Below are 134,651 nucleotides of genomic sequence, written 5' to 3'. Positions count from 1 at the left end.
GACCAACATCACCTCAATATATCGACATCGGCTTATGTGCTTGAACAAGGTTGCCACAAAAATACTTTCTTGCTGACGCCGTGATTGTAGGCAGACTCGAGTCTCTTCCATTTCCCATCCCTGAGGCTAGTTACGCATTTTCGTAGACCAGCTTCACTTTTGCAATCGAAACACTTAGAAAATATTAATACGGTGTTAATTTTCTATATAAGATAACACTCAGTGATTCAGCTATTTTTGTATCATGCGTTTAGGTGATCACTGCGGAAAACGCTCAATTATACAGTTGCAGAATACTAGAGAAAGGTATCGCAAACGCTGTCCGCATCATACCCTTACCAGAAGCATGTGGCTTTTGGCTGGGACTTGCAGTCAAGAAGTTAAGTTTGGATAAGTCTCGCACCAAAATGTTTTACAGGAGGAAGCGAATTTCGCGGAATAAATTGTAAACATATCTTAACGTGGCTTTGGCGATTGTCGTCAGGAAGGCTGAAAGTGGGATGATATTCATGTTTCTTTCGTTCGTACAGAAACGTGAAGCGATTTCAAAAGTGTGTTCACAAGGTTGCCCAAAAAGAATGCTTCGAACCGGACGGCATTGAACTGGTTGGCACGCAGAAGTACCTTCGGGAGTATTACTACCAGTACAACTGGATCTGCAGAGTTGTTGAAGTGACACCATCCGGTCAGTCTCAGCATCTGCATAAACATATTGACTGACGTGTACCCAGTGATTCATGCTTCTTAGGCTATTTCCTTTCGCTTGTTTCAAACCGTTGGTTCAGAGAGCTCGAGTCAAGGAAAGTAATTCAGGGCATCTCTTTTTCCTACCTTGTTCGAATTAACAAGACAAACGCACTCGCATTGCTATTGTGCATTTACTGTAGTTAGGAATAGTGAGTCCTGTTCTGTGTTTTGGTGGGCTCCGCATTTATGTTTACGCCGACAGCGTGCGATACAAATCTTTAAACGTGATTAGTCAGTGACTAAGATATTGTAGTTTGCCCGCAATGCTATCGCTATGATTAGAGTGTGAATAAATTTTGCATTTCTCATTTGTGAAATCTAACCAGGGGATAGCAACTGGTTTTGGAGAGTCACTGTTCAAAGATAGCAGTTTTGTATTGCTCCTCCTGCACGACTGAAGTTGTCGCCACAATAGAATTGTTACAGAATCCAGGCATTGCAGCAAAGTAACTATCAAGCCCGAGTGGCGCAGCGAGCGACTTCCACGAGTGGTCGTGCACAGTCCTTGCAATCCTCGGATGTGATCGACATGTGAGCTAGTAAGAGTTTGAGACTGTGATTAACCTCTAGAAATGATCCTATAAAGAATTACTGTTCCCCCAAAGTATACGGGAATAAGAAAATCAAGTGCTTCCTTTCACAGGGCAACGCATGTTGCTGGGCTCGTTGGTTCACGATTAGTACAGACAAGGACGTAGAAGGAGACGACCAGCGCCATTCTTTTTCCTACACATTGTGCGTATAGCGCGTTAGGGATGATGTTTTATTGTACTTTCATTCAAGAAAACGCGAGCATATTTCATTTGTTCAGTTCATTCATTTCCTTTCAAGTGAAAGCGAAAGACGGGAAGGCATGCAAGGCCTGTGCTGGTCGATGGGATGATGATCGATTCACACCAGCTAAGAGTTAACGCGTGCGGTTGTCACATATCTTGCCGATCGGTCTTTATGCAACCTGATTTCAACGGAGAGCAAAGCGCTGGATTAGTAGGGGTCAACGTATTCCTGTTTCTGGTTATAGCTTCTAGTATGCCAACAGAATGCAAGTATGTTGCGCATGTTAGCAACTGTGTGCAACATAACTGTTTACCTTACATCCGCAAGTGTTAGTCGGCATCACTGATTTTGATTTCCTCGTATTTGCAGCTCCCCAATGTAACAGCGTCCACTTGGTTGACCGCCTGCCTGAGTGTTCGGGTTTCATTATGGGCCGTCTCTTCAATACATCCATGTCCTACATCGAAGAGAAGGACTTGGAAACATATACGAGGTAAAAACTCGTGATAATGCAACAATTTTTCATATGGATTCGTTCATCTTTCATAAATCCTGGCACTTCAAATAGTTCAATAAGGAATACATGCTGGCAAACATCACCAGGTAGATAAGAACTCATTTGTAGGTATTCAGCACAAGAATAGGTTAAACATGAAGTTTTCTGCATTCTTAACGTTTATGCTAGATTTTTTACCGAATATACCAAGGGAGATTGAAAGAGCACTAGATTTACTGTGCGATTTTCTATTGTTAATTCCTGTTAGAGGAAGAATAAATCCTGAAGGGGAGTAGATTTGTAATGAGGGAATAATTACTCATTACCATCCACCCAGGCGCAGCCGTATAGCTACGAAGGAATGCTATACAGCTTTCCCAGAAACTTCGTAGTTGATGAATTCGTCCCGGGCCGAGGCTCGAACCTGGGAACACCGACTGTCCGAGGAGTCTCTTTATCACTTAGCGAACCAGTGACCGTGTTGCATAGGATTCCACATCCAATTTTTCATTTTAGATCCATTTCGTCCTCTGGCATTGCTCACTGTTTTGGGTGAGGCAGCCGCAGCTTTCAGAAGTCCGATAGAAGCAGCCGGTTGGCTCATTAGCGAATTAGCGACACCACTTCGGCTTTGGCTGCATGAGGCAGCTAGCGGTCAGCCTGCACATGCGTAAAATGGCGATTGCTATCGTCGACGGCGTGACCCGCTGCCTTGCGGCTTCTCTGGAGCATAGCCGCTCGCTGCTTTCGTTTGATGCTGCCGTCATGCTAACTTGCGGTCAAATGGGAAATTAAAGCTTATATTTCCCAGGGCAGCCAACAAGCCAGATGGTAAGGAGAGAGCAAATGGATCAACTCGAAGCGGGAACGGTGTTGGCACAAATCTTCAAGTCTACTTCACTTTCACCCCCCCCCCCCCTCCCCCCTTCCACAACTTTGGTATCAGCACTGCTCCCTCTTCGAGTTGCTTCTAAATATGCTCTCGCCTTGCCATCTGATCTACTGGCCGTCCTGGCCAGCTCAATTGGTAAAGTGAACGCCCTGGACAGGCGGTGGTATCCCTGATTATGAAGAATTTTTATCAACTATATAGTTTGACATACTTTTGCAGCCATATTGCTACGCCTGCGTGGACGCTTAATTATTTCCTTATTAGGAAGCATGAATTCAGGATGCTCAAGGAAAAACCTGTCAGCCAACATAACTTTGTACCGGATAATTATTGCGGACACTGATATGTTTGAAGAGAGATTGAAGCAAAAGGTGTTAAATTTAAACAAGCTGCGTGGCTCTAGTTTTCTCCATTTTGCCTTTTCCATAGTCGATTGAATTAGCACGAGTTTTGTAGGATTTAAGCTTTTATTAGTCACTCACAGTTCAAATGCACAGATCACAACTATAGAGAACATCGGGATTTTCTGGACGCATTAATAAACGAGCAGTAACGGTTCACTTCATGATGCGGTAATTCGAGTAACGTGGCGTGGCCGGCGAAATATTGTTGCCGCCTCTCATTTGATTTAGGACTAGTCCCTGCTCCTGAGAAAAAAAAAATGCGTGACAAGCTCTTTCACAGCAGCTCTAGGAGGTGTGTGAAAGGCTTCATTTGAGCATCTATAAACGACATGAGCTGCATGGTCCTAATAAAGTCAACATACTTTGTATTAATCTAAAAATGCTATTTCTGCGGGTTCAGTACCCATGCCGCAAGCGCATCGGCTAAGGGGCGTTGCATTTTGAAAGGTGTCACCATTCATCGGTGCAAACGGTCAACCGGGTTTCCTTCGCTCTGACCCAATTGGCTGCCCCAGTAGCTTAAGGTTGGCAACTGGTATGGCTTGTGGAGTTTAACGTCCCAAACAGACTCAGGCTATGAAAGACGCTGTAGAGGAGGGCTCCGGAAATTTCGACCACCTGGGGTTCTTTAACGTGCACTGACATCGCACAGCACACGGGCGCCTTGCTTTCCGCCTCCATCGAAAAGCGGCCGTCGCGTAAGGTTAACTGTGCGATTGAATCGTTGCAGGTATCAGCGCGACTATGAAGTTTGCATCTCGATGGTAATACGGGACGTGTGTGGTGGCGGATCTTCTGTACCAGAGGATAACTTTGACGTAGTAAAGTTCACCAGGGACTACATGCAGCTTGGAGCCTCTTTACACGAGTCTGTCTCTCCTAAAGCTGGTACGTATGCCGGCACCTTGTCGCGCAACATAACGCGTGGGTCACGGGAGAGCTTGAACTTGATGTGCGTATCGAGCGCACGGATCGCATGCACTGCACTGAAAATAAAATGTATGATGATACCATCGCTTATGATCGGTCTTGCACACTGTGAATGACACAAACTGACCCAGATGACTTTGTAGAATTAACAATCATTGATAACACCTCGTAGCTGTGTAAATGTTTTGGCTTTTTGCACGTGTTATAAATATAAATTGACTGAAGGCGGTTTTAGCTTATCTCGTTAGCTGATGTTTGCGTTTCATAATTTTTCATCGAGAGGAAAAGATCGCGTACGACAGCGTTATTATGATCGCCAACATAGCCCTTCTCGCTTCTTCGAAAATTCTGCTACACAGGCGTCAATTTTAGGAAATTTGAACGTGTGTTAGCGTTACGGCGCAGCTATTTTTCTTACTCTCATTCTTAACAGATCCAAGATGCTTTCATCATTACGTGACCAAGAAACTTAGTGAGTGCGATGGGCTCATAGTTGTGCTCACATCAGCGCAGCTTTCAAAATCATCTCACGTCGCTCAGCTTGAAGAAGCGTGCAGGTGCGTATGCTACTTTTCATACCTGTGGTTGCTATTCTTGGCCATTTTTTAATGATGCCTGAGACATAGATGCAGCAATTAAAAAGGGATTAAGAAGGATGATAAAGCCATTACATAATAATTTCGTATTCATTTCTATATACCATTGCCATTGGTGGCTTTCGACTATGACGACAGGGTCGGCAGGCAGCCATGAAGCAGTTGCGCATGTATTGATGTAATGCCAGACTGTGCTAAGCGACAACGAAGGGGGCGGGGATACGTACTGATGGAGGAAAATATTTAAAAATACAGCATCAGGTATGTTTCACCTTGATGTCCCTGGCTGAGTTTTAGTCGATAATGTTTACCAATTTATTCTCTGTTAATCTGCATAGAAACAAGGAAAGCGTGTATATATATATATATATATATTAGTAGAGTAGAGAGGTTTAGCAAATAAAATTTCATTGTTGATTTTGGTTCTTCGGCAATTAAATTTTGCTCCACTTCTTATTTTACAGAGCGCTTCAGGACTACGTATTCTGCGCAAACAGGAAGTTGAACAAAGTTTGTGGTAGCCTGCGTAACAACCAAGTGACAAACGAAGCTCGGAAAGCGATTGCAGAAAAATTTGAAAATCACTCATGGGTGTGTCAGAAGAAAGAGTCAGTGGGTAAGTGATATTTTTATCCCGCCTAAGGCATATTTGCATGTGCACGGGGACCTAAAGAGCACCAGTACCGCCAACAGAAATACAGCAAAGCGAACCAATGGTATTAACCACGTGTTATCGGTACCTCCACGATTTGAAGCGGCCCTTAAATTCGGGCAATTTGCCGCTCACTGGCAACGGTAGGCACCGAGGAGTCCTGATTGCACAACTAGACGAAACTACTCTAGAGAGTCTGAGTTTCGGGAGTGGGGAGGGGGGGGGGGGGGTGTTGTATAAAAACTGAAGCAACAAAATCTCAGAGCAAGCTAGTAGAAGAAATTCCGTGGTGAAAGCGTAAAACGAACATACGGGTGCCATGCACAGGAGTGTAGCATCTTGGTGTTTTTTTCCTGTCCTTTAGGTTTGTTTTCTGTGATGAAACCGCAGACGCAGCTGGTCTTATTTGTCATACGTGCACGCTACAGTCGGAACAAACAATAACTTCGTGCTTTTTGCAGTTCAGTCGTTTGTGGCCCGCATCGTCGCATGTGGCGGTTCTCGGAGTCGTCCGTTCTTGTCCACTTCATTCTTATATCATTCCTACTAGGGTAAAGGGCGACTGGCATTGGCATCATCCGTCCCATCTTTACTGCTGCTGCTACCAACAGATCTAACCAGGGTGGCTTGCAGAGGCTAGACAGTGATCCCGGGTTCGATCTTCTGGTCACTATGATTGTTTCTTGAACTAAAAAGCTTTAAAGCTTTCCCTTATAGCCATATATATGACTGCGTATAGGTGGATGCTAGTCGACAATTACTTCCGTCATTAGAGTGGTCGAAGCTGCGCGTTATCCGACTGGTAGTCGTAAGCGACCACTCAACATAAAGCCCCGCTCTAACTAACCTGCACAAACGTGCCTGCGTTGCCTAGAAGTAACGCAAGTGAATCGGCATCCAAGGAGAAGGGTTGACTCCCACCCCACCATCCCATCTCAAATGAGCAATCTGAGTTGGCAGCTCCTGACAACGTTGTCCCCTTATGTGGTCTTCTGACGTCACGCAACTCGCCAACCAATCAGTGTCCGGTCATACCACCTGCCAACTGCCACCTGCCATAGACAAGCCTGCGATTTTATTGCGAAAGCAATACTACTCGCACTTTCAAGCCTTCGCGTGACCCGGCCGCAGTTACGTCTCACCCACGTGACGCTGTTACGTCTTACCCACGTGACGCACGGGCTGGCAGGAGCTGCCAACTTGGGTCTCTCGTTTCACATGGGACGGTTATGCCAGAATCAGTCTGCCAGGACCCTGGCATTCACGTTACCCCTATAGGCCACTAAGGCACGTCCATACGACTTGGCTAAAGCGGGGCTTTATATGTGGGCTGAGGAAGAAGAAAAAGAGAAGAAGAAGAACGCTTGGTCACCCGCAGCTAATGTTTTCGCTCAATATTTGGTTCAGCTGCGTTGAACCCTTGTAATTTTTTCTATCACTACGCCGACGACACCAGGTTTTCTTCAGAACGGGAACATTGATGCTATCGCGTTAAAGGCTTGGTAATTTTCCAGGACGGCGACTTGGAATAAATTTACTAAGGGAGTTTCTTAAGGGGTACAATAAACAGTATGAATTAGCAACAAAAAGTTAAATCAGAGAGGAAGTCACTAGAAACATGCATTTCTAACATCTGCTAATGTTAAGGGGCGACGCGGCAAACAAAAATGACCAATTCAATAAAAAATGCCGATTTCTGAATGGATTATTTTCTTGTAAACATCGTGTCCATCTCTCCTGTGACGAAGCATTAAAGTGAAATATGCAGCGCAAGTTTAGAAAGTGGCGTTTTGAAATATGTGGACGTGGAAAATTTTGAGTGGATCGCGCTTCAGGCAGTCCTGGTGCATCACGAAATCCGCAGGTTTCTCATGACGAGTAAGGTCACGAAAATGAAAGATCAGACGATTAGGGCTTCCGCTTGTTGTAATACCCAATTCTTCTGACTGCGGGCACAATCAAACGAGGCGCTGAACGAGACAAATGAGGGAATAAACTTGACCACAGCTCTTAGTTTTTCTGCGATTGCTGTCACCAATCCCTTCGGCATTTTGTAACTAATGATAGCAGAATATGTTTTGCGTATGACCTCTGAGATGTCGAGGAGTGCAATAAAACTGTGATTTTCATGCGTCATGGATATTTAGGACTTAAATAATAGCTGTAATGGACACATTTTGTTTTCGAGGATGCTAACTGTCCGATACATGTTTGTTTCGAAACCCTGGTCACATATGAACACACGAATGCTGCGGGCATTGTGAGTTTCGCCAATTAATGAGACTGGTCGATAAAAGGTTGACTATCGGCTCGATATTCAAATTTAAAGCTGGAATTTGGAATTAACCTGTGGTAGGTTATAGCACGTGCTCATATAGCTGTGTCGCCTAGGCGGTGGTTTGTATAGCCTCTCTCAGCATGGCTATGAAAAAGCAGGGATCACACTTAAGACAAGGGTGCGAAAACTACATGGAGCTGTACAATGAAACGTTCCACGTAAAGTTATGAATGACAGTAACGAAAGCCTGCCCGAGCGAAGTGATGCGGCCGCATAGATTTCGCGGAGTACGAATTACGAAACCTTAAAGCTTTGTATCCTCACGCTAAGGTTACGGCTATATTTATCCACTCCGAAATTCTCCAGTTATGTACAATTTCAAGAAATGTTAATGGTTTTATTTCAGAAAAAAGCTGCACCAAGCAGAGCTTGATCTCGAAGCTTAAGCAGTGCGTTGGATTCCTGTTTGTTCACGTTATGAAGTACGCTTCTGACTTCGACGTATACAACCAAGAAACGTGCAGGCAAGTCAAGATGACATTACATTCTTTATTTAAATGGGGAAAAATGCTAACCTTTCCTTTCTGGCTCCTAATGTAGATATGTTCAGGAATATCAGCGGTGCGTTTCGGACACCCTCAATACATCGTGCTCCCGGCAAGCCGTATTGCTCAAGCTTGATGATGTCAAATACTACACCACACATCTGTACTCAAAATACGACCATCTCTGTCGTTCGGGTGAGTGAATTTTGCTTTATAAGGCGGCTTTCAAACGCAGCGATCAATGCGATCGCGCTGTAATATCTGCTGATGGGTTTTTCTTAAAGTACCCCTTTGTGAAGAAGCCGCACTGGTAAAGAACCTGTCCCAGTGCACTGGATACATTACCGTGAATGTGCTTCCACACCTGAAGAAAACGTCAGATCGGAGCAGGCTCAACTTGGCTTGCAGGTAAGACGGCGTTTGATTATTAAAGCATCTTCCTTGCGTTCTTCGTATTTGGAAACGTGAAATGTGATTTAATTTGCAGTGGCCTGAAGGGCTTTCAGAGGTGCGTCAAAATGACTGTTCCAATACAGTGTCAGGGCTCGAAAGTGATGTACTCGTCGAGTGTCTTGTACTACACAAGGGACCTGTATCAGAAGTACAGTTGGACGTGCGACACTACCTCTAAAAGTGAGGGATATATACTCAATTTAACGCTGGCTGCTAGAGGGCAATTTGAGATTAGGCACAGTCTGTAATGTTTGTGTTGTTCATGCAGGCCGGCTCTGCAGCAGTGAAGCGCTACACAAGCGGCTGCCGATGTGCTCGGGATTTATTACGCACAAAGCAGCAATAAATGCGGTCAATAAGTCCGATCGCCGCTCTCTGAAGTTGGCATGCAGGTGAGGCACAGCAAATACCTTTTTTCTTTTCGTCAGTGCTGGCCGCATGTAGCCGTCTTCTTTTATTTATAGTGCCGTGATGGACTATCAGCGATGTGTTCAAGGAATAGTTTCAGAGATTTGTCAGAGTCATCAGTACATGCCTGAAACGGCTGAAGTGAAGCACTATATGCGGGACTTGTACTTCAAATACTATTGGACTTGCCAACCGGACATCTCACACGGTGATTACATCGTTGTCTCAACTGCGATGATTTGTTGTCGTGACGTGAAGGGTGTCCTGAAGGGAGTGTCAATTTTTTGCAGTGAGGAAGTGCGACGAAGCAAAGCTTGAAGACGCGCTACACAGCTGTCAAGGATTCCTGATTACGCAGGTCCTTGTGAACGCTAACGGCAGCCTCCTGAAAATGACCGAGGCTTGCAGGCAAGTGTACTAATTTGAAAATCGTTGCATTTTCCGTCAAAGCGAAACCTAGGCTGTAAAATGTTAAGGAAAATGTCCACTGGGCGCATTTTGGCTTGCATTTCGTGCGGAAAACGTAATGGAAGCTATGGACTTGTACAAGCGTCCTTGCACTTTTCTAGCACGTTTGAACAGCCCGATGAGGAGTACATCGGCGTCATTTACGAGTGCACCAAGGTTCGAAACTCTTCATTGTGTGTGCATAGTTGCATGAATTCTGATTTACTTACGTTTCGGAAAGCTATGTCGAGCCAAGGGCAGAGTAACGATTGTCACAAATACACAACAACGGAGCCCGACTATGTGTATGCTGTATAGGCATCTGTGCCAACTAGGATATATAAACCCTAGCGCGAAGCTCGTAGGGCATTTTGAAATAGTAGTCCAGGCGCAATCCTCGATATGACATTAAAAAAAAAATGTAAAGGTCACGTCTCATTTCAATAATGCAGATTCATTTTTGCATACTACCGAACTTTTGGTTTCACAGAAGGCAAGATTGAAAGAATGCAGATAAGCAATAATCACCAAAATTAAGCTTCATTTTGGCTGGCAGGCCGCATGATGCAACCAGCCATGGAACGTGTATACTTTTTGATATTTCAGCAGATGTTCTAGCACTTGTTCTCCTTTGGCACTCGCGGAATGAAAACCGTTCTAAAATTCCATATTTTTATGCGCCTGCAAATGTCGCATGGTCAGGTGCCGAGGCGGGCCATTGGTGAGGCATCGCTTGCACAGTGGCGTGCCGCGCTAAATTGCGAAGGGATCAGTTCAAAGCGCGCATACCTCTCCAGACAAGTCTTTTTAGTTGTTTCATGTGCACAATCCTCTGAAAAAGCCCGAGCTTTGTATTGGGGTGACGACGCAGTGGTGGTATTTGGGCGGAAATACTTGTAACACCATTGGAAATGGATTTTTTTCATGTTGATATGCAGTGGTCTGGGTGATTACAACTTCTGCCGGTGGTATCTGACCCAAGAGGTGTGCCACTCGGCGAAATCAATCGACGAAATGTCAAGTGGAAATTACCTCACCGCTGATCATCGCTTCGTGTGTGAGGCTTTCGCAAAGCAAGGTTTGTGCCTCGTGAATGCAGTAATGTGCACAACACGCGTTAATAAGATGCCGTTTATGCAGAACTTAAACATCATTTCTTTAATTCACAGAACCGTCCTGCAACAAAGAAGGTATCATTCAGGTTATTTCGGAATGTTCTGGGTACATGAGAGATTATATACTGCCAAACATAATAGAATACGCCGAAGAGACGACAAGACCAGCGGCTTGCAAGTAAGCGATTACCTTTTGAACTACATAAGGCTATTTTTTTTTTTGTGCCTAGAAAGCTGATCTCAAACTCGAAATGTACTTCATTTGTAGGGGCTTTGTGAACTACAAGGAATGCGTGAACGCTGCGACGGAAAAAATCTGCCCTAAATCGAGGCTTAGCCCGACCGACGCTGCACAAATTGAAAGCTACAAGGATCAGCTATACCAGAAAGTTAACTGGACTTGTCTTCCCGGTAAGCCGAGGTCATAAAACTCTCGATGAAAATAGATACATACCCATTGTGTACGAGGCAACAGCGAGCTTGAAATTTTCTCGCCACCAGGAAGCTCACATTCGTCCAGCGCCCTGTGCAACGTTGACGAGATCCAGATGAACCTCACTACGTGCTTGGGATTCATAGACAACATACTGAACTCGAAGAGGTTGAAAAAGACAAATGAGGAATGCCAGTAAGTACGATGACGAATGACATAGTATTTTACCTATGCCCTTTGTATAAACATTTGTGACTCCTCCTGCAACAAATACTATCGCTCATTCGAACATATATACTGCGCGGAAACAGCATTTAGTTGCTCAGTTTGTTACAGATTTTGCGCTGAAGTTGTTGTTTGCGTGCCGCAAAAGAACAACAATAAGTGATGTACTACTGTAGTCATGGTGAAATTGCGCAACAAACACGACACAAAAGTAAGAGGGACACGTAGCACGGGACGAGCTACGTGTCCCTCTTACTTATGTGTCGTGTTTGTTGCGCAATTTCACCATGACTACAGTAGACATTCACCAACTAGCCCGCCAACAGCTCCTGTTAAAGTGGTGTACTGCAAGAAATTGCTTTCAGAGCTCTGTAAAACAGGGTTGCTCCGATATTGAAAGATCGCTTTTGCGGTCGTCGCGTTTGATGCTTAAAAAAAAAAAAAATACCCTCCCTTAATTTCGCACTCCCTGCGCTAGCCTGGATGCCTACACAGCTTTCCGTAACTGGGGTAGGTCTTTTTGTGTACATTTGCTGCTGAGCAGTGTGGCAATGAAGAATGGAGGCGACGTCAGTTCCCTATGCGTTTAGTGATAGTAAGCTGCGAAGTAACAGGCCGCTTATATACATTAAGAGGTCTAACATACAATCCCATCTCTACATCTCTCCTCCGGAGGGTCAGTACGTGCGACGAAATAACACCGGTATTGCAACGTTATCAGGCGACCATGGAAAGTATAGGGTGGAAGCAAATAAGTTAAAGGTTGTTGCCCTCCTTCCCTTGCGACCAGCCTGCATGAGGTGCCATGCAGTTTGAAGAACGTCACGCTATGGTAGATAATAAAAGAATGGAGCTTTATGCACCTGACAAACTTTGGCTTTTTGCATCCGAGTAATGAAGCGCAGCAAAAGCAAAGGAAGACGCTATTGGCTGTTCTATCAACCACGCCGCTAAGTTAGTGCAATGTGCTGCATGTGTCGCGCACTGATATTGTGTATGCCGGGCAGCCTGCCAGATGCATGCAGACGACCCGACACGCGAGCTAGCAAGTCTCTTGAAAATTTGCCTGACTGGAGCCATCTGTGGCGTCATTGTAAACAATGTATTTTCTGATTTTAGACAAGATGTCTGCAGTTGAAGAAAAGAGAAGAAATTTTAGCGAAGTTTCACATGATAGGGTGCAATGAGTGACATTTGCACGAGCCCGTAGCCCACTAGGCTAACCGATGAAGGCTTTAGGTTCCTACGAGATAGCCTTGATAAGTAACTCACGGGATGAACTGCAAAAAACGATTGATGACCTAGACGGGAATAGCAGAAAGGTAGGCTTGAAAATCAATATTCAGAAGACTAAGGTAATGTTCAACAGCCTCAGGAAGGAACAGCAGTTCACAACAGACAACGAAGTCCTGGAAGTGGTAGCCGAATATGACCACTTAGGACAGGTAGTAGCCGCGGATCCAGACCATTGAAGGGAACTAACTTGGGAAGAATAATAGGAGTAATGCGGAAAGTTGAGCTAGTTGGTACATAGTTGGTACAAGAATAGGAGAGGAGCGCATTTGGCAAGCACTCGCAGATTATGACTAGCAGCTTAACGGTATCGCTCAAGAGGAAAGTATACAACACTTGCATCTTAACTGTACTCACCTATGGGGCTGAAACCTGAAGGCTAATTAAAGAAAAGGTTTCTACTTTATCTGAGGACAACACAAAGGGCTGTGGAACGAAAAACTAGATGCAACGTTAGGAGATAGCAAGCGCGCAGAGCGGGTCAGAGAAATAACTCGAGTTAATGACATTCTAGTGGAAATCGAGAAGAAATGGGCATGGGCAGGGTATGTAGTGCGTAGAGAGAACCGGTGGTCGCTTAGGGTAAGAAATTTGATTCTAAGGGAATGAAACTGTAGCAGGGGGCAGCAGAAAGTTAGGTGGGCGGATGAGGTAAGAAGTTTGCAGGGGTCAGGTGAATGCAGCTAGCACCGGGTTAATTGGAGGATAATGGGAGAGGCCTCCCGGCAATGGGTATAGTTCGGCTTATGATGATGATGACGGTGACGACGATGATGATGAGATAGCATCAACCTTTAAAAAGAGAGAGAGAAGCTTTTTGGGCGTACTGGCGCTTCCAGATATGTTTTGATTATACTTTCGATTATGTGTTGTCCTTCGTACCTTATACGCATTGGTTGTAGAGTTAGGGTAGCCCCCGTTCCAAGAAAACGTTAGTTTTTAGTCTATAATGGTACGGTGTCCTTTCACTGGTACCCTTGTTTTTATTCGCTCGTTCTACTGTGATAATTGTTGTATTAGGTACAGATTTCACTTTCTTATCATTGTATATTGTCGGCAATCGCTAGCTGGAAGCTGGACCATGCAGAAAGCTACCCAATTTTTATTTATTTATTTATTTATTTATTTATTTATTTATTTATTTATTTATTTATTTATTTATTTATTTATTTATTTATTTATTTATTTATTTATTTATTTATTTATTTATTTATTTATTTATTTATTTATTTATTTATTTATTTATTTATTTATTTATTTATTTATTTATTTATTTATTTATTTCAGTACGTACAAATCGCCTCACTGGGCATTAGAGTACGGGGGTACGCAAAGGGAGAGGCAAAAGTACTGGAAATAGATGTACAGTACATTCATAAAAAAAAAAAAAAGACCTAGCAACAATTCAGCTAAGAACAGTAAAACACACTCGGGAAATGCTGTGCAAGTCATAAAAGAGTTAAAATACATATATAGCGGAAAAGTAGCATGCAAAAGCTCTCTGTTGATAAGAAGAGCAGTCAATAGCTTATGGTGCATGGCACAGTGATGCATCAGTTAGTCCCCGTAAATATGTTTTAAGAGCGGCTGGAAACCTGTTGTCATCTAATGAAACTATTGCATTTGGGAGGCTGTTCCATTCACTTATTATACGTGGGAAAAAAGCTGATTTAAATACAGATCTCCGACAGGCAATTTCGCGTATTTTACGGATATGGTCTCGTCTATGGGAAATGTATGTGGGAGGTGCAAGGTAAGCATCACGGTCAATGCCAATTTTTTGTTCATGATGTCGTTTAAGAAGACTAATCTGAAGAAGGTGCGACGGAGCTGAAGGGGAATCCCATCCTAAATGCTTCTTTAACGCACTGGCACTGCTGTGACGATCATAAATGTTTAAAATGAAACGTGCTGCATGATTCTGTATCGCTTCAAGTTTCTTGATAAGGATTTTAGTAGCTGGATCCAACACTACCGTTGCATGTTCTAAAATTGAGCGCACGTTTGAGATATATAGAACTTCTTTCACGTCACTTGGTACGTTACGAAAATTTCTTTTAATGAAGTTGAGTACGCGACCAGCCTTCATTGCTGTGTAATCAACATGCTTGTTCCAGGTTAAATTATGAGAGAAATAAACGCCTAGGTACTTAACATATTGATATGTGGCTATTTGATGACTATTTAAAAAATAACTACTCAAGATATTTACATTTTTTCGGCTAAAACGAATATGGCAGCATTTTTTAGGATTTAGAGTCATATTCCATTTACAGCACCATGCTATAATCCGGTTGAGGTCTGTTTGTAGATCGTTTGTATCTTTCCTATTTTCTATATTTCTATACAATACGCAATCATCTGCATATAGTCTAATTTTAGAACTTATACCCAGACCGATATTATTTATAAAAATTAAAAAAAAAAGCGGTCCTAGCACAGACCCCTGCGGTACGCCAGACGTAACCGAAACATATCGTGACTCAGCGCCGTTGATGACTTTTTGACTGCGGTCGTGAAGGTAGTCTTTTATCCAGTGTAGTATGTTGTAAGGCAAACCTAGGCAAGAAAGCTTAAATAGCAGCAAAGAGTGGGACACCGTGTCAAAAGCCTTCTGAAAGTCCAGAAGTACGCAGTCAACCTGTTTACCACAATCAAAAGAGAAAAAAATGTCATGTGAAAATTCCACAAGTTGGGTCGCACATGACAATCCAGCTCTGAAGCCATGTTGAAATTTGACAAAAAAATTGGTGATCCTGCAAGTGACGAAATATAGAAGAGTAAAGAATGTGTTCTAAAGACTTGCAACACACACTGGTTAGTGATATTGGCCTGTAGTTTTCAACTTGGCATCGAGGACGATTTTTGTGCACTGCCACAATGTTCTCTATCTTCCATTCATCAGGTAGAGCACTTGAAGATAATGACACACAGTTAAATTGTGTTACGCCGGGTGATGGCTGCCGATCACAATGACGTCGAAGTGATCGATAGGACGTTGGTGATTGTATAGTGTCGAACGAAGAGCGCCAAGCTCCTTCGTCCGCTCGTCCGGCGACACTTTGCTAGTTGAAGTCTAGAATATAAAGGTCGTTTATTTAAAACAGCCAAAGACAGACGTACAGGGCAGATGAAGAAAGGCAGTTGAAACGATGGCAGTCCAGAGGCGGCCGAGATCCGGCGCGCTCCCCCTTATTTCGCGCCAAAACGTCCCCTTAAATCAGTTTTCCCAGATTTTTGGGGAACCTCCTACGCATCAATCACAATCCTACTTCTGGTAGCCAATCCGAGAATTTTTAGGCCAACTCAAATGGGCTAATGGCGTGTCGGGGCAAACGAAGTTGTTTTTTATTTTCCAGACCCGCGCGTTTCCTGGAAACTGTCGAATGCCTAAACACATGGCTACAGCGCCGCGGACCGACACGGAAAAGCAATCAACGGACAAAAGCACCGCGCAGCAGGAGCCACACGTGCGGTCCAAGGAGCAGTAGCCGTAGTAGCGGTCCCCATCCCGTCTCCATTTCTGGGGCATCCGCGCGCCGCATCTTCGAGGGCCATAAAACACAATTCTCAGAAACACCGCGGGGTGTCCCGCCGGACGCACAAGGGCTCGCTTGTCTTCGTCCGAGTCGCACACCTCGACACAAAAGACTCAGCGCTCCGGCGACGGCCATTAATAGAGGGGGACCAAGTCAGCGAGCAAGGGGAGGAGAAGAACCGGGACGGCCGGAGGCTCGCAACCTAACACACACTAAACAGGACAACACGAAATTTGGCTATAACGGGGGCACACATTCCCGACACATGGAATGTTGTCGGGACCAGTGGCTGAGTTAGCTTTTAATTCTTACTGGAGTTTCAGGACACCTTCGTGAGAAATAATTACGTCTGGCATGTTATCTAAGCAATAGGGAATCGACCCGGCTATGATAAGATCGGTAGGTGCAGAAAACATGGATCTAAAGTATTTATTCAAGTGATTAGCTTTTTCTGCATCGTCAGAAATTAGACCTTCACGAGTCGATATCGGTGGAATGGAGGTTTCTTAGTTGCCAGTCGATTTTACATATTTCCACATTTCTTTTGGATTACGTTTCAGCTTGATACTTAGAGAGGCACTGAAGGCATCCTTGGCGTGTTTTATCTTTGATTTGATCGTTTTTCCTAACTCGTCTAATTGGCTATAAGTTTCGTCATCCTTTGTGCTAATAACGCGCCGGGCGGAGGAGCAGTATCACTCCCGAGAGGCGGCGCTGCGCCCGCCGGCGTTTCCCGGTGACGTTGCTATAAAGAGCGAGGAGGCTTGTTCTCTTCTCCTCATCCCGCGGTTGATATCGCACATCTTTGCTCTCAGCCGCGGGATGAGGGGAAGAGAACAAGCCTCCTCACTCTTTATAGCTGCGTCAACAGGCAGCGCCGGCGGGCGCAGCGCCGCCTCTCGGGAGCGATACTGCTCCTCCGCCCGGCGCGTTGGGCTGCAAACTTCTGCAACAGACGGTACCTTCGGAAAAGGCGGCCTCTTTGATTCAGCAGGCGCTTTATTTCAGGAGTGAACGATGGTTTGTTATGGCTTTGTCTACACGTTAAGAACTTCGATGGAACATGTTTGTCTATTAGGGAAAGTAGTGTGTTCCTAAACAGCGCCCATAGGTCATTAATATCAGAAGTATTAGCGTAGTCTAGAAAACCTTCGTAGAAAACCTCAAGGCAGTGCGTTATTAAACCATAATTACCTTTTTCGAAAAAGAACACTTTACGTGGTAAGGCTTTAATCGGTGACCAGCGCCTGCAGGAAATTTGTGCCAATACAGCATCATGATCACTAATACCGGGCACGGGTAAGACGGATTCCACCAGCCTATCAGAGTTTGAGAATATCCGGTCAAGTGTGGAAACGCTATCACCGCATCGTCTTGTGGGAAAGTTCACAAATTGATAAAGGCCGTTGGCAGTAATCATATCACTAAATTCATTTGAGAGGCCACAGCGAGAAGACAAAACAGGGGATCTGCGCTCCCAACCCACGGAAGGCATATTAAAATCCCCATCAAGTATATAATCTGTCGTCTGACTTTGGTGGGCACGAGAGAGGGCAATAAAACTATCTGGACTGCTACAACTAGGGCTAGGATAGAATGCATCAAATGCAACATGTGTGGCATCATGCAGACTCACTCGGCACCACACAGTTTCACAGTTAATATTTGAGCTATCTATTGAAAGAATTGGGAGGCAGTTATCAACTAAAAGAAAAACGCCACCCCCATGCTTGTCTCGATCCCGCCTGTAAACTGTAAAAGCCGAGGGGAAAACTTGACTTTTTTTTACAGTTTCATCAAGCCAGGATTCGGTGCCGATTTCAATATGAGGCTTGGAAGAAAGGATGAGGCTAGCAAGTGCATCACTTTTGTTTGCAATGCTGCGACAGTTAATCATTAGAACGTTCAGGATAGTGTGCCGAGGGGCGGATCGATAAGCGGCACGAAATGCGGTTTCATCTTTTCTGACTATCTTGCCACCATATCTTTTAACTTCAGTAACGATGTCTTTGTGAGACATAACATCGGCCATCTATTATGAGCTTGTCAAATCATATTTTGAATGACAAATTTCTTTTGTCTGGCGAATTCCGCAAGTTTTCTGCGTGCATAACGTACCGCGGCCGAAAAGTCTTCCCGGACCGCATATTCATCCGCATTCAGCTTAGATCGCGCTGCAAGAACAGGAGTTCATGCCTTTAATTTAATTGATAGTCTTTCAATTTGTATTAGGAGAAAATAAACCGCTGATGATATCTGTATTCCACGTTAATTATTCTGTGTGTATCTCGTTTACAGAAAGTTGACTCTCTTCCATGATTGTGTCAAATATCACACGGATTTGCCTTGTTCCGGTTTGGAAAAAGTTCTTGAGTCAAAAAGAGTTCAGTACTACACACAGACAATCAGCAAGTACGTGAGTGAGATATGTGACGTGCCAACCGAACCCGGTAAGTTTGTTCGTTACATTAAGAAATAGTCGCTGAGTGTGCAATGCACGCAGCTTTTCAGTACCACTCACGTTTTCATTCGCTGCTGCATAACTATGTCAAACCAAACGTTCAGTGCAGACCGTTCGCTCGACTGAACGACGAAAAGCGTTCGTTGAAAATCTGAAAGTGTGGTCTGATACGATGCACCTTCCCTCTATACCAGATCCCTGCATTAAGAAGGAGTTGGTTCCAAAACTTGTGGAGTGCTACAGCTTCATAAAATACAAGGTTGTCCCAAAAGCGAAAATAATCAGTGAAACTTCGGAACTAGAGGAATCCTGCTCGTAAGTCTGCTGTTTTGGCATATTTCTAGCTCAGAAAGTCTGCCCACTTCGTAATTAACGCAAAAATATGCATTTCTAGGGCTGTGAACAGTTACCAGGATTGTGTACAAACTGTCCTAAAATCCACCTGCAACACAAGTGATGATGTTCTGAGTGACGACGACGTGTGGAAATACGCCGTGAGGCATTACGGCGCATACAATTGGACCTGTCGCAACAGCAGTTACAATGGCAAGTGGCGTTTTGCAGCGCGGCTCTTTTCAAACTATTTTAGCGGCACGTCATTTAGTACCACATCTGTTCACTAAAGCACCAGCTTGCATGCAGCCTTACTCAAGAAAATATTTAAAAGCCGAAAATCAAAAGCCTTACAGTTCTTAGTGACAGCATTCACTCGCAATTCTTCATCGTGTGTGTGTTTTTGCAGATATGTGCCGCAAAGAATTCCTTCTTGGAAACCTCACTGAGTGCGTTGGTTTCATCACAATATCGGTCATTCCAATGAGCAGAGACAAAACAAACCCTCTGCAGCTACGTAAAGCTTGCAAGTAAGTATAGGCGCCGAAGCGGCTGACGTAATTTTAGAGCCCCGTGGCCCAGATACTGTACGACATAATTTATATCTAATCAGCGACCAACGTATGTGCTGTTGCGCTCGTTTCCAGCTCTCTCCTGGGATTTCACCGTTGCGTGCTGTCACGTGTGCTTACTGCTTGCCAGTACAACAGTGCCGTTCTCGAATCACCAGAGATTCGTCGTTACACGCATGAACTGTACGAGCAATACAAATGGGTTTGCGACGTACCCGACACTAGCGACATTGAGGGTAAGGTGCTGCAGTTTCCAAGTGACCTACGTTAGCGCCTTCGTTTCATTGCATGTGTTTCCTATTATGAGGGCGCTACAATTAAGACTGAACTGATCATTTTTCAGAAGAAATTGCTTGCAATGACATGAACATTGTCCAGCATCTCAAGAACTGCTACCCTTTCATCGCTTACAATGTGATTCCGAATGTGCAGCACACAGACATTGAGTCTGGAATCCGGAGCGCTTGCACGTGAGTAGAAGTCTACATAATGTCGAGTACAGAGCCTGCTGAAATGGTGCTAATGCACAGAAAATTACAGCAGTGTCCAGTGTAGTGAATGCAGCAACGCCGTCTTCTTTGAAATTTGGAATTATGTTTGTTATATACGTGTATAGCATGTATCAGTAACATCAGGCAGACGCAATGATAACCCCCATTTACGAGAAAACAAATATGCGGTACTAAACGCTCAGTTTTCACAGCAGCGTGGGTGAACTTCGGGTCTGAAGCGTTATCATGTTTTTGAGTGGAAACGATTGTTATGACCACGCGCTCACTGCACATTCAGAGCAGGACACCTTGGGGGAAGCAGGCTTCGTCATGGCCATTCACTTCAAATAAACATTTGCAGCGGCGTACGAGATTACCAGTTGTGCATCAGCACCGTGCTGCAGACTTGCAAATACAACGAGACGTCGCTCGAGGATGTCACGGTAAAGTATTATACAACCGAGGTCTTCAGCAAGTACAACTGGACGTGTGAAACTGGTTAGTCAGCGGCACTTTTCGCCTAACGGCCGCGTAAATATAGCGCTTACATTACGGCACCTGATTTCAGGCACTTTTTGCCGGGAAACCGAGCTTATCAAGAATCTGTCTCACTGCAACGGCTTCCTCACGTATAAGGTTCTCCCAAACGTCGTCGATGACCACCATTACGGAAAACTACACATAGCTTGCAGGTACGTGGCCTTGAATCGTACTTTCTGCGCGAATTTGCGTACTCTGTATGAAACCGAACGTCGTATAACTTTTTTTCTGAACAGAGGCATCAAAGATTACCAGAAGTGTCTTGACTACACCATTGACATGAAGTGCAGACATAGCAAAATTTTATCGAAGAGCAACATCTGGGCACAAATATCGAAGGGTTACCAGCAGTTCAAGTGGGCTTGTGACGCGGCCTTACCAGGTAATATTAGGAATTTAAACGCCTGTCGTGACCTCCCGGTCCGGCGTAACCTACTGAGTGCACCTGAACGCATTTTGATGCGTTGTGCATCCACACAGACACGGAATGCGACGAGCAGAAGTTAGAAGAGAGCCTGAGCGAATGTGCGGGGATTATTGAGTACGACGTGAAGCCTTACAGTGATAACCCCAAGGACAAAGAACGAATCAAGACGGCTTGCATGTAGGTCCTTAATTGAATCGCTTAATTCGCTCTCGTTAACGACCACCCAAAATTGATTGCAGGAATTTGAGAGAGGCACAGAACTGTGCTAAGCTGGCCATGTTTCAAGTGTGCGACAACCTAGCGATGCCGGACACTGCCAACATAAAAAAGCTTCTGTACCGAATTATTCAGAAATACAACTGGACATGCGCCCTGGCCCTTGATTACAAAGGTATTTGAAGCATGTCGTGGTCATAAGCGAAAATCGGCGCTGTTATGTTTGGAGAAAGTTTTAATAGCATTTGAATTCAATATAGCCTATACCGGTTGATAAGACTTCGCAAATAAATAACATGATGAATGCGATAAGAAAATCAGAGATAATAAATATATGGAATGAAGACTGACTTTAACGTCTATTGACTGACAACTAAATAGTCTTCAAACATATAAATACCACCAAAGAGGGACTCATAGTTTCGCGTATTAGTTCTGTCAGCGCAATAGCTGCTCTCCGTAGACACCTATTTCATCGATATGTTTGTTGGCACGCGTATACGCTAACCAAACCATGCGCCTTTAAAGAAACTCACTTTCGAGCATGGCTTTTTCTACTCAAATTAAGTGAAAAGTACTCCCACATTTGAACCCAGCTCGGCAGGGAAGGAAGGGGATTATATTACCCTTTTTGAAAGCGTCCATGGAACAGCAAAGCCTGGAGATTGCACCATTTTTACGTTATTCACTTTTCTCATTTTGTGTTACCAAGCTCAAACATTCTGCGACAAGACAAGTCTTTTGGAGAACATAACAGAATGCCTGGGCTTCATTACTGTGAGTCTGCCTAGCCACTTTCATTCTTCCGGAAGCCGTCGTTCTGAGTCTATGTGCAGGTAAGCGTACGGTTATTTGCCTGAAATTGAGGTAGTCCCTCTACTCATATCTTTTTTTTTTTTTTCGTCTAAAAAAGCCATTACCAGGACTATAGGCGCTGCATGGCGGACAAGATAACGAACTCTTGCCAGACGTACGACGATTTTTTGGAACATTCGGATGTTGTCAACGCCACATTCGGTGGCGCTGTAGCAGTCGTCAAGGCTGCTTGCTCATCGAAAGTTTCCTCCGGTAGGTTGAGTGCTTTGAACTCGATTTCATGAGGAGATTTGTCACCTAATCGCTAGTGTCACCCACCAGAACGTAGGGTCACGAAGATTGATAAATAAGCTTTGCCTCGTGCATAGACTCCAAACTCTTTATCAAATATTAAATACTGAAAGGTTTTCAAAACGAACCTTGGTTGGTTGGTTGGTTTGTGGGGTTTAACGTCCCAAAGCAACTCAGGCTATGAGAGACGCCGTAGTGGAGGACTCCGGAAATTTCGACCACCTGGGGTTCTTTAACGTGCACTGACATCGCACAGCACACGGGCGCCTTGCTTTTCGCCTCCATCGAAAAACTGCCGCCGAGGCCGGGATTCGATCCCGCGTCCTTGGGAACAGTAGTCGAGCGCCGTAACCACTGCGCCACCCCGGCGGGTCAAAACGAACCATCTCGCTAGCGTGTGAGCCTTTGGTGTCAACAGTCACCCGTTATTCTGTGTCGATGATTCCGCGGTTTTATTCTACAATGTCCCACCAACTGGCCTACAGCCGGGATAACAACGACGTACAGAATCTGGCGCATCAGTTGCGGAAGGGCATCATCGCCGTTGGAGACTGCAGTCGAACTCGGATCAAGTGAACTGAAAAATGATCACGAAATAATGTGATATATTGATTATTTCTTAATTATGTATGACAATATATCAGCTTATCTAACCGTGCGGCCCAACGGCGTGCGGGCAGTGCGCCCAGACGTTCCTAGGCCTAACCTGCTTTCTGCTTTGCACTGAAGCCGCAGCGGACAGCTGCTTTGACCCTAGCCACAGCCTATAATTAGATGCCTAATTTATATACCAGTACATTATAAATGGCTTCGACAGCGAAGCGAGCAGTGCACCAGGCGAGCACCACCGGTAGGCTCTAGCTTGGCCTCACAGCATGACAACACTGCGACGGAAAATATGTCAAAGCGATCAAATGCCACCGTCAACCGCAGCCTAAATTCTCCTATTCACGCAGTTTCAGATAGCTAGCGCCACCGTGAGGTGCTCAAGTCCACGTAGCTAACCCGTCTGCGCGCGCGAAAAGCGATCGAAAAGCGAAAATGGACTTGTCGCACAGTTTGGAATATCAATACAGTAGTAAAATTTCAGTTCAATATATTGTTTGACTTTCTTATAAGATTTTACACAGGCTTTTCAAGGGTATATCACAACCTGGAAGCGATATATTCAATAATTCGAAATATTCGGGCTCGATTGTGCGTCGACAAGTGGCTAGGAAACGAGACATTTCAAATTCAATTTCAATGCAACTTTTTACAGCTCAGCATGGCAAACTTACTGTCCTTGTGTATTTCAGTGGTGGTCATTTAGTTTTCCGAAGCAGTCTTCCACATGAAATACCTACGCTTCTGACTATAGTTAAAGATAATAAAAGTTTTGAGTGTTATATTGACTATGCGTCCATGGGGATAGCTGTAGCGATTCCAATTCCTTCCGATGCCATAGTTTTCGGTTGTGATTGTAGACTTAATGAGCTTGATTAGGCCATTTAAAGTAATTGCACAAATTCGTTGACGTTCTGACACTTATTATAAACACACTTCTTAATGAAACAATGAAGCTATAGTTTGCTTCAAAGAGCACAAGCCTAAGAGTGCTATAAAACGGAGAGTTGAGCGAGTTGGTGCAAAATTTCTTAAACTCACAGCGAAACAGACAAAGAACAAGCGAGTAGACGGGAACAGCGCCGACTATCAGCTGCTTGATTTATTGAAGCAACACGTATATGTACAAAATGTTCAGACAACCAAGAGCGCACGTAGTTATTTGTTCTTTTTATCTGCGAACATGCGCACTTTTGGTTGTCAGAACATTTTGTACATATGCCTGTTGCTTCAATAAATCAAGCAGTTGATAGTCAGTGCTGTTCTCGTCTACTCAACTGGCCTTCGTCTGCTGTGCTGTGTGCTTGAGAAACTCTTAGGAGCAGTGGAACTTTTAAGAATCACAGCAAACGCTGCCACCTCCACGGCACCGGCGGGGTTCATTTCCTGAGATTTGAGTAGTAACACCTCACCAACAACAAAAACCGTTCAGTTGCATATAAGGGCCCTGCAATATTCTGTGCATGATTCTATCGTTGACGGGGCTCCCTCTGTAAACGACCGCAACCGGGCACTACCTTTTTCGCACTGAAACAAAATGTAATTGTCGACAGCGCACCACCGCAAGCGTACTCTGGATGGTTGTGATGTATCGGATGGTGTCAGACTCGTACTGTGTAGGAAGTTCCCTTTTGTGTATCTTGTACTTTTGGGAATTTCGCCATGATGTTATGGGAATGTAACTAACCAACCCGTATTAACAGTGAATGTTGCTTAAGAAGTACCGCCCACACTGTCTGTTCCATTATGAATGGGCAGCGTGCCCTCACACCGCAGGATATTTGACCATCTGAATATTTGTTCACGCACTCTGTTCTGCTGCAAGATTACGTAAATAACATATTTTTTATTGCAGTATCGTATTAGTAACCTTCGTTAGCTCACCTTAAGACTTGAAACTAAACATCGGCAGCCACCTAGGAAAAGCATGAGCTGTTACGAAAGTACCGGCAACAGCAGGTGTTGTGCGGGTGATTTAATGTCACTGTCGTACTGAAAGTTCATGATCTACAGGAAGCCTTTGCTCAACGGCCAGCTTACGGAAGCAGTACACGACATGCATGGCCTACCTGAGAAAATACGCCATTCCTAGGATACATGACGTGTCAAGTCCAGCGAACTTGAAGATAGGTTGCAAGTACGGGTTTTCTTCTTCCGCTTCTGTGGACACATTTCGGAGACAAAAAGAAGCAAAGCACGTTTATAATACTGGTGTCATGCTTTTTTAGAAACCTCGAAAATTACAAGAAGTGCTTGGCTCTGAAGACTGATATATCGTGCACCAAGCTGAGAAACTGGGAGAAGAACCCTGTGAAACGCCAGTTCGAGAGGCCATTCGAAGCGTTTGAGACATTCTGCAGCGCAGGTAACAATAGCGCCAATAAAGGGTGAAACGGCAGGCAGAGGGAACACTGCCCCCATTACTGTTCGAGTTGATTAAACGGTTCCTGTTGTATTTCAGACGCTCACTGTGAACCCAGTAACATCGTTAAGGAGTTCGAGCAGTGCAGCGGGATATTGGAATACAATCTAATCCCCTTTTCACTGGACAAAAGAAACTCTGAGAGACTGCAAGTGGCTTGCTCGTAAGTGAGCACGCTGGACCTTTTTTTTCTTTCATCCCTTATCACAGTGTTCAACACATTCGATGCGTTGTACTTACAGAGCACTGCATGCCTACCAACAATGCCTGGCCGTTAAATTGGCGCCTTGTGAAGCACGACCTGGTTTTGTTTCTAATTTGGAAATTAAAAAATATACTGTGAACACAGTTGATCAACACAAATGGGTGTGCGACTACGTACCCCAGGGTAAGTTTCTGTAAATAATTTTCTTTTTGTAAGGACGCTGGAGCTGAAGATGAGGACTGCACCATTCTGTGGCTATTTACGGCCTAGCGAACTGGTAGTCAGTGGTTAAAACCATTGCCCTTTTTGGCCAGTGGCGGAAGAACAAGTGTCCGCTGTTCTCGATGTTTAAGTGATTTGTGCGCAATATATAACACAGAAACGCTTCTGTATGAACGCGACTAACTTGAAAAATATGGATAAACAAAATAAGATGCGTAAAAAGCATTCCCCAGATTAAGCATTATGAACTAGGTATTTTTATTTAACATTGAAAATATATTGCCTTGTCGCCTGCTAAATTCTCGAAACAATATTTGTGGGATTTCCTTGTATAAAAAGTGCAGTGGCTATGAAACAAGCCTACTTTAAAGCAATAGCGGCAATTCAGCACAAGGCATCCCTAGGTAGCTAATATAAGGAGAACATTTAACTTCGCTGACGCGTTTGAGTACAGACAGCAGAGACGATAAGCTAGTCATAATAGTAGAGCGCAAACGGCAGGTCGGGCTGTATGTATCCTTCTCAAATAACATTAGAAATTCCAATTACTTTCATTTTCATCAAGATTGCTTCCCCCCCCCCCCTTTTTTTTTTCAGAAATATGTCATACTTGAAGGCTATGAATAGCGGGGCACTTAATTACTGCTATTGCTTTAGGCTCTTCAGAAACTGCTTCTGTCGAAAGTTAACAATCGCTTTTTGTGTTTTACCCATTGTCTTCTTCCAGCAATCTGCGAAGAAAGTGAGGCGACCGCCATGTTTCAGGACTGTTTGAAGTACCTAGCAAACCACACGCGAAAGACTCTGGCTACAAATGGTCGAAGTAAAGCGCGCTACTTTGAAAGTATGTGCAGGTGGGTGGTAGTTCATTTGTTTGGTTATTTATTTTCTTAACGGTATTGGGCTAAGGGGCTAACGGTATTGCTTCATTTCTTTTAGTGACGTGAAGGCTTATCAGTTCTGCATACATTCCGCCATGGAGACTACGTGCAAGCAAAAGCGGCTGATATCGGAGTCCAGCAAAGTGAGGATGTTCACAAGGAACTACTTCAACCTTTATAACTGGAGCTGCGATCTTTTCCTGGGAAACTATGCCAAGCTTGACAACGTGTATCCCAGCAAAGGTGCGTTTTACAGACGGACACACTCAGGTGTAAGGCTGAGAAGAGTCACCTGTTTACGGTATACTCCCATTACTGCGCAGTGACACACCCCGAATCTGTAAAATGGCATAACGCGCATAATTCATACTTTTCTGAAAGTACATGAAACTTCTTTAATTTGCCTATGTTGCTTGTTAGAACTCCTAAGGGATTGGTGGGTCCCTTCTCATTCCATCCTTCCACCGTTATTTTTTGGAAATATCTTGCTCATTTTTTTTCTCTCAGTAACCTTTGGGTGTAATCGGCGTTAGCACCGGCGTTAACACCGGCGCTAGCTAGCAGGCTTTGTTATGAGCAATCTGTTCTTTATTCCACCAGAGCAAGTTTGCACGAAAGCAAGTCTTCTGTCGGCACTGAACAGTTGCACCGGATTCTTGCAAGTTCGTGTGTACCCAAAGCTGGACAAGTTTCTCAGCGACGCCGAATTGTCGGACGCCTGCAGGTACGTATATTGCTTCATACTGGAGCGGCGGTGGAAGGGGGGGGGGGGGGGGGGGGGCAAAACGTGCCTCATTTTCTCAAGGTTCTGCTGCTGAAACAGGGATATTTTATTCATTGCAGTGGCCTCACGGATTTTCAGTACTGTTCGACGATGCAGATTCACAAACAGTGTGTAGGTCGCAATCTACAAGTGCTTCAAGACCCTGAGATCCTTTTCTTTACGAAAGTCATTCCATCAGACTACGGCTGGGTTTGTACTACGCAGAGTCACAGTGGTACGTGTACCTTGGTCGCTGACCCTTGTTGTAAAAAGCAAAAAAAAAATGCACAAAAGTAGAGAAACAGGGTAAAATGAGGTGGCATAGCTCATCATCATTATCATCAGCAGCAGCAGCAGCAGCGTGACTATACCCACTGCAGGGCGAACGCCTCTCCCATATTCCTCCAATTAATCTGGTCCTGTGCTAGCTGCATCCACTTGACCCCTGCGAACTTCTTAACCTCATCCAGTCACCTAACTTTCTGCCGCCCCCTGCTACGCTTTCCTTCTCTTGAAATCTAGTTTGTTACCCTGAGTGACCATCGGTTATCCTCTCTTTGCACTGCATGTCCTGCTCAGGCCCATTTCTTCTTGATTTCCATTAGAATTGATTCTTCTTGATTTCCAGTAGGCATCGCTCAATATAGCATAAAGCGAAGCTTTTATGTCGAAGCTGCTTTGGGCTAAATGGCCATAAACATAAATACTTCATGAATAATTGCGCTATTTTTCAGAGTCATTTTGTTCTGAGGATCGTTTAATCGAGGATCTCAAGAGCTGCTACAAGATTATCCAGGAAAAAGTGACTCCTTATTTGCATGACCAGAAGAATCAACTGAAAACGGTGCGAAACGAAGCCTTAGGACTGTTAGCCTGCAGGTATGACTATTCTATTCATTCATGTTTATACTATGAGTGGACACGCCTTGCTAAATAACGTGCCGCATGAGAAATTGTTGTTGTTGTTGTTGTTTTTTAGGAGCGTTTTGGACTACCAGTCCTGCGTTGCTAAGAAAACCGAGCACTGCGCTAGATCATCACCTCTGCTGCAAAAATCGGAAGTGAAATACTACCTCTCGGACGTCTTCCACATGTACAACTGGACGTGCTACCAGAGTAAGTGCTCAGTTTTATCGCAACTGCGAAACGTACTTGTTTTGCGGATAACCCATGAGCTTCGCGCAATTGCAGGGTCACTAACGTGTCGTGCGACAGACCTTGCTAAAAGTCTGGAGACATGCCAAGGCTTTCTTGATATTGGCGTGCTGCCATTTACGGGCAACAATACAAAGCTCAACCAGATACACGCAGCTTGCAGGTCGGTATTTCAAATGCCTAGGTGGTAGTGTCTTCGACTTCGTGGCCTTAAATCGCCTTGTGTGTATTTTTGTGTGCTTTGCAGAGGAACTCAGGAATTCCAAAACTGCGTCAGGAACACAATTTGGCGCCGCTGCCCTGAAAACAGCGACGCCTTGAATTCAGCTGAAGTAATGCGGTATACGGAGGATCTCTTCGACAAGTTTAACTACACGTGCGAGGCCTCGATGGAAACGAATAACGGTAAGATGTTACGGAAGAAGTCTAATATTTTATTTCGCTTTGGTATTACGTGAAAGCTTTTGCTTGTGCTGGCAAGTTGATGAGGCATGACTAAGAGAGCCGTTTATAAAGCAAGCACAATGCGAATTGCATAAGACGAGCGCTGACTGTGATTTTCTTAAAATACGGAATAAGATACTGTCGCGTTCCTACAGGGTGCTTCATTTAATATTTCTTGCATTTTTGAAAAAAAAAAATGCATATTTTAAAAAGAGCGTAACTGGCAGCGGTGGTGCGCATCGGCATACAGCTGAGGTGTGTTAGAAGGCTGGTTAACTGATACCTAAAAATTAACTTTTAACTTGTTGTTTGGTTATTCATTATTACAGAAGGTTGTAGCCCCCCGTAACTAGCATCCATGTCGTATTTTAGGTTTTGAAAAACACCTTTCTCGGGGCAGCTGCAATGCAAGAAGTTTCCAGACCATGCCTTACGTGGACCTTCAAAACATGCACAGCCTTCTCTTTCTATTTGCTCTATTTATCGCAGATTCGCGTTATTTTGTGGGTAATAATACTCGCGAAAATTGTGCTGGAAGTACAGTAATATAGGAGGAAGCCTTAGTAACAGAGCGAAATTAAAATGTGAAGTAAGTCGAACAATCACCCAAATTTGATATAATTTGATCTGCTAAATGCTGTATCCTTCGAAGATATGCCGTGGCACTTTTTGCACAATTGCGCATATCTGTTCACAGGTTCCATTTGCGCCAAAGATCCCTTGGAGGACTTCAAGACTTGTACTGGGTTTCTGACGACGAAGGTAGTATACAGCTTGGAAACGATCTACGATATGAAAGCTCTTGTGCAAGCATGCAGGTGAGAGAGCAATTCATTGCCACTTGACTGACGTAGGCGAATGCATTATTTTCTATTTCGCATTATTATTGCTGCACTCTACCAATGGCGGTGTTAGTGCATGTGATGTGCGCGTCTATAACCCACGCGGGGCGATGTGAGGTGTAACGATAAGCGACATGAAGCGTGCCGAGTGGATTAGGGAACAATCGCTACTTAATAATACTATTGTTGAAATCAAGAAAACGTGGCACATGCAGTGCATGTAATGCGAACGCAAGATAACCTACGGCGGCTAGGGGCAACAGACAGGATTCCAGGGGAGGGCAAGCATAACAAGGGTGCAGAAGGTTAGGTGGGCGGATGAAATCGGGAAAGGAGGAATAGACGGGAGCAGCTGCCACTAAACCGAGCTAATTGGATTAATTAGAGGGATATAGGAGAGGCTTCTGCCCTACAGTGGGTGCAGTGAAGATAATGATGATGAAATGGTGGTGGTTATGCGCGCGCACTAACAGGCTCTGCCTTTTGTGCTTCAGGTCTGTTCTAGACTACAAACAGTGCATTGAAAACAATTACGCCAACCACTGCCGTTCTAAAACATTGCCTGGAACTCCGAAGTATCTTGAGTACACCGCTGATTTATATCAAAGATACGCCTGGACGTGCACTGTGGTTCAGCAACCGAAAGGTAAGGAATGATATTCAAAGGAAAGAGATTTCTGTAAGCAGCAGGTACTTTTTCACAGGGGAATGCCAGAAAAACGAAGTGATGAAAAAGCTTCACCAGTGCTTGGGCTTTATCACGGAAAAGGTTGTTCACGTATCACAGTACCAGAAGGAACCAGTAAATTTCAACGATGCTTGCAGGTAAAAACGCAAGAAAAACTTACTGCCGTGCTGAGTTGCAAACTGACATCTGTCGTCGTGTGCTTTGCATTGCGTATGCAGAAGTCTTGAAGAGTTCAAGACATGCGTATACACCAAGGTTTTCGAGTCATGTGCTAGGAACTCCGAACGTGTGAGCATGATGCGTTCAGAGGAAGTGGAGCACTACTTTGACATGTACAAGGAGTACAAGAAAGAGTGCGACTTAGTCAACTCTGGCCTTCCAGGTGACGTGGTTTCGGCGTTTTGGTGTAATTCGCCTAAATACAGAAAAAAAAATGTATGCTCTAATGATGACACAAAATTATTGTTTGCAATGCATCAGCTTTCTTTGATGTTTATTTCACGCAGACAAAACATGTTCTGAAGAAAATCTCTATTTGCGGTACAAAACATGCATCGGATTTTCAACAATGCATGTTGATCCGTACATCACGAACATGAGTTTTCCTACTGACAGCCACCGGAGTTTGGCGTGTAGGTGAGTCTGTATTTGTTGATTTCGTTGTTTAACCGGAAGAATGCTGGTGAGGTATTAACTAAATCAGAAGTAACTTGAAGAGAAACGCTGCGAAAGCTTCGTTCTTTGCAGGATTGTGGCAGCCGCGTTTTCCCAGCATGTTTACCTGCTGTTCTTATCTCGTGCAGTGCATACAAGGACTACAGCTCCTGTCTTTTCAAACAAACTGAAGACCTCTGTGGGGACCAAAACGGTTATGTGCATTACGACAACATACGATACTTTATTGGAGAAGTTCGCAGAAAGCACGACCGCATCTGCAGACCGAGTAAGCCTTTATTCGCGACTTTTAATGAATGACTTTGTGAAAGGTAGAGAAAAAAAGAGTCGCTCAAGAGGCTTGAAGTTTATTAATCAGTAAGCGGAAATATTAATGGTTAAGCAACAACGGCTGCTTTAGCTAGACAGAAAAAGTTGTAGGCTACACGTTATATTGTTGTCTATGTGTTTTCAGTACAAAAGTAATAAGGAATTGCTTTGTGTTGTTGGTATCACTTATCTGCAAAGTTTGTGTGCGAAGGCGTGAAGAGTAGAAGTCGCCCAGTCTTTATAATCAAACTAATGCGGCAGTGCATATATGCAGCCCAGCCGTATGGTGATAGACAAAATTTGCAGGATGCGGATTCGACAAAAAAAAAAAAGTGTCGTGCGGTAATCTGCTATGAGTCAATGAATTAAATAAAAGGAAGCATACGTGCTCTATTCACTGGGAGGATACCATCTGAAAAAATCCGCACATCCTCATCCCGCAGACTTTTTGTCTATGACTGTACATATTCGAAGGAAATTATTCCTTATCTCCTGTTTTTATTTATTAATAAGGTACAGTGTACAGGGCATTTACCTGGCCTTCTTTCTTTCGTCCAGGTGAACACGAATGCAAACTTGGAGAAGTTCTCGATGTTTTAAGTGAATGCAGAGGATTCTTGCTTCTAAATGAACCAGCCAACCCAAGCGACACAAACAATTATCTCAAAGCAGCTTACACATGTAGGTACGTATGCTCAGCATTTGGACACTTCAGAACGGATCGGTTTTCTCTTTCCACGAGGGGTGAAGTAGACTCTACGGCATACTATATAGAACTGGAGCATGCACTTGTTTATAGTGTTCGTAATCATTATGTTGTGTTACTCTTTGGCAAACTATTATTGCCACTATTAACATTATTCGTTCTGCATGCGCTGCGTGTGCACGGGCTCTTAGGTCGCTGTACTGAAACCAAGAAAACAAACTGCCATGTAGAACACTATAAAAACGAAATAGGTAATAGAAAAAAAAACAGGAATAATGAATTTCGACGCAGTCCCCTGGCATGCATGCCAGAACTTTCATGTGTCTCCATGTACTGCGTTGAGCAGGGTGCGAAATATTCCGTTTTCTTATATTGGAGGCATAACTTAATGCAGACGGGTCTTCTTAGCTTTCAGAGCTGGCTCTCTCATGCAGGCTAAGTGAGCAGCCTTCGGGAGTATCGCGTATTGACTGAAGGGGAATAGGGAGGGAGGGAATCTTTCTCTGTCTTCTTGCATGGTACTCGTTTCAAACTTTTAGCCACTCGTATTTTATCTATTTACGAAACTCTTGCTTTCACCATTTCTCAGTTCTCAGAGGCAGTTAAAATGAAAGAAACAAAAAATATTGTTTATAAATTTGTGCTGTAAACTGAAACATGTTACAGACCACCGGGCCATTCTTAAAATTTTCGTAGTTAAGTTAACGTGAAAATTTCAGAAGAAATTTCAAGAGCCCTGCCTAAAGGAGATTCTCCCCACTACTATACACGATCAGAGAGTGGCTAATCATTGGATTGCCATTGCTTACACGGTGTGAAGTTTTTCTCAGGGTTCACGCTGTCGAAGGAAAATTTGTGGTATTTCTAATAACTAGCATATTTTTTTTTTCTTATTCTAGGGGTCTTCAGAACTTCAGAAGCTGTGTGAACGTCACCATCAGTGGAATATGCTCGAAGAACCTGTTAGTGCCGAAAAGCAATGAAATCCAGGAATACAAGGAACTTGCTGTACTGAAGTACAAGTGGGCTTGCGAAGTTTTAGCCAGTTTAAATGGTCTGTCTCTAGCTACACCGTGTTTTGTAGCAACATCTTTCCTTGCAGCAGACCCAAGACTAATAGGTGATTACTCTTCCTCCGACTTTTCACACACAGATAAAGAATGCAAAGACAAAGACATTGAACATCGCCTTCGGCAGTGTGCCGGTTTTATAGGTACCGTAGTCGAGCCAATCACTGAAGATTTTGTGAGCTCCTCGGAACAAATGGAATTAGCTTGCCAGTAAGTGTCCTGTAAATGACTTTCATTGGCGTTCTGATTATTGTTATTAGATAACTGAAAACAACTTTTTTTTCTTGAACAGATTCACCAAATACTACCAACTTTGCGTTCAGTCTTTCCTGAAGAAAAGAGAATGCAATAACAGTCCATTGCATCCAGAGTTATTCAAGCACACGAGAGACTTGTATTACAAATTTGCATGGACGTGTAAGAAACCAGGTGACTATCGCCTCCCTTGTATCTACGTTACTAGCTGCTACTACTACGCGGCCTTTTTAACTTCCGCCTTCTTTAACTTCCAGACCACTGCGAGAAACCGGAACTCATGAAACGCCTAAAATACTGCCGAGGCATCATTACGCACAAGGTCCATCCGTTTATGGAGAAGAAAAATCGAACACTTCTTGCAAAAGCATGCCGGTGAGACCCGTTGTGAGCAGCGTAGCAGTGCTGATAAAAAACGGCGGAATCGAAGCTACCGTGAATACAGGAGCCTAAACGGCACTTCGCTGTGTTTTTCCTTGTTTGTGCGCTTTAAGACATGAAGCTGCGTGAGCTGCTCGCCGACTTAAGTTAGTTCTGTGCTCGTGAAGTTCTCGTAGCTGAGGGGAAGTTTCAGTTCGTAATGGCATGCTTGTTTTACAGAGGGCTGGAAGACTACCAACTGTGTGCTGTCTCCACATCGAGAATGTACTGCAACAACACTGACACGCTCATGTCGCACGGCGTTCGCTACTACACGTCGGACATTTATGAACATTACAAATGGATCTGCAGCTCCAGTGCGCTTGGTATGTATTGCCGCTGAAAAACTTTGCTCCCTCTGCGATTAGTTTAATTTAACTAAATCTGGGTCGGGAAACGGTTTGTTATGCAGCTCCCAGGTGCACAAAGACGTTAGTTGTTTCCAACTTGGAAGAGTGCTTGGGCTTCCTGGAGCACATGGTCCTTCCCGTCGTGCAAGCCCGGCACAAGGACGAATTTGCATTGCACTCTGCTTGCAGGCAAGTGGCAGCACTTCTGTTCATGTATATATTTGACCCCCTAGCGGACTTGGACGATCAGGCTCGTCACGGGCCCACTGTCATCTCTAGCTCGTGACGTGTCCCACTCGTCATGTTCTTTGTGGCACTCTGTGTCTGGTTTTCAGCGAACAGGATTCATCCAGCACAAAGTTTTGTTCAGTCCAGCATGCATATTGCAGTATGGGTGCTATAAAGCCATGTTGGTACAGATCTCGTTAAAAAAAAATCCGTTGAGGGGTCAAGACACCGGTAACTGATAGCAATCTGGCCCTTTGGTTTACGACAGAGGTGTGGAATACTACCAACAATGCATCCAACAGAAGTCAAAAATTTGTGAGAACGAAACCGAGTTCTACAAGACTGAAGACACGAAGTACCTGACTGAAACATTGTACAGCAAGTACAACTGGACGTGTTCCACAAGTAAGTGTCAGCTTACAGATTAGCCACAGCCATCACATATGAAACCATCCGAAAATATTTAAGCTTATGTTACTTCCAAACTACGGCTGTCTCGTGTGCACGTGCTTCGTCCATGGGCAGCCAATCAACACTTAGCAGATTCGAAAATGCCCCTCCTGAATTTTAATAAGACAGCGTCAGAACTCCATTCAGTGGCAAATCCGGCTCCGTAATCTTGGGGATGTCGAGAAAATCTTGATCGGTCGCGACGTCACGTAAACTGAGGTTATAAGGCAGCAGAATGACTCAGACGTCATTATGGAATTTAATAATATCAAGTAATTTAATAGCGCGAAAATAAAATTGGAGTAATTAGAAAAAAATCGAACATATAAAGTTTGGGCCGCAAGTTAGACACGCAATATCTTTGGGCCACCCAGGCTCAGTCGTTCGAGTTGGTTAAAGGATGCCTTGTTTGTCTTGTGACAAATAAATAAATAAAAAATAAAAACAATGCGTGCAAAATAATGCGAAGTAATGTGCAAAGAGGACCCTTGACCTCTGATGTATTCTTTAAAGCTCTTGTGTCATGCCCTGGAGGCGGATCTTAAGTGTCCATCAAATGCTTTAACGTCTCTATAGTCTTATCCACATGACAAGGTATATCACTCGCATTTTCTATCTTCTTTATGATCTTCACGTCAACTAAGTGCTGAACGGTCTCGCTAGGCAACAAACTTGAAATCTGATGAAGCCGCTATTTTTTAGTCCGCTGTTTAAACCATTAGGGTTATAACTTGTAATAAGCACTGGAAGGATATAACAACCTTGAGGCTAGCTTTGGTTTCAACCACTTGTAAAATGATGCTTTATTTTTTCCTATTTTTTCACCAGGAGCGGAGTCATTGTTGTGTGAAGACAGTAAACTGGTCCGAAATTTAAGTGAATGCGCTGGACTGATCAGAATGCAGGTAGAACCGCTTTCAGAAGACTTTTCCAACAAGCACAACATCCGACTAGCGTGCCGGTGAGTACATTTAAAAGGCTCCTAGATACACCATGACTTTAAAGGTCGCCATTTCCCGCCATTTTTTGTAGTAGTCGCTCTAAATAGCCTTGATTATGAAGCAGAGCACCAGGTAGCAGCGCTTGCCCCTTCATCCTGTCTGCGCGTTTTCCTGGTGCGCCGCTTCATAATCAATGGCAAACGAACTAGGTAAATTTTCTGCTCTACTAAACAGCCTGTCAACCACAGGAGGTTGCGTAATGATCAATGCATGCTGTAAACACTATCACGAGTACAGCGCTAGAAATGGCATTTGCTTTTTCTCTACATAATTCTGCGGATAGATTGTTTGCTGTTTCAAGCGTAGCTCTGTGTGGATGTGCGTCAAAAGAGGGCACATACTACAATATCCGTGCAACTATAGTATAATGTTGAATAAAAGTCTAATGATTCACTGTTTATAGTCTCACGCAGAATCAAACAGAGAGGTAAGTTGGTTAGTTGGCTTCCATAGCGAAACCAAGTGTTTCAATAAGCAGCTGTACATCTTGAAAGATGAACACTAAACGATACTGAGTCTCCCCATAAACCTTTGTTCACTTTGTTTCCAAATTATCCAAGAAGCTGGTAAGAGCAGTGAAATGTTATAACTAAGTGCAGCGGGAGCTTCTCGGTTGAACATGTCACACTCGGCGCTATCTGCGGCTGACAGCTGTCACACTCGAGTTCGGACAACCGTTGTCTCAATCAGTGCAACAGCACAATATCAATTTCAGCTCAGTTACACGTCACCGAGTAAATTAACTTTTTGCCGCAGCGCCTTGAACGTGTACCGAAACTGCGTGGATCGGAGGATGAAATCTACTTGCAAAGAAAATTCGACCCTTCTTGAATTAGCTCAAGTCAGGGAGTACTTAACTGACCTTCCCGGGAAGCACAAATGGGTCTGCGACTCAACAATGGACAAATGTAAGTGAATTTCGTGAACCTTTACAAGTCGCAGCACATTCTGTCATTCTAACTTGCCTCTCTCATTTTCCTGCTATAGCCTCTTATTGTGACGAAGGAGACTTGAAATCGAGTCTTTCGGAATGTTATGGCTTCGTGAGGTCTATCGTCATGCCTAACGCCGCACAGCCTAACGTTAACGTGCGGCTTCGGACGGCTTGTTTGTAAGTACTGTGGCAACACACAATGTTTTTTTCTGGGTCCCTTAACGCGCCCTCTCGTCTTGTTTGCAGCGGTATCCGGGAATACCAAACCTGCATTCAGACTCGAATTAGGGCTAAGTGCGAAGATAACGAAGTCATTCCCGAAGACCCGCAAGTAAGGAAGTATATGTTCGACATTCCTACTAAGTACATTTGGACATGCGAAGACAACCAGTACCGCAGTAAGTGATCTGCAAAGAGATTTTTGATGCCCAAAAATATTTAGATTGTATTGTTTGTTTAAACCTAAATAATTTTCTTTAGCGCTAGAATGAGCGTACGGGGTATGATAAGTTGAATGTAACCTCAGAACAAGCTGTCTGTGTATAATGTAGAATGAACTGCATAAGGCTCTGGTGTATCGTAGGGTCTTGCGTTAGAACCCTTGTTTGTTCAGTGAGCGCAGGATTGGGAAAAAAAAAACAACTCCTGTCGTTTTTGGTCGTGTTGGCTTGAGTGTCCTGGCTGTGAAAATATGAAAGATGAAAATATGGTCCACTCCATTGCAATGAACGCCACCTATCGCAATGAATAGTCCGTGAAGCTTTCCTGTCCGAAATTTCGCAATAACATGATAAATAGGCATGTTAATTCCCGCCTAAAAAGCGGAAAATATAAGCGGGCTTAACGGAGGTCGACTTAGTATATATAGTAAGCAACGGTTTGTTTGTTTGTGTGTGTGTGCGCGTGTGTGCGTGTGCGTGTGCGCGTGTGTGTGCGTGTGCGCGTGCGTGCGTGCGTGTGCGTGCGCGCGTGCGTGTGCGTGTGCGCGCGTGTGTGTGTGTGTGTGTGTGTGTGTGTGTGTGTGTGTGTGTGTGTGTGTGTGTGTGTGTGTGTGTGTGTGTGTGTGTGTGTGTGTGTGTGTGTGTGTGTGTGTGTGTGTGTGTGTGTGTGCGTGTGCGTGCGCGTGTGCGTGTGCGTGTGCGTGTGCGTGTGTGTGTGTCATGAAACATGTCAAAGTTTCGTTACAAGAACACGAACAAGGCAGAAACAGAACAAGTGGTTTTCCTTTATTTGCCTTGCTGGTGTTCTTTCCGCGCAAATTTGGCATGTCTGAGAAATTACGCCAACTAAACCGATATGATCCAAGAATTGCGTTATAAATTGAGCCTATATATTCACACTTTTCGCTGCTTATCTACTTGACGCAGGTAAATGCACTGAAGAAGGTTTCATTGACAGTCTGCATGAGTGTGTTGGCTTCATAAGCGAGCTAGTAGCTCCGTTATCTCGACTAATCAACGACAGCGCCAAGCTTGACGCCGCTTGCGGGTAAGTTACACAAGACAGCTTTCTCCGTGTTTTGCATTTTGCAATAAAAATCTACCGCGTATTGACATTTAGATCGCTGGAAGCCTACGCGAGTTGTGTTTTGTTGAAGATAAAGCGATGTGATGGAAGCCCATCCCTTATGAGCCTCAGTTCAATCAAGCACTACACCGACGAGCTATACGAGAAGTACAAGTGGGTCTGTGATAGTCAAATGAAGGAAGGTGAGCCCCGCAATTTTTAATTGCTATTGGTAAAGTCTTAAAGACGTTTTATTGAAAGCCTGCAATATTTGTTCCTGTAGCAACGCAGTGTTACTCGCAAGTGATGCCACTCTTTCGAGAGTGCGTGGGATTCATCAACCAGAGGACCATTCCAAACATTAGGATGACAGACGACGGTCATAGAATGAAAATTGCCTGCAGGTAATTATTTTTAACACAACTTTTGTCTTTTCTGATTTGCGATTCACGGGCGAATATACATACTATTTTTTTTTTTTTTTGCCTAAATTGTTCTTGGCCCGCGCACCGCAGTACGCGGCCTTGCCACGGTGACACTTGCACCCTGGTGAATACAGGCGTGTGTGTGCGTGAAAAACGCAAGGTTTCTGTATGCTCTGCTTTGTCCGCGCACTTTAAATAGCCCCAGGTGGTCAAAATTAGTCAAGGTTCCTCCCCTACGGCGTCCCTCATAGCCTGAGTCGCTATACCCCATAAACCAAATCAAACCTTTTTGTAACCCTTTGTTGCATGCTGTCCACTACAAAGGACAAATTTCTGCGATTTTTGGGAGAAAGTTCAGCGCATTACAGGTACCCATGGGCATACTGGTAACAACTGTGAACGAAAAAAGCTGTGTTTCTACCCCTCTAGATGGCGCCGCGATACCGCCGATTTTTGAAAACTTAGTTCTAATAATGGGTGCATCCTGCTCGAACAGATAAGCGACGTCAATCTCCAATAACTTTCTTGTAACTCGCCTTTACTTTTAATTTGGAGCATATAATTATATAAAAGCGATACAAGAGGCACTCAGAAACAAGTGCTATAATTACTGTGGCTGAGTAAAGCGGAGATAATTTTTCATACCAACTTTAGTAAAATGTCCACTACAGTGGACACCATGCATGGCGGGATAATACGCCCGTACATAATATGGCCCGTATCTCGAGTTTGCGTCGTTATCGAAAGTGTCGCTATCTCACGTGACGTCGAGTCATCCGATTGGTTGAAACGCCAGAACCGGATGTTGCCACCCCGGAACCGGAAGTAGTGTCAACATCCTGTTCCGGCATTTCAACCAATCAGATGACTCGAGGTCGGGGAGATAGCGACGCTTTCGATAAAGACACAAACTCGGAATATGGGGCCATGTAAGCATCTTCCGTGCTCTGTCACTTATAGCATCACACGCATGGTTTCTGATGTTTTTTAATTTTTTTTTATTTTGTGTTGTGCACTACTACTCGGTTCTGCCTGCTGCAAAGGAAAAATCGTTATCCGATGCCGAAGTCGACGAAATGTAACATTCTTTTCTTATACTTGGCGGTTATCAACTCACGGTTCTTGTACCGCCGTATCACAGCAGAGTGCACCATCCAACTTTGATATTTCAAGCTATAGATGATAAAATCTGATAAAAGACGAATCAGTTGCCATAGCTGATGAAGCTGATTTTTCTGTGGGCGTACAAGCAGCTTCTGCCGCAGTAAAACTAAGGGCACCTGAGAAATCAAGCACTGTTTGCAACGATGTGCATGTTATCTGTGTCATTTTCCTGTCAACAGGCATATAAGGCATATACTGCTCAATGATGTGAGATGAGCGACAGGAACAGCAAGACTACGCATCTCTGCGGAAGGTGGAAGGTGTACATGTTCGCTGGCGGCAAAAGTGTCTGTTTCTGTTTTATAAAGCAGAGTAACACCGCATCCAGCCTATTCCATTCACGCCTCCATGTGTGCAGTTTGCTATGTACATAACCTTAACTGCTGAATAAAAAAACACTGTGAACTTCTGCCCTCGGAACTCGGGTGCATGATGTCCACTTTAGCGTACATTCTATACCTTATGGATTAAACACTTTTAAAGGAACCCCGCCGGGGTGGCGCAGTGGTTACGGCGCTCGACTACTGTTCCCAAGGACGCGGGATCGAATCCCGGCCTCGGCGGCAGCTTTTCGATGGAGGCGAAAAGCAAGGCGCCCGTGTGCTGTGCGATGTCAGTGCACGTTAAAGAACCCCAGGTGGTCGAAATTTCCGGAGTCCTCCACTACGGCGTCTCTCATAGCCTGAGTCGCTTTGGGACGTTAAACCCCACAAACCAACCAACCAACCAACTTTTAAAGGAGCAAAAGTTTTTTCTCGGTGTTTTCTGGATGCACAAAGACAGAAAAAAACCGAAAAATCTCCCGCACGTAATCTTTTATCATGCAACAAAGGGGATACAATGACTTATTTCTAAAACCACGACCTGCATTTTCCGGAACTCTTGAAGTTAGAACCGCAGTTTGCGCCGATTTATTTGTATTTTGCCTATTATGCATTTGCGAGCCGGACTTTGCAACAGCAGCCTAGGACAGATGTCTCTAGCTGCGCATCAGCCATCAGTCCTGTGGCGACAGCGACCATTGGTAGAGAGAGATGTGAATGAGTAGAAACACTTCGTTGGATAATACTGCTCTGAAATCCCTTTTCTTTGTGATTTTAGTACTTTGCTGTAAAATTTTACTGTATCTTTAGTCCTCGAACTTCGTTTTCTCAAAGCAAAAAAAAAAAAAGATTTTGTGAGATTCTACACTTTCTTTAATTAGCCCTGAAGTGCTTGTCGCATTGAATTCGCAGTGGGGTCAAAGCATACCAGAAGTGCATAGAATCGTCTATGGAGAGAGCCTGTGCCGACTCTCGAGAGGGCGATAATTCGGAGGATTATAAGTACTACACTCAAGTACTTTTCAACAAGTACAATTGGATCTGCCGTCTCGGTAAGTGGAGGGACGTTCTTTCTCAAGCATAAACAACCGCCAAGCTTTATGGTCAAGGTTGTGGATCGAAGGGCCTATATACCGGGAAGTGCGGTGCAGTTAACTCCGAAAGTTAGGACGATTTGTTATTAGCCTCTAATTGCACGGATCTTTGTCTGCGACACCACACGCTTATATCCTAGTTCCCAAATACTAGCTTGCTGCTATCTTTTTCAGCTTGTGGGCATGCTGCCAGCTTAACAACCTTACGCATAATTATCTGAACGAAGCGTGATACCACTTCCAAGTCAATTATTGCGTTGTTTGGACATGTGCGGGCAGCCAAGAGAAAAGCCTGTCCCCCCATTCCGGCTGCAAGAATTTGCTTCTAAGCGCTAGAGAGAGAAATGAGCGTCGTTTGTTGTGGGGCTGTAGAATTTCAGAAAGCTCTCAGGATGCTGAAGAACTCGGTCGTAGGTCGCGTTTTTGCACTGTCATAGCAAACGCGGCGTTCAACGGGAGACGCGAGACGTTGCAACATAAGAGCAGGCGTCCCCTTGTTCTTATTAGATAGGCGCGCCTCTACCATTCTTCCAGTTATGAGTCACATTCAGAGCTCTTAGAAAAACAACCGTTACGAAACTCCGAACCGGTACCTGGTCATTCCCTCTAGTCATTTTGTGAAATTAACAGATGCAGGCGCTGCCTATAAGCTTTGAAGCAAGCTATCAAAAACGCCCAACAGTCTTCGTAGTGTTACCTATATAGTTTACATCGTAGCACCCATAACAATCGTGTAGTGAACTTGCCTTGCGAGGAAAGATAGAGGAGAGTGGTATGGTCACACCCGGGTGGGAGCTTGCGGCATTTCTCCGAGGATGCAGAACAAGCAGGCAACAGTGTTTTGTTCGCTACCATGAGCGTTTAAGAAAAGATGCACATCACCATAAAAGCCAACGGTCGATTTTGCTATCATGAGATCGTAACAGTTAATGTAGGTGCACCCGCTCAAGGGATCTCTCAGGTGCATCCCTAGAAGGCCCCACAGTGATAGCCACAGAGCTTCCAAAAGCAGCTCTTATGGTTCTATCGAAGAAGTTAAAAAAAAGTTCCAGGGCACTTACATCATTGTTGTCTTCGAGCCCATTGCGACGGCACAGTAGGCCTTCAGCTGCGCACGAAATAACAGCTCCAGCTAGCGGACTCGGCAACATCATTCGAACACGCCTGCGGGGCGAGAAAATTTTCCTTTGATTTGGTATTTCAAGCAAACAAACAAAAAACTATGAAATTTTCGTTCAGTCAAAGATTACGCAAGCTGTGCTTGCATTTAAATCTTTCAAAAGTTCGCATGCCAATATTTTTTATTTAACAACAATTTCAGACACTCCGAAGTGTGATCCCCGAGACGTCTTGCGGAAGTTGAGCACTTGCAAAGGCTTCATCACCCTGAATGTGGAGCCTTTCGTCGGTGATGGCGCCGTCACATCGGTTTTTACGCAGACTGCCTGCGCAGCAATGAACGACTTCCGTGAGTGTGTCCGGGTCAAGCTAGACGACAGATGCACCAACTTGGACTCCATGGAAGGAATTCAGGAGTATCTGCTCGACATACCTTCCAAATATTCAAGAGCGTGCGAAGTTACCCGATTATGTAAGCATGCTGAAGTCAACCACTTTCGGTTATAATAGCGCTGCAGCTCCATTCGGAGAACAAGGGCCATACTGCAACCAACGAACACAGTCAGCCCAGCATGTCGTGCGAGTAGCTAATCAACGCTGCTATTCTCGCGGCGCGCAGGCCTTTAACCGCGTTGATAACACCAGTGGTTAACAAGACGGTGCGGAAGGCATTACTACTGCCCACGGGAGCACAGCTACGGGCAATGTTTACATTTAGCTAGAATATGACTACAGTGGTAGTAATATCGAAAAAATTTCTAATTAAGACCGTATGAGAAAAGTTTATTATGCCAGATTGAAGGAGCGGTTAATATGTGCGCAGTTCATCATAATACCGCAATTCGATAATTCTAATGCTTTAAGCGATTGAGATGAAGATACAATTTTTCCGATACTTCATTTTTATGTGGGCGCTTTTGCTACAGTGTAATAGGCACTGTTTTGAATAGTAGCAGAGTTAGACTGAAATTTCAGGGTTTAGAGCATGCATTTAACATTTCATTTTGCATTATCAGCACATTCGCAGTCTGTGCATACGCATGGCGAGCGTCCAGTGTCTCTGTCACAGTAGATTTCGAGTAGTTCTCATCAAATTCGAGCCGTGGCTCATTCTTTTTTTTTTTTTTTCGTCAATATCGCAGCGCAGCATACAAAGCGCTGAAATGTGTGACTAACCTTCTAGCGCGAAGGCGCAAACAAGATTTTGTAATGCAGGCTGAAAGCTAAAGAAACTGACCACATGAGGCACACTTTCTGCAACTGCGGTCATCTAACTGCGCTGCTTGCTAAATTTCAGCTACTTCTTGTGCCGCCGAAAAACTTCTTCCAAGGCTCGAAATGTGTTACAAGATACTGAAGAGGCTGAAGATGCCCGAAACCGCGCCCTATGAGATGATAGGAAATTCTTCAACTATCTGCGAGTAAGCTATCTTAAACCGTACTCGAAAACCAGCGTTACATCATTTACACTGTCTTCTTTGATTTTCAGCGCGTACAAACAATACAACATTTGTATCATCAACGAAATCCGTCAAGTCTGCGGTAGAGACCGCATTGTTGCTCGTTTCGAAAAGCTGAGGCCCCTACTTCAATACCACTACAACTCTTTCAAGTGGTCCTGCGAGAGCCAAAAATCAGGTATTGCACAATATTTTCGTTATCTCATTCGGGTGCTAAATACTGCGGTGCTGTGTGCTCCTGTCTGCAGAGGGCACATGCAACGAGGAGAACTTGAAGCGGCATCTATCTGGGTGCTTAGGGTTTGTCAACACAAAGGTCAAGCTCTACTCATACAATGAGCTCAACATGCACGACCTCAAGAGTGCCTGCAAGTAAGCCGGCAATGTCAAACAGTTTAATAATTAAAGCTCTATACCCAAGAGGTGTAAGGTTATCCGCTAGGTCGCATAGTGAATTTACAGATCTTGATCAATTTTGCGGATACATGTGGTTCAGCTAACAGTAATGACTCTTTCAGCGCCTTTCAAGATTACGTTTCTTGTGTAAAACTGGCCATCACCTCGAACTGCGGCCACTACTTTGACGCACTCCAGCTCGACGGTCTCAAGCCGTATGTAGTTGAACCCTACAAGCGCTACAAATGGGTGTGTCGGAAACTACCCCCTCATGGTAAGTTGTCCCTAACATTCGGAGAACGCTCTTCCAGTTAAATGTTCTAGACTTGATACTTGCATGCCAGAGAAGCATAGGTTCAGCGCAAACTACCATGAGGCACTTGATTGCCCAAGGAAGCAGCCTAAAGTAGTTCAAGTCGAGCATCGTTCAGAGCGTGGGTACACTTCGTAGCCTACGCCGATGTATGTACAGGGTGATCCACTTCTATCTACAACACGGTCACTGCTTTCAAAGCAGCATTGCGTCGGATGTAGGCGCTTATGCACAGTGGGACGCGGAGGTGAGGCTTCGCATGGCCTGCCGCCTAGCTTTATGGAGTGGCCGGGTCGGATGCAATGATGCCTTGAAAGCAGTGATCGTGTTATAGCTAGAAGTGGATCACCCTGTACATACATACCTGTGGTAAACCTACTGCTGTTGCTACGCGCCGAGTTAACTTTTTCTCAAAGAGCAGTGTCAGGGTGTGTCGCGAGTGCTGGTCAAAAACGTGTTGTTGGGCCTTTTTTTCTCTTAAACAGGCAAAAACTATATGGGTGAAATGCCTGCCGCTTGTAACACAGTTCACATCGTCAACAACATGACTCAGTGCCTTGGATATCTGAAAGTGAGAGTCAGCAGTTTTACGCGCGTCTACAACAGCGTGGCTTTCTCGCGGCAAGTCTGTCGGTAAGAGGCCCGTTTAACTTGTCTTCTATCTCGGCCTAGTGTATTCTCCTGATGTTCATTTATAAGTGGCGCGCTCAGGTCTCTTTTATTTATTATGTTGTGTTACGCGCATCAAACGCGTGCCACTTCCACTACCCAAAGGCTTGAATGTCGGACAGTCTGGACTCATAGTGTACTACAGGTAAAGCTGAATGGAAATAAATAAGTGCCAATTTACAGCAATGTTATTTCACAGCACTTTGGCACATTTACGAAAACAGACGTCGGATTCAACTGTAGAGAAAATATGTCCAATCAGACAGAGGTGGGCATTTGACCTCAAAAAGTGCAACCTCACCTCAACCTCAATAAAAATTTCCTGACATCACTCAACCTCAACCTCACGCTTTGAGGTTGAGGTTTGACCAGGTCACCTCACCTCAACTTTTCTGATGCCACCACCGACCTCACTCAACCTCACCTCAAACTCAAACTGTGAGTTTGAGGTCGGTCGCTCGACCTCAAAAATAAAAAATAAATAAAAGGTTTTTCACTTGAGAGCACTAACTATAAAATGTCATGGCACAAGTCCTGTGCGGTGACACGCCAGAATGACGACATAAATTTTAAACAACATTGAATATGATGAGGCTTACTTGTAAAATAAAACAATTTAAATGAACATTTGCCAGCGGGGCTACTGATTCATAGCAGGCTGACCTAATAACGGCAGTATAATTGGTGAGTTTCAACTCTTCAAATTTTATTTTTATTTGTTTTGATATGGTGACTTTTGACCTAATTCCTGCTGTAATGCTTATGGGTCCTTGGTGCTGCTGGATGCGAACTCCCGAAGGTCTGCAGTGAAAAGTCGCACATATCTGTGACCATCAAATAGTGTTTCCTCATGACAAACAAGTCATAATTTCTTGGTGAAGACATTTTCCTGCGATTTTAAATCGAATCGGATGACAAAATCACAAGCAATCTGATGTTTCTTCAGTGTTACGTCTCTGTTACAAAAAAGAAAAGTAGATCGACCAATTGCGAATATATGGAAGTTGTAGTACCATAACATTCTTTTATCAAACTGACTTCTGACGTGGGACTTATCACAAGAGGCGGACAGAACAAAATGTTGCCATATGCAGAGACGCTTAGTTACGAAAAGGTAAAGCGTGCTTTACTTTTGACATTGCGCTACTTTCGATAATCCTGACGAGTGGGTTGCTGTATAGAACAAACGCCGTGACAAATTATTGGAAAGATTACCCTCCCTTCTAGTTATAATAACTAATGGTGAATTTGCAGCCCCGAAAACATTCCTTTTATCATTGATGTAAGTTAAAGAAATAATACGTTGGATTAGGGATAATTCGCACATTACCTTGCGATGCCAAGAGAAGCTCAAAAGCTGGTTTCCTTGTCCACACAGTTTCTTGTCGCAGTGAATGCATTCCAAGTTTACAGTGCTTTTCGTTTCTTTTGCGTGGCTATTGTAACAGAAATGGCCTTCGATGTCTTCGTCAATTCGACAACTGTGCGCGCACACATCATCGTCGGTATATTTAATTTTTTCGCTATATCTGCCATAACCACACCTGCCATAACCGCAACCATGTCATGCACCCTCGACGCCGAACGCAACAATGCGATAGACCTCGAAGAAGGGCAGACCTCAGCTGGAAAGGGCGGAAACTTCCGTCATAAATTACAGCAAGTCGCCGACACGGCATGGCTGCGTGTCTTCGCTTGAAAAAGACGGCCACGGTAAATGGCGAAGAATACAGCATGTCGTTTAGATGCTGCTTTTTTTTTTTTTTTGCCGATTTCGGGCGGCTCACCGACGCCGTTTGGGGGCGACTTCCAAGCAGACGTTCCAGGAATGATTGGTGTCGATGAGAACCTGGGGCTAAGACACCAGCTTCTAGTCGCGACGAGAGAACCACGCCCACTGGGAGAAGGAAGCTCGAACACTTAACCCATGATACGGGAGTTGTTTCGTTTTTCTTCGACTGCGCAATATTCGTCAAGAGAGGAAGACTAGCGGGTGGTGAGCAGGGTGGCAACGCGTCTACAGGGAGGGAGAGCAGAGTTTGAACACTGACTAGCGTTTCCCTCCTACGAAACGATGAGATGCCTGCATGGTCGACAAGCGACAGAAGTCCGCGCAGCCGCCGCGGCGTTCCGAGAAGCGAGAAGGGCCTGTCTTTATATTTCTTTAGACTAACAGGAATACGCCAGCCGGAGGTATAGCGCACAACCAAAAGCTAAAGAAGCAAAAAAAAAGAAAAGAAAAGAATTTTGCGAGAGAAAGAATCTGAGAATTGTCTTTTCTGATTTTTTGTTGTTTTTTCTTAGGAGGAGGGGGGGGGGGGGAGGGTGACGACTGGCCGTACCGCAGAAAAGCGGCCGGTTGTGAGTAAACGCGGGTGCACAAACGCGAGAGGGGGCACTGGAAAGTGACCACACAAAACGAAAACAAGAAGTGAGGAAAAATAGGAGTGGTGCAAGTGTACTGGAAAACTAAAGAGAAGAGGAGACGCAGATCTTCACTCGCGCATTCACACGCTCGAGCACCGCGCACACAACTCGCTCTCTCGCCCACACTGCCACTGTCCTTGTAACTCTCGGCCCCGTTGACAGAAACGCACTTAAAAATACCTAAAACTCACAAACTCCCAGAGGCGCGCGTATGTGCAGTGGCTTACTTTCCAAGAAATGCCGAGGGGTTCCCTGGTCCGCGCTTTGCCCGCTAGTTGAGATCGGACACCGGCTGCGGAGCCGAAAGAGCAGAAGCCAGCTTACGAACAAAAGGCGCGCCCGCCACTTTGGCTGCAAGCTGTAAAACGGAGGGGAAGCCCTCGATAAACAAACATGCAAATGAAAAAGGCGAGAGCTCACGCAGGGTATGAGAATGACTGCAAGCAGTCGTCAGTCACCTGTCTGTTCTTCAATGATTCTTCGAGAAGGGCACATTAAATTTATATTTTTATGTAAGGGTTAATTTAATGTCTAGTGACTAATAATAATAATAATAATAATAATAATAATAATAATAATAATAATAATAATAATAATAATAATAATAATAATAATAATAATAATAATAATAATAATAATAATAATAAAAGAGTGGATTGCACTGATACAACTACGATCTGCTATCCTATTGCTTTCTTTCGTTTTAACTCGTACCATATACAATAGCAAAAGCAGATTTTATTTACTAAAATACAGTCTTCGTGGGGTGACTTCTCGTCAAGCCATTTATCTCTCTTCTCTTCTGCATCCTTGTTCTTTTCATATGCCTCTCTGAAACCTCCTCCCTTGTGCCATCCTCCCCAAGCAATTCCTTGGTTGCTGGATATTGCGCTTCCCTCTTTTCTACTATTCTAGCTTTTTTTTTTTTTCCCGAGAAGTCGACATACCCACGTAGGTCTGGAAATCATTCGAGTTTGTGCAGACATTCTTCACTTCCCAAACTGGCTCGGAATGGTGGCGGGATCTTGTTTCACCTTCTTTCGAGTCTGCAGCCGTCGTCCAACCCCACTCGTTTGCCGCGCTGCGCTTTACGCCCCCCCCCCCCCCCCTCCTTTTTTTTTCGTGTCGAACGCGAACGCACAGACGCAAACTGTTCGTTACGTGCGCGTTGGTAGCCAAAAGAGTGTACACGACAGGCATTATGAAAGGTGTTTTTCCGGCTATTTTATCGCTGTGGGAAACAATAATTTCGATCTCACAAGCCGACCTCACTAAGTTACGACCTCACTCAACCTCAAACTCACGCATGAGGTTGAGGTCTCATTTGCTGACCTCACTCAAAAATATTTCAGGTGTTGCCGACCTCACCTCAACCTCACCTCACTCCGTGAGGTTGAGGTCATTTTGAGGTTGAGGTTGCCCACCTCTGCAATCAGATAACGCCGAATACACCAAAATAAGACTGCCAAAACACGTCACATGCGTCACTTCCATGCAATTTTTTTTAAAGCAATATGGATAGCACGCCTACATAATCACGTCTATTGCACGCTATCTTTCCCATCTAAATCACCTCTCGTGCACTGACGAACGTGCCTGTAAATCGCAGCAGATCTTTCAAGGTGCGGTTTGCTCCCACAAGTTTGAGGTTGTGTCGCGAATCACACTAAGGCCGACGTTTACCATAAACGCCTTTTGACGCATGTTATCACTAGGGCAGCGCTTAGTTCGCGCGATGAAAACTGTCTTGCTTGTTATCGGTATGCGTTATGCACAGTGCGTTCATGCATTCAGCAAAGCCTCACTGAGGCTGAGGATGTTTCGCATATAGGCCGGGGTATCTCAGGTGATCCTTGCGAGGGACGGACAGTAATGTGACAATCGAACCAAACACTCTATTCGAGAGTAGAAGGCATGATAACAGCATCATGTAATAGCGAGACAACCAAGTGGAAAAGTTCACCAGGAAATATATAATAGTAAAAGAAAATTCTTCTTTACAGTGGCCTCACTGATTACCAGAGGTGCATCGATAGTATGATTCCATCAGAGTGCCTCATGATTAAGGGCCTGCTTGAAAACACGGAAATCAAATACTTTCACTCTCTCATCTACAGCAAGTATGCGTGGATATGCGAATCCATCCCTTCATCCGGTAGGTATAAATTTTGTCCGCTGTTCGAAAAGTTAACTGTGCCTGCACGCTTCCTTTCAGTGAGCGAATGCTACCACAATGTGTCACGGCTCCTAGCTGAATGTGAGGGGTTTCTGTGGAGCGAAGTAAACGTGATCGGCGAGAACAATTTCACCTCTAGTGGCCTCAAGCACTCATGCCAGTGAGATTGACGTTCAGCTTGCTTCGCCTTGTTTCCACGCCATGTTTTACTAACTACCTTCTTTTCCCTTACCATTTCTCTCCCTATATCTCTTTTTAAGGGGTGTTCGTAACTACCAAACGTGCGTTCTGTCTACCGTGAAAGACCAGTGCAGCTCAAACGAGATTATACCTGACACGAACGAAGTGAGCCGCCTAACTGAAGACCTGTTCAGACGGTATCAGTGGACCTGTGACATGATGGAACATTCAACAGGTACACCGAGTCGATTTGAAATTAGTTGCTTTTTCTCACCGAGATTATTTTTACAGAGGAGAGTTGCACGTCAGCCATGCTGTTGCCAAAGCTGAAGGAGTGCAGAGGCTTCATAACATTTGAAGTCATACCACTTTCGGCTGACTCATCCAGCGTGAACAACCTGCACCACGCTTGCAGGTGGGCATACTTTCCAGCTTTTGGAGGGTTACTGAAATATAACTGCCTCAAAATTCATTTCAGGGCACTGAATGATTTCAACGCTTGCGTGTGGTCGGAAGTGGTAAAGCACTGCGACGTGGAAAAGCCGATGGACAACCTTTCTACTGAAGTTCTGGAATACACTCGCGGCATAAGTGACACTTACAAGTGGGTCTGTGACCTCGACAAGTCTAAGGGTAAGTGGGACCAAAATTATGCCCCTCATTTGCGCCCCCCCCTCGTGCCTTAAGAACGTCTGTCACTATGGATATATTTTACCCGCAGTTCCACCATGCACAAAAGACAACTACATCGAAAGAATTAGACGATGCAAAGGATACATAGTGCTGAAAGTTCTGCCTCACATCGAGGACTTGTCGGATGAGAATCAGTTGGAAATTGCTTGCAGGTAACAACTAACGATTTTCTCAAGAAAATTGCGTGTTGTTGCATGCTCTTCTTCTCTTCTTTCCTCTTCACTCAGAGCTGTTCATGATTACCAGTCTTGTATAGTGAAACAGACAAAACTGATATGTCCGAATTCTCAAGACTTGCTTTCAAACCAGTCCATTATTGAAAACACGAAAGGCCTATTCAACGAATACGAATGGGCTTGCAACAAATGTAAGTATTGTTGTATATGCTGAAAAAACTGGATGTATATTTAAAACATACAATACGCAACTGATTTCGTATTCTGTGCAGCTGTGATTGTTCCAAAGCGCAAGTCATCTGAAGGTTTGACAGCCAAAACATGCAACGAAACACTGCTGGTAGACAACCTGAAAAGCTGCTTCGGACTCGTCAAGTACTTCGTCCTTCCTCACGTTCAAACGAGTTCGAAAATGCTTTCAGCGTGCAGGTAATGCAATGTCTAATTATCGTCTTTATATTTCGCCTCCTCCTTGAAGGGAAGTGACAGATACGTTAGCTATTCGACGAATGTGTAGCTCTTTTCTTTGACATCTGGAGCGTGACTGCGCCGCTGCGCAAGGGGGTAGCACCTTGGGGGAAGGTGCGAGCTACGAGCATGCTTCGCGATCCGTTTAGCACGCACTCTGAGATTTTAAGTTTCAGCTAAAATTCATAATTGAGCTGGTGGTCAGACATTTGAGCAATTTTTCTTTCGTAGCTTAGTTTAGCACTTAGTCGCTTTGTTCAGAATTGGAAAGGGGTGAGGGGGGGAGGGGGGGGGGGAATTGGGCTTGTTGGGTAGGATTCGTTCTGGGTTATATATATAAGACCTTCATAACAAAATCAGAATTGATGTCTCGTGGCCACGAACTGTTTCGTTCTAGGAAATAGCGTAAAAGCTCAAGAGGACTTGCTTCTAAATTCTAAAGCGTGCAATGGAGTCTATTAGCATCCGCGGCGGTTCTCAACAGTTTGTGCAAGATGGCACAAACTTCTGAGGGATGTAAATATTTTATAAATGTTGTAAATGGGCAAGCAGAATAAAAAAAAGATATGCAAGTGCGTGTTCTTGTGGCTGATAGTGCGCCTGTAGTTCTGAAAATGTCTTAGGATGCGGGGGTGCTTTAAATCACGGGCCAGCAGCACACACAGAAAGGCTAATTCAGCGTGTTCTGCACCGGCCTGCATTGGCATGCGCTCAGGTGTATCATTTCTAGCGACTTTGCTCGTATCCTTTATTTTGAAACAACGGTAACGTGTGCTGCGGATTGGTAAGACTAGTTTTGACTAATGTAACCCAGCTGTATGTTAACTGGTTATATTATATAGTACGAAAATGATCCCACGAATTGATCTTATGCGAACGATAAGGCGTGTACATTATAGGCGCGAGCACATTAAAACCAGTTTATAAAGAACTCCATGGAGGAATAAATATGTTGCATATTGAGTACTATAATGTAATGATAATTACGCTAAGCAAACTACTGTTCCAAATTTGTCAAGCGCGTTAAAGCGTCTTTTTGGGCTAATTTCGTTCATACGGATCTTCAAGCTGCTCGAATTTAACTAGGACGTGAGAAAAAAACGCCCGTGGCGTCATTTTTGTTTCTTTTGTCCTCCTTATCTTGTCCGCGCAGTTTTAACTTTCTTCTCATGGGCGTGTTCGTCGAAAAGCAAGAAAATAACTACACTTATTAAAAAAAAAAGAATTATTGTGAGTTGTAGAGCATTCAGGCAAAATAAGTGGGGACTGCTGAAAAGCATGCATTGCTCTCATTCATAATGTCCTAATTATATGCATATTTGGCGTATATCTGCAGAATGACGTGATCTATAAGGAGATTGGTTGTTGGACAAGGGCACGGCTTAGGCCGAGTAGGGCTGCTTGCAGCTCAAGCAGACCTCTTGCACTGTAGGATTTTCGAAGTCGTACGTTGGACGAAAGTGGAACAGGTGCACTCTCTGGTTTGCAAATACGCCCTCCGAGTTAATATATTCAACGCCTAGTCTGATATAGGCAATGGGCCTTTCAAAATACCTGCCGTACAATTTCAAAGAATGTAGAGAATGATTCACTGTGCCTGAGTTTGTTACAAGCAGATTTCACCGTGTATTCATTGCCTGTAAATAAAATACTGAAACTTTGTGCTCATTTTAGAGGCCTGTACTACTACCAAAAGTGCACCAAAAGAGTTATCTCTGAGCAAGACTGTGGCGACGTCGAGAAGCTGAACCAGTCTAGTACGGTGCAAGCACATCTCAACCTGCTTAAAAAATACTCTTTCGTGTGCACCGTCCCAGAAAACAGTAAGTCGAATAAGTTCTGTATTGTTGTGCACACGCATGAACATTTTCATTTTATGGAGCTGGAGTGTGCGACTTGGGCCAGTGTTTGGCAGTTTGAATCCTCTTCGCCAATTCGGTAGGTGGTCAACCTAACAGGCGTGCAATTTCACGTTTCAGGCAAACTGTGCAAGATATCGGCAGGCCGCCTCAAAGAATGCCTGGGAATACTAGAAACAGTCGTGATTCCAAGGGCCGACCTAAGAGGATCAAAACGAAACCTTTCTGACGCCTGCAGGTAAGATATGCCATGATGAATTCTCATGCCGCCCCTGATGTATGCAAGAGGAGCTCGCTAATTTTCAATCGATGAAGGGAGGTTGAAACAACTCGAAGAATAAGAATGAAGTGCAGCTGATTTTGCAGGCACTCCCAGATCATGAATGGCAATTTGCTAGTATCCTCTAAATGAAAAGTATGTAAGAGCTACCAGTCTCCGGGACAGTGACGTGGAGGCTAATGGAAGTGGTTCAGCGTAAATTAAAGACAACGCAGAGAACTATGGAACGGAAAATGCTAGGCAAAATTGTATTCCAAGGGAAGGAAAGCGTACCATAAGGAGGGCAGAAAATTAGGTTGGTGGATGAAATATGATGTTAACGGTCAGCTGGTAAAGAACCGGATCACTTGGAGAGATATGAGAGAGGCCGTTTTCCAACAGCGAGCGCTGTCAGTGCCCGATTCGGGGGCTTTGGCGTACGGCTGCTGATCACAAAGTCGCGGGATCAAATCCTGGCTACTGAGGTCACATTTCAGTGGAGGCTAGTAAACCCATAAATGTCCGTGTGCTGAGCGATGTCAGTGCACGTTAAAGAATCGCAAGTATTGGCAGTAAATCCGGAGCCCTCTGCTGCGGTTTCTCTCAGTATGTGTCATATGATTAAGCACTGCGGCTTCTCTAATAGTCTGTGTCGTTTAGACACGTTAAATCTCCATACCTCATATACCACCATCATCATGCTAACATGAACTTTCACGGAGGGAATGTATCTGAATGTTTTGCACCGAAGAAAAAAATTCAGCAAATAGTACGCACTAGAACTTCGAAGGAAAAGTGCATCTTACTACATTCTTCTTTTATATCACGGTTCGATGAAATCATGTGACATGGTACCGGAGACGAGAGGGAAGGGGATGCGTTTAGGCATCCTCCTTTCTATTTTGCCGACATGAGGTAAACTGCAGAAAATGCAAAGACGATTTCTTTAAACGTTCATGTGCCCGATACGAAGAATGTTTCAAGCCTCATTGCAATCACCGATAACAATCACCGAATGGAAGTGTACAAAGAGCTATTATTTGCTGTCGGTGAGGCAACTAATATGAGACAGAATTTCGAAACAAAGGAAATACGTGGTCAATGGCACTGTCTAATTGTACCTTATACTAAGCTGCTTTCAAGCTGCGATTTATGGCCTTCCTTGCAGTGGTATCAAATACCGTTGGGCCAATAATAAAAACTATGATGATGACACTCTAGCCAACTTATGAACTCCAACTGGTAGTGTCAAATAAAAGCGCAGTTTTTTGCCAAGTCAGGTGCTCTAAGCACTCTGGAACCACACTTAAGGATTACTGAGCTGCTAAAAGAAAAATGTCCTCTTTACGAATAGTAAGAACGCTGTGCCTTCGAGGTGTCACTAAAAATAAATCACTAATTACGAAAATCTGCCCAATTAATGGGCTACGTAACCCTCTACGCAACCAATATTGATCGCCGTCCTCGCGAAAAAAAAAATAACACAGACATTCACCACTTCCCTTCCAGTGGCATACAGTACTACGACAACTGCATCCAGGAAATTCACAACGATCACTGTAAAACTGACACACTTTACCCGCCCTCACCGGACGTCCTTGAGTATGCTTTGGACTTGCAGATTAAATACAGGTGGACTTGTATTCCAAGGGCGACACAACGTACGTAAATTAGTAAAGCTTCCCGGTGCCATTTTTTTTTTTGCTTCAGTGAAATGATAATGAGCCCTTCATTATTTCCGTCTCTCTTTCGGCTCCTCCATCCTAGCCTGCTCCCTATCATCGCTATCCGAAAAGCTACGCCGGTGCACGCCATTTCTCACCGACATTGCACTCCCAATCAAGGCCAATGCTACGGCGACGGAGAAAGACAAAAAAGAAATGTGCCGGTAAGGACATGGGAATACGAGGGCGTGGCATTGAAGGCTTATTTCCATTTGGTCTGTCTGTGATAACGTCAGATAGTTTTTCATAACGAAAAAAAAAAAAACACATTCTCAAATACGCCTGAAACGCAGCGGAAAGATAAGCTGTACAGTTTATTGGGCGTGCTCAGAAATCAGATGTTAGGATTTAAAAAGTTAAAACACGCAGCAAGTATATGTTTATTTGTTATTGTGAATTACGATAGCACTCATTCTGTAAATTGTTGAATTTCCTTTCTAAAATACGCTGTATTACTTATCTGTGCAGATTATTTCTCAAGCACAACATAACAGTGCATCAATCACGCCACGGAAAGTAGCCAAGCTGTTTCTGTGCTTTTACAGAGATTACATTATATTTTCATGGCCAGAAATTTCCCCGATGATTTTTACTCTTTTGATTAGGTTGCTATAGGCTCTTTGCGGAGAATTTCGAGAGACTCATCGTATCTTTTTTTTATTAATCACCTGGCTTCTCAATCTTACTCTTCAATCTTAACTATTTGTAGTACTCGGCCGAACGTCTTCTAATTTGTATAATTGGGATTATACTATGTCACCACCAACACAATCGCTCAATTTATGCTTTCCTTCGTCTTCCTTTTTTTCGCACAAAATTCACAGGCGTCCCACCAACAAACCCTATTCACAACCCTATTCCCATATATAGAAGTACTGAGTGATGTCTTTTGTCTGATGTTATTATAATGTAGAAGAAGGGATATTCTTCAAACAATACCGCGAGATCAGGTGGCCTCCATGTTGAGCACTGCTTGCATGACGGCCGTTTAAACTAAACTCTGTTATCTCAAAACACCATTAGTGCTGTTTGTGATTAGAGGTAAATTTAACACTGCATCTCTTCGTAAGCGTGTCCAAGTTTCTCTCGGCCCGTTTTTGTAGCTCTTACTTCAAAAATTATAACGAGCGCCTTCTATTGCTCTTATTCATGTTGGTTGTTTTCTCATAGGGCCGCTAACTACTACGAAGCGTGCGTCAACGAGGAAGTTTCAGACTCATGCAGCGTATCGTCTGTAACCACTATACTCGCAGAAGCCAAGGAGTTTTTCGAGCCACTAGTTGAATTCAACAAATTTTGTGGCGCTGTGCAGACGGGAGGTGAGTGAGTGAGCCGAGCGGGCTCTGAGGGCGCGTTTCAACACAAATGCTTATTGCACACAGCATCAAAGTGCACCGAAGAGGCTCTGCTTGAAAACATCATACAGTGTACAAGCATAATTACCAGCATCGTTATGCCGATGTCCAGCAACAAAAACAACGTGGGAAATTTGAAGCAAGCGTGCAAGTACGGCTCAACTTTCTTCCTAGTTTATTTTAGTCGGTGGCTTGAATTTTCGATTAGGAGCAAACTCTTCCGTTCCCTAAAGTGTGTGTTGCCTGCAATGCATTTTACTTCGCTGATCGATCACTGCGGAGTTTCCTGTGCTGCTCATTTCACATGCAATCTTAACCACGCTATGAAGCGCGCAAGTATCTGCCATTGCAAGCATCAGGTAAAGAAAAGACTGACAGGACTTAGTTAAATGTTTCGTCATGTATGCTTCACGCTAGTTCCCATTATCATAAAGCATATACAGCGAGTTTGCGATTCTTCTCAGGATAAACTCGGCTGGCGAAGCTCTCTTCCTGTGCATTCTGTATTTCGTGTTTTTTTTATTTTTGCGATGTAGATATGTCGACAGAATAAGAAAGGAAATATGAATGCGCTGCAGTGCCTTGGGTAGAGGCCAAGTGTAAAGTCCAACTCAACTCGCTAAAGCTTGTAAAAATGCAACTGTTATTTCAAACACATTTTGCATTATCATCGAAACGCAGCGTGAGGGAACTGATGCTAAACTACGAAGTGCGCGCATTTTGGCTTCAGGCTTCCACAATGCGTGGGCGAATTCGAGGACCTTTGTGCTTTGCTCAACTTTGGTGTAAATTTGAGCCGGTTACTTTCGACCACCCGCTTTTTTTTTTTTTTTTTTTCTGGCAGAGTGACCCTGCTCAGATCGGCGATATGTTTTCCACTGTCATTTGCTGTCAAAGTTATCGGGCATTCACAACGCCTTGGTAATTCGTCTCACAATGAAAAATCTTTTTGAAGAGTGAAATCATCTCTCTGGCATTAAGTAAATCCTACATTGATAACACATTTACTATATAATACACACGCTGCGGTCGCCATAAATGAAGCTGTATGAAAAATATGCCTCCCTTTGCTTTGCTTTTACCAGCTTGGCTGCAAAGCTTTGAAATAAATATTTGCAGTTTATCACATGAGGGTGTTCTGAAAGAGAGGGAGGAGGGAGGGGTGCAATATGCTTTTGTGGGCTATTGCAAGTCAATGCACGTTAGATACCCCCTGGAGTTCACCAATAATCCTTAGTCGTCCACTACGGCACCTCTTTCTCAGAGTCTTCTTTCACCTGTGCCTTTAGCCCTTCCCTCAAGACAATGCTTAGGGGTCCACCGACAGTGGGACGGATTTATGTTTTCTGTGGATATGCAAGCAAGAAAATGTGCAGGGTTTCGCTAGCTAACCGTGTCTTGTGATCCTGAGCTTTAACTTTTGCATCAAGCCTAAAGAGCTGGAATTACACAACCATTTTTGGGAAAGGGAATGTGTTGACGGGAACAGCCACCTTCATTTGTGAAGTCAATGCGCAGTGTTTTCACATTCTACTCGTGAAGACCGTTTTTGTTGGCTATGTTATCTAGTGAGCATTAGTGATCGGCGCCCTCTTCGGAGGGAAAGGCTGCACAGGCAGGGAGGGGGGAGGGGGGCAGAGGCATTTCGTCGTTTCATGTGTTACACCTGCATGCAGTATAGCTAAGTGAAAAATTACCATCTACCGTTTTTAATCATTCGCCTATTTATTCCCTTGCTTAAGATACCTGAGATACTACGGATACTGCGCCGGCCACTCGCATACCAAAACATGTCCAAACATCACGTTGAGCATTAGCTCAAAGATACGAAATCTGACAAAGGTGCTCTTGGACAAGTACAACTGGGTGTGCTCCAACAAAGGCAAGTCTATGATTAGTTTGTATGCATTCTAATGCTATATTTCATTAACGTTAGGAATTCTGAAAGTAATTTTTTGCGGAGCATTCGGTTAGATGTACTGGCTTTGACAGCAGTCACCAGGCTTCATGAACGCAGAAAAAGCGAGTTGACGGCGTGGCATCAATGATTCCGCGGTTGCCAGTCCTCGTCGGCAACCAGGATAACTGCATAATGTGAATTTTACACTCTCTTTTCTCTTTTGGGTGATAAAAAGTCTACTGGTAGCAAGAGAAGCGGTAAGAGCAGCTTAATAATACTATTGAAATAGACTGTACGTGACGTCTTATTAGGCACTGGGACGCAAATAACCATAGACGCTTTCTGCGTCAGCGCGCCGAAAAACGCAAGCGAGAAAAAACTACCTTAGAGGTAATAAAAATGTTCGCTCTTCAATTCTTAAACGCTATTTTATTTTCAGTGACGACATGTGAATATGCTGAAATGGAACCACACATTAAGAAGTGCTCGGAGAGATGGATAAGACCGGAGAGCTTCGCAAAGCTGAAGGGTACAAATGATGCAGAAGGCCTAAAGTCTGCTTGCCGGTTGGTAACAAGTTTAAATAGTTCATTTTCTCTGTAGTATTTCTCGCCATTGACATGCAAGAGATGCGAGACCAAGTTTAGAAAAGGCACTGCTTTTCTCTTCGTAAAGCTATCCAGGCAGCTGGTTCAGCAATTGTGCTTTCATGCTTTAGTGTTGTACTGACTCCTGGTTCCGCTGCCGCAACGTGCTACAATACTAGAAATGAAAACAAAATGACGCACATTTACAGCAACAGAATAAAGACCCGCATCATGGAATTCAGGCCGCTTAATACCGTGTTCAGTCTGCAGACGCGTTAAAATGAGCGGGCACGTTAACGGGGGCGCGTCTTTTCGACGGTTGCTCGGATCATTGAGGTACAATGCGCGTAGTATTAATTTTAAGGCGATGCGATACGGAGCGTTTAACTCCTCACAAGTACTTTCATCAGGCGCTGAATTGCCAGTTCTTGGATTCAAAAAATATTATTGCCACTTTGCAGATGTCATTACGCGGTACGTGCGTATATAGTTTACGATGATAAAACTTCCCAGTCACAGTTTCGATGGACAGGAATTCAAGCAAAACTTATAAGGTTTAAAGCAGCAGTCTTTTTTTTTTTTTTTCCTGTGGCAGTTGTATTGTTGCAGAATTTTCGTATTCTCTTCAATATGATGTGATCCGTTCAGATTGCTTGAACTTGCTTGTGGGCTTGCTGTCAGCGCAGGGCAAAAGCGGGTGCCGCAGTGGTCAGTGAAAAATCGGTTTCACGCAGTTACCTTGCTGAGATGTCATATGGTTTCTTAGTCTGCTCCCTCTTTGTGAAAAACAGGCTCGGAATATGAAGTCAAATTGGTAAATGAAACTGCAAAGTAATGTTCGCAGCCGTATATATGTCTAAACTGTCGAATTTGCTACGCCTACTTACCTGCGGAAGTTTGACTGCAGTCAAACTTTTAATTCGCTTTTACGTTTAAGCCAATGCTTTGGCGCACCTGTATGAGGTCAGATGCGCACTAATTTACGCATTGTATTTCTTTAGATCCTACAAGGACTATGAACGTTGCGTGTTGGACGAAGGAGAGAAGTTGTGTCCATTAGAAAGCAGTCTCAACCTCACTGCTGTCAACGAAGTGTCCGGAAATTTTATGTGGGCGCACAAATGGGTATGCCAAGATATAAGTAAGTAAAGTGCTCCTTTCTTATCGCATGCATTGAGAAATTCACTCCCAAAAAGGGCTGCGAAAAAAATGCTGCAATTTCCACTATCCACAGAAAACACCTCTACCAGTGGAAACAAAGGCTCTGATCTTGCTGTTTGTTCGAAGGAAACTCTGTTACGAGATGCTGAGGAGTGCTTTGGAATTCTAAAGTATCAGCTAATTCCCTTCGTGAGGCTTAAAACCCACCGGCGATTTGTATGCGAGTAAGCCAATGTCGTTTCTACAATGTGTTATAATAAATGGCTGAACAGATTGTGATACACGTTACGCGCTCTTGATATTGCAGGGGTCTCCAAACGTACAAAACTTGTCTCAGTTCCGTTTTCGAAGAGTGCACTAATGCATCTTATGTGAAGCTATATGACGACACAAGTGAAATTTCTCGCTACGTCAAGCAGTATGAAAATCTTTGCACAGAAGAGCACGGTTGGTGTTTATAAGCTACCGCGATCTATTCGTAGTGCTCTCTTAGAAATGCTTCTCTGTACTCACCTCAATAACCATTGCAGGTGCTACTTGCAACATGAGTGCAGAAAGCTTTGACATTTGCTTGGGTATTGTCTCGGCGATCATTAAGCCCAATGCTTACCCGAATGCAGTCAGCACAGAAATGTCCGAAGCTTGCAAGTATGGCACATTTGAATTTGTTTTGAGGGCTTATCAGGGGTAGCACGGGCTAACCTGTCTTCTATTGTCTAACAGAGGTCTCGGCTATTACGGAGTGTGCATTGAAAATGTTGTAAAAGAGAAGTGCAATGAAAATGACGTCCTGCCGAGTTCCAAGTCACTGCAACATTTTACGATCGACATACCGGCAAAGTACAACTGGACGTGCAAGTTCTCTCAAGCTCCAGGTACAAAGCGAATTTGTAGCGAATTGTTGAGTATTGTTAGCGCGCATATGTTCACGCTTCCCTTCTATCCTTTCTACCTTTCAGACTCGTGTGATACGAAACTTCTGAGCAGGCACTTTTCTGAATGCAAAGGATTTCTTCGTTATCTGGACAAGCATCTGGCCAAGAACGAAACTAACGAACGCGCAATTACTTGCAGGTATGTGATTGCACAGGATTCGGAAGGGAGAATACTCGGTGCAGCCTTCGCTCTTTTAAAACAGTTGACACACGTGCTCATCTGGTCTAAGCTTTCTCTGCTTCCAAGTGACTAAGGCTTATTAGGTGCATGGGCTTCTTGTGGGCCACATTTTCCGCATATATATGCGCCTATGAAAGTAGAATTGTCATTTTCTAGTTTTAATTAAAAACAGTTGAGCAAGAAAATGGAGGCAATCAGTTGACAATTTATGTGTTGGTCATGTATGAAATTTTGCTATTTTTCAGGTATCTCCGTTACTATACTACCTGCATTAACCAGGAATTCACAGAGACCTGTGGCAAAACTCCAAGGACACTTTCCATGCCGGAGATAATTGAAGTTGGGGAGAAGTACAAGTTTTACGAAGAAGTTTGCAAAACTGACGTCCCTGATGGTTTGTACAATACTACTATTTCCTTAACTTTTTAAATTGTTCATTCTGATATTACTTTCAGTAAAAACATGCACCAAAACGGCCGTGGAAGGAATGTTGAAGGAATGCAAAGGAATCATGAAAACAATCGTAATACCTTCGTCGGGTAATAAGTCGGACGTGGCAAGGCTAAAAGTCGCCTGCAAGTAAGGAAACTGTGCTAGTGTTTTTTGCTGTTCTCAATATTCTGTAGGTGGGAAAGACTGACCTCATCTTGAACTTTAAGGTACCTCCGATACTACCAAGAATGCGTTTCGAGCCAAAGTACACTGATGTGCTCGGAGGAAGGACCATCAATTGTGGACTCCATAAAGCAGTCTGTTTCAGACTATTACAGTGCATACAACTGGACTTGTGATGCCACGAAGGGTACGTTTATGCGCGTGGCGGCTGTTCGCTATTGGCCTCAAGCCTTACATTTTCCTTTTGTGAATTCTCCAGATCTTCCTTCCTGCTCCAAAGAAGCGTTTCAGGAACAAGCGAAGACATGTTTCGAGACGTACATCACGAGGATTGTGATCCCCCACTCAAGGGCTTCTTTGGCCTCTAATTACACCAGCTTGAAGGTCGCCTGCGCGTGAGTTTCCTTTTCACATGAAGCCGTCTTAGTACGTTACATTGGCTTGTATGCGTCCACAAGTGCAGTAAACTCCGTGCGTGATAGCCAATTTCGAGATAAAAAAAAAAAAAAACATGGCGCTGTAGCGCAAAATAAAAAAAAAATTCAAATCTAGAGTAAATATGTCTGAATACCTTTCAGCCTTGCACTGCGGTTCAAATGGTCAGAGATTACAATCGTGACAGGACAAAAACGCTGGGAAACCAATGCACTTTCAAATTATTGCAGGTTAAAAATGCAACAAAACGGCACAAGCTGGATTGCACAACCAAATTATCGATTAAAAAACGTTATTGCATATAAAATTCCCAAATGTAAACCGCATAAAGGTGTCATGATACCAATTTTAGAATATAAACTTTTTATTGCATCTTATCCCTGATGTGCTAAGCAACTAAACCTCAAAGTTCCAGCTCCATCGGAATATTTTTAGAATTAGTATTTTCGTTTCTTCGTGAATAGCTTGCTGATCTAGATGATCTAGCCACCGGCGTAGCCGGTGACATCAACCAACGCCGCGTCGTCTGCAGCATGTTATGTGAACGAGGAGCGTCAACCGCGGTTGCGCTATACGCGATGTGGCGGACAAAAAGCAGTCATGCCGCTAACCGCTTTTACCGCAAAATGCTTTTCAATCTCTGTTAGTGCTTTTAACCTAAGCAATAGCGGCGGAGCGGGATTCAGGATCACGTCGGCGCCCGAGTACGAAAGCCGCATGAGCTGGCCCGCTCGAACAATGCACACTGAAACACGACTCAAAAGCAACACATAATAAGCGCATAGAGTGTCGTCCCACGGCGCTTTTGTACAATCTTCGAGCACCACCCGACAGCGCAGCAGCGTAGTATATCGAGGCGCCCAATACCCCGTCCCGTCTTAGCAGCATTGTTTTTAATCTGTTCGTTGTCAGGCCCAAGTGGGGCCCCAGCCGCATCATGAAAGTCGACGATAAGCTCATGAGGCTTACAACAGAGGACGCCGCAAGCTTACAGTGGTAGTGCCGCCCGCGAGCGCTGCTGACGACTGCGCTCATGGCCGTTTGCTTCTTCCTATTAGTCGCTAGGCCTACATTGTTTATCATCGAAGCCACAGCGGACGACGCTTTATAAGTGATCAGCGAGGCATTTTATTAAAAGAGCCACTCGATCATGAAACTTACTCTCAACTCTATTGTTTTGTAGTGAAGGAAATAATTATTTTCGGCGCGGCGCCTTAGAAGCGGATCCAGCGTACAAGAACACGGGCACCGCACCCGCGGATGCTGCTATGCGGCTCTAAGCAAGAACTCCCATCGTATGCGATCAGCATTTCTCAAAAGGCATTTATTTTTTAAATTCCCTTTTCCGGGATCTAAAACGATTACGATAAAAACAAATTTTAGCACGATTTCTGACACAGGTACAAGAGATCTTCCGTATCGATAGCGCGGACGGCTTACGGAAGGCTTGAAGGGCACAGCCGGCGTGGCGGTGTTTACGGCGGTGCGGGCAGTGCTTCCGCGGACGATAGCGGCGGTCGCGCTGAAGGTGGATATGTGGGCAAGAACTAAGTCTGCGCTCTGTTTTCAGAAACATGCTAAGTACACTCATTGGAAGTCATGTTGGTTTTGAGCAAGCGTGAACATAGTAGTGTATCGGCAGCTTACCGGCGCCATCACAGCAGCAGACGACGCGAAATCAGTCTGTGACGTCACCAATCGTCTCAACATGGCGATCGCTGTCGGTGGGAGGAGCTTCACGGTCTCAACTTCAGTCACTTATTCGGAAATGATGCATCTAGGGCGCTCGAAATTCGGAAGTAAAATAATCAGGTTCCGTTTTATCTGCCAGACAATAAAACTGTAAATATTGGATGAGCATGGCATAACCCCTTTAACGACTATTATATCGAGCAGTTTATTCAAGCACAGTTCTGTTTCGCTAAAGCATATTACACAGCACAGCGCTGGCGTAGAATCGAGCCCCTCATTAAACCTATCTCCATTTACAGCCAATACGCCCCAAGCGATTACTCAGAGCTTGATGACGCGTCTAATTAAAGTTAAAATTCAGCTTTCAAAGCTTCCTTGCTGTTTTCTCTTACCTGCATTTTCTTTGCTGATCCATGTCGTTACCAAATAGCTTCGAGCTGCGTGCAATCTGTGGCTGAACTGATCGCCTGGAACCTTGAACTCTGTTTTAATATGTTTCAAGATTTGCAGCGCCCACCAATGCCTGAAACTTGCCAATACATGCTCTACGTATATAAGTATTGTCTTATTCTAAAAGGTTTGCAAATTTTTAGGGCTGTGCATGACTATCAAGACTGCGTTTCGAAAAAGCTACTAGCAACGTGCCCGGAGGAATACAAGAGAAATGACAGACTTTTGGAAATTTTCACTGACGGTGTCTACGGCATGTACAACTGGACATGTTCTGTCCAAAGTAAGTTGAGCTGAGTCTACGGAAAAAGTCGCTGTTACCCCAGTTCATGGGTTTTTTAGAGTCACGCGTATTTGAATAAGGTTTTACCGCATCTGGTTTCGGTTCACCCCCTGACCTCATCTCCACAAGGTGGCTGGATGCCGCATTCTTGCCTTCTTAAGCGATCGTGAGTGAAGCCACCGAAAGCAGACGGCTTGTACCAAAAGTCGAGTGTCTGCCGTGTATTTTAGTGGGAAAAGTCATGACTTTCTTGCGTTTACGGTATATGGCGCAGCCCTCGTTTGATATCCACTGTTATATAAAAAATTACCGACGATTACGTTACTTCCTAATGCGAAATTTGAGCGCAGCAAATAAGCTGTTTCACCTTTTCGATAGATTGAGGCAAATCCGCCGCCACCGATCTGGCTCTCTGATTGCCACCGCACAGGGGTTGCATTGGAGGAGGAGCGAAGAAAGGAATTAAGTTCGAGCCGGCGCTTTGACAACCGGAGACTCGCAGGAAGAGGGGGGAGGGGGGCGGCGTGTACACCCAGCGGCAAACGATGGGGGCAGAAGCGCGCGCACCATGCGGACAACGCGATAAATGGAGGAGGGAAGAGATAGCAGCGACTGACTGATGCTGCTGACGCCGATAGTGAGTCAACCCCAGCTGCGGAGTTGGTTTCAGGGACAACGCCGCCGATGCCGACGCAAACAACATGATACCCTCGCTTCCGCAGTGCCAAGAACCAGGTCTAGCCGTGGGAAGGTGGTCACGTATTCGTCGACGTGCCGGGGCCTACGTGAAATAACCGGCGCGTCGGCAACTGAAGAGCACCCTATCCGCCACACAGGAACAGGGGGGGGGGGGGGGGGGGGAAGGGGGACCCTCCCCTCCTCTTTCTGCATGGCGGCGACGGTGTTCTATGCAGTCGCGTTATCTTGACTCTCTAGCGGCGTCAGCGGCATCCAGCGGTATCAGTCGGTCGCTGCTAGCGCTGGGGGGATGAAAGGGGGGCGGAGCTGGTTACGAGGCCGACGACGACGCCGACGCGAAACCCAGGAACGGACGCCAAAGAGCTGCGCTCTAAAATGAATAAGCAAACTAACCGCGAAACATATTAGCATCGTTTGGGGAATCCTGTAACTACAGGTGAATCGAGGATAACAGTTAGGCAGGCTTGACCCCGCTACAGTAAAGAGGTACTTAACATAGTACAGCACGTTCTTGTCTTACTGGTGTAAAAGAGCATTAGTGGAATGACAATGAGCACGTTCTCGTCTTGCTAGCGTAAAAGAGCACTAGGGGAATGACACTGAGGCTAAGTTCATCTTAAACTGTAATTTTTAGTAAGAAAGAAAGGTGAGCAATGGTGGAAATCCCTACAACCGTCCCTCGAATGGCCGCAGCGGTGCGAGTTGCAGGTAGCCGATGTCTCGTCAGGGGTCGGTGACGATGTTTATTGCTTTACGACACCATCAGCCTTCCCACGGCCGCTCGATGGAAGCGCACCCATCGAGCGGCCGTGGCCTTCCAGACCTTTCACCGTCCCTCTTTTAAACCGCCCGTGACTACGCCACAAAGCTGAACCGTTCACCCCACGCAAACTGGACTTGGTAGCATGCTGTGCGGCGTGCTGTATTCGAACTTTGGACCAATTACTCTCGACGTATTCGAGAACTTGAAAGCATATCTGGTTCGCCTCAAATAAGTTTTGAACGGATGCAGCTGAAGAAAAAAGCGTTTTCTTTTTTGCCCTTCTGATGACACCCTTGAGGCCAATGACGTTGAACGATTCGCATGACGTCGTAGGTAACCCCTTATTCAACCTGCTAGCGTGACAACACAGGATGGGGCAGCTGAAAAGAGATTCACGTGGCTTAATCGGATTAACCGCGGCTTCACAAACATCGGCAGACGCCATTGGCTGAAGGGCCTCCTTGAGGGGCGCCTGCCCTTTTTGTGTGTGTGTGTTCTGTCTGACTGTAGCTGAAATGATTAGTTATTAGAAAATAGTTAACGTGTTGTTCGCTTCGTTGATTGTATACAGCGTGAGCTTGCACGTCGTACATATTTTCTCCTTGGGGGGAAACAGTAACGCTTCGCTTGTTAGACGTAATCCAAGTGAATAGCATGAGATGTTCAGCCTCTTACCGCGTCTGTCATCATTTTTGCTTTTCGTGTAGCAGGGCGTTCAGGTATTGATATGAGCAGAGCTTTAGAGAAACCGACCGAACTCTTACAGCATAGTCCAGCGCGGAATGTCGTGCAGTAGCACCTCTTGGCCTGGTTTAGCGTTGCTTTGGTCTGCTGAGCCACGCCCTTACGATCCATTGGCTCCCACTGTCGCTGTCGTCTTTCCCGATGCTGTTCTTGTCGTCGAGCACAGCGATATTTTGCATCAGACACTACACCACAATATGTAGAAGGCCACCCGACACGGATAGAAATCCCGCTTTAGCCATGCCATACGAGCATGCCTGTAGGGTCTAGGAGTAGCGTGTCTTACGCGGGATTCCAAGAGGTACCGATGGGTTGGATTCCCATCTCAAAAGTGCCTTCTAAGTTGGCAGCTCGGCCATGTCACGTGGTCTCGTGACGTCACACAATTCGCAGGCACAGACATGAGTGTCGCTGTAGCATGAGTCTGGAGGCTACACAGCTCGATTGAGTTTAACTCAAAATGCGCGTGTAATAATAACTCATTAAATGTATTTCTGACCACATTACTAACATGGTACTGTTCTATATTTCTCTCCTTAGCGTGAGGAATGCCGGTCATGTCACACCTGTGCGTGCGAGCTTTCTTTGTATCATAAGCACTGTTCACGAATTTTCATGAATCACAGAATTGAAAGAAGTGACTTAGGAAAACCGCTCGTAAAGCTACGTCGCGGAAAATACAAGGTTGAAATGTGCCGGCGGGCCAGGCCAACGCAGGACTGGGGGATTGAAAGTTCAAAGCTGTTTGAGTCAGTGATAAAGCAAATTTACCAAACCCCGATTTTAGCCACTCCATTACCGTCCTGTTCTGCGCACAAAACATTCATTCGGCTCGTTTGTAGATTGTGTCAAAGTGCAAGACACCGGGAGAAAAAGTGCAGTTGAAATTTGGAATGCTTGCATACTGTGACTCATGGAATGGAGCGCTACCTACTGTGTGCCTGAAAGGTCTTTTTAATGACCTTTTTTTTTTATTTAAACGCAGGTCCACAGTGCACAGAAGAAGAGCTACAACAGCAGTTTCACCAATGCCATAAAATTGTTGATGCTTACGTCGTTCCAAACATTCAAAATGTTTCGGACTCCGTCCAGCTCAGGACTGCGTGCACGTAAGTCGTTTGGTGAAACAAGTTTTTAAGGCGAAAGCTGTTCTTGTCTCATGAGTAGTGTCACCAGAGTTTGAAGACAGCGCCTGTCATCCGTCCGCACGAAATGACAAAAAAAAAAAAAAAATTGCCGGTCACGCCTCGTTTAAAACTGGAACACACTCTCGCACTCTGCAGTGCACATTGTCATGTTATACGTCGGGTTAGGCTACGTTAGGCCCCACTCCATGGGGCGCACGAGAGGCGCACGAGCAAGGCGCTTACGCGCCCAGTGCATGCCGCGCACTGACAACGCTGGAAAAAGTACGCATCTCGATGAAGGGTCTCTGGCGCGCGCGCTGCTGTGTTGTTGCAAGACTTCGTAGGCTGAAACCGGCCGAAACAGTTCGACTGCTACTTGAATTGCTTGAATCTTGTCCCGGAGCGACTTCCATCGCCTTTGCACACGCTGGATGCTGTCTGCGCGACTGAAGCACGAGGACTGTTGAGCACATTTCACTTATTCAATGCTTGCCGTAAACAATGCGCTCGCGCGGTGCTCACGGCAGCACCCTTCCCACATTGCCTCTGTAACTTATTTAGGCGGGTTGTGGCTGGCAAGCCACAAGGAGTGGCGCCTGCTACACTTCGGCGAAGAACCTTTCCTTGTCGATCGACAAACTGTACCATGACTGTACGCACATCTCTAGATACCGCAGCACCGATGCCAAAAAAAAAAAAAAAAAAAGCAGAGTGATCGCGGAGACGGCGCGAAAGGCATCCTCCAATTGGTGCACGCCAGCAAATAACCGGCGAGTCTCCTTGCGTCAGCGCGAGCGCGCAGAAATATCTTACATGGACAGATATCTGCTCCGCGCGCGCCTCGGCTCGCGCCTGCAGTGTCACGCATGCGCAGATAGACTCCAGCGTACGTTCGTGCGCGTAGACGCGCCGCTCGGGCCAGCTCGGGCGCCCCATGGAGCTTGGCCTTTAGGCTTCACTCACTGCTATTGGTGGCTTCACGGGAAGGGAGTGTTTGTTGTCTGCGACAGATGGGGAGCGGATAGTCCATATTCACGAGAGTTCATGTAGTACATACGTACGTACGCAAAGGCCACCATGTGCACCTTAAGAAGAGTTCTGAAAGAATGGCGTTGTGTGATTAGTACCAACCAGCAGTTTCCTGAAAGAAGGGCTGTTCGTTTTACCGGTATGTAAATCTGGCAAGCGTAACTGAGTAGTCAAAAGGTGGAGGTGCTGCTTTCGTGTGTGTCCCTGTCATACACGCAACATTTTCTTTTTCTCTTTTTGTCCAGGCACACAAGGAAATACCAAGATTGCCTACTGCACACACTCTCTGAACTCTGCGGCGACAACGATACAATGGCAGTAACCGCTTTGAACCAGCTTACTCAAAACAAGTTTTCCATGTACAACTGGACATGCGAAATAAAAGGTGCGTTTTTATATCACCTAACAACCACGCAGCAACATTGCACAGGAATAAGCGCTTTCGTGTTCTCTTTTTTCAGCTGTCACTTGCATGGAGGAGTTCATTTCGGCACAGATTACGAACTGCTCAACTTTGCTGGCCAATTTCGTCCTCCCTTACGCGAAGAAAGGAGCAACGTGGAGCCAGTTGAAAACAGCGTGCAAGGGTCATCGGGACTATCAGTCCTGTGTGCAGCAGCAAGGCTTTAAGAGCTGTGAAGATGGTATGAACGACGCGAAGCTTCTCGAAGCCATAACCAACGGCTCATTTACGGCCTACTCTTGGACGTGCGAGACGCAAGGTTAGTGATAATTTTGCCCAGAATCTCATGCATAATACGCAAAGCGATTATTTATTTCAGGGAAAGTTTGCCGGGAAGAATACCTAGAGAACTGCTCGACGATCATAACAACGATAGTTTCGCCCAACATCAAAGAACCGCACGACCTCTACAAGCTGCGCGAAGCATGCAAGTACGTTGCCGTTTTGCTTGATCATCTTTGCAAAGAAAAGCCCCTTATAATTTTTCCTAGGGCAGCCAATAGCCACCGCTCAACTCGAGATACTGAGACTTCGTGTTACTCTATACGGCCTCTTTTTGCTCGTTCAGCCTTGACACTTCCCTAAAGACAAACGCGCCTGCATTTTTATCTAGGCTGTCACGGCCGTGAGCTTTCTACAATGAGCCCCTCGTTGCTGTCAAATGACCCTTGGCTATCGCTGTGGCCCGGCAGTTCCTATCTCGTGATGCTTCGCGCGTCTTTTGTAAAAGACGCACAGCATCACACAGCGAGTCGTGGACTCGTGGCCCATTATCACGGTGAAACAATGGCCCGCTTCGCAACCAGTGTATTACGTGTGCGCCTGTGCTACGTCCGATGCGGGCACCGCTGCACACAACTACAGAGGCGGAAGTACGTTGCCCTCACCTCTGCTGCGCCCTGACAGCGTGACAGCGTCCCCGCGCGCAACACTTGTGTCAGCGAACTAGTCGTACTCCACTCAGGCACAATGAACCTTAACAAAACACGCACCTAAAGCATTGGGTCCCTTTTGAACTCGCCTGCGTGAATGAGCCTTCGTGACCTTTTGTAGCGTGTTCGTCCGTCACCATCACGAGTTTAGCAAGGCCAATGCATCAGCCACTTTCCCTGAAGCGACCGTCTTAATTGCTGAATATACGATGAAGGACCAGTAACTTAAATTTCACGCACGGCTGTAAGTAAAGTAATGAGGGGGCAACTCGTGAATCGACGCAGATCGACGCTCGCACCTTCGTTTGCTGACCCTTCACAGTGCATCCTTCAGTGAAGAAGGCTCTTATATGTTGCGTTGGCCTTGTCAAGCGACGGTTCGTTCCACGATCAAGGGTCCTGGATACAGCCCCAATACCGCCATAATTCACCCCAATTTATTTTTAGTTATTGATGTTTGTCTATGGTACAGGAGCTCCCTAAAAATTTTGCCTTCACTGGGACTCTCGCCAAAAGTGTTCCGCTTTTTAGGTTCCGCGGTTTATTCGATCACAAACGACGCGTATGCTGGCAACACCCAACGATGACGCCGGGTTTTCTGAAACACGGGATACTCACGCTATCGCATAAGAAAAATCGACATCTGGGACCTTGGTTTAGCGTCAGCGAAAAGATATCGGGGCCGGCTGCCTAGGATATACATATTAACGTTAATCTAGCCCGATCGTATATTTACTGCGGCTAAGCGGAAAGCCTCTGTTACGTTTCTAGATGAGTCATTTAATCTTCTCAGGATCCCCAATTCTGCGTTATTAAGTATAACTGAATTGAAGAATTATTTAGCATAAGATTCAAAGCGTAACAAGTCTGCTCTTTTATTAGGGCCCTGTCGTTGAAGCATCTACTTGTGCAGTCCCCAGATTAATTCAGTGTCTTGCTGTCTTGTAAATAGAGTTTGTGTCCACGACAGACTGGGCTGAACGCTGAGCTTGTTCTTTAGAATTTCGCTACAAAATGCGACTGCAAAAGTAATTTTGCTTTTGATATTTTCAGGGGTGTGCACGCCTATCAAGCATGCGTCAATGAAATGAACACTGCGTGCCCCGCAGAAGGCATATACTCGCATAGCAACATGTCAGAGGTTACGCATGATGTGTTTAGTGCCTACAACTGGACTTGCAACTACGAAGGTGAGCCCAGCGTCGAATTCCAGCGTACGTTTAGTGATTTTTATCCCTGTAGTGTGGTTTTCTGGCGTCAAGGTTTTGTGCTTTAATTTAAAAGTGAATGCTATTCGATTCTCGAAACTCGCTCCTCTTAATTTGCTCTGATCGAAGGTGAGCGCTTTTAGAAACCGACCGACTGTGATCGTTTAACGTCGTCTCCACACGCTTTTTTTTTTTTTTTGCCAGTCATCACATTTCAAGAAGGTAACAAGTCTCAATGACGCTATTGTGTTGTTGAAGTGCCGCATCACCGAAGTTGTGAAAAGGCTGGGAACAAGCAGCTGAGTGATGGTTGTTTCACATTTCAGGCTGCACAAACCAGACTCTCAAGTTTGCCCTGAGCAAATGCGAGTCCGTGTTGGACACTGCGGTGAAACCCTACGCCCTAAACCGATCCGCTGATGATATGCTGGACAAAGCGTGCAAGTGAGTCGAGCTTGCCATTTCTGGTCACATGGTCACTAATGACGGCACCAAACCACCTTCTACCAAATCACTTTCATTCCACTTATTTTCTTCTTTCTTTTTAGGGGTTTGCACATGTACGAAGACTGCATTGCCGAAGTTCACAACGGCTTTTGCCCTAACAGCTCGCTCAACTCCGTTAAGCTGCTTAGCGAGGCGGCCAGAGTCGTTGAAATGTTCAACTGGACATGCATAACTGGATGTAAGCTCTGTGACAAAAGTGCAGTAATTGATTGTGTTGTTGTTATACATCAAAATTATCTAAACCACCCTCTTCCTTCTAGCTGACAACTGCACCAACACAAATTTAGAGAAGAATATCCACGAGTGCACCCAGCCGCTTGAAGCTGATGTTATTCCTTACTTGGACAGAGTATCGAGTGTTCAAGTGGCGGAGATCTTGTGCAAGTAAGTTCGCTGCTCCAGTAACCTTATATGCACGCATCTCTTGTGTGCCGTTGCGGCCAGATTCCAGCAAGTGGCAGTTAAGTGTGCCGTCTATTTGTTTCACACCACGCGTTTACTTCCTCCTGCCTTCCTTACTTCTGCAGGCATGTGCGTGAATACCAGATATGCATACTGCAAGGGAGCAAATCACTGTGTCCTGCTGTGGACTCTCCAGACGTGTCAAACCTGAACGAATTAACGTCGGGAATGTACACAAAATACGAATGGATATGCACTTTTTCTCGTAAGTAGATCGCCACACCGCATTTAAATGCGATTTGACTTGCCTGTCGTCATCCACTGTACAGTAACAAACACCTTGTCACTGCCAACTAACTCTTTCCAGCAAAAGCCTGCAACACTTCTGCTTTTGAAACTGTACTAGCCCAGTGTACAAAGTTCATAACCGAGATCGTGCTTCCGAATGTGGAAATGACAAAGGACTCTGAGAAGATAAGGGAGGCATGCAGGTATGAAAGCTGTTTGTGGCATTTCGTGCTGCGGCCTATAAGCTGATGCTGATGTTTTAGAGCAATGTAATCGGTGTAGAGTTTTTTTTTTTATTTAAAAGGGGGACTTAGCCATTGAGCTGCACTGCACAGTCGCTTCAGCTCATCTGTAAGCGGATATAACTCAAGAGGGAAGCGGTTTTTGCCCCTCCTCTGCAGCTAATGGCGTCGACCAATTCTCGTGAATGCACCTGCTGGCGAGACAACGCAGCGTGTGACAGATGAAAGCAGGTTCATCTCGCGGCGTCATGAGGGTCAGTTGACATTACCTTAATAACCTCCTTTGAAAGACATCTGTCACTTTTTTTTCCTGAGTTGTATGCGACTATAGCAGCAAGGGGTATTATCACAGCCTCTGTTCAAAGAAGGTGCCATGCTACGATGTCCAGATTGTAATGTTTAACACCAAATTTACCTCACCATATTCACTTAGTACAAATGTATGCTAGGCTAACATTCACGTTTGAATTGATTCACCACTAAATGCAATAAGATTACGCCTGTCTACCGTGATGCGACTAAGGCTGGTAAGGCAGTTTGCATGCTATCATTTCGGTCGCATCACACTGAAAAAATATATATATGTGGCTACAGTTAGATCCGAAAAGTCATCTTTGTGAGGGTAAAAATAGCCTAGCTGTGGGCTGCGATTCCTATCACGCTTCTGGCACTCGAATAATTTTCAACAAAGTTAGAACAGTGCGTCTATGCAACCTGTAGATCACCAGCAAAGGTTTGTCATAACCACCTAGCTTCTCAGACCGAATCCTTGCTTCCAGAGGTCATTTTTTCATACCGCCTTGACCAGAGTCCGTCTTGTATGGAGGCGATGTAAACGCAGCAGTCTCCTTGTGAAAGAGAATCCGCCACGTATGCGGGAAGTTGAGCGTGCGAGTCCTGGTACAACGCAACACGACCAGTGCCACACGGCTACGTGATTGCTGCGGTCGCACTCGAATTACTCTGCGAAATTTTGAAAAACCTGGGCAGAGCAGGAACGAAACACAGCACATTCATAACCCAGCCTCTCATTTTTGTCCGACATGACATGTCGGTCACATGAAGGACTCTAGAAGCGGTCGCCGCAAATACCTAAAGCAGGACGGCAGCTTGCGGCAACCAACATGCTCCCCTATTCAACCAAAGGCCTCATGAGCGGCCATCGTAGCCTGCCGCCGCCGTATTGCAGGCTGTTGAGGCAACTAACTTGCCGTAGGACACTGGTGAGCCCGCTCGGATCATGACTCCAGATGATGACAGCAGGAGTAACCATTAAGTGCGACTGTGTGTAGGTTCATGACTTGTGGACACTATTTAATATTTAAGGGTCGCTATGGGGGAGTGGTGGAGCAGTTACCGGCAGAATCCGCTAGGCTAATCCTATCTGTAGCTAGCAACATAATCAACCTCTCAACTGGTGAGCCACCTAACACCAAGGGCTCACGTTGATTCTGAGACAGTGCCTACCTAATCTCCGGCATGGTCACTTGTGTCCATCGGCTCGTCACGCTTAGAGCGCGCAGCAGAGGCAGCTCTCGCTACAGGCTCCTCACGTGGTTGCGCGCTGGAAAGCTCTGCATGCGTACAGCGTTTACACCTCTCAGAATAAGATGCCCAGCGTGTGCAGGGACGCTTTCCACGGCCGTGCGTTTTTAACGAGAAATAGGTTCCACTTTTCGGCATGATTATCGGCAGTTCCCGCATCCTTTGCGCTTGCCCTATAAAACCGACTTATCGGGGCCACCTCCTTCGCCGCCACTCGTCCACTCACGCGCGGATAGAGAACGCGTCTTTGTCATAGACGACTCACACTACCTATTCATTTAATTTCCCAGTTAGATTGCAGGTTAGAAATTTTGACCAGTTCAGTTGGTTCATGATCATTGGCATGTGAGCCACCTGATAATAAAATGCGGGGACTTGCCCAAAAGCGACTAGTCCGCAATCATATCTTGTTTAACTTTTATTCTCTGACTCTACAGGGTATATTGCAGTAGCAAAATTGAAGGGCGGAATAAGCATGCCCCAGCTGAATTGATTTAACATCGTTGCGGGTTGTCAATGTCACCGCCTTTGCTGGTTACGCAGTTTTCGATCTGCGCTCCATCGGTGAGGGCTAGCCGTGCTTGAAACTTTGACTTCTGCGGAAACAGCAAACTACCGTACCAAGCCAACATAAACTCTGTATCCTACGCCGCCTTCTTTATGCGCAGGATCATTCAAGCTTCATAGTGTCGTATACACTATTAGAAAGACATGCAGTGCAGTTGAGAAACCAACCCATCGCGAGCGAGTAGTTAGTTTTTCCACCAACGTTATCCACCCTATGCTGTAGACTACGTGGTAAACAAGCTATTATTTACTATGGACACCGCGCCCACGTATAAAATAGGCCTATGAAAAAAAAAAAAAAGAGGCTGCTTCGCTTCGTGTTTTTCTCGATAGCTCAAGCATAAAGTTTTTTATTGCGATAATGCTGAGCATAGTGACGGAATGCTTGTTGTGGTTGCTCACACTGAATTTTTGATTAACACGTGCTAGTGGCCACAAGAAGTTCCGAGCATGCATCATGGAGCTGGGACCGGGCGTGTGCCCACACACTGACTTCAGAGACGAAGCATCGGCGGTAAATCTGACTCGCGGACTGTTCACTCAGTACAACTGGACCTGTGCAGAACAAGGTAACTGCGCACAAGCACAGCACACCTTAAAGTGGTGCGAGCCCTAATTTCCACCGCGACCGTCTTGCTTCACAGGAAAGATCTGCAGTAACGAAGAATCCAAAGCGGCTGTCGACGTTTGTTCGAGTATCATCAGCACGAAAATACTGCAAAACATCAACATGCAAGACCGACTGCAGCTTCGGAATTCCTGCGAGTAAGTTTCTCCTCTCGCCGTGAAAGCAACCGTTATGAAAATTTCGCGGCTTACATTTAGAAGGCGTTTTTCTTTTCGGCATAATTTGGCGACCTTTTTTTCGGAAATCAATTAAATGTACTTTTACGCAGGGGCCTTCGAGAATACGTGGAATGCGTCAATTCAACCTTGACTGCTAAATGTCCTACTGATTTGCGCCTGGGGAGGATATCATTGTCTAATGTTACCAAGGAAGTGGAAACGAGATACGGCTGGACGTGTTCTGTAAAAGGTGAGGCACTGAACGTATGCTACATGACGTTTCATTAGCAGCACAGTGACGACAGCGGCTGACGTGCGGAGAGTCAATATACGTAATATGTGGGAAAAAGAGTCTTCGCATTTCCTTCTCAACCTGCCTGTGTCCGTGAAATGCTCCTGATGAGCCTAGAATCTCAGTGCATGACTAGCCCACCGACTAACTTCATCGGTGTTTAGAACTACCTTAATTGTTTTTCTCTTATTTGTTTCTTTGCAGTCGGACAACTCAGTTTTTTTTTTTTTTTTTTTTTTGCTCCTTAAGATTTAAATTTTGTCCAGTGTCGTGATAAAAATTTGCGGTGTAAGCCTGATATTTCGTTACTGAAAATTGCTCGATAAAACGGGCATGTGCGAAGCTTAGCATGACAATAAACTAACACCAATGTAAAGCCCTCGAACAGCGGCTCAAAGGAACCGTACTTCTTCGCGAAATATCCGCGAAAACGGTGTTAACCTTATTTGATTTGAGCACAGTCTTTCCTAAATTCACGCAGAAAACTAGCGATTCTTGTAAGTGGTATGGATTGCGTTGAAAAGAACCCTATTTAGGTAACAATGAAACCTATAAAGGCTGCTTTGGGGCGTTAGAGCCCCTTTTCGAAGGGCTGTTTTTTTTTTGTTTTTTTTTTTTTTTGACACAGCGTTTAAATTTGCTTCGATTATGAAAGAACTCTGCCACTAGGGACCTGACAGGGTATGTTAGTTATTATTCGCAGACTCTTTTTTTCTTTTCAGAAGTATACTATCTATGTTAATGTCAGTATTAGTGATAAAATAAAACTTTAATTGGAACCATTTTTCGAGTTTGGCTTTTGGACCATGTTTCGTTAAATATTGTAATCGTTCCTGCGGTAACAGCAAAGTGAACCATTGTCTCCTTTTCCAGCCATGAACTGTACTCCGGAAAATGTGAAGACCCTAGTAGCCACTTGCAACCACATATTGGAAGATTCCGTTGTGCCCGCCACACGAGTCTCAGTGTTTGACCTCAAGCTACCAGCGGCTTGCAAAGAGGTCACACGCTATCAGGACTGTATAGTCAAAGAAGGCAAAAAGATATGTCCGCATGATGACATGGAAGATGCTAATGTGTTGGCTGATATAACCAGGGGAAATTTCAGCAAGTACAATTGGACCTGTTCAACTGACCGTGAGTTTTTCTTTTTTCTCTGTTGGTCTACTCGTTTTCCCTTACGCACATGACTAAATCAATAACGCTGTCTTTGCAACAGTTACAAACTGCACTTCTACCAACTTCATGGATGCGTCAAACAAGTGTCAAAAGTTGCTAGAGCTAAAAGTAGCCCCTAGCATTCGGCTTCCCGTGTCCAAAGACGTCATGGACGTGGCATGCGTGTAAGTGTTTTAATTCCACTCCGTGTCTGATCATCTCCTTTTGTGGTGAAAACTACGGCAAGCGTCCTTTTATTATTCCAGGTATGTCACAAAGTATCAAGATTGTATGGCAAGAAAAGCATTTGAAATATGTCCCGTTGAAGTAACAGTAACTCGTGAGTGGCTGAAAAACGCAACGGATGGCTTATTCACCAAATATTTCTGGGTGTGCGAACCACTAAGTAAGAAAGGTCGCTAAGCTCACCGGAGCAGTTCTTAAGCATCGCATTTCTCCTTTCAGAAGTTTCGTGTACGGTCGAGAAGCTTGGTGAGGTCGTCGAAAGCTGTGAAGATCACATACACTCAGTTATCCCTTACTCCGCCAACTACACCGACAAAAAGGCTCTGAAGCTTGCTTGCCAGTGAGTAAACATGCCGTGACCAGGATATGGATTTACACCATCTTTTTACCACAATATGATCATATATTTTTACTTGCGCGAAATGTGCAGTGTGTATATCGGCTTCACTCTCGTTAGTAATTGCCTCCTAACTTTATGCCAGTTGTTTCCGCCGTGCGTGCTGTATACGTGGTCAGGTCCTCCTAGCCCGCACGAAATTGACGATTCCCCCTGCTCTTTCCCCAACATATTCTTTCTACGGCAGCGTTAGTTGTTTCAAATCCTTAAAGGACTAGTATTTTAGAGCCTGATCTTCGCCAGCAGCTGTCATGTAATTGTGGTGCAAAAGCCCCTGGCCTGCAGCTGTTGGAACCGTATCAACCAGAATTTGTCATTGCATAATGTTAGGTCAGGAGACACAACCGCCGGGAGATGTGAAGATGTTGATGATGTTGTCTACACAGTCTGGCACATAGTAAAAATTTGGTGACGAGGTGCTACACTTATTTTCTCGAATTATAGTATGCAGCATCCAGTAAGCATTCGATATACTTTACAGGGGAAACAAAAAATATCAAGATTGCGTCATATACCATGGAAATTCCATTTGCCCGGAGGTTGAGTTTGACGTAGATTTGTTAAACAAGCTGACAAAAAATATGTTCACCAAGTATAACTGGACCTGCCAGGAAAACGGTAAGAAGACAGGAATTGAGTTTGGACACTCTTGTGCTTATATCTCGTGTGCATTTCAGCTACAAACTGCTCCCCTGAAGTTATGACTTCGGTGCTTGAAAGATGTTCCTCAATAATCTCGTCCGACGTCACCCCACTTGTCGACGAAACGTCGGAAGAGATGCTCTCCGCCGCGTGCAAGTAAGCGCTGAATAATCGTGTGCAATCGCAGCAAACTTCAAGAAAGAACGAAGTGATCTAAAAAAGTACGAGAAGCATTTCGGATACATCTTAGTTGTTTCTCTGCAGAGGCGTCCACCGGTACCAAGAATGCGCAGTTCAAGCAGCTCGTTCAGTATGCCTCCAAGAGCCTGTGCTTGCAGCATTCAACTTCGACAACGCCACGGCTGGTCTTTATAGCGAGTATAACTGGACGTGCGAAGGCCGTAAGTCTCATTTTCTGCACGCGTTAGGGTTATGCCTCATTCAGCTAGAAATAATTTAACTCTTCGCAAACAAAGACTGGTTTTTCTTTCTCTACTCACGGACAGCTTACACGTAATCGGATTTTGACGCTTAAATGTTAGTCTGAAAGCTTAAAAAACTGCACTCTAAGCAAGAGACAAGAACCATACCCCCAGTTCCTAACTTTTCTTCGCGTGGAAAACACTGCTATTCTTTTTACCTGACGCTGCGTGAGCGCAATCCCCCCCCCCCCCCCCCCCCCTCCGTGTGCGTGCAGCTAAGTATTGCCCGCCTTTTTTTTTTTTTGCCTATAACGTCATCAAGCTTTCAGAATAAAGCAACAGTCGGTGCAATGACGTTGCCATTTACACCAAGCACTTGCAAGTCTAAGCCCGCAATTTTTTCTTCTTGAATGTGAACGTGACTTAGGCAAGGCAAGGCAGCTGAACGCTTCTATATGGGCTAGCTGAGCATGCTGATTACTTTCTATCAAATCATTTGTTGCCTCCCTCCAGCAAAGCCCGTGGTTGAGCTGTCTCCTAAGTGCGATGCAAGAGCTCTTGGGCAAAAAGCAAGCGAGTGCCTTGGTTTCATCAAGGTCAAAGTTCAACCGTTTGCGAAAGATAAAAGCCTCATCGCTTTTCTCAAGACTGCTTGCAGGTAAGTTCGTCCTTACGGGGACGCGGTGTAGCGCGTTCATTTCATACACTGTATTTGGTACGATTTGGTTAGGAACAACAACCTCTTCAAACAATGCATCAACTCTAAAATACCGTCATCGTGCTTGAAGTACGATAAGCTCCTGGAATCAGACGAGCTAAAGCAGTTCATCAATGTATACGAAGATTATAGGTGGACATGCAAGCTGGGAATTACATCAGGTCAGTAGACCTAAATAAAACACATTTTCATTGGTTACAACATGCATTTCTTTCATTTTCTCAGGATCGGCCTGCAATGCAAAGATAGGAAAAAATTTGGTCGAATGTGCTGGCATCATTGACGTCCTTGTGGCCAAAGACGTGTCCGTTTTTCACTCTCCACCTGAGGTTGCGGAGACTTGCCGGTGAGTGCAATACAAAACCGTGCACAGATTCTTACTGGCTCACAAGCTACATTCAACACTGCACACCTCTTATTTGCAGGCACCTAAAAAGTTATGAAACCTGCATGATGCAGTCAATAAAGGGCATCTGCGGGGACGGCGTCGTCTTCACGCAAAACACAGATGTCCTGAAATACATGATTGAATACTACAACAAGTATTCCTGGGCGTGCGTGCAAGCACCGGAGAAGAGTGAGCTCTGTGTTCAAAAATACGCTCGAAACATTATTCTTTCAACACTTGCTTATTATTTAAGAGCAATTTTTTATTGCTCTCTTCCAGGTTGTACATCCGAAGCTCTGACGATGAAAATGAAGGAATGCAGGGGGTTCATTGACTTTGTTGTCAGACCTAACGCCGCATTGTCTTTCTCGATGCAGGATTCGTGTCTGTAAGTGAGATTATATTTTTCATACTTTTTCCTTTTGTGTGTGTGTGGGGGGGGGGGGGGGTGCGAGTGCAACACTCTATAGGGTGGGGCTTCGAGGGAACTGTGTTGCTTAACCGCTACACGCTGATTTTCCGGCACCAGTAGATACTCCTCTAATTCAGGGCTAACTGTACAAAACCATTTATTTTTTTCCAACTTATAGAAGGACATTCCGTTTTATCGTGGCCTTAATTGTGATGAGAGCAACAGAAGGTAAGGATGGTAACTATCAGCACAGGCGCAGTCGGTCTAGTTGCAGCGTCGCGGCTAGCCATCCAGTGCGGCTGGGTAAAGAGGGACATGCTGCGCCGATTCGTCGCGCCGCCAGCGCGCTTTTTCTTTACCGTACATAAAACTGCACCGGAGAAGCTTATGTAATTCGTCGGCGTCGACGCCAGTGCATATGGGCGTACGACGCGTTTATACAAGTAATTTGTGTCATAAACATGTTTCTGCTACGACAGGTGTAACGTCGTCACCACGGCCTACCACATAAAAAGCAATGAAAAATGTCGGAGGGATAGATGAAAGGAAAATGAAATGAAATGTCATAAAATACAATATTGGTTGCGCATTTTCTTCTTTGTTTAAGATGCTCAAGACATTAGTATTGCGCTTTTTTTTTTTTAGTTTTATCCAACATTTTACAACTGATTATTCTTTTCTCTCGTATTGTTTCGGTTTCAACAGCCTAGTGATAGCTGTGACATCAAGGTTCAGTATAAGTCGTGTCAGGCAAGAAAAGTTATGATCTAATCTCATGCGTCGTAGTCCTATTTTACTACTGTGCTTAAGTCGGGCCCTGCTCAAAAACCAGAATGATATCAAATAAAAGAGCAAAGATTATATTGCAGTGTTTTATGTCTCGCGTGGCCTTTACTCGAACCGTGACGACACACCGTCGCTCGGATGTGTAACCCCAAACAGCAAGCAAGACAAAAATTATCTCGTAAACGATTGAGACATTGTGGGTGCAAACAACGTAGTGGTAAATATACACTAGTGTCTTAAACGTCATTGCAAAGAAAACACGCAACGAAGCTGGCTGTGCTCCTTCTGCTCCAAACTCTATTCAGTAATGCATTTAAACTATTGTACGCGATATAAAGAACTTCCTCGATATAAAGGGAGCGTTCAAGAAACAGTCAGTGACTCCTTAACGTTCTCCCGTATGCATACTTTTTATCACCAGGGGCCTACAAGACTACAAAACGTGCGTTTTCACTGGTATAATGGAGTCGTGCTCTCCCAACGCCTCGGAAATGGCCAACAATTCCGTAGTGAACCAGTACCTTCACCAAGTCATGGAGAAACACGCATCGGTGTGCCGCCAAGCTCCAGAACCAGGTGCGTACGCTTGCTTTGACGCCAAATGGGGCCAGTTGTCTAATTTTCCTCGCCTTTACAGTTGGAGAATGCAAAGAGAAAGCGGTTGTTGAGAAGCTGAAGCGCTGTAGGGGAATCGTCAGTTGGCTTGTTCTTCCGAATATGGAGAATCCTGACGACGATGAGAAGCAGCAACTGGCCTGCGTGTGAGTAGAACAGTCGACTGCGACAGCTGGTGTCGAGTTTACGGAATATCTGCGCGCCCTCTCCACACTCGGTGTAGTGGCGACAAGATTCAGTGGCAACTTCCAAGCAAGTCTCTCGTGTGTGTGCTCATGTTCGTGCTCTTGATATTGCTGCTAGTTTCGTTTAATTTTTGGCTTACATAAGCTTATTTATATTTAATACGGCGAAGCAAATTGATACACTTATTTCTTACTTGTTTCGTAAGCATCACTCTCCATTATTGTTACTTGAACTTTTTTCTGGTACATTTTTTTGCTAGCTAGAGTAAAGCTTATTGGACCTAAGCTACATTTCCGTAATTCAGAAGGACTTCAGTTAGGAATTGTTGGTTTATCTTTATTATAAAATAGGTACTGCTCTCGTGTTCTTAGCGCTGTAAGTGTCTCGTGTTTTTTTAGTTCCAGTAACCTCGCTTAAGGTTAATTTTAGTCAGCCGAGTCTTACTTAATATATAATTAATGACATTTCATTGCATAAAGCTCGAGTAAGCAACCATACTCATTACCTAAAGATATAGAAATGCTCGAGATTTGAAGAGAGAGAGAGCAGTAAGATTCTTTTGTTACAGAGCCGTGGCCGACTACCAAGCATGTGTGGCAAAATCGGTCCGCCAGCTGTGTCCAAACACGAACGTCTACAGCGACGACACAATGGACGATCTCACTGGAGGCCTATACACGAAATATAGTTCAACGTGCCGCCACAGTAAGTTTCTCATACTTTTTTGTCGGCGCGGCCACTCTTAAACCTACCAATGAACCAGGCGCCTGATCCAGCAATTTTCTCTCAGAGAGAAAGGTGACAACGTCGTCAGCCGCACCGTCCCTGGCGTCCACAGTTGTACATTTGAAGAAAGTACCACACTGCTCCGAAAAATCTGCAACAAAAGCTCTCATGGAGTGTATGGGATTCATGCATGTGAAGGTCATTCCGAATGCGGCTGCGCGGCAGAACCCAGAAATGCTCAAGGTTGCCTGCAGGTACAATTTCTATATCTTATTCATTTCTTCTTTTGCTACGAAAAATGAGCTTTATTTAATTCTCAATATATTGTTGTTTAATTTAAGCTCCATGAAACACTACCAGCAATGCGTCAATGGAAAAATACGGATGTGTGCGAATCACAGTGAGGTCACTGAATCACTCCTCATTAAGTACTACACCCACGAACTGTACCGGAAATACGAGTGGACTTGTAAACCCCCAACTCCAAAAGGTAATTCATTATTGTTAGACAAAACTGTTTGCCTTACTGTGTTTTTCTGCTGCCTTCTTTTCATGATTATCATGGATGAATAGCCGTGTGCAACCCGTTATTGGTTCTGGGGCACCTGGAGAACTGCTCGAGGCAGCTCAACGCTACCGTTCACGGCTTGAATCCTGAAGAAATTAGTGCATGGAAGACAGAAGCAGCGTGCACGTAAGGATATTATCTTGAAATGGGTGTGCATAAGAAAACTGTTGGATAAACTGGGTAACTCCGTGTCATAAGGTACACTTTCGGGCTGTCGTACGGTGAAATAAAGCTGTCGTGGTTAATTTTTTCGTTCGCAACCAGGTCCACCTTAACGTATATGTTTAGACAGCATTGCTTCATGGCATAACGCATCGCTAATCTCACGTAAGGGGCCATATATCAAACAGCGCTGTCTGAAAATATTTTGTTTGGTATGAAAATGTGCAACAGATGGCGAAAAAAATCGCTTTAGGACGTTTGAAGTTTACCACTGTCTGATAAAATGCAGACAGGAACTGTAATTTATGATCGAATGATTTTGCAGTTAATTAAACATTGCTCTTTGGACGATGTGTGAGTGATACAGATGCAGAAGCGAAAAAAAAAAATGGGTTGTCTCAAAACAGAATCGGTTCTGTTGATGTGAGGACAACACTGGCCCTGCACATTTTTGTTTTCGTATTTTCAGGGCTGTCACCACTTATCAGGAATGCGTAAGCTCGAAGCTGAACATGAAGTGTGGTCACAGGGTCCTTCCTCAAACGCCGCATGTTCTGCACTACGTGCGTGATTTGTACAACGCGTACAACTGGACATGCCAGTCAGGTCAAGTTGGTAAGTTACGCCCTGATGGAAAAAGGTATTGCTGCTCATCCGCACCTCGCTAACCGCTAATAGTTTATTTATTTATTTATTTATTTATTTATTTATTTATTTATTTATTTATTTATTTATTTATTTATTTATTTATTTATTTATTTATTTATTTATTTATTTATTTATTTATTTATTTATTTATTTATTTATTTATTTATTTATTTATTTATTTATTTATACGGTCAACGCTCATTTGAGGGTCATTACAGGGAGGGAAAAACAAATATATACAAAGAAATTAACAAATCATTTCTAACATACTATACGCGAGAGCACAAAAATGCAACACAACACCGCCGCACAGTCACCTGCTATACTAAAATACATATACGTACCCATGTTATATACACGCACACCCACAGGAATCTAATCAGCGCTACCGAGTGCATTCACAAATGCATCTACACCCGCACACTCAGCAACATGAGCGGGCAGTTTGTTCCAGCGCTCAATAACATCCACCCCGCCGGGGTGGCGCAGTGGTTACGGCGCTCGACTACTGCTCCCAAGGACGCGGGATCGAATCCCGGCCTCGGCGGCAGCTTTTCGATGGAGGCGAAAAGCAAGACGCCCGTGTGCTGTGCGATGTCAGTGCACGTTAAAGAACCCCAGGTGGTCGAAATTACCGGAGTCCTCCACTACGGCGTCTCTCATAGCCTGAGTTGCTTTGGGACGTTAAACCCCACAAACCAACCAAACCAACCATCAATAACATCCGGAAAAAATGAGCAGTGAAATGCTTTAGTGTTGGTTATCTAAGGCCGAATCGCTTTGTGACGATTAAGGCGGGAGCTTAATCTACCCGGAGGCTGCAGATATGTTTCTTCATTTATGTTTTATTTCTCCGTGGATGATTTGTTATAGTTTTTTTAACCTCTGCTTTGTACGTCTTCTAATTTCTCGAGTTCGCGCGAGTTTAACATAGTCTAAAAGAGAGCGTTGTTGGGCTAGTCGGTCTGACATATCTTTAAAGTATACTGCGCACACAAAAACAAGGACGCGAAGGTACACACAAACGTTTGTTGTGTGTACCTTCACGTCCTTGTGTGCAGTATAATTTGAGTTTAACGTCTCACTTACAGAACCTTTTTCTATATTTTGAACAAATAAATATCGCCGCAGGTCTCTGAACCTTTTCTAACTCATCTGAAAGAATTTTCTAATGGGGAGACTTATAGTTGAAACGTCGTTTCTAGCCCTTTCGTTTACAGTGGACTTGCATTGTTTGTTTGTTTTTTTCTTTTTTCTTTAGATAAGTGCGACGGAAACGAGGTAATGGACGCCTTAAGTGAATGTCTCGGCTTCTTGGATGTGCTGGTCCTTCCGTACATAACCAACTCGAGCAAGAATGCTTCACTTGAAACAGCGTGCACGTATGTTGTCTTTTTCTTTACCGTATCGAAAGGAACATAGGATCATATGTGCGTAAATGCACCAATTTTTTTTTTCGTGTGCAGAGGCTACCAGGAGTTCAAGTACTGCATATCGTCATCCATCAACACAAAATGCCCGCGCAGTCCGTATGTCTTGCGGTTGCCACGAGTGCAGTATTTCACCCACGATCTTGTGCAGAACTACAAATGGACGTGCGACGCTGTGCATCAGAAAAGTAAAGTATCTGAACAAATTTAGGCTTTTTCGAAACTGTACGCTGCCGTTTAGCCCAACAATTAACGGGAGAGAAATCATTTTTGATTAGTATTTTGGTAAAACTATGGATGCGAACGGTACATTTATTCCATATACTCAGTAACGAAAAGAGTTAAACGGGAGGAAAAAAAAATGGCTTTTTCGGAACGGTGGCGTATTGTACTTCAAATATATGCACGGGTTCTCTCGAGTGACGTTATTGCTTTAAAATCGTTTGTGTAGCATATTAGTATAACGTAGCTTCTAACTCCTTAATTTGCCTTTGTAGATAATTCCAGTCTTCCTTTGCAAACAAAATAGAGTCGCACATTGCGCGAGGGGAAATAGTGCGAAGAGGGAAATGACTAATTTTATCTTGTAAGTTAGAGGCATTGCAAGGATATTCGTAGTGGTCAGCCGGCCGAAATTCGCAGATACTTATCAAGAAACGATGACTACGTTGCACCTTGATTCATTCGTGGTCACTGTTGCAGTATGTGTGCACTTCTCCGGCTTTTAAACTATGCTGGGACTGTTCATTCTTACGAAATATTTTCTACATCTTGCTCAGAATTCAGTAGACACTGTACAGGTTTTCAGTATGTTAAGGCCTGCGTAGACCGCGTTTTCATGCGCTCTTCGATATGACCCAAAGGCAGCGCCTGGGCCATATCTCTTATGGCAGCAAAACGTCGAACCGAACATCATTGCCTAATAAATGGTGGACGTTTAATCAAAAGCATGCAAGCTCTGGTTATGAAGCTGATTTCATAATGAAGCTCAGAAGAAGCCCTAGTTCTTTTCACTAAAGCAGCCCAGTAAAAATGTCACTGACATAGAAGCCGAGCAGGACTGTTAATAAAGCAACGTTAAACAACGTTCGCAAAATGATATGGCTATACATTAGAGTCCTCTTTTAACAAACTCTTATACAACAAATTTCCTTCATATGAAAATCCCTGGTTCTGAGTTGTAAATGCCACGATTACCTCTGTGTTGCAAGTGAAATGGACATAAGACATTTACATCCTTCTTGGAGCCTTGCTACTGCGCACTGGATGTTGAATGCAATAGCCCTGGCAATTTGTGGGACTACTTCAACAATGGCGACTTCCTTTTTCAGCCGCGTAGAATTTGTTAGCACTTTGGCATATTGAATCATGATTGGGCACCTACGTACACTCCCGGACATAATAATACAGAGCATGCTTCGGGGATAAAAACTGTTGTCACGCGTAACTTCGCGAATATCAGGAAGTACCCTATACCTACTTCATTATCACGTGCCGCTGGTGCGTTCACGTATGAGGAGCGCGCGATAATATTTCAGGCATCAGAAGGGTGCTCCGTCACCGTAATATTTTGGCAGCACCTGCACCTCAAGGAACCGGGGATAAACGTGCTTACTAGTCATGAGCGCGAGTACTTTCCACGTGGAGTGGGGAGTTTGGTTAAATGCATTGAGCTTCATTTCATTAACTGCTGGCTTCAAGTACGCTAAGGTTGTCGATCTTCGGAGTAGAATGACAGGTAACTGCAACATGCCACCTGTTGTCGTTGTTCTGTGTTTCTTAATGCCGCCTGCATTCAGCAGCTGCATTCACAGCAATGCGCTGCACAACACCTGCACTGCATTTAGTGATTAGTAAAATGGCTATGTACAGAACTGTGGCAAGCCGCCCTTCACCACGGCAGACCTCTTAGTTGCACCTGATATTACTTTCTTCCAGAACGGCAAGCGTGCCGAAGTGATACGCTCTTGGCTCAGCTGGAGAAATGCTTTGGAGAACATGTTCGAACAAAAGTGATCCCGAATGCCGATACAAGTGCTGGGCAGGAGAAGTTGCAGCTTGCTTGCCGGTATGGGCGATTCATGGTTGCGCGTGTTCAACTGGTGGGCTTTTGCGGAGTGTCGCTTTTGTGCTCAAATCAGCTGACGCCTGTTCTGCTTTTTCATTTCGCCCTTCGTACAGGGCCCTAAACACGTACCAAGACTGTGTAAACGAGGAAATAATAGGCAGTTGCGCAGGCAACCAAGGTCAAGTGCTCCTGCTAGATACAGTGAAAAACTACACCTATTCAGTGTATGAGCAATACCAGTGGACTTGCGACAATCGTAAGTACTTCCCCTTCGTCAGTGCATTTTCAGCACACTAGCAGTTGCAGCCTTTAAAGGAAACCTTCGTGTTTTTTCATATAATTCACAGCGTTTATTACAGCTTTCCTGATAAAATGTTTAATTCTTTTTTAGACCCTGATTGCAACAAGAACAGTCTGCTGAGTGAACTGAACAGTTGCAAGGGGATCATGACGACCAAAGTAATACCAAATGCTTTTAACATGTCCGACACAGCGAGGCTTGGCGAAGCCTGCCGGTAGGTCTCCTTTTCTCTAAATTGTCAATATTATAGAATTAACCGATGCTAGGAATTTGCAAATACACTTTTTAAGGTGAAGCAAGCGTGACAGCTTTAAAAACACTTCTAATGAAATTCAGGGAAAGCACTAATACCTGCTGCTTTTGTTATGTCGCCGATCACATGAAATAATCCTTTGTCGCTATTTTGTTTCTTCCTGCTCTTCCTAACCTTATAATGCATGCGGTTTCCAGTTCGCTATCGCAATACGCTATGTGACGCTTTTGTCCTGCTAGCAACTTTTTTAATATAACTAGCATTTATTAACGGTTTTAGTTCGGTGAATAATTATCTCTGGAACGTTCTAGTTAAAGCCTAGTAAGGAATTTCTTTTCTTAAAAAGTCAAGATAGTTATCGAACTAAACACGTGCAGTTCCAGTCTCAATCGGGTGCTCTGCGCCTGAAAATGCGTTATCTATGTCGAGGAAAGAGGGAACTCTGGGAAGCAGGGCAGGGGCTGAGATTCCTGTCTTACAGTGTATGCCGTTACTGCAGAATGCGGCCTGGGCAGCGAACAGCGGGCGGCAGTAAAGGGAAGCAAACAGTGCCCGCTAGTCGCAGTCGTTCTGGTAATCTGATAATCTCAGCCTCGCGTCGACCGACGCAGCAGGACGCGTCTCTAATTGCAAACAGACTTAACAATCGGCACGCGAGCGGAAGGCGCCCTTCGTGGAGCGAAACTGCGCTTTGTCGACTTCCTGAACATTTGTTGAACTTTTTTTGTGGTTTCCTTGTACCGCAATAGACGCCTTGCCTGATGACTGCTATCTCCGCTTGTCCAGGGGCACTCATCTTTACCAGGAGTGCGTTCGGGAGAAAATGAACGCGAAGTGCGCTCCGGAGTCTCCAGTTTTCCTTCATCCTGAGGTGGCCCATTTCTCATTTGCGACATTCAATAAGTACAACTGGACCTGCTTCCGAAAACAAGAAGGTAATAATAGCTCATTGGGCAACCCTGCTAGTATGCCCTGACCGCAAAGCTGGCGCTATGCCGCAAAAGGTCATGACTGCGGCATGACTGCGGCAAAGGCCATGACTGCAGCACCACTTTAAATTATCTTGTGACCTCAATAAAGTAGCGCGAGCGATTGTTCTAATCATTTCCGCGCTTGTTTGTCTCTGCCAGGACGAATGGGCGAGTTCAAAAACAAGACAGAATTGGTCAAACAGCTCAAAGAATGCTACGGTTTTATCCTGTTCGGCGTTAAGCGACCTTTGCGAAGCAATTTTAAGGATAAAGCGATGCGTGAAGCCTGCATGTAAGTTTTTTCACTATTCTTCATACATGACCTGCAAAGACATCTTAGAAAAACAAGAAACTTCTTTTGTCCTTGCCATTAGGGGTGTAAGAGACTATCAGAGATGCATTCGAGCAAAGCTGGACCAGTTTAGCAAGCAACAGGAATCGTTGCCGGAGAGCCAGGACGTCGAGTACTACGCCACTCGGCTGTACAGCAAGTACAACTGGACATGCAACAGCTTGAACTTCGTGTCGAAAAGTAAGCCTAGTTCTTTCGACTATGCAATCTTGTGTGCGATGAACGAAACGTCTTGTGTTTCAGGCCATCACTGTAACGTGGACAGACTTGAAACTGGCCTGAAGCAGTGCCGGAGTCTTGCCGACTTCGCCGTGGCTGCAGTGAACAACAAAAGCGACGTCAGCAGCATCTGCGAGTAAGTTTCTGTTTGTCAGGCATCAAAATAGAATATTTTCAGAGTATTATAAAACCCTAACACTGCAACTTATGGCCATGGGTTGTTCACTGCGCACAGCGTTTAGGTTATACGCGCGTGTTGCACGAATGTTATGAGCTCAACTTTTACGCGCGTAATGCAGGCGTTTTTTTTTTTTCCTTTTAACACGAGGTATCAGGGGCCAAGCCATCCACCGGAAGAACTTTCCAAATATTGCAGGCCGAATAAAACTTCTCTTGAATATACTGACGGTACTAAGGATAGTAAACAATGCGTTGTTGTCAAACAGAGCAATAAAAAGCCGTATCTCGTTCACACTATGGTGAGCTTGAGAGAGAATGCTTTCGCCGAAGCGCACACGCAACGATACGAGCCATACAATTACAAGCATGACAATTGCAGCCCTGAAGCATACCGTTTACATTTCAAGATACTTCTCGCGGCCATTAATAGACTAGATTCCTACATACTCGGCCGCTATGCGGTGTTATATAAGCTTTCATGGCCAGGACGAACAGATGGCAGTTGAGAAGAGAACGCATCGTCCTCTTATTTAGCCCTATTTATCATCGCTTTTAAGTACCCCATGTCGACTTTGTCATTTATATCTATCTACCATTGAAGAAGTTGCCTAAATTATTGTTTGTTTGCTTTTTTTTTTCTTTTTCAGGTATTACCTGGATCACCAGACATGCTTAGACAACCAACTTCAGGAATGCCGATTTTTTCCTTCCGTGCTGAAACTTTCACGCATTCGAAAACACACGCAACTGCTAAATGACAGTTATAAAGATTACTGCTCATTCTTACTACCAGGTCAGAAAAAGAAAAATCATCTTGTTACATCGGCCATTTTCATTAATAGGTGCATTGTGCTAAGTCTTGTGTGTTCCGAATGCGCAGGTAAACCAAAGTGTTCGTCTGCTGCTCTGTCGGAGCTATACGAAGAGTGCCTCGGGTTCATAAGTTACGGAGTGGTTCCAAACTTGGGATCTGACACCACTGAGTTAGATCTGCCGGAAGTACAGAGGTAAAGAAAAGAGGAAGAGAGAAAACACAAGTTGTTTCTCTTATGTTACCTTAACTCACAAGTCAATTTCTTTATTTAGATACCTTGACAACTATAAAGGCTGCATTCAGGAAATGACGAAGCTGGCATGTGGAAACACTGACATTTCCCAAGAATTGCAAGAGTCATTGGCTAACCCTGCACAAATTGTCAAAAAATACTCTCATTTCATCAGCACAAGTAAGTGACTTCTTACATATTTCAATATGTTCAGGATTTCTATAACGTCCTTGTCTGTTTTTTTTTTTTTCGTGCTTCTTTGAATATTCCTCTGTGGTCCATGGCTTTTATTGCGTCGGAATAGTTTTATTTCTTTTATTGCAACTATGCAAATGGAGACCACGTTCGAAGCGCACTGTAAAATTTCAATAGATGTATAACGCTGATTTTCGACTCGCCTAGAATCGCTTGTATTTCAATTGCTCTGACGGGCTTACCTCTGTAATGTTCAGTGTTTTGTCTGTACCAAAAAATGCAAACTATCGGAGTGGAAGGCGTGGCATTGTCTCAGCGAAGGGTGTTTCAAAATGACTGAAGCATAGTCAAAGTCCCCGTGTATTATTGTACATAGTGTCGGCGTTATTCATTTGCGTATTTCAGACAACTGCTCAGAAAGTAGTCTTGGCTCCGCGTTGCGGGAATGTGACGGAATTTGGGACCTCGACGTGGAACCTCTGCTAAAGTACACAGACAACAGTGATCTCATTCAGGCCTGCAGGTAAGCGAACATTTTTACAACTCTTAGCCAAATATTTTCTCTCACCACAGTATCGTTAACATGGTAATGATGTTTCTTCATCGCGTATTCTTTTCTTTCTTCCAAGCTCGATTGAAATTTTTGGAAACTGTGTCAAACAGAAGGTCCTTCCTTTGTGCGACAAAATGGAGATTGCGTCGACTCATCAGAGTGTACATGCGTATCTTTCAAACGCTCTTGACGTGTACAAGACGATTTGTTCCAGGGACCTTAACGCAGGTATATTTTATAATCACTTAATACTCTAAGATGATGTCTTCAAGTGAGGTTGTTGGTCTTTCAGTTAACGAAGCAATGTGCAGCAAGACAGAGCTTGTGGCCGCGTTCAGCGAGTGCGGAGGCATCATTGAGTACAGAGTTCTTCCTTTCGTCGACGACCCATACGATCAAGTCAGGCTCGGCGTCGCCTGCAGGTAAGGTGGTCGTCTGATTTGTACTTTTGCAACTCCTTTGCTGACTGGTAAAGTCTAACGTCACCCAACTGATGGGAATTTTGAGGGTATTATGTCATTAATTTTGCCAAAGTCAGTCGCAGATAATCTGCTCGCACACCGTAAGGAATGTTTTTATGAGTGACGCGCACGTGTCACTTGCTTGGTACATTTTGGTTCACCTTTTAAGAGTATGACGGGATAGCGTGAAAATGCGTCTACGGTAGCTTGAAGATCCTCTGCTTTCCCATACTGCTTTTACCCAGTGGAACGGACGTGCCTGAATGGCGTAGAAGTAGCGTGTGTGACTTGCGACCCAATGTTCAGAGGTTCTATTCCACCACTTTTGACAATCTTAATTTTCGTTTTGACCAGTCAGTGTTTTCCAGTTACGCCGACGTCGGTTTTCGGCCCAAAGTAATCATTAACGCTATCACGCTATAATAGTCACCTGAATAACTTGGTGGCGGAAAGATACATTGCACACAGCTGCAACCTCCTGACACTTGCGTATCTTAACACTTGGCGTTACAGTGGAGTTCGTGAATACAAAAGGTGCATATTTTCGAGGCTGAGCCCGGTATGCGAGGACAAGATTGTTCCTATGAGTAGTGACGTCACGAAATACTTACGGAATAACTACAATCTCTACGACTGGACGTGTAACACTACCGAGACTCGTGAGTTCTAGTTTTTCTCCTCGTAATTTTTTTTTTTTCGTCAGGTATTCTGTCGATTATATTCTAACTTGAGCACTTTAACCTTGTTATACGTTCTTAGGAAAAAAATGTCACAAAGAAGAACTAAAAAAAGAATTGGCTAAGTGCGTCGGTCTTCTGAATAAAGAGTTCGACATCTCCGTCATGGGGCTTAACACCGAGCATCTCTGCACGTAAGTCATACTGAAATATGTCTGCGTCCTTACAGATGTCCTAATTCCCCTTGAAATCGTTCACAGCTTTCTAGAGGACTACAAGCTCTGTCTTAGTATGCGTACCAGTCCTGAATGTCGCAAAGATGACGATGTCATGCGGTCACCGGAGATTCTTTTTTTCACGAATGACCTTATCTCAAAGTTCATGGGGCTCTGTAATATGATTGACGTCAAAGGTACGTGAGGTAGTATCTTACTTTATGTTCAGCTGCCCTTTCATTCGTTCTATGGTGATCGATGTCTTGCAGAGTGCAATCGAAACACAGTCCTGGAAAGCGTCTACAAGTGCAAAGGGCTTGTCGATCACGTGCTGATTGACAGTATCCAAGACAGTGGCGACATGGAGGCTACAAAGCAGGCATGCGGGTAACTGTTTTCATTACTGATACACATCAAATGCACTGTGCTAACTCTGTTGTTAAAATTTTTGTTTTATTTAGAGGCCTCTTTAACTACCGACACTGCGTACTTTCCGAAATCTTCAAAGTTTGCGACGCGTCAAACCCTGTCCTACAAGACAAAAGTGTTCAGCACTACGCAGTAGGGGTTCCAAGGAACTTGTCATGGGTTTGTGAATTGAACACCAAACCCGGTGAGTATTTTCTATGTACACGTCAGTGTACGTAGCATGAGATTTGCAGTTCTGCCCCGGTTATTGTTCATATTTGGTTTTCGTGTACATTTTCGTAAGTAAGTGGGTTCGAGCACATTGGGGAGGGGGGAGGGGGGTATTGATTCACAATGAGAAAAAAATCACTTTTGAAAAAAATAAATTGTTGCAAACTATCCACAGTCTCCGGGGTTAAGAACTCATTAAATTTCCCTTTGTACACCGCTGTGGCGGAATGTAGGGCTACTGCCACTTTCGTTAGCTGTTTTCCCATCAAGAACGATATTTAAAAAGGACAGAGCTAAATACCCAGGAGAGATGAATTCTGCGTAAATATTTTGCTAGACAAGCTTTGAACCATTAAGGCGCTTCGTACACACCAATGTAGATTGCTAGCAGAAATTCCTTCGTTTCAGGTAGATAAATGACCCCGCTTCGTGCACATGGGGGCTTTTTTATGCCATTTAGCAAATCAGTAAAATACATTTCACGAAACATTTTCCGCTTGCTAACACGTCCTCCATCACCATCCTGCTGACAGATTCTGCCACCAGTGTTAATGTGTGTGTGTGTGTGTGTGTGTGTGTGTGTGTTTTCTCTCTAAATTTCTTGCTCCGTGTGCATCTTCCAATCCTGGAATAATTTCACAGTTCTTATGCTCTTGATTTTATAAACCTTAGAACTCTTACAAATATTACGATTTCCACAGATTTTTACAGCTAGTAAGAAATTTTTACGTACGTGTAATAAAATTAGTTATGGATGTCTTCTTTCTTTCTTCCTTTCTTTCTTTCTTTCTTTCTTTCTTTCTTTCTTTCTTTCTTTCTTTCTTTCTTTCTTTCTTTCTTTCTTTCTTTCTTTCTTTCTTTCTTTTATTTTTTGCAGTGCTGAAGAATTCATTTTCTCAACATGCTATTTAGGCGAAATATATCCGTTGTGAGTCGAAATGATAATTGTGTCTGAAAGAGCTAATATACAGGCGAGACGATAATAGCTGGGGAAGCGTAATACACGCAATTTTATATTTTGTGCTCGTTTAGCGACAATATTCCGATTCCGGGTCGACAGCGGCAGTATCACGCAAGATCGTTTCTCTGCTGGTTGCGCATTCGGAAAGCGTCTGTGCAGGCATTTCAACTAATCAACCACGGTTAGGAAGTCGCATTAAAAAAGGACACGGAATGTAGTCGTGTGCAAAATTAATCTCTTTTTGTGTTTAGGGCTGTGGCTGCCTTTTGGTGCAGTAAATGTACGCTTAAGTGAAAATAAACTAATAAATTATTCTTTTCTTCAGAGGACTGCACTGTTAAGAACATTCTGCCCTCAATCACGGAATGTCAAGGCTTTATTGCGGGCATCGGAGATCCTCACCACCTTCGCAAATCTGATTCATTCGCGCTGAATGTTGCTTGCAGGTATGTTCGAGTTTATCCCTGTGTATGGTGCCTTTGTTCAAGCACTAGCCTTTTTATTTTCAGTTTCGTTCAACAGTACAGAGAGTGCATTGACCTCAACATTCGATCTGTATGCAAAGAGCCAAAGGTCCTGTCAGAAATATCAGAAATCAGCTTTTACACTCAAGACTTGTATCATAAGTACCTCTGGACATGTGACCGGAAAAAGACAGGTAAGAATACGGGAAGTGCATACTTTATTGCTCTGCTGCATATGGCGTTTTTGAAAACCCGACAGATGCACTTTGTAACGCCGACGAGCTGGTCTTGCATCTCAAGCAGTGCGAAGTGTTCTTGATACCTGGAGTCGTACCTTACGTTGACAACACCTTTGAGACTCTCAAGTACAGCTACGTCTGCGAGTAAGTTAATGCCGAGCTGACTCGGCTGCTCTCGTCATTGTAATTTCTTTAATTATAATTCCGACCTATCATTTTTTATTTAAAACAGGAGCCTATCCGCTTATTCGAAGTGCGTACAGAAAGCGAAGTCAACGGTATGTGGAAACACAGAAATAATTGCCTCGCCTGAAATTAAGATGCTCCTATACAACAAAATAAACGAATACAAGTGGTATTGCAGCTCCAGAAAAAGTGGCAACGGTATGTAGCATGATGCTGAGACACTTAAATGACACTTGTGCAGGTACGTATAATAATCTATAGTTTTTCAAGGGGACTGCAACGAGGAACATCTGGAGGATGAGCTGAAGCATTGCTTGGGCTTTGTGAAAACGGTGGTAAGGCCTAAGCTGCTGGGATCGTACAATGCATCCGACATGAAGATGGCATGCTCGTAAGTCAAATGACGTGTCCAGTCTTTGTCGTTTTATTTTTCGCGAATTTAGTAGTTGTGGCGCCTCAACGTGATGGCCATGTTTCAGGGCACTTGAAGACTACCGGTACTGTGTAGCCACGAAAATAAGCAAGCATTGCGGCTACGACACAACAATTGTTCAAAAACCGGCAATTAGGAAGTACCTTTTTGACTTATACGACAAGCACAAGTGGATATGTCAAGACAGTGGAAAAACTGGTACGCGTAAACTGGAGAGATCGAACAATGAAGGACTGTTTTTTTTTTTTCGGAAAATGCGAAGTTTTCTTTTTCGTTTGTAGAGTGCACTGCGAGACACGTCATGGCGCACGCAAAGAGTTGTGAGCTGCATTTAAATTACACGTCGCTATCACAGTTGGCAGCGAGAGATCCGGACAGTAGTTCGATGGTTTGCAGGTAAGTGGTATCATAAGCCCTGTTTGTGCAAACTGGTCCAAATAGATTTCGCGGACAGTCGGAAAATGTTCTTTAGTTAAAACCGCAGTTCGAAAGCGTTTACTCGCAAGTCCACGTTTACCAGCTCAATCACTGATTAGAGCTTCGAAAACCAGTCAAAAATTATAACTAAACAATAAAGTGAAAATTGTAAGTTTTGTGTCGAGTAAAGTTGCAAACCGGTGTCTTTTTGGTCAGCGCCCTATGAATTAATTATACTGCAGGACTCCTTCAAGTTTCAAATCCATAGTGTCTGCCCACTTCGCTCAAGATGAAAAATACTCCCAGGTTTTTCGTCTTCCAGCTAGTGAAGCGGGAGTTGTGGCATGCCTCGATGCCGATTTTTCCAGTGAAACTAACTCGAAAATATGCTAGGTTCATGTATTCTATGAAATCGGCTGAGTAGCAATCACTTGCCACGACACTAGTTGCGTTGTGCGGAAGCCTGCAACCATTTGTTAGAAGGTCGTTTTTTTTTTTTTTTTTTCGTTTGGTAACATGCGCAAAATCGCAATCAACTTACCGGGATTCGTACCTAACCGGAATGTGTCCACATATTTTTTTAGTCCATGTTCTTTCACCACTCTTGCAACTTTAATTTACTTCTTCTAGATCTGACCCTCGTTCTTGTCGTTATATGTGGCTCGGCGTTAATGCTTAATAATTTTTAACTTTTTGTCCCTTTCCAGAGGCCTTCATCAATACCAGTCTTGCTTCGAACGGAGCTATCTTTCCCTTTGTGCTGGGGACAAATCTGCGCACCTTTGGAATACTATCAGCTCAATGGCCGCAAAACGTGCAATATATGCACAGGAAGCGTGCTTGAAACACAAGGACCCCATAAATCTAGGTGAGTTAACGCTTACCCATTACTCTAAAAATTGGCTATGGTTTGACCAATTGGCATCCCGAGGAGAAAAATGCGGAAGCTACGAATTACGAAGATTTGCTCGCCTAAGGCGATCAGCCTCTGCTCGGCTCAACTTCTCCATGGCTGACTGCGTCAGTACCGGTGCGGTGCCACATATATACATCCCGCGCATGCGCAGTGGCTCCGGCGTATCGGAAGAGCAATGACGTCACTCATGAACGTGGCATGAACGCGGCGGCGGCGGCACCTTTGCGTCACCGCGTCGCGGAGGAGTCGGCGGTGGCCCCGGCGCGCCAGCTGTGCACCGTATGACGTCACTCCCTCCTGGCGCATACGCAGCTGGCGCGGCGGCGGCGGCACCTCTGAGTCACCCGCGCAGCGGAGGAGTCGGCGGCGGCTCCGATGCGCATAGAGCTAATACACGAACTCTAGAGGGAAAGCTGAGCAGGGAAACGCGCTTCCCACGGGTTCACCGCCATCATCACTCATCATTGCGGCCAGTACAGTTTCTGCTCACTGCGTCAAAAATGAATGAAAGTTTGAATTAGTTTTAAGAATCACTGCAGATAACACAACTGTAGGAAAGTTTTATACGTTGTTTTCAAGTTTCAAGCTTATTATATGATCTTTTAGGCACCTTCTTGGTCGTAAAGGGATGATGTAGAACGATTGGAAACCATGTTTGCGAGCAGACACACAAGGCAAATCAACAGTAAACACACACGAGCACCCTTTAACATTTACTGTATGCAGCACTAGCCATCCCGGATAGACCAAGAAAGGCCGTTGCTGTGGAATTCGTCACTATTATATATATATATATATATATATATATATATATATATATATATATATATATATATATATATATATATATTTATTTATTTATTTACAATACTGCCAGTCTCTAGTTGAGACCATAGCAGGTGGGCATTGTATTCATAATATCGAAAAAATGATGATGACAAGAAATAAAGCAGCTCTACAAAGATACAGTATTAGGCAATTCTTAAAGCACAAAAAACTGAAAATGTGTTATCAAATTCGGACAAACAGCTCACAAAATAAAGAACACATACAAGTTCAAAAACGAAACAATGGGATAACAGGCTGTCGAATGCGTTAAACAAGCGAAAGAAAAAAGAAAGCGAAATTCGTAACCGAATAATGTCAGCTCACACCGTGGCCTGTAGTTTGGAACAAAAACTTGAAAATGAGTCAGCGTTAGTAACAGATGAGTGCAGGCAATTCCATTCGCTTGTTGCCAACGGGAAGAAAGAATGTTTAAATGCATCACTGTGACATGAAAATTCGGTTAGCGTGAACGCGTGATGGTTTCTCAACTCTCGCTTATGTGATAATGAAACATACTGTGATAAGTCGATGTTAAAGGCGTTATGTAGTAGTTGATATAAAAATTTTAATCGCGCCAACTTTGCTCTTGCTGATAGCGTTTCGAGCCCGGATATTACAGCTAGTTCGGTTGGTGAATCTGTTCGCTTGTATTTGTTATGAATGAATCGTAGTGCTTTACGCTGTATTCTTTCAAGTCTCGAAATGTTAGTAAGAGACTGGGGAAACCAAACGGTGTTAGCATATTCTAGTACTGGTCTAATAAAAGTCTTATAAGCTAAAAGTTTAGTTTGTGCAGGGGCTAGGCGAATACATCTTCTAAGAAAAAATAACTTGCGCAATGCTGTAGCAGTGATGTTACTAATGTGTTCGTTCCATCTAAGGTCTGAAGTCAGTGTGACACCTAAATATTTGTGTTTGTTAACAAAGGTAAGTGGAATGTCATTCATTTTATACACGAAATTAGAAGGCTGTTTTTTCCTGGTTACTGCCATTGCTACGGATTTCTTTGTGTTGATTGACATCTGCCAGTTATTGCACCATTCAGCGATTTTTTCTAATGACCTGTTGAGAATGACATGATCTTCGTGGCTTCTTATTTCTCTGTATATTATGCAGTCGTCAGCAAAGAGTTTGATCTTACAGTTAATATTGGCAGTAATATCGTTAATAAAGATAAGAAATAACAGGGGTCCCAGAACAGAGCCTTGAGGAACTCCGGATGTGACTGCTACCGATCTGGATTGCACGTGGTGGTAGAATACGAATTGTGACCGTTGATGCAAAAAGTCCTCTATCCAAGCCAATATTTCGCTATCACCAATGAAGCCTCGCAACTTTGCGATTAGTTTTGAATGACACACGCAGTCAAATGCTTTAGCGAAATCGAGTAATATGATGTCAGTTTGGCTGCAGTTATCAATATTTAAAGCGAGGTCATGAACAACTTCCGTTAATTGAGTAATAGTAGATAGGCCGCGGCGAAACCCATGCTGATTACGTGATAATAAGTTAAAGCGTTCTAAGAACTCAGTTAGGTGTTTAGAAATTATATGTTCCAACAATTTACACGCAGTGCTAGTCAGTGATATTGGCCTAAAATTCGATACTAAAGAAGTACTGCCTGATTTATGGATTGGTAATACCTTGGCTATTTTCCAGTCATCTGGCAGTTTGCAGGTACTAAGGGATTTACGGTAGATGAGACCTAGGAACTTGCTGCATGGTTCGGCGTACCGTTTTAAAAAGGCGTTTGGAATTTCATCAGGACCGGTTGCTTTCTTATCGTCCAGGCCAAGAAGAAGATTAAAAATGCCGGCGTCGGTAATGACAAGAGGATCAATTTTTGGAACATCATATATTTCTGTAACGGGTATAGAGCAGTTATCGACTGTAAACACTGAGCGAAAAAAATCATTATGCGCATTTGCCACTTTAACCCTCTCCCCGACTGGTAGATGAGAGGCATCGCTTTTATCCCCGCCAAAATGTTTCCAGAACCGTTGCGGGTTATTGGTGAGGAAATCTGGAAGTGTAACCTGGAAGTAGTGTTGTTTGGCTTGTTTTGCTTTTTGTTTAAAGTCTGAAATAGCGTTTGTTAGTTTAGTTTTTTTAAGAGCTGTTGTTCCTTTCGATTTAATGTTTTGTCGAAGCCTCTTAACACGACGTTTTGCTTGAATGACTTCACGAGTAATCCAGGGATTTTTTGTTGCGGGCCTTTTTGTTAACAGGGGGACAAAATGAGATATGCAGTGAGTTACAATATTTTTAAACATGAGCCAAAGAGCGTTGATATCAGTATCTATACTAAAGGAAAATGCGGAAAAGTAGTTAAGTTCGTGTTCTAGATAGGTAAGGATGCTTGCATCGTCAGCTCTGTTAAACTTCGGTATTATTGTTAAAGCAGTTCGAGGTATGTCGGTAATTCCCAGGGGTAGAATACAAATCGGAATGTCATGGTCGGAGATACCTTTGATGATGTTATTCTGGGTCCTGTCCAAGGGAAAGTTTTCACTGAGGAATATCAGATCAAGCACATTTTTCGATGTATCCTGTGTTCGCGTTGGACATGTCACTGTTTGGCGAAGGCTGAAACTTAGCATTAAATCGACTATCGCATGAGATGCAGGGGATGAGGGATTCATGTGAGTCCAATCCATTTCAGGAAGGTTAAAATCACCCATTAGTATCACACGTGAATTTCTACTGCGAATGTGGCGTTGCATGAACTCTTGAACAAAACATATGCTCTCGTGTCCCAATGAAGGGCTTCGATAAACACATCCTACAAAAATATGACCACCATTGGTTGACACCTTACAAAATATGGCCTCAGCATCCTCAACTTCTGGCAATACGACGAAAGAAATGTACTTTTTTATTAGTAATGCTACACCACCACCACGTGTCTGTCTATCTTTACGAATTACGGAATAGTTTGGAGGGGCGATTTCTCGGTTCGAGATATCTGCCGACAGCCAAGTTTCAGTGATGCCTACAATATCAGGTTCGTATACTAGAAGCAAGTTTTCGAGAAGATCAGTTTTGTTGAGGATGCTTCGGGCATTTATATTTAATATGGTTACATCTTTGAATGTGCCTTGCGACGGGTGACTGGTCCGCTCACGGCGTCGTTTTTTTCTAACGGAACTATGTCTCCTCTTTCATCATCCCATACATATATGAGGCTATTGATATAAAGTTTGTCAAATGCTAGTGATACCTTTGCTTTTTTATCACGGTGAGGTTTAGATTTTTCCCACAACTTTTTGCGTATTTCTCTTATTTTTGGCGAGAAATCTTCCCCGATCGAGAAGTCCGTATCCTTTAGTTTGAAACCCTTTTTCAGAATTGCTGTCTTTTGTCTCCAGTCCAGGAGTTTAAGGATGACCGGCCGCGTTTTATTTGGTCCCGGTCTACCTAAACGGTGAATCCGCTCGATGTCCACTGGTTCTAGTTCCAGGGTGTCCTGTATTATTTCTTTATTCACAGCACTTTATATATATATATATATATATATATATATATATATATATATATATATATATATATATATATATATATATATATATATATATATATATATATATACTGTGGTCGTCGTCTTGCGCCAAAGCAAATTTCTGACTTGTTTTCAGGCGATCGGGCACACAGGAGATGCGTGTGTGCTCGACAAACGAAATGATTGCGAAGCGCGTAGCAATTGCAGGGATAGCTGGCCTTACGATAACAACAACTCAGAAGAAGCGGAACACCTCTGTGATGCTACAGTAGGTACGCGACGCAACATACCACCAGAAATGATTGAAACGCGACGATTCTGCGGTTGTTTACAGCCCCTACTCTACAGTAGCCGCCGGTTAACTGCACGCTGCCATTTCCCCACGATCTATGTTGCCAGCTTCAAACCATTATCGGCCAGATTTAGTAAGTAAACATCATCTGGCAACCATCAAACAGTATGATGATGGCGGCAATCACGCGGTTACCACTCGAATGCATTGGCTGAACGGTCAGCTTTCCCTCTAGAGTTTGTGTATTAACTTTATGCCGACGCGGCTCTCCAGCTGTGCTCCGTGTGACGTCACTCGCTCCTCGCTCATGCGCACCTTGGTTCATCGGGGGCTCCGCGAAATGGCTCACCGACTAGCGTGGCGTTGCTTCTGCAACAATATAGTGTACTCGTTCAAATTCACTTCATTTTAAATTTCAGCTAAGCTTAGGCCCTAAAGCTTGTTCACCCGTTCATTTGTGCAAATTTCACTCATTCCAGATTCCTGCAATGCAAAAGTGCTCGGTGAAAGGTCACGGAGGTGCCAAGGCATTGTCGACACCAACCTAGTTCCAAACATTCGCAAAAAGAACAACAGCCCTAAACTTAAGGAAGCATGCAGGTAACTTCGATTGCCTAACACATCGCAATTACTGACCCCTTACATGGCACGAATACTGTACCGTGTGCTGCTTTGCGCTGTGTTGTGTTCACACTTTAACAAAAGTTCCTTTATTTACAGTGCATACAAACAGTTCCAGCTCTGTCTCCGTCAAAACCTCGCGCACTGCAACATCTCACTTGCCCCGAACAAAGAAGCCGTTGAAAAATACAAGTGGGTGTGCTCCGAGGCCCTTAACAATAGTAAGTATTTTTTTCATTACAATAGTTCAACTAGGCTGTTGGTATCAATTAAATTGATACTAATGGCTTCTAAACGGGCAACATCGTTTCATCTCAATGCTCAGTATGTCGTATTTTGTACCTGCAGCTACCATTAACGAAGTGACGCTGCTTCATAAATTTTTCGTCTTGAATGAAAGTTCGCGCGAGCGCCCTTTCCGGAGTGGAATGATTCAATCACATTTGTGCGTGTTCACATCGCAAGGCTGCAGCAGAGATAATGATGGACGCTTTGAAAGCTCAGGACTTATTTCTTTTCTCAGCGGTGTTCACGGGACAAATTATTAGCTTAGTTGATTTGCTGGTAGACGCTTGAAGCCGCCTTATTGCTTCTTTGGTTTAATAGTTGCTTCAAGATCTTCACAGGAAATATTAGTTCCAAAAAGCTGTTTTTTCCCGGGTACAAATGGTCAAACATCGCAGGTCATAACAGTCTCACGGTCTCTTCTATCGTTTTTTTTTTCTCTTCTGCTGTGCCATTATTGTAGACGCGATCTCCAAGTCAGTTTTACGACGTGCCTCCAATCTTTAGACTGCAGTCGGACCAATGGTCGAACCCACTTGTAACAATAGTTGTAAAGAACGCTCACTTAATACGAAATAATCTGGTGCTACTGTCAAGATATGTAATGTGGCAATCGCCTTGTGTCTGAAAAACAAAATAACCAAATATTGCGCCGCATGGCTAGAAGCAAACGAAAAGATGCCGTAAGCTCGCCCACTTAACCGTCGCAAAAAGCGCGCTTCCCTCCAGCGTGGAGACCGGATAGCTTATACCAGCCCCATTTGGCCCCTGCCCCTGAAACATCATGACAATCTAGAAAAAAAAAATAAACAGGTGACATTGCCCCCGAATTACCACAGCAGCCCCAGAAAAAAAAAAAAAAGTGACACTGAGCCAGCACGCGTCGACTGGCAACAAGGTCAGTCGTTGCGTTCGTGTGTGCTGGTGGGGGGTCAAAGCGTCCTGAAATCATATGTTCGAATGCCAGTGACGTGGTGTGCCTTGTTAGTACAGTCGGTCACACGGAGTGCTTCTATTGCCCAATCAGCTCTCCAAACTCTGCGCTGCTGCCGCGTATAGGCAGTGTTCTGTGTGCAAGTGCTCTTTACTATAGCTTCGTCTCTGCATGCTTTAAACTACGCCCAGGATCGGAGAAGAGAGGCTAACCTACCACCAGGCGCCGTGAACGCTTAATTCAGTCGCGAATAGTAATGTCGTTTCCCTAAAGCTTCTCGCCACCGGCAAGGGTCTCGCTGACAAGCGCATGTATGACCGCACAGGAAAGCTTGGAAAGCGTCATGGTAGGGTCGGTTCTGGAGGAAGGGATGCGCATAACGGAACTCTCCGAGAAATTAACGTCCCATTTTTCTGACTATGTATTTTCGGCTGTAATAGGGAGTATCCACCTACGTCACAGTGGCGGCCATTTTGTGGTGCATGTAGCACGGCGAAAGGCTGCAGGCATATCTAACCGCCTTATCATTGCCTGCTCCGGCTCGAAGCTGTGGCCTGGACCACAAAATGGCACCCGCCGCGTCACTTGAACTCCTCCTATATTAGAAGTACATTTACTACGTACGTCAGATACAACGAATGTAATCCGAATGAAAGTGGTAGTTGCTATAAGTGGGCTCGACCGCTTTCACTTTCTGAGTACTTTTTCATCAATCAAATGAGTACTTTCTCCACAGGTCTGACAGACACGTGCAATGAAACAGAACTACTGCATGAGATGCAAGGCTGCCTCGGGATAATGTACTTTGTCGTGATCCCGAATTCTGGCCAAAAAAATAACAAGCAAGCGCAAGTCAAGGCCTGCGAGTAAGTCTTTGTGGAACGCTTCTATTATTCTGCTTGTATTTGCTTCTTTTTCTCACGGCTGATGAGGGTGTTTGTTTCGTAGGGGCCTCAAACACTACCAGAACTGTGTCATCGGCAAAACTTCCCGCATATGTGCAAACAAAATACTGGTAAGATCAACTAAGGTGAGGCGACTAACCCGCCACATTATGAAGAAGTTCAGCTGGACATGCGCGCTTAACGGGCAAGGTAAGAGGAGGCGTAATATTGAAGTTCGCCAGTCCTACATTGTCAATGATCATTTTCTAGATCAGAAATGCAAGACACATAGCATTGTGGACCAGCTTAAAACGTGCCTCGGGTTCATAGACGTTGCTGTGGCACCATATACATTTTATCCCGCGGACAAGACAAAAATGCAAGCGGCATGTAGGTAAGTCCTTAAATATAAGACAGCTTCTCTTTAGATAATTTACAACCAAACTTAATCTCTGCAGCGGACTTGAAGACTTCCAAGACTGCGTGGACAGCAAGGTTTATGAAATGTGCCCCCCATTGAATAAATATCTGAAAAGAAAGGACGTCAAAGTTTTCACAGAGTTTCTTCCAAGCAAATACAGCTGGGTTTGCCACACGAGCAATTGTGAGTTTGATAACTTTTCCTCTCAAACAGAGCTTTTGTGTGTCGTGTATCATTTAAGTCTACGTACAATACTGATTGCGCTTGCTTTGCAGCTCACCAGTGCACTCTTGGAAACCTTATGGAAAACCTCAAAATTTGTAATGGGCTTATTACGAGCGTGCTATTCGGAAAATTGGATAGCGGAAAGCTGGTTGGAGACAATCAAGCCATGGCATGCAGGTATTTTTTGTTTATTCAGTTTAACTAATTCTCTTTCCTTGACACTGTCATCGAAAAAATGTGAATCGACTTTGTTTGGAGACATATGTGCCTTGGGTCCTATATGGCATAGCAACACGTTGTCGCTGCGTATCGGCGACCGTGCTTTGTTCAGGCACTAAGTTTACGTAAATATGTCATGTGCTCGCAAACTGCTTGGCACCTTTTAGAGCGACGAGGCGCATTTTTTAGGTCAGAAAAACCTGCTAGTTGGTCGCTGTAGCCCCAGTGCGTATCTTTAGCGCGTTAAAAGCTGGGCGAAAGGAAAGAACACACATACGAAAGCCCCACTCGGCCCCGCTCGGTCTGTGTGCTGCTTAGTTTGCCTTGCATTTAACTTGTGGTGCGCTACAAATATGAGGAGGCATCACAGATTTTCTGCATCTAGACTTTGAGTACCAAAGATAGGTAATGCTGCGTATCAGCGACCATGCTTCTTTTACGTTCGGTTGGGGACTAATTTTTGAGAAATAAGTGCCACGCACTGAGTTGTTTTTCATGCTTCTTGCTGACGTCACCACCTAAGGGCGTTATTAATGCGTAAGCACTGTATGGCTGTGTAGGCGGGCTTGGCATGGGCATGACGTTGTCGTAGCTGTAAAAGAGGAATTAGTTGGCATATTGAGAAAAAATGGTACCATCGGATAGAGCGCCAAGGAGACGTGTGCAAGTGAAAAAATGACTGATGTGGGCTATTTAGGTAATTAATTAGAGCCAATTAAGTGGTTTACGGGAAACGAAAGGTCCGGTACCTGTCACTTCGCGGAATCCCGGTGACATATCGCGGACAATAGAGCAACGCTCAGGCTTACACATTTCTCCAGTGCAGATTCTGCAATGATATTGGAAAATTGTTCCTCTTGAGTTCTTTCACGAATCTAGGCGTTTCTCGGCGCATGACTACATTCTCATTGTTTACTCCAGTGTCATGCAGTCCTTTGAGCTGTGCGTCACAGTGCAAGTGGGAAGAATCTGTAGTCCAGACGACCTTGTCTTGCATCATCCCGACGTGAGAGCGGCTACAACAGAAATAATCGACGCATACAGCTGGGTCTGCAACGATACAAGCACTGTCGAGACTACCTTCTTGGACGGCGCCGTCATGTTGCGTATGTTGACTTCACGTTACACGCATACGCATTTTCGGCAGGAATATCTGTGCAACAATTCTCTCAACCTAACGCGATGGCCTACCGCTGGAAACTTTATTTTTTTCTTTGTGCTTGCTTTCGTAGGAAAGAGTGGATGCGAGGATGATCTCCTGAGGGAAAAGCTCACGCACTGCCGAGAGATGTTCAACAAGACAGTGCCCGCTGAATTTACTAGCGAAAATTTTCAGACTGGAGAGGTCGAGCTGACTTGCAAGTACGGGAAATCAGTCGCTTTTCTTGCTTTCGCATGACGTGGTTGCGTTTTTCTCTCCCTTTTCACTGCTTCACTTGCCGCCGCCAATGATCTGTTTACAGGGCGGTGAAGTCATACGAGGAGTGCTCTCACTCTGCTCAGTTGGAGCTCTGTTCTACAACGGGAGAAAATCTCATCGTTTCAGAGTATTCCAAAGACCTCTACAAGGAGTATAACTGGACCTGCAACCTAGCGTCTGGTGGGTTCTTCGTAACCTATTCTAACCACAAGTGCGCACGTAGTAGCTGATCTGTTTTCAGTTAACATGCTGCTGAAGGCGGGCTGAAAAAATAGTATTCATTGAATGTTTGGTTTTTAGGCAAATAATAAACCAGTGGTGAGTTGTGAAACATTAGCGTGTCGAATTTCGTGTTATGGAAGCAGGTAAGAAAATGACATATTTTGTGTATGAATTAAGTTTCACGTTCGAAAAAGTAGTAACTGAGTGTTTCTTTGTCCTTTCGCAAATAATTTCTCACGTAACATGAAAGCAGCAAAAAACTATTGCTTGTTTTCATGAGATCTGCTATTTTTGCTCAAAACGGTAAGCCTTGCACCCGACTATGTCGTCGTGAAGAAAATGTTACAGACAAAAGATACCGACCGGTGTGTCTTTCTCTTACAGATGCCCTATGCGACGAATCATTCCTACTAAAGTCAATACCGGCCTGTCTTGAAGTGCTGAAGAGTGAAGTGATTGCGCATGTCGGCAGCATTTCAAGCGTCAAAGCACAGAAGATGGCATGCGAGTATGTCCGTTCTTTCTTAAACAATACGTGTAACACTAACTCCGTTTGAATGACAAACGCTCAACATTTCTTGCCGTTTCTTATCTGCCTAGGGGATACAAACGGTACCAAAGCTGTGTCAGGTACATAGTCGACTCTAGCTGTCAGAACATCGATATCGACAACACGGCGAGTCATGTTGGAATCATGGGATTCTTGACAAGGAGGCTTGCTTCAAGCTTTCAGTGGACGTGCAATGGTTTGTACTCGATTACCTGTGGCTGAGTCGCAGGCGGCTACATTTTACAGTGCATTTCGTTTTTCAGGATTTCATTGCAGCACTGCTTCGGTCACTGCCAGTATTCGTGAATGCATGCGCAACCTTGAAGAGCTTTCCAACTCTTTCGTCAGAAACGACAGAGTTGACCCTTGCAAGTAAGTATTGTGCGCACTCCCACGCCAAAAAGCCCGAGTTCTAACACGGTGCTGAATTTCCTTTTTCTGTTATACTTCAGGAAGGTGACGGCGTATAAACAATGCATTTTGAAGAAGATGGACCTTCCATGCAGGCTGAATCACCAGTTCTTGCAGTCAAAGGAGCTGGAACATTACACCGACATTTTGTACAATGCATTTGATGGATTTTGCACTGGAGTTCAATCAGGTAAAACCGGCATTTGCACTACCAACGCACATTCCACTTAATGTTTGAAATTTTTTTTTTTAATTTATACTGTTCGCAGAATGCAACAAAGAGGAGATGTTGCAGTCTCTATACAAATGCGAAGAAATTATTCTAAAGCATGTCCAACCGCACACTGCTGACAGGGGCAACCCTTATGAAAGCAGGCTTGCGTGCAGGCAAGAGTACTTCCTTCCTATCTCAGAATTTCTAAGAGTTGATGCCAGTGACTCTTTGTGGCACTAATAACTGCTTTGAATGTTCTAGGGGCCTCCGCGAGTACAAGTGGTGCGTATCAAACGTCAAGACTACCTTTCATTGCAAAGGCGATGATGAATTTGACACAGAAGGCGACGTGGACAAGTTAGTCGTTGCCATCGAGGAAAAATACAACTGGACTTGTGAGCACGACACAAGTAAGTAAAAATTACAAGTTTCTCGTTTTACTTTTATGCTTACATATTTGCGCAACGTTTCTTTATGTAAGAGTTAATAAAGAGTTGGTAAGTATTTCCTCTTTTATAAAATACCGATCCAAGACTACAGAAAAATTGGACTTTCTTTTAATAAAACACGGGTTTTAAATTCGTGTCATCGTAAAATTTAAAGAGTTAGAGAACCATGTCATAACTCTCAATGACAACGCCGCGGACGCCCATAAATCATAAATATGCCTCCGAGCGAATAGTTGCAAATCTTTCGCACATGTAAAGCAAAGGATGCTTTGAGGCACATGTGTAGAGTGACTAGACAAGTCCACTTGTCGAAACGTTGGCTAAACCTGCGAACTATGGCTCCCCCCGCCTCCCCCCCCCCCCCTTCTACTCTTGTTCAGTGCTCTTTCATAGCGTGTAAGCCATCTTCTTCCTCTCGTTCTACCTAGACTAAATGAAAAAATTTATAAGTTTAATAAAGCCTCCATTTTTGTATTATCTTTCTTCCTCTTCGTGCACATGCTGCCTAGGCAGCTGCTTTGAGACGTAAAGCAGTATATTTTGGAAGGCACCGAAGCTGTACTCACGAACAACATGGTGTTTGTCTGTATGCACTTTTCAGAAACCTGCATCGTGCCAAAATTCAAGATTCACATTAAGCCGTGTTTCTCTATTCTGGCTACCGACGTGCTTCCGCACATTTTAGACTACGACAATTCCAGCGGGATGGACGTAGCGTGTCGGTAAGCACTTACACAAGTCGCAACTTGCACAGTGGCCTGGTGCCTACGTCACTGGACCAAATATAGCCCCGCCGGGGTGGCGCAGTGGTTACGGCGCTCGACTACTGTTCCCAAGGACGCGGGATCGAATCCCGGCATCGGCGGCCGCTTTTCGATGGAGGCGAAAAACAAGGCGCCCGTGTGCTGTGCGATGTCAGTGCACGTTAAAGAATCCCAGGTGGTCGAAATTTCCGGAGTCCTCGACTACGGCGTCTCTCATAGCCTGAGTCGCTTTGGGACGTTAAACCCCACAAACCAACCAACTGGCCCAAATGTAGGCAGTGAAACGAGTAGATGAGTAGGAAGGTAGCACTAAAACCAAGGCAAGCATAGGGCAGCAATGGTATTTAATGTGTCCCGTGAACCAACAGGATAGTAATAGCGTAATCGTTTTATGGCCGAAAGATAATTGGTTAGAACGTGGAATAAAAGATAGCCATATATCATCGACGGGATTCGATTTCACGATCTCCGATTCATACGTACGGGGCTCTACCAACTGAGGTACGGTGGCGGCTGTCCGTTGTTCTGCTTTCGGAAGCTTATTGCGTTCAGCCTGGATGGATGGATCGATGGATGGATGGATGTTAGGGGTGTCCCCTTTGAAACAGAATGGTGATAACCTTTCTGCTCAAAGGGGACACTCAACCTTTCTTTTTCGTTTTTTAGCTTAGGTAATCCGTTCAATTTAACGACTTTCCTTTTATTTCCGGGTTATCTTTAAACACCCATGTTTAATTTAGATTCAGCTTCCATGCGTCCCCTCCCTGCTATATATCCACCAACCTTCCAAACATATCTTGCTTACCTCTACCGCCGATTTGTTCACCCCAGGGCTTCGTCTAGGGTGACTATGTTCGCATCAACATCTGGATGGATACTGCCACCATCCAGTATAAGATGTTCAATTGTTTCTGGGCATCTACCGTACATAGCACAAGTTTCATCTTCTTGATTAAACTTCCTTTGGTAGCTTTGGGTTCTAAAACATCCTGATCTAGATACAAAGAGAAGGCCGCTGCCTGTTAAATTGTAAAGGAAGGCTTGCTTCTTAATTCGAGTTTTCTATTTTCTCCTAACCTTACTCACCAGCGCCACCCTGGTCCTTAGCGGAGGTGGTCGTAGTACGTCCTGTATTACCGTATCACGTGGAACGTGATCGAATGGTGAGAGTGCACTCTTAATCTCGTTCCACATAGGTCCCAGTTATAAGTGAAACTTTCGAAAAAGTTCCGCTTAATAAGTGGAACTTTTAAAGTTCCACTTATAAGCGGAGCGTATGTGGAACCAGATTAAGAGTGTGGGAGCTATTTGTGAAGACCCTCTAACGCTACCTATGGTATCAAGACTACTTTTTATTCTTAATCAGTTATCCGTCAGCTATGAATTTATTACCCCCTTTTTTATTGATCAACACCGCAAACTAAGAAAAGGTGAACATATTCCTCCATGCTTTCCTGGTATCACTTACTACTAGAAAGAACTACAGAACCGTGTCAAATATACAAAATATTCTGTAGTTCTGTCGTAAACGTCAGATTTTTCTGCAGTTCTGTAATACATTTCAGTAGTGCTGTAGTTTTCCTTTAGTATATTTTCGTTGTCTGTAGTTCTGTAGCACTTTTTTGTTGTAATTACAGAAATTTCTGATGTTACTACAGAAAGTTATGTTCTCACAACCAGCCACTGCTGCTTTCTGATGCTTCGAAATATAAGAAATGCATCCAAGCAACCGTTTCTTATTAAATGCGGAGCCGAAATTGCATTGGTGCCGGAAGGAAAATTCAAAAAGTATGGCTGTCACCCCCCCCCCCCCCCCCCCCTTCCCCCCCCTTTCTCTCTCTTTCTCTCTCTCTTTTGTGCATACAGTACCCGTGTCTTTCTTACCGTGAATAAAACGGAACTTTTTTCAACTTTCGGTACCTTTAAAAACGGTATTTCACTGCTGCGGGGGACATTTCTTCACTTGGCCCACGTGCAAGTTTGCTTGACCTCGGTTGGTAACCTTTTGGCGAAAATTACTCATTCAGAACCTGTGTTTCGCAAAAAAAAAAAAAAACATTATTTCCTGCACTTCTGCGTCACGTTCTTAATCTTATTTTAAACTTTAGAATTTCCACGAATGCGTCAGCGCCCGCAGTCGCACTTTCACTAAGGCGAACAGAAAAAATATATAGCGCATACCGCCTTTTTTGTTTTTTTTAGCGCCCCACTTGGCCGTAGTGCCAAAGTACCCCACAACGACGGAATTATATTCTTGTTCTCCTCTAGGCAAGGCAGTAGGGGAGAGCAAGGGGGGGGGGGGGGGGGGGGGATCTCGAAGTCTCGCTTCAAAAACCGTATACGGCACAGAATTAATTCGTATGGTTTCTGTAGTAACGGGCTGTCGGCTTTTAAACCTGTGGACTCCGCCTTTTTTGTTGGCACTATTCCTGCCAGCTTGTTGATTTTATTTTTTTTTTCTTTCTGCGCGTGTGCCATCCTGTAGCCGGAAAAGATTGTCCTTATCAGAGATAAGTGCCAGCGTCCTTGTCTCCTGCCTTCGCGTACGCCGTGCCAAAATCAAATTTAGTACTGTTTTCACAATATTCTGTGGTTGGTTTCAATTATCTCATGAGCTATAAAACAGAAGGCATATTTTCTCAGTGTCCAAACGCGATTCTTGAAGTCGGTAATCATTCGCAGTAAAGCATCATTCAGAAAGCACGCATGCTGTGGATACGTGTGCAAAGGGAGGGGTGGGTGGAAGCTTCAAAGGGGCAGTCGAAAGAGAACGGCTATGCTAGAACAGCGGCCTATGGTGGCTGAAAGTTCAGGGATCATATATGCTATACTAATACACAGCAAAGTACTGAGAAGCACGTCATTCCGGTGAAATATAGCCATGGCAAATACCAGCCATAAAAAAAGTTTTCACGGAGAACTTAGCATGATGGGGTGGCTTTACTTTACGTTGCTACTCCAAAATTATAAACAGGAACTTATAATATCACTTAAAAAAAAAAAAAGAAAACAATACAAGCGAGTATCTCGCCAATACTCAGCCATGGTGCCTATACTTGGATGCACTAAAAAAAGGCTAGGTGTCAGGCTTATGATTGTGAAGCTAGCGAGGAAAAGAAAAAAAAATTATAGGTTTAACAATTAAAAGCAGACAGCGGCTTTTATCCTCAAACGCAACTTGAGGATACTTCAGAAAAATAATTTAGGCACATTCAAGTTCCGCCTTTCAGGATGTGACTCGACAGCTCCCCTCGCGTGTCGTCGTTTGCGTAGATGCTACTCACTTAATTATTAATCTCTTAACACACCTATTAGCATAAAGTCGCTAGGCTACTAACCACAGTGTGTGAAAGGCCACCCGACATAGAAAGACCGACATAGAAAGTACGAACGTGCCTTCGTGGCCTAGGGACAGCGTATCCCGACTCAGGATTCCCGGTTGCGATTACCATTTCACCCTCACGTCTCAAAGGAACTACCCGAGCAGCTCGCCCCACCTGGGCTCTGTCACGTGGTCTCGTGACGTCGCACAACCCGCCGACCAATCAGTGTTCGGCCATGCCACCTGCCAAATGCCACCTGCCAGATGAATTGTTGTAATTTTTCGCTCGCAGCGCTGGCGCAGGATTTTTGACAGGACGGAGGCCCAGAATAACTGGATATTGAAAGGACATGTAATGTCAGGAATGATTTCTGGAGTTCCGAGTATGAGTGCCGATATCATGACAGAATAAACGCGTAATATAGTGGGGCACACTATGACCAAATCCAGCGGCCTTGCCGTATACAGTAGACTCTAGAACAGCTCAGTGACCTGGTGTAGCAACCTAAATGCATTTTTGCGCTTGGATTCTCACCGGTACGTTAGCATTGCTTTTCAACAGCGTGTACACGATGGCGAACTCAAGGCACGCTTCTTTACAGGGGTGTACGCCATTTTCAAGTGTGCGTGAACAAAAAGCTCTACAGTCTTTGCAAGAAGGATAAAGCCGTTTACTCCACTGAGATGCTATACTTCAGGGACAAGGTTCCAAAGCTTCTATCTTGGACGTGCAGCTGGACATCCACGAGTAAGTGCATGCGTCCTGTGCTGCGTACGTGCGCACGACTGGTATAGAGTCCGTGAAAGGCCAGCGGCAGTCCAAACTATAGACGAGCATAATTTCATGACCACGAGGACATCGCAGCGGAACTGCGGAGTCGTTCACTTGGTGTAATGCAGTCGGGAGACTGCAGTCGTTAAACATAGGAGGGGTGTACGGTGTGTGCAAAGGTGACGTAAGACTTGCGCTATCTTGTGTTAGGCAATGCGATTCTCAGTCGTGTTGATTGCGTTTCGAAGGAGGCAAATGCAAAAACATCCTCCGCTCAGTCTAAGGTGCGCTTCAATTGGCGGGAATTAATCGGGAGCCAACTACTGCTATATACTAGCAGCTTTTCGTGCGGCATCGAGTGGCATATATTTGTAGCTTAAACGCCCAGAAAGGGCAGCGTGAGCGAGATAGCTTACGCAAGCACTCTTCATTTGTCCGGGTGGGCTCATGATTTACATTCAGTGCGCTCGAAATCCCGTTTCCGGGTGGGGCGGTCAGCTGTATATACTAGCAGCCGTGTTGTTGCACGATGAGCGTTCTGAACACTATGCCGTAGCGTCCGATTTTTCGGCACAAGCATCGTCACTTGCAAGATACTATTATTCCGCCACAATACCCCGTACTTCTTCCCAAAGCGGCGATAACCTACTAAGTGGCGAGGTTGATGACGCCCGCGGTGCGCCTTATCTCCAGCGCGTAAGATTATCAGCTGTTTCAGCGTTGTCTGTGTGTTCAGGGTTTACCATAAGCATAATAAGGAAGCGTGGCTTGCAACAACGTTAACTGCGGGCGCAGAGAATGCAGGGCTGCGGACCTGCCTGGCTGTGTGCACGATTTATCTAAAGTCTTCATCTATCCTCAAACGCCTTATTACTCCCGTACATATAGAATGGAGTGCCGATGCGAAATAAAAGCCGAGATTACAGTGTGGTTGAAATCATTTGCATACACTCAGACATCAGTTATGCGCACGTGAGAAATATCGAGTTGCTTTAGATATTCTACGTGTGACGCGCTTCAACGGTGCAGAAGTTCAAGGCGTAAGCGCCGATGTGACGCAGCGATATGTTACTCGGCACACACTGACGTCTTGAAAGTTGTGCAACTTAAGCAAAAAGTGTAGATGGCAGAGCTACCGAAGGGCCTGTCTGTGAAGGCCGGCTCGTTTGCCTATTGCACCGCGTCTTGTCACTGCGGCACTGTGTGTGCTTTTGGAGGGCGGAACAAAAAGTGACCGCGGTAAAAGGCAAGAAGTAATCGTCCTGCACTGAAGAACCTAGATTTGATGCCATGATGGCTGAACTTCTAGCTGTTATGTAAATAAGAAAATTAAACTGCGGGGCCTTTCTTGAATGCTCGTTTCATACTCGTCCTTTTTTATAACAGTCTCTCGGCACGTTAATGTATGAGAGTCATGATATTGGTTGCTAAAAACACCGAGTAAAAAACAAATGTTACTGTGAGCCGAAACAAGCTGGCGACAGCGTAGGCTTACGAAGCTCTACCGCACCAGCCTCGGCTTGAGAGCGTGCGGCGAAAAACTGGTCATTCTTTGACGTCCGTACTACTTGCTGAAGGGCGGCAAGTTTCGCTAGCGTTGCGCTTTGTATAAAGCATACCTGCTTTGTCCTATTCGCCTCACCTTCTTGTCAGCCCTTCGCAGGATACGCATAGAGAGTCCTTCATCCTAAACACAACATACCGACAGGTTATCTACTAAAGACAAAAAGCGAAACCTTTCTACGTGTTACAGTGAATAATCCTAAATGGTTCACAGTGCGCGTCATAATTTGAGGATATTGCTTTGTTCTTTGTGGCATGTGACGAAAAAGACGTTTTCAAATAAAACAGTCTATGTTTATCCACCGATCTGAAACATCTAATATTATATTTATAAGATCCGCAACGCTAGAATTTTTTGCTTTTATGCAATGGACTTCACCTGATGTGCTGGCTCAACGCATGAACCGTACTAAAGCTCGACCACACAAGGTGAACGGGCGGAACATTGCCTTCTGTCTAGGGGAGACACTTGCGTATTTTTCCGGCCACATATTACGTGTGCTCGATGCCGGAGACACGTCACCGAAGACAGTCGGATTTAGAACTGAGCCTTTCTGCATCTTAAAACTAATCCTGAATACAACGGCTAATAAAAGCTATATCGAAATACAAACGCGTTCATGCAGTAAAATACCAACGAGTCTGTGCACGCTGAAGGAGGTTCGAAGGACAACATAATCTCGTTTTTCCATGAGCTGGGCCACCCATCGTACGCCAGGTGCTGTCTGCGCGTAGCATCTGCCCCTGCATGTTATCCGAATTTCCAGCACTTCTTGCAAATAGCGTCAAAGATATTTCCTTGACATTGCAGTTATTTCCCCGTACGAGCATTAGAAATGCGAGGCAAATAAAATGCAAGCACACCTCAGTGTCCGTTGTTTATGCCATTCGGTTGTGTTGCACCATTTTTGTTGCCTTTACTAACACCTCGGTAAAGACTTCCATGTTAAGTAAGTTAATACTGATTTTCGAAATATTTTCACATGCTGTCGCCCTGAGTCATTACGAAATTAAAGTCTCCTGTCGTGACCGGTGACAAAAGACCAAGATTAGAAGGCATTCTCAAGCATCGAGAATGCGCAAAATTAAAGAATATGCCATCACGTGTGCGCAGAAGGAAGATGTGACGTCCACGGCATGCTTCAGAAGATGGCGGTTTGTGCCTCCGATCTTCAACAGTCCGGCGTTCCCTCCGCTCCCTCCAACCACAGTGTGAGCGAAAAAATGGCTGGCTGCAGGTAAGCTTCTATATCTTTAATTTTTTACATGAGCTAGACAAATTCGGTCGAGTAGGCTTGTCGGGTTCAAAACCTCCTGTGGAGGGGTCGGGCTCAGCGACCATCGGGTTGGGCTCGGCAGCCGATTGTAGGTGGTAGGTGGGTTCATCCTGACCCGACTTGGCGAGGTGCTTGTAAATGCTATCGAGCCAAAAAGTGAATTAGTGGAATGGGAGAGGACAAATGGGAATTTGTCTTGCGGCTCCACGCCTCCGAAACAGCAGTGACATGTTGCGATCTTGGCACCCTCGCACTGCGCTGATCGACGCTCGGCGTCACTGAAGTACCTCAGTCTTGATTCGCTAAGATCGACTTCATGTAAACACGCAGTCGTCGAAAGGGTGAGAGAAGAGGAACTTGCTCCGCCCGACGACTGGCTCGACCTGCTCCTGTCGAGTTCATTTTACACAAAGCTCGCGCTCGGAATCGTCGATAAACGTATGTGTTGACGCGGTACTACAAATCAGCATCCCCTTTTCCAGAGCTTTCACATCGTACAAGACCTGCCTCTCTTCCATAATTCCTGAGATGTGCAAGCAAGACTCCAGTTTAATGGGAAGTAAAGCCGTTCACCACTTTACAGTCGATATACCAAGCCATTACGCACGCTACTGCGATTACAAAGGTGCGGAAAGACTGCCTAGTTGACTTCGGGAAATTTGGTAGGAGAGTCATTGTTTTTTTATGCCTTCCACTTGCTTTTCCCTTTAAGATGGTGGCGTCGAAATTGCCAGACAAGTTTCACGATGCGATGAGGAGACCTTGAGAATGAGGTATATGGAGTGCAGCCAAATCATTTCCACGGAAGTGATCCCGTACACTGACGAACCGAGTGATTCTCCACTTCTGAACGACGCATGCAAGTACGTTTGTAATTTGTTATTGTTTATTTATTAGTCACAGCGCCGTGATAAGGCATCACAGTGAGAGGAGAATGATAACAGCACATGAAGCATGCATAAAAATCATCAACAAGTGTTACAGAAACGCAAGAAAGCGAGCACTCAATACGAAAAAATATGCAGAAAACACGAAAATATAGCGACGTAATTAATACTCATTAACTAACGAACATGATATCTAGCAGAGGCGAACATGATATCTGATGCACGAAAGGAATGGTTCAGAGAGCCGACACCGTTTCTCTGAACAAACAGGGCTATGCGGAAGTACCAGAACTGCATCGCTAAGATACCCACTCAAGACTGTTCGAATGGCCTGAAGATTCCGTTTTCGGAAGAATCACGGTACTACATCTCAGTGCTGAAGAAAAAGTATGAATGGGTGTGCAACGGAAATGGCGGTATGATGTTTTACGGTTCTAAACTATATTTGAAGTTACATTTAACTCCGCGTTGAAAAGGAACTGATATTGAGATCTTTCTTTTCAGATTACATGTGCAACCCGGAGATATTGCTTCTGTATTTGTCCAAATGCGAAGCCACGTTTATGAAATCGCGGGTGCATGACTATGTCGACGTTGATGTTCTCGACAACACGGATTGCAGGTAAAAGACTTCAAAAGCTTTATTCTAGCGTGGCACGCGCTCCACCGGGGACCATTTGTTCATGGTTGTTTTACATTTGTAGGGACGTCCAAAACTACCAGTGGTGCTTGCGAAATTCAATATTTGAGTCAGACTGCGAATACTACCAAAACATTCTGACATCGCCTGAGGTCCTCTACTTCACTGACAAGCTTCTGAGACCATATACGAAGACCTGTCACATGAACCTAGGTACACCGCAGCTGATCTTCGAAGCTCGTAAAACGGAATTTGTTTTAACGCAATCCCCAATTCTCATTTTTCAGACTGTCAGATCGGTTCATTGTATTCTGAGCTCTCGGAATGTACGCCAATTTTAAAGGTTAAGGTTTTGCCATTTGTCCAGCAAGGCTGGGTACAAAACCCCATCACTGCTTGCAGGTAAGTAGTTACCCGGAGAGAATGTGAAGCGCTTGTTCGATTTTCGGAAAGAAAAAAAAACTACTTAATTGCTTTCACAAGTCTGCTTTTCTCGCAACAACTACTAATATAGCTTCCCGTAAACTCACTCTGGGGGCAGAAGCCGTTGGAAGGTGATTACTTCCTTCACTTGTATATTGCGGCAGAGTTCTGAGGTCGCCTGTGACCTGAATCTCTCGCAAATACGCCCGCCAACGGTTTCACTAAACGTAAATTAAATCTAGATTTAATCGGCAGAAAGAAAGTGATATATACCTGAGCAAAGACACTCAGTAAGTGCAAAACAGTGAAGGCCTGGACTTATGTACATAAGTACGAGGAGGCAGTGCCTTAAGAATTTCACTGTTGCTTCCAAACAGATGTAGCTATATCGCAAACTTAAAATATCCAATGCCCTTCGCACGTGCCGTTCATGTTTTTGTATATTTCAAAACGGCGACCTTTCGTTGAAGGCTCAGCGGAAACGAGCGACGCTTCGGTTCACAGAAAACACTTCCTCTAAATCTTCATAAACCCTCGCGATTTTCTGCGAAGCATGAGAATAAATAAATACCATACATTGCAATGCTACTATGGTGCGAACGCTCGACGTGAGCGTAAGTAGAGCTACACTGGCTTTTGAAGCAACAAATTCTACAACAGGACGCGAGTTATCTCCGTTCACGAAGGGCGAACTTTCATTATACCGTAGGCCATAAAATTTATTCCTAGTGCAGGTTTTCTGGCGCCCGGCCTGGCGCCCGGCTGTCATAGGGGTGTGCGCTTGGAAGAGGCTCCGCAAACCCCGCTGCGCTCCTTCTGAGGCAAAATAGTTTCGAACACTTCAGCCTTCAAAGGTGGTTCGAGTTACCGGGTTTCACGGGGTTCAAAACTGAAAACGAGTCGTGTCCTGCACACGCGAAAACTCGGAAAAGCCTTGAAGTTTCAAGTGCGAAACGCTCTAAACCAGCGTGTCGAAAAGGTTCACTGTCACTGATGAAGTTCACTTCTCAGAAAATCACTGCAGTCCTGGGCAAGTCCGGATTTCCGGCTGTCTGACTTTCCTGTGCTATGCACGCTCTAGCTCGACAGCTATTAGGAATTACCGACCAGTTGGATCACAGAAGTTGGCAAAACGTACGAAGGATGAAGCCACGAGAGTCAAAGTGCAGTGCATATATGCGTTTTAAAGTATAGAATTTCACTATAGCGTGCCAGACTCACGATTAAAAGATCGACTGTTCATCCCAGTTCGAATGCAGCTTTCGTTTTTTTTTTTTTTTTTCTAATGTTTTCGCAATAAGAATACGCCCACTACTGCAAAGACTGCGCTGCACTCAGGCTGCATTCTGAAAAAGCGATTCAAATGTGGAACAAGTCTACAGTCCACGGAAAAACGTTCCTGGCACTACTTCACTAAGAGTGCAGAAACTATATCCTTGGCACTTTAATTCAAGGAGCACAGAAGAAAGCAGTTCCACGTCTGTAGAAGGGTGGCAAAGCTTGACAGTAGAAGATTATGAAATAACATCTTTAGTCGCAGGGTCTTTTTTTTTTTTTTTTTTTTTTTTTTCAGGTGAAACCTCTTTTGTGCAACAATGCATGTGGCATCTACATCACTTGTTAGAATAATAAGTAGTTGTTACCTCTATCCACGAATTAGTAACGACGAGGGGTAAAACACGGCAAGCGTATCATGCTAAATACAAGTGCACCGGAGAGTGACAAAAAAAAAAAAAAAAAAAAGTTGACAGCGTTTACGTTGTGCGGCGGCAGGCTCAAACCTCAGTGACAGCTTGGTTCTGTGTTCACGCTTGTGGTGCTTCTTTTCCTTTGCGATATTTCGCCAGCGTTGCAACGGCGACGTCTCTTGCTTATTAGCTGTGCTGACGTGGACAACGACGCTGATTTGAGAGGACTGCTTGCTAACGGCTGTCGCTGTAAACGGCTTCAGTGTGAATTGGAGAGGATGTGCTTACAGCTGCTTCCCCGGAAGCCAGTAGCCCGTCTACCTTTCATTTAATATGTACATATTGTTCTGTTGTGCAGAGGCCATTTTATTTTTATTTCACGCAGTGGTACCAGGGAATACCAAAAGTGCTTCAGGCATGCCATGCAGAAAACGTCCTGCGACAAGAACACCGGACTGTTTAAACTCGCAGAAATACAATACTACAGGAGCTTTCTTTTCAACAAGTACAACTGGACCTGCTTCGAGCACGCTGCTCCGGTTGGTGAGTAATAAATGACGTAAAATTTATGGTTTCATCAAAAAAAAAAAGAAAAAGTAACCTATACCGGATGTTCGACATGCCATTAAGGAGGCAGAAACTGGCTCCATGACCTAGGCATCAATGGTCGGTGACTTCGTGCGTCGGTGATTTCTGTTCAGAATTTAAAAAAAAAAATATTTCACGCGCTTAATGAGACAACGATTTGTTCGCTTTTTTTTTTTTTTTCAGGTTCTTGTGAAAAGAATCAAGTACAACGAGATCTGCAGAGATGTGGAGCATCTATATTCCAGAATACGACATCTAAGAAGCCAGTGTCTTGCAGGTCAGTCTGGGCGTTGCTGAGCGAGTGCTTATTTTTATTTTTATTTTTTCACTAAATCGTCTTTCCCTCGTTCCAGTTCTCTGTCTATGGCCAACTTCTTAAACTGTGTGGACAAAACCAATGTCAAGCTGGCTTGCAGTGCAGATCCGGAGAAGGTGTTAAGTATTGCGGAGCAAGCAAGGGAGGCTCTGCTCGACTACCGCGCCGCTTGTGGCTTTGAACGTAAGCCGCCTTTCGCGAGTATAATGTATCTTCAGTCCTGACATAAACACTGCATAACGGGTGCTTAAGAAAGATAAACACGGTCTGTTTAATATATGAACGTTTCCGTGCTATGATAAGGGACGGTAAACAAATTATTGATAGGCCATTTCCCTGGCGAGGACGAAAGCAGCCTTGCATGCGCAGGCCGTAGCTTTGGATCCCACCACTGCCATCTGTTTTCTTTTCGTGAACTTTCTAACCATTTATATTTCAAATAAAAAATTACGTTATTAATTTTCTCTTTATAAATGCCGCAAACTAAAAAAAAAAAAAAAAGGAATATCCCATTATGGTTCCCTCGCTTTTCTTTCAGGGACTGTGAGCTATATATATATATATATATATATAACGAGAATTGAAAACGAGCGCTGCAGAAATATATTTAGCTGAAGGGTCGTAACACCGGCCACGACCACATTATTTTCATCATTGGCTTTAAATACTGAAGCCCCTATTTGGCTTTTGTAGGAATGGGATAAAAAGAAAAAAAAAGCGGAATGCATGCTTGTACCACAGGCACAAGGCAAATAATTGCTCTTAGCAAGGTAACATATATCACACTTTATCACATAATAAATGATGCGGCGAGATAAATTCAAATGTAATGGAATGATAACAATACAAACCGATACTTAACATTATACAGCATAAACATAAGTGTCGAAAAATGAGGACGGCGGATAGTTCCCGCTATTAAGGTTCTTATTATTGTGCGTGTAAAACAAGCTTTATTGGAAATTATTTACAACGTCAAGTATTGTTCAATATTAAGATCATGGTCTGTTGTGGCTGTGTGGTGAATATAAAAAAAAAAAAAAATATTATTGTTTTTTTGGAAGTTGACAATATTAATTGATGTGAGGGCGCGTGGACTAGTTAGGCTCAAATAAAACAAGATAGAAAGAGTTAGAAGTGGTGATCACAAGGACAATTAGTGGATCTTTCGCCGGGATTTTTTTGTTATAAGAGCGTATCTTGTCGTATAGTATTTTGGTACATTTTTCAGAGTCTGGGCGCTACCCCGAAAATTTTCGCGATGCAGAGGCGACATGAATGGCATTTTTATCATTTCAAAAAATGATATTGCTTTTATTTACAGATGGTGCAAACCTCAATAAATGAATATCTTTTAAGCAATGCTTAAAAGATGACTATTTATTCTCATTTAACAGCCTGCGGGTTAACACGTCTCAGCTACATATCGATGCACGCCACCGCTGCCAATGCTATGCCTAAAAATGTGCTCCCCTTACTCAAAACTCCTATTTTTATAAACTGCATAATATCTTAGGTCAAACACGCTCTATGAACACGGTTGTTTTTAGAAGCATAACTAAGTATTGGAAGAATTGAAGGTTTGTGAGTTAATAGCGTAGTCTCTCTTGGAGCCCTAGTTATTGTTCGCCTTTCGTGCCCACGTTTTTAAAGCTTCATGTAAGTGGAATTTATAGGCCAGGACATGGTAGCGGTAATTATAACGTCAAGGCGGTTATATTACAAGCCTCTGTGCAGTGTCGAGCTGTTACAAGCACCTTTACAGTCAAGCAGATGGCCGGTAGTGATTAAATATTACCAAATTTTACTCAGCCGCGGTGACTCAGTGGTTATGGCGCTGGACTATTTAAACCAAAGCCGCGGGATCAAATCCCGGCCGCGCCGGCCGCGCCGGCCGCCTTTTCGATGGAGGCCAAAAACAAGCCGCCCGTGTACCATGCGATGTCAGTGCACGTTAAAGAAACCCAGGTGGAGGGAACTTCCGGAGCCCTCGGTGTCTCTCATAGCCTGATTTTCTTTGGGGCGCTGAACGTTTGTTAAGTTCGCCAGCAGCTGTTACCCATGCTTTCCCGCGTGCACTTTTTGATATATATATATATATATATATATATATATATATATATATATATATATATATATATATATCAAAAAGTATATATATATATATATATATATATATATATATATATATGGGGCAGAGGCAGAACGACATTATAGCGGAAAAGCTGAGGATACCGCATTAACATTCAGAAAGTAAGCTGCATTAGTGCTTCGGCCTTACGTGTAATGAAGAACAAGTGGGCCTGCCTTGACATCACATAAAAAACAGAGAAGGGCACTAAGCTGATTGCAATGCACGTCCCTGAAAGAGGCTCGATGTAACTTCACGTGCGTTGGTGGCTTTCAGGAGCAATGTTCTCTTGTTTTTTTTTTCTTTTCTTTTTTTTTTTGTTTTTTTTTAAGCAAAAATGAAGTACAGCGCTTGTCTGAACCAAGAGCCTCTTTATACACCAAAGACGCAGACCGCAGATTCCTCATGAGTCTGCGTCCTTAGTTTGCTGGTACCTTCTTATAATCTGACCATACGCTACTTCCATTTATTGGACTTCTCTAAACCGAGTACTTCGTGCTTATATGCTCGGACAGAATTCGCAGGTGTGATCCAGCTGCAATAGCAAAAAATGAGTTCCTCAGTAATTTTAAACATTACGCGACGGCACCCGACTTCTGTTTAATGAATGAAATCAACCCAGTTAGAGCTACGATCATTTTTGGCACCCGAATGTTTTATTCAGAGCCAAATATGTTCGCCTCACCTGCCTAAAGCAAAAATGTAGTGAATTACGTTCAGCACGTTTGTAATAGCATCTGCTGTAGGTAGCCCCACAGAGGCTGGCGTAAGCGTCGGTATTATCAAGGGCTGTCCTAAAAATATAGGACCATTCCGCTCCCTAATAACGTAACTGGACTCTTTAGTCAGCATGTTATTTTGTACCTTGGTTTAAACGTGAGAAAAAGAAAATCTTTGTGTAGGGGACTAAGAGTGTTGCATTGACTACCTAAAAGGTTCTGTCACGAGTTTAACATGCTTTATTCCATTCTGCAGGTGCTGCTGCTCCACGTACCAGCAAATTTCTGTTAAATGAATTTGAACGGTGCCAACACGTGCTGAGGAAGTCCGATCGCCTGCTCAAGTCTGCTCAGGTTCGCGAGACTAAGGTTCTCGACGCATGCCGGTAAGTAGTTTTCAACCAAGTAACTAGGCAAAAAAAAACCTTTACTCGCGAGCATACACAAAGTTGTTGGACAGAATTTTCTGCAAAAGACTGCCAGATTGATGAAATTTTTACAGTAGGTACAAGTTTTTATATGTGCGACTGATGCTGGACCGAAACCTATGCCAAACTATCAATCATGAGCTCGTTCATAGTCATATCCCAGGACGTATGTAGGGGCATCAACCACGCCGCTGCAAACTGGTTCACTTCATCTCCAAGTTGTACGAACGTCTTCGACGCTAAAGATAATCGTGCTCCAATCGTAAGCTTGCCTGGTGGTTGAAAACCGCTGTCCTCGGTGGATGCTGATGTGACTGTACGAGCAGTCGTGTCAGGATTTGTACCCCAGTGCATTGAGGCGGAATTGCGACAAATAAGCGGTATCTTCAGAAGTCATGGATATTGCGCTAAAAAAAAAACACGACACGCGACAGGGCATATAGAAAAGGACCAGCGCATAGAACAGGATTGCGTTTGTCCTGTTATCTGTGCGCTTCAAGACATGTTATTTTGCAGTATGATTCGGGCTCCCATTGGGGCTTCGGAGGCCCGAATTCATCTGCAAAATAGTTATATCTCTCCCTCCCTCCCTCCCTCCCTCCCTCCCTTCGTCTCTTTCTCTTTCTGTCCTTCTCTTGTGTGTCGGTGTCTTTTAGCGCAATTTGCCATGGCCTCTGCAAACAACCGCGAACTAACCCAACAACTCTTGTTAAAGCAGTATTTTGTTTTCCAGGGCCCTGCAGTTATTTTCTCTGTGTACCGAGGCCGCTATTATTCTTTCAAAGAACGTTGACAGCCCGTATGCAGCAGAAATACGCAATGCCTCGGAGCTAATGGTTAGCACCTACGAGATCAGATGTAAGTGCGCAGCGACCAGTATGAATTTCTTTTTTTTTTTATTGGAATGCCGTTTTTATATTTGAACAATGCTTGCCTTTCTGGCACGCAGGTGCTCCACACGAATGCAACCGGAACAAAGTTGTGGATGACTTGCTGGGATGCTTTGCAGAAAGCCCCATCTTCTCCAACTGCAGGTGAGGGAGAAGAGAATTTCATACCTACCATGGTCGATCAGTGAATAAGGCAGTTTGCCATTGATCACGCGGTCACGGTTTCGGTCTGAGCTATATAATAGCCCAATCGCTATGGAGGCAAAAAAAAAAAAAGAAAAAAAAAAGCTCTTGCTCAAGTGTTAGGGGCAAGCTAATGAGTCGCAGATGGCCGGAATCACACGTGTCCCCCATTAAACTTGCTACCTAAAGATAGCCTCTCATTCAGCTTTGGCACATAAAAAGCGATTGTTAAAAGCGTTATCTTTCATCGTCGATTGGCGTACGGCAGCAACAATCCGCTTTGTTCTCTACCTTTTGCTTTAGTGTAGGTGCAGATGGGTATATTATATTTCGCCTTTCCGCGTTCATTCTAAATCTAAAAATGTTCATTTTTTTTAATTCACAGTAAAATTGTACAATTTAACTGGTCAGTGTCGTGCAGTTAGCGGATCATCCCAGACTCTTTGCCCTCAGACATGTTGATGTGACGTTTTTTTTTTTCTTTTATCGTTAATATGTCTTAACCTTATAGACAGCATTGCAGCATAGCATTAGGCAGAACCATCCGTCGTGGTCGAGAGCAGAGAGAGATTGTCGCACAGCAATCTTTACTTTAATTGTGACTGGGATAGCCCCACCTTAGAATGGAGAAAAATCCAGCGAGTGCAGGGAAAAAAAAAACGCAAAAGTGCCCGAACTGTCTTTCTTCACTCGGAAGCTGTACACTTTGGTGGTGTGCAGTAAGGGCGGGCAATTGCTATTTCACTTGTATCTGCACACACTTGCCTTCTTGTGTCTATTTATCGCCAGAGCACAATCTTAATTGAGGGTGCTGGTCATTTGAACTTTAATCAATCAAGTGAGTAGAAGAATAATTAGAGAACTTGTGCAGCACCCCCAAAGTGAATACTGCACTACTCGCATCGTCTATGCCTCCAAAAATGAATTTATAGTTATGGTTGCCGGCTTACATTATTAGCAGCTCAAGTCTCCTACCCACAACAGCTAAGCGCACAAGTTTAACCGTCGATGGCCTTAAGCCCCACATACATACGGAGGTGAAACTCACCTTTGCCCTGATTTGAAACTCACATACGCCTTGATTGCATTTGCCCGCCCTAGAAACGTTTATCACCGATAATACGTAGGTCGACCCACCTGTTTAACGTATATCTCATGAAATGTAAAGAGGTCCATGTATGTATAGAAAAGTGATCCAATTCTTTTTATTGTCCACATCATTTCGATGGCGTTCTAAAATTGCCGTGACGCTTCCTACCTTGGTGGTGCGTCTGCATGTGCTGTGTACATAGCAGAAGTCAAGCTAAGCTTGTTTTGAAAGGACTGTTATCTGCTGCGGACTTAGTGGTGCTTCTAGTCGACCAGCATATTACCAGCTGCTGCTCTGCGGCGGTACTAATTCTCAGAGTTGTGCTGTTTCTTAAGCGGACTTCCAGCTATTGCAGTCGTGAGGATCCTGCGCGCGCTGCACGCGCGCGTAAATCAGCCATTCACGTTAACACATACAAGACATTATAAGAGAATCAAAAATAAGAATGCGATCCCGACTGGAAAACACGACCCAAGGGCAGCAGATCATGGCATGGGACAACCGAATCAACATTGCTCCGAGGCCCCTGGGGACAGACACTTCACCCCCGTGGGAAGCGCCGGTAATTGCACTAAGGCCACAACGACCTATTAGCAGGCGGAATGGGGTAGCTAGGCAACTTTTAGCACAGAGAACTGCCCTCACAAGACCACTCAATACAATAGACATCTACACTGACGCTGCAATTAGAAATGAAAGGGTGAGTGTGGAATGGGTGTGTGTGCCAGCGCCTCAGCACAACGGACAGCACACGTGCCACCTACCTGGAGGAACAATTTTACACTCCGAGTTGCTTGCCATATGGGGAGCCATAAACACCATTACGACCGCTGCAGCCAGAAAAGATAACTTCAATGGATATCGAATTTTAACCAAATCATATGCAGCGATTGCAGAGCTGACGGCACCAACTACAGACGACGCAGTGGCCAAGGACATCAGAAAGAGGCTGAAGGGAATGCGGGAAGTTGGAATAGAAATTCAAATTATATGGACACCGGGACATACTGGCACGGACGGGGGAAACGCAGCCGCGCAAGCGGCCGCCGCGCAAGCGGGTGGGCTTGCTGAAACGTACAATGCCCCACACCCCAACTCCATGCCTACACCGACAGACTTAAATCCTTACCAAACAATGCTCACTAAAGGCTCCCCTGGCAGATCGATGATGCACTATGTACGCACCAAAATAAAACACGACAGTAAGCTTAGATTACATGAAGCGACACCAACGCCGGTGTTTGAGGACACGAAAGGGCTCACTCGACCACAAGAGATATTTCTCAACAAAGTAATAAAAAGCACAGCTTACACACCACACATACTTGACAAGTGGTTTCTCCGAAGACACGAAACACTCAAACACAACATATGCACGCACTGTCAGGAACAGTGTACAGCAGACCTAGAACATCTTATATGGCAATGTCCATCGTTTTCACGAGGAAGAAACAAAATTACGCATATTCCACACGACGACATGCCCACATTAGGAGGTCAGGTTATATCAAGCACCGAAATACAACACTCCATTGCTGCATTGCATACGGCAGTGAGAGCGGCCTGCTTCGAGTAGTGTGAGAGAGGTCGACTTACAGCGCGAAGATCGGCCGCATGGCAAGCAACAAGCAACAGCTTGAAGAACCGTTAAGACGAAGTTACACTCCCATCCCTCCTAACTCCCCAAGAACCCAAACAGCGGCCGAGAGCCATCCCTTCCCTTCAATAAAGGCTTCATTCATTCATCCATTCATTCATTCATGAAGAGATTGCGGCGACCTTCGAATCATGAAGCCGAAGAAATAAGATTTGGAACCATATTCTAGTGATACCCATTATACATTTTTTGTTTGGTTCTCTAAGATTGGTTGCTGTTGTTGAGTGACGTCAACCAGAGTTTGAAGCGGCTCGACCATTGGCGGGTTGGCGACTGGCCTTGTTCATATCGCTTGTTTATTGATTCATATCGCAGTCAATGGCTTTCTTACTACTTCACTACTGACGGCGCGGAGACCAAATACGTTGCGCTTCAGTTACTGGCCGCTTGCTGCTTTCGTCTGCTGCGTCCGTTATGTTGACGTCGTGCTAAATGAACAGGAAAAGGTTTAATGTACTTTTATAGAATACGACCTAATGCGCCTTGCTATAATTTGGTTAAAAGACGTCTAGCAAACGCTATACTTGCACAGAAACTCAAACAAACAGGAAATTCTTTTTCCGTTCGCTCTTTTTTTTTTTCTTTTTTTTCTGACTACGTCCAGTTTCCACTATCCACATTTTAGCGCACGAGAGTCCTAGCTATCCCAACAAGTTCTGTTTAGTTAAAGTAGTTTTTTCTTGTTTTTTCTCCGCCGCAGTTCGTCACTGAAAACCAGCACCGCCACTTTAGCCGAGCCCTGTCTGACGAAGGTGTTCAAGGGCCATGCATGCAGCAGAAAAGTTGATGTGGTCTACATTGCAAGAGAAGTATTCATGGCTAAAGTAGAGGCACACAAGCATGACTGCCACATGCTTAAATGTAAGAAAACCTACATGTTTACGACATCCGTCGTCCAAGTTTACCGATAAATGCATGTCTGTATATGTGCTTTCTTACGCCCTCTTCCGCAGCTCAATATCGTCATTGCAGCCAGTCGGAGTTTGCCAGGTTCCTGCAGAAGTGCTATGAAAGCTTCTTGAGAGAAGTTACTGGAAAGGCTATACCGACTCCCAAATTCTGCAGGTAAACACTCTTGGTTCTAATAAATCACAGAAATTAGCAGTTTAGAGCTTCATAAATTTGCTGCTGATAGCTTTCGATCACGGTTTGTAATGAAGAGTACGAAAAGTAGAACTATAAAGACGTAAAGCAACAGAGCGAGCTTTGTCTAGCCGCTCTCGCTAGAACGCTCGTTGCCATACGTTCGTTCAAACTTCCCGTTTGCCTCTTCACACTAAATTTCATATCCGCAAAGCGTCCTATTGCGCCTCTTCGTATACTTTTCATTCTCGGTATACTCATCATGTAAAAGAGAAATTTTAATGAAGTCTTCAGCTATTTTCATTAGGTTTTTTGATGCACAGATGAATAAACAGTGCACAGGAAGACACAATTGAGTACAACGTATTCGCCTGTGCTGTGCTCTCCTGTGTTCTTTGGGATATCAGGCTGCGTGTTATATGAAGGGAAGTAATAGTGTGAAGACATTCAGAAGCAGCATGGATTACGACCCGGCATTTGTGACAAAATGCGTCGACCTGCCTTCGATAGCTCGCTCTCATATCCTTGCTGTTGCAACCATCTGTTGGGTTCGTATGTGAGAGACAAAACAGGCTTCTCTACTTTACGACTCTTTAATACCGAACTTTGTTTGAACCAATGCACACCGAGCGCTACAACGGAGTAATTTTCAAATGCGCTGGATTTTCATCCTGTGTCACATCGCCACCCTTGGTAAATCACTATTGATGGCAGGTCATGGTCGAAGACTGAACTTTCGAGTTCAGTGGAGATGTAGACAGCGAAGAGTAAAACGAAATTTTTAGATAATTCAGGCTTACCAACTTCTAGTGACATTTAACTTATAGATCACAGGGATTTTTATTCCTTTTTTTTTTAACAAATTTACAATTCTATGCATTTACTTACCTTAGACACCATGCATTTTTGTCAGTTGCGGGAAGCAACGCTTTCAGACGCACTTCTGACGGCCAAGCAGTTTTGTCGGTTGCACAGCATCACATCACTTATAAGCTGCATTCACGATGGCTGCGTCCCACTGCTTAAAGCGCACCTAGCGCCACCTGGTGGCCATGAAGTTAACCAGATCTATAATAATTGAGTCAGCGGAACTATACAGCGGTGCTTTGTTTCTGCTGTGCGCGATGATTTCACATTCGTTGAGTCAATGCGAATGGACACTGCTCGATTGGGATGAGCATAAACCATGTTTTGCAGAACGTACCACAAGTATGGAAGCTGCGTTGACGAAGCGAGTGCTGAGACGTCCTGCTTCAACGTGAGTTCGCTGCAAGCTCCGTATGAAGTCAGCCTGCGCAACTTTACTGCGAAGTACGCAGAGGTTTGCACGCAGTACATCCGCAGCACGGCCAACAGCGATTCCTCATCAGGACACGAGCCACTTGTCCGGGACTTTGAGGATGCCCCTGCTTCCATGAGTTTTGTGCTGAGGCAAACGTCACGGACTGTGGTCTACCTTTGCCTAGCCGTACTTATGGCTCCCCTCCTCTTGTCACCATTCGGATTTCAGCACTTCCTGTGATATGACTTATGTTGAGTGTGCGTTTCCAGTAAACCACGTGTACAGTTTAGTTTGTTATTCCTTTCTGATGCGGACGAAAAAAAGAAAAGACCGATTTACCGTGGTTAGTGATCTAGTGTTGGCGCACTAAAATATTTGTGCAGTGTTAGGAGGCAGCCTGAAGGTGACCGTAGCACTGAAAGATGATAGCCCGCGTCTAATTGCACGCTTTCATTCCGCTCTACCTTCGGCGACGTTTAGGTACGAACTAAATGGAGCTTTTATTTGAGTTGAGACTGATTGCCCGCTAAGTCAAAGAAGCGTAAATGACGTCACGTTAGACCTGTTCAGCCTATGATTTTAATTGGTCATGTTTCCAGGTGAGAAAGGCACTTCTGTGCGTCTAATTTCCCATTTGATCTGTTCAGCGCATGATTTGGTCATGTTTCCAATTGAGAAAGGCACTTCTGTGTGTAAATCAAGATATAATTTTTAACGCCTACCTCAACAATCAAGGAAAAAAATTTTGCCCTGCTTAGAATTTATGACCTTAAATCAGCCAGGCAGGGCCAGTTGCTTTGCTTACTATCTTTTATTCGTCAAGCGAAACCTAGCTTTTTCTTTTAATCCTAAAATGAAAGTAGCTTCCACTTTCCTCGCTAGCTGAGTTGAGGAGTGAGCTCGCAGAGCACTTAAGCGTAATTTTTACTTATTAATGCGAGAACATTACATCGCTATATTCACGGATTTCTGTCCACAGACCGCGTCCGCAGGCCGCGTCCGCAGCAGTTGTGAGTAATTGAGAAGCGATAGAGGTTAATGAGTGGTGTCAATCGATAGAGGGTGACGGTAATGTTGCTGCTGAAAAAAATTAGGTCAATAAGTTGATTAGGCAATTACAGGCAAAAAATGTAAAAGCTGTCCGCAGCAGTTATGAGTAATTGAGAAGTGGTAGAGGTTAATGAGTGGTCTCAATCGATAGAGGGTGACGTAATATTTTGTCCGATAAAGTAATTAGGCCAATAAGCTAATTAGGTAATTATTTAGAGGCAAAACACGCGAAATTGTGTCCGCAACAGTTGTAATTGAGACGGGGTAGAGGTTAATGAGTGGTGTCACTCGATAGAGGGTGACGGTAATGTTGCTGCTGAAAAAAATTAGGTCAATAAGTTGATTAGGCAATTACAGGCAAAAAATGTAAAAGCTGTCCGCAGCAGTTATGAGTAATTGAGAAGTGGTAGAGGTTAATGAGTGGTGTCAATCGATAGAGGGTGACGTAATATTTTGTCCGATAAAGTAATTAGGCCAATAAGCTAATTAAGTAATTATTTAGAGGCAAAACACGCGAAATTGTGTCCGCAACAGTTGTAATTGAGAAGGGGTAGAGGTTAATGAGTGGTGTCACTCGATAGAGGGGGACGCAATGTGTCCGGAAAAAATAATTAGGCGAATAAGTTTATTAGGTAATTAGAGGCAGAAAATGTCAAAGTAAGGGCAAAAATGGTCTCATTAGCCAATGGCTTGGCGCCACATTTGAATCTATCAAATACTAAAATAGTTAATCAAATCAGCCAATTAAGCGGCAGGCCGCGTCCGCAAAATCATATCCGCAGCAGTTCTGAGTAATTTAGAAGTAGTAGAGGTTAATGGGTGGTGTCAATCGATAGAGGGTGACGTAATGTTGCTGCCGAAAAATAATTAGGCCAATAACTTAATTAGGCAATTACAGGCAAAAAATGTAAAAGTCCGCAGCAGTTGTAATTGAGAAGGGGTAGTGGTTAATGAGTACTTTAAATCGATAGGAGGGGACGTAATGTTATGTCCGAAAAATAATTAGGCCAATAAGTTAATTCGGTAAACAATTAGAGGCAAAAATGTAAAATTGAAGGCGAAAATGGTCTTATTAGCCAATGGCTTGGCGCCACATTTGAGTGTATCAAATACTAAAATAGCCAATTAAATCAGTCAATTAAGGCGACGTGAAGGACGTGACGTCACGCAACCGGATGTAGAGCCGAAAAATTGCATAGGAAGAGATTGGCGCGCAATTTGAAAGCACCGAAGACTAAAATGGGTAAACACGAAGTGAATTACTGTGACGTCAAGTATGTGACGTCACACAACTGGAACTAAAGCCAAAAAAGAGAATAGGGAGAGACTGGCGCGCAATTTTAAAGTACCAAAGTGAATTAATGTGGCGTAGAGGATGTGACGTCACGCAACCGGAAATAGAGCCGAAAAAGGGCATAGGAAGAGATTGACGCCCAATTTGAAAGTACCATTAAAGACTAAAATGGGTAAACAAGAAGTGAATTAAGCAACTAGAAGCAACAAACAGCAGCATCCGTGCTTTCGCATTACTTCAATGCAGATTCTGCAATGCTCTTTATTTATTTAATTAATTATTCAGATACCCTATAGGCCCACTGGGGGCTTTGCCAGTATACAATTCTTTGTCCAACAAACAAAAAACAATGCTGATGGCGAAGTTGCACTCTTTAACAAAGCACCCAGAGATATCATAGCGATATCCTTATAAATAAGCACATGCACTCGCGGTGAAACGCATCCAAAGGAAAGAATAAAGCGGTAGAGAATCAATCAAGAGTGATCCAATATATCTACTGAAGTTGTCATGATTCCAGGTAGGTTAGTAATGTTGACTGAAATAAAGATGATTATGTTGTCGTGGTGATTCTGAGTGGTTAATCATTCTATTCTTTTATTGATAAGATTAATGGTGAATGTTTGTACTTTTCCGTCCGGCCAAAAATGGGGTTAACTTTCTGGGCATTATCAACGCGATGTGACGAATTAGGAGGTGGGAAAATATGCGACCGGATGAACAGTGATTAGTGAGGAATTCAGGCCATCTTGTTGTTTTATTATCCAACTCCATATTGCGTATTTTCATAGTAATCGTTCGAGGTACACGGTCAAACGCCTTTGAAAAATTGATAAAGATACCATCCACATAATAAATCAGGTGCAATGAAATGTGAATGTATGAGTTCGCAAATTTGTGTTTGGCACGAAAGGTTCCGACGGAAACCGTACTGATTGTTTATCAGCAATTTATTTTGATTCAGGTAGACCATATGTGGTCTACCTGAATCACCTGCACTACACCTACACTACACCTACACCTACACCTGAATCACCTGTGCTCGAGCACTTTACAACTGACACGGTAGCGAAATTGGCCGGGAGTTGCTGAAAAGTGTATTATCGCCAGATTTAGGTATTGGTAGAAAAGCTAATTTCTAGTCATCCGGTACACATGCAGAATCAATTGCTGAAATAAAGTGTAACAGCTGAAATCTCACTTGTTAGTTTTAATAGTTTGCACTCATGCCATCGGGTCCTGAACTAGTCTTTAATGG

At 44.3% G+C, this 134,651-nt stretch overlaps 1 protein-coding gene across 1 annotated transcript; it reads left to right on the top strand.

Moving 5' to 3' along the window:
- The first annotated feature begins 49,936 nt into the window (after nucleotides 1-49,936).
- LOC146205913 (uncharacterized) lies at nucleotides 49,937-132,008 on the top strand. Its single transcript, XM_084608235.1, has 111 exons — nucleotides 49,937-50,054; nucleotides 50,115-50,235; nucleotides 50,336-50,490; nucleotides 50,547-50,670; nucleotides 50,734-50,888; nucleotides 51,397-51,553; nucleotides 53,267-53,415; nucleotides 53,572-53,689; nucleotides 56,605-56,753; nucleotides 59,129-59,255; nucleotides 60,745-60,884; nucleotides 60,968-61,085; nucleotides 61,161-61,312; nucleotides 61,397-61,511; nucleotides 61,799-61,947; nucleotides 62,428-62,563; nucleotides 64,889-65,028; nucleotides 68,220-68,343; nucleotides 69,636-69,775; nucleotides 69,852-70,112; nucleotides 70,173-70,284; nucleotides 71,839-71,975; nucleotides 72,320-72,437; nucleotides 72,542-72,678; nucleotides 72,761-72,884; nucleotides 73,028-73,167; nucleotides 73,270-73,393; nucleotides 75,974-76,113; nucleotides 76,189-76,309; nucleotides 76,441-76,580; nucleotides 77,496-77,759; nucleotides 77,842-77,965; nucleotides 78,047-78,186; nucleotides 78,246-78,366; nucleotides 78,905-79,041; nucleotides 79,101-79,221; nucleotides 79,330-79,466; nucleotides 80,001-80,145; nucleotides 80,218-80,366; nucleotides 80,431-80,551; nucleotides 80,631-80,782; nucleotides 80,873-80,981; nucleotides 82,213-82,367; nucleotides 82,429-82,552; nucleotides 83,161-83,297; nucleotides 83,383-83,572; nucleotides 83,660-83,808; nucleotides 83,892-84,012; nucleotides 84,518-84,663; nucleotides 85,958-86,078; nucleotides 86,163-86,314; nucleotides 88,065-88,194; nucleotides 88,308-88,450; nucleotides 88,586-88,709; nucleotides 89,535-89,683; nucleotides 89,879-90,011; nucleotides 90,094-90,251; nucleotides 90,315-90,426; nucleotides 91,118-91,263; nucleotides 91,351-91,477; nucleotides 91,557-91,696; nucleotides 92,117-92,234; nucleotides 92,341-92,492; nucleotides 92,557-92,686; nucleotides 93,239-93,384; nucleotides 93,485-93,596; nucleotides 93,663-93,814; nucleotides 93,887-94,004; nucleotides 94,079-94,230; nucleotides 95,543-95,663; nucleotides 95,727-95,875; nucleotides 95,941-96,064; nucleotides 96,153-96,304; nucleotides 96,368-96,497; nucleotides 96,586-96,737; nucleotides 96,821-96,935; nucleotides 97,664-97,824; nucleotides 102,971-103,091; nucleotides 103,212-103,333; nucleotides 105,068-105,197; nucleotides 105,280-105,425; nucleotides 105,486-105,609; nucleotides 105,674-105,819; nucleotides 105,912-106,038; nucleotides 107,002-107,186; nucleotides 107,313-107,442; nucleotides 107,544-107,680; nucleotides 108,107-108,230; nucleotides 108,323-108,468; nucleotides 108,536-108,644; nucleotides 108,725-108,873; nucleotides 108,953-109,070; nucleotides 109,159-109,307; nucleotides 109,948-110,068; nucleotides 114,035-114,180; nucleotides 116,882-117,005; nucleotides 117,527-117,669; nucleotides 117,757-117,907; nucleotides 118,202-118,347; nucleotides 118,436-118,553; nucleotides 118,636-118,784; nucleotides 118,859-118,973; nucleotides 121,068-121,225; nucleotides 121,454-121,547; nucleotides 121,624-121,769; nucleotides 124,693-124,822; nucleotides 125,598-125,722; nucleotides 125,814-125,898; nucleotides 129,385-129,545; nucleotides 129,638-129,749; nucleotides 130,965-132,008. Exons 1-111 carry the CDS (start codon nucleotides 49,937-49,939, stop codon nucleotides 131,287-131,289), a joined length of 15,414 nt encoding a protein of 5,137 aa, XP_084464361.1. The 3' UTR covers nucleotides 131,290-132,008.
- The last annotated feature ends 2,643 nt before the right edge of the window (nucleotides 132,009-134,651 follow it).

Source organism: Amblyomma maculatum, chromosome 1 (genome assembly GCF_055883805.1).
Source record: "Amblyomma maculatum isolate TAMU_Amacu chromosome 1, ASM5588380v1, whole genome shotgun sequence".
Lineage (NCBI taxonomy): Eukaryota > Metazoa > Arthropoda > Arachnida > Ixodida > Ixodidae > Amblyomma > Amblyomma maculatum.
This window is presented reverse-complemented; position numbering and strand designations above follow the sequence as displayed.

What these genes read in the sequence shown, in the direction of transcription:
- LOC146205913 (XM_084608235.1), top strand. Translation starts at nt 49,937, where the DNA reads ATGATTCCATCAGAGTGCCTCATGATTAAGGGCCTGCTTGAAAACACG. An exon ending in CTGGACTTGCAACTACGAAG is followed by an intron (nt 71,976 to 72,319) that starts GTGAGCCCAGCG and finishes TTCACATTTCAG; the next exon opens with GCTGCACAAACCAGACTCTC. An exon ending in AAGAAGCCAGTGTCTTGCAG is followed by an intron (nt 121,548 to 121,623) that starts GTCAGTCTGGGC and finishes CCCTCGTTCCAG; the next exon opens with TTCTCTGTCTATGGCCAACT.